We start from the raw sequence: 144179 nt of genomic DNA on the forward strand, positions 1-144179 counted from the left end.
CGCAGCTATGGCGGTCTGTGCCTGGACGTGCCTGCACTCCCCACTGCCCACCCCAAGCCTGGCAGAGTTATTCCCCCCCCCCCCCACCCCACGACCACTGTCAGGGCAGACAGCCCACAGCCATGCCTCTGCATGTCCGGCCTCCTCTCTCTCCCTCATCGGCCATACCGCCTGTTCCCCGATTTTTACAACCCCAAGTGAAACCCATCTTTGGTAAATCCCCCTGGTGGAGGCGGAGCATTATGGACGGCCCGGAGAATACCGGGTCAGGCCCACTATTGATATGTGAATGGCGTTTACTGTACACGCGGGGTAGAATGTATTGATGCCACTGTCAAGGCACCAGAGCATGGCATTCTGATGTGTGCCTGATGCCCGCCATGATCTTGTCCTCACGACCGATTCTCCGCCCAATCACGTTTCGCAATTCCTTTGGCAGTCGACAGGGAATCCCGCCCATGATCTCTGCAAGCTGCAATAGCAAATGAACCCCCCCGGGAGCTCCCCAATCAAACCACAGTCCATTAGCCTCGACTGAAAAACACATTCCTTGTCCACACCCAGGCCCTGCAAAACAGAATTATTAAAAAAAGATGAGCATTGCAGTCAAACCCACTCTAAGCCCAGGCTTTTAACCCTTGAATCACCCAATACCTAGAACCCAATATTCCTGAAGTCTTCCGGTCGTCACACCAGCCATTTCCACCATCACTTGGTATGCACGGCCCCACCGATAGGATAGAGTGTTGCTCTTTTTGACCTTAGTCTATTTGCTCTGTTTAGGTCACCTTTGCTCATGAGTCGCCAGGTATCTTTATGATACCGCCACGTGGTTCAAGTTCAGGTTATGATTAATAACACAGCACACCGCTTAGTAAGGAGTAAAACAACGGTCATTTATTATATACAACAAGCAATATTAATACCCTAATACTACTTTCTATATAATAAACCTATCACTACTGGCCAATACTTAACTTAGGAAGAGCCCACCAGGTCAGGGAAACGAATGGCTTGTCCAATCAAATCTGGCCCGCGGGATTCAAAAGGCTGCTACAGGTCGGTGGCTAGGTGTCTCTACCGGATAGCGATCATTGGCTTCAAACTTACGGTGGCCGGTGGCTGGTCTTGCGAAGGTCTCGAGCAGGCGAAGATGAGAGAGAGAGAGATCTGAACTTGGACCTTTACTTTTATAGGGCCCAGGGGCTTCCCGCCTCCCGGGGCAGCCCTCGACCCTGAGTCCCAAGTGATTGGATTCTGTCCCCAGTCTCTGGGGTCGATGTGTCCAATGGTGAGGCGATTCCTCGATCGGGGGGGGTGGTCGCTCACCTGTCTTTGTTTCGGCCACTGCAGGCGCCGACAGGTCTGGCCCGGTACTCAATTGCTAAAATGCTGCAATTGTTCCCGGGGATAGCCGATTTAACTGTGGATGTCTGAGCAGATTAGGTGTAAACAGTCCTGAATGCAACTGCGGATACCTGGGTTGATGGGCTGTTGATAGCCCTGAGTATCGATCTGGGCTACGTTCCCAGAGCTGAATATGCAAACCTGTCTGCAGCTGCCTGCTTGTGTCTTCTTGGTTGCTTTTCCCAGCAGTCTTTCAGGTTAGCCGTTTTAAACTGGGTTTTGGCCAGATTAATCGGAACGCAGCCATTTTACATGGCTACAAGAGCCAACAGAGGGAGGGAGTGGTGTGCGAGTCATCAACTTTAACTTTGGAAATCTCATGGTATCTGGTCAGTTATTGAAAAAATATTAGAATTTATCATTAAGGAGAGAATAGCAGTGCATTTGGAGAGTCATTATATGATTGAGCAGAGTCAGCATGGATTCATGAAGGGAAAATAGTGTCTGACAAATTTACTGGAGTTCTTTGCGGAGGCATCAGCCAGTGTAGATGGAGGGGAACCAGTCGATGGTGTATATTTAGATTTTCCAAAGGCCCTTGATAAGATCCACACAAAAGGCTAATACACAAGAAGGAGCTCATGTGTTGGAGGCAATATTCTGATATGAAAATTTAATGAAAAATGAAAATCGCTTATTGTCAGAAGGAGGCTTCAAATGAAGTTACTGCGAAAAGCCCCTAGTCACCACATTCCGGCACCTGTTCAGGGAGGCTGATACAGGAATTGAACCGTGATGCTGGCCTGCCTTGCTCTGTTTTAAAAGCCAGCTATTTAGCCCAGTGTGTTAAACCAGCCCTTTGGGTAGAGGATTGGCTAACGAACAGGGAATAGTGACTAGCAATAAGGGGATCTTTCTCAGGTTGGAGGCACTAACCTAGGAGTGCCGCAGGGATCAGTGCCGGGACCACAGCTCTTCTCAATATATATCAATGATTTGGAGGAAGGAACAGAGTGTACTGTGGACAAATTTACGGATGATACAAAGGTGGGGAGAAAGGTAGAATGAAAGGAGGATATAAATATTTTACAGAGAGATATTGACAGGTTCAGTGAGTGGGTAGAGCATTAGCAAATGGAGCTCAATGTGGGAAAATGTGTTAATTCTGGAAGAAAGAATGAGAAAGCGGGTGCGTCAATCTCCAACCCCCCAGCGGGTCGGAGAATGGCCGTTGGCCGGCGTGAATTCCGCCCCCGCCGCCCGCCGAAGTCTCCGAAGGGAGAAAAGTCGGCGGGGCGTCAATGGTGCCGCACACCGCGGAGAATGGCACGGGTGGGCGCAAGGCAATCGATTTTGGGCCTGCCGATATTCTCCCATCCGGATGGGTCGAAATCCCGTCGACGTGATGACGGGTCACGTTGGCGTAAATCAAACCACCTTTCAATCGGCGTCACCCAGTGCTCAAGGTTTACGCCGACCAGCGTGGAGGTGGGTGACGGCCTGGGGGGTTGGCCGCTGGACAGGCGATGGCCTGGCCGCAGTATGAATGTGTGGGGGAGAGGTGTGTGTAGGGTTTTGTGTGTGTGTGTGCGGCGCGGGGGGTGGTTAGAGTGGGCTGGGCTCCGGGGGAGTGCCGGGAGGGGGGATTGGGTCCGTGCCGGGGAGGAGGATAGGTGGGTCCGTGCCGGGGAGGAGGATGGGGGGGTCCATGCCGGGGAGGGGGGATGGGGGGCCCGTGCCGGGGAGGAGGATGGGGGGGGGGTCTGTGCCGGGGAGGAGGATGGGGGCTCCATGCCGGAGAGCAGCATGGGGGGGTCCGTGCCGGGGAGGGGGGATGGGGGGGGTCCGTGCCGGGGAGGGGGGATGGGGGGGGTCCGTTCCAGGGAGGGGGGATGGGGGGGTCCGTGCCGGGGAGGAGGATGGGGGGAGGGTCCTTGCCGGGGAGGAGGATGGGGGGGGTCCGTGCCGGGGAGGAGAATGGGGGGGTCCGTGACGGGGAGGGGGGAATGGGGGGGTCCGTGCCGGGGAGGAGGATGGGGGGGTCCGTGCCGGGGAGGTGGGATGGGGGGGCCCGTGGCGGGGAGGAGGATGGGGGGGTCCGTGCCGGGGAGGAGGATGGGGGGGGGGTCCGTGCCGGGGAGGAGAATGGGGGGCGTCCGTGCCGGGGAGGGAGGGATGGGGGGGTCCGTGCCGGGGAGGAGGCTGGGGGGGTCCGTGCCGGGGAGGAGGATGGGGGGGTCCGTGCCGGGGAGGAGGATGGGGGGAGTCCGTGCCGGGGAGGAGGATGGGGGGGTCCGTGCTGGGGAGGTGGGATGGGGGGGCCCGTGGCGGGGAGGAGGATGTGGGTGTCCATGCCGGGGAGGGGGGATGGGGGGGTCCGTGCCTGGGAGGGGGGGTGCGAGGGCAAGTGAGTTGGTCCACCTGGCCAGGTGCCAGCCTCCAACAGTTGGACCCATGCGGTCCATGCCACCTGGCTGGGGGGAGGAGGGGGTATGGGCAATGATGACACGTCGTCGTTCCCCCCCCCCCCAACCTGGCCGTCATGTTTTCCGATCATCCAGCGATGTTGGCCGCCGTGGCGGCAGCCGCTAATGTCTATGTTGCCCTGGATGAGGAGGAGCGTGCCAGAGAGGCGGCGCAGGCTGCCGCAGAGGGGCAGGCGGCAGCCGCCCAGGCTGGAGGGACACCTGACCGACAGGACGAGGAGGGGGAGGAGGACGTCGCGGCACCACGGCAACTGAGGCACACGAGGGCGCCCCCTGTGTACCGGCCCCGGCAGTCATACCAGGACCTCACGGACCGGGAATGCAGGAGGAGGCACGGATGAGGCGGGAGACCGTGGCACATATCTGCCACCTGCTGGCACACCTGTCACCGCGTGGCACTGGCGGGGGACACCCTCTCCCCGTATCCGTCAAGGTTACGGTGGCCCTGAACTTTTATGCAACGGGGTCATTCCAGGCAACGAGTGGGGACCTGCCCGGCATATCGCAGACATCGGTGCACCGGTGCATCTGGGCAGTGACAGACGCCCTATATGCCATGGCGCACCGCTACATCCACTTCCCTGTGGACCGGGCCAGCCAAGATGCCCGGGCCGTTGGCTTCTCTGCCGTGGCCGGGTTCCCTATGGTCCAGGGCGCGATTGATGGGATGCACGTCGCCGTGCGGCCACCTCCAGATAACAGGGCCGTGTTCACCAATAGGAAGGGGACCTATTCGATGAACATACAGGTGGTCTGCGACCACCGCATGATGATCCTGCACGTCTGCGCCCGTTACCCGGGCAGTGTACACGACTCATACGTGTTGTCGCGGTCATCCATCACCGGCATGTACGAGGGACGCCATCCCCGGCTGAGGGGCTGATTGCTGGGCGACAGGGACTACCCATTGCGATCGTGGCTGATGACGCCTGTACGGAGGCCACGCAATGAGGCGGAGAACCGCTGCAATGATGCCCATGTAGCGACAAGGGGAGTGATAGAGAGGTGCTTTGGCATGCTGAAGATGCGTTTCAGGTGCCTGGACCTCTCTGGGGGCGCCCTCCAGTATCGGTCAGATAGGGTCGGCCGCATCATTGTGGTGTGCTGCGTCCTGCACAATATAGCCCAGCAGAGGGGCGATGTGCCGCAGGCAGAGGAGGGCGGAGTGGAGGAGCAGCAGGAAGAGGCGCAGTCCTCCCCAGATGAGGGGGATGGGGGCAATGGTCAGGGCAGACGAGCTAGACACGGGCGGGTGGCTGTCCACCGTTACCGGCTGGGCCAGCGGGCACAGGGCAGGCTGATAGCCGCCCGCGTCACTGACTAGATGCGCGTGGGAATCGGGTAGTATGGCCACAGACCGCACACCATGGCAACAGCCGACCACCCACACCCCCCACCCATCCACCCACCCAGCACCCTCACCCCCCTCCCCAACCCCACCCACCCCACCCGCATGCACACCACCCCCCCCCATTGCCGATCCACCTGCGGCACAACGGCCGGGCTCACACAGTTGCCCGTTGACGCGTGTCTATTGCAGGCCATGGAGGATGATGACAACCCGCCCTGCGATGAGCTCCTGGCTCCACATCGTCTGACCCATGGCCACAGTACCACCATCCACCCGGACCATCCCTGCAAGCGGCTGTGACACTGCAGCGCACGGTCCCGTCCTCTGCCCGGGAGATGTTGATGGCGGCCCAGGGGGAAGGGGGCAGACTCACCTGGGACTGAGGCAAGACCACCCCTCACACACACACACTTGCGCTCAACGTACATAACACCCCCGCACGCTTTGGACAGAGCACAAAGGCAGCTTCTGTAGGTGTAACATTGACTTTAATAACGAACGGAGTTCATGCACGTGCCCCAGCCCCTAAAACTCATCTGTGCCCTGCACCCGTGCCAACTTACTCAGTGTCTAATTGTTTGGCCTTACGGGCCCTTTGACTACGTCTACGTGGTTCCCCAGACGGTACAGCAGAACTGGAGGTGGACTCCTGTGATTCCTGCCCTCTGACACGGGATCCCTTTGGCGGCCATTTCCTGGGGCGTCCTGGCCTAGATGGGCCAGGCTGCGGCCCGGGCGACTGGGATGGCGAGCTGCCAGCCTGTCCTGCCCGTTGCCCACCCGATGCACCTGGGACGGAAGCGGGGGAGTCCGAGGTGTCGCAGTGTTCCGGGACCTCCCCTACAGGGGAACGCGGGACGGACCACAGCACCTCCTCCTCCCTCGGGGTGCCCGATGGACGCCAGGCCTCTACATGGGTGGGGGATGCGAACGGACTGGCCGTCCGACGCCCCCCCGACATCTGGCGCTGCCAGTCCTGGAGGCCCATACTGGTATCGACAAGGGTCTGCAGGTTTGCAGCCATGGAGCTCAGGGGATTGGCAAACCCTGTCTGTGACTGTGCGACGTCGGCTCGCACATGGCCAATGGCGCCGATGCCCTCAGCGATAGCCTGCTGAGACTGGGCCATGGCCTGCAGAGACTTGGCCATGGCCTGCAGAGACTGGGCTATGGCCTGCAGAGACTGGGCTATGGACTGCTGAGACTGGGCCATGGCGTTGAGCGCCTCTGCCATCTGGCGCTGGCACTGGCTCACTGGGGTGGGGGGGTGGCAGGGGTAAAAGGCAACAGTGTTAGACAGGTATATGAATGCACGCCATCGGTTGCGCGTGTATTGCAGAGGTTAAGGTTAGTGCTAGATTCACTTGGGGAAATGGGGGAAGGCGGATATGGGGGAGGGGGGAATATGGGGGAGGGGGGATATGGGGGATATGGGTGAGGGGGGATATGGGGGAGGGGGGATATGGGGGAGGGGGGATATGGGGATATGGGGGAGGGGGGATATGGGGGATATGGGGAGGGGGGGATATGGGGGATATGGGGAGGGGGGATATGGGGGATATGGGGGAGGGGGGATATGGGGGATATGGGGGAGGGGGGATATGGGGGTATGGGGGAGGGGGCTATGGGGGATGTAGGGGAGGGGGGATATGGGGAGGGGGATATGGGGGAGGGGGGATATGGGGAGGGGGATATGGGGGAGGGGGGATATGGGGATATGGATATCGGGCAGGCGGGGGAGGCTCACCTTGCTGCTCTGACGAGGTCGTTCACTTTCTTGTGGCACTGGGAGCCTATCCGTGGTGTCAGGGCCACAGCAGTGACGGCCTCTGCCACCTCCCTCCACAGACGCCGGCTGTGGCGTGGGGCAACTCTGCGGCCGTGTCCGGGATACAGGGCCACCTCCTCTGCTCCACTGCGTCCAGGAGCGCCTCCACATCCCGTGACTGGAACCTCGGGGCTGAGCGGCGGCCGGCCATCCGGTCGGGTGTTCCGGTCGGGTGTTCCGGTCGGGTGTTCCGGTCGGGTGGGGAGGAGCAGCGCGTCCTGATGAGCCGTCATACACGCCGCACGGTGTGAAGCACGTGAGCAAGCGCGGATCCCGTCACGTCGCTGCTAGCCCATTCCGTGCCGGAGACTTTGCGACTTTTGGGGCGGCGTGATGAAGGTCGGATTTGCGCCGTTTTTGGCGCCGATCGGCGGACTTTGCGCCGATAACGGAGAATTTCGCCCCAGCTTATTGTTTAAATGGAGTAAGACTGCAGAAAGCTGTAGCAGAAAGAGACTTGTGTGTCCTTGTTCATTAACCTAGAAACCAAGAAGGTGTAACACCTGCCCCTTTACCTCTTCCATGCTTAACATCCCAGGCTTAAAACACTCATTCCAGGTTAAGCAGCGTTTCACTTGCATCTCTTCCAATTTGGTCTACTGCATTCGCTGCTCCCAATGTGGTCTCCTCTATATCGGAGAGACCAAACGCAGACTGGGTGATCGCTTTGCTGAGCATCTTCGGTCTGTGCGCATTCAGGACCCTGACCTTCCCGTTGCTTGCCATTTTAACAAAAGACGCTGCTCCCATGCCCACATATCTGTTCTTGGCCTGCTGCAATGTTCAAGTGAAGTTCAACGCAAACTGGAGGAGCAACATCTCACCTTCCGGTTAGGCACGCTACAGCCTTCCGGTCTCAACATCGAATTCAACAATTTCAGATGATCAGCTCTATCCCACCTCGATTCATTTGTTTTCATCCCATTTTATTTTAACTGTATTTTACCATTTCTTTCTTTCTTATTATATATTTAACGCCCCCCCCCCCCCAATCTTATCCACCTTTCCTTAACCTTTCTCCTCTTTGCTTCCCCCTTCCCCTTCCCCCACATCTACAGTTCATCCTCTGATGTTAGTTGCTCTGCTGTTTGACCTTTCACACCTTTTGTTCTCTCTGGGGGCAGCCATTGGCATTCTTTCCCCTTGGTTTCTGTAGCCATCAGCACCTGGTTTCCCTGGGTTTCTGTAGCTATGACTCATCTTTCATTCTCACTCAACATTATATATATTTCCCACTTTCTCTATCTGTTAGCTTTGACAAAGAGTCATCGGATTCGAAACGTTAGCTCTTTTCTCTCCCTACAGATGCTGCCAGACCTGCTGAGATTTTCCAGCATTTTCTCTTTCGTTTCAGATTCCAGCATCCGCAGTAATTTCCTTTTATCCAGAAAGCTAATATCCAGGCGCAGAAAGTAATAGGGAAGGCAAACGGAATGTTGGCTTTTATTTCAAGGGGGCTGGCGTATAAAATTAAAGAGGTGTTGCTGCAACTGCACTATATACTAATGAAGCCCACTGCAGTCTCACAGCGCCGAGGTCCCAGGTTCGATCCCAGCCCTGGGTCACTGTCCGTGTGGAGTTTGCACATTCTCCCCGTGTCTGCGTGGGTTTCACCCCCACAACACAAAGGTGTGCAAGATAGGTGGTTTGAACACGCTAAATTGCCCCTTAATTGGAAAAAAATGAACTCTAAATTCATTTTTTAAAAACATACTAGTGAAGCCACATTTAGAATACTGTGTGCAGTTTTGGTCCCCTTATTTAAGGGCATATATATCACTACAGGTGGTACAAAGGAGGTTTACTAGTGTAATTCCAGGTATGGAGGGACTTCCAGATGAGGAAAGATTAAATAGGTTGTGTCTGTTCTACTTGGCATTCCGAAGAATAAGAGGTGATATGGTTGAAGCATGCAAGATATTTAGTGGGTTAGACAGGATAAACTTTGGCAGGAAGCTTCAACTTATGGGAGAGTATAGGACCAGAGAGCATAGTTCGGAATAACAGGGTGCTCATCTAACATGGAATTAGTGAAGAATTTCTTCTTTCAACGAGTGGTGAATCTTTGGAATTCTTCATCCCAGGAAGCTGTGGAGGCCGAATCCTTGAACATTTTAAAGGCTGAGATCAATAGGTTCGAATCAATAGGGGAACTAAGTGATACGGAGATAAGGCACAAAAGTGGACTTGGTGTGCGACATTCTTCATTCGGGAGACAATGTTCTCCAGCCAGAGTTGAATTCAGGAGCGCAAATCTGGAAGCGATACCCAATCCTTAGCCATGACAATTTATGCATGGCAAGGATTGCGATTGATTCATGAGTAAATCCCACTATCCGATGGTCATTGCGAGCGGGCGGCCCGATAGCGAGGTCCCACAACTGGCCACCCCCCCCACATCGCAAAGCAACCCCCGCCCAAGCTCCCCCCCCCCGCATCACGATTCAGCCCCCCATCCCCGGATTTTCTGGGTCATCCCTTGCCCCAAATACGGGGGTGGCATGTTCCCCCCCTCCCAGAGACCCCTAAATAGGAGTTTCCCCATCTAAAGGACCCCCCCTCATAGACCCTGTAAAGCAGGAGAACACCCCCCTCCCCAGAGAATCCCCCTACAGAACCCCTAAATAGGGGGAACTCCACAGAGTCCCCCTAAACGTGTGTGCGTGGGTTTCCTCCGGGTGCTCTGGTTTCCTCCCACAGTCCAAAGATGTGCAGGTTAGGTGGATTGGCCATGCTAAATTGCCCTTAGTGTCCAAAATTGCCCTTAGTGTTGTGTGGGGTTACTGGGTTATGGGGATAGGGTGGAGGTGTTGACCTTGGGTAGGGTGCTCTTTCCAAGAGCTGATGGGCCGAATGGCCTCCTGCACTGTAAATTCTATGATAATCTATGATTAATCTAGGACAAAGGTTCGGCACAACATCGTGGGCCGAAGGGCCTGTTCTGTGCTGTATTTTTCTATGTTCTATGTTCTAAACAGAGACACCCCAGAGACCCCCTAAATAGGGGAAGCCCTCCAAGACCCCTAAAATGGTGCGACCTCTCTCATAGACCCTCTAAATGGGGGGACCCCCCCAGACACCCCCTAACTAAAGGAACCCCCTACAGAGACCCCCTAAATAAAGGGAAACCCCCAGAGGCCACCTAAATATGGGGACCCCCACCGAGGCCCACTTACTAAAGGAACCACCCATAGAGACCCCCTAACTAAAAGGACCCCTCCTGCAGAGATCCCCTAACGAAAGGACCCCCACTCCATAGCCCCCCAGAAAAGAGGCCCTGCCTAGAAGCTGGAGAGCAGTTCAGACAGAGGCAGTGAAAAAAATTACTGCTGTAACACTCAAGTTGGAATAAACCAGCTCACTCAGATAGAGGAACTACCACATGTCCATTCCTGGAAGGAGAAAAGCAATGACCCGCATTTAAACCTCCAGATCTTTTAGCTGCAAGTCATTCATTCATTTTGTCTTAGTGGGCTCAGTGACAGCTTCATGGATGAGTAACTCTAAGTGCTGTAACCACAATGTATAAACATCAACCACTTCAAAGAGAATTAAGTGCTGTCAATTTCCAGCTCAGCACTTCAAAATCACTGAAACTTGAAGGGGGTTGATTGGAATGCACTTAACTCTCTTTGATTTGGATTTGAATTTTGTTTATTGTCACGTGTACCGAGGTACAGTGAAAAGTATTTTTCCCCAAACAGCTCAACAGATCATTAAGTATATGAAAATAAAATAAAATAAAATACACAAAGGAAAATTTTTAAAAATACATAATAGGGCAACACAAGGTATACAACTGGTGTGATGTTGTACGAATTAAGTAATGGCATGATGGGAAAACTGGTCAACTACTTGGTACAATGCAAAAAAAGCTGACCTAGCCATTTCAATGTACCAGACCCCTTTGTAAGACCAATAAGGCTGACTCCGCATAACCTAAAGCATGAATAAGATCAGAGAAGGTCAAGCTATTCCAAAATGCCTGACCTCTGTAATTTCTGATAAGGCTAACTCGTCATAACCCAGGGTGTCAACCCTTTTTCAATGAACAGTGTAGGGGAATTTATCAGGAGCAGGAGTTCTTAAAAAGTGAAGCATGAATGTGTCAAGTTATACAAAGGAAGTAGGATGCTATAGGCACAACCAAAAATGCTACAACCAACAGATCAGACCAAAGCTCCAGACATGCTGGTGAATAATTAAACAATTAATGACAGGAGAAGGCTCCAGACCCAACCCCAGCCTCAATAATGGCAGACTCCAGCACTAGGGTGCAAAAGCCTGGCGCATTTGCAACTGTCTTCAGCCCGAAGTGCGAAGTGATCTTGGCTCTTTCTGAGCACCCAGACATCACAGATGCCAATTCAATTCACTCGATGTGATGTCAAGAAACAGCTGAGTGCGCTGGATACAACGCACTGGTTCATTGGATACAACAAAGGTTATGGGCCCCAATGGCATCTGACTGTAGTGCAGAAGACATGTCCTCCAAAATTAACTTCACCCCTAGTCAAACCATTCCAGTGCAGCTATAACATTGGCATTGAGTGAACAATGTGGAAAGTTATCCAGATATATCCTGCCCACAAAATGCCAAATCCAATCTGACCATTATCCAGTGCCCCGGCAGTCTACTTTCAATCATCAGCAAAGGGATGGAAGGTGTCATTAACAATGCTATCAAATGGCACTTACTTAGCAATAACCTCTTCACCAGCATTCATTTTGGGTCTCGTCAGGATCACTCCGTTCATCTTTGCAACCTTCATACATACATGGACAAAAGAGCTGAATTCCAGACATGCCCTTGGTATCAAGGCAACACTTGACTGAGTTTGGAATCAAGGAGCATTGGCATCATTGAAGTCACTAGGAATGAGGGGGAGATGTCTGTATTGGCTAGTCTCATACCCAGCACAAAGAAATATGGTTTTGGTTGTTGAAGGCCAAACATCCCAGCCAGGGCATCACTGCGTGTGTTTCTCAGGGTAGTGTCCTTGGTCCAACCATCTTCAGCTGCTTCATCAACGATCTTTTCTCCATCCTTAGGTCAGAATTACGGCTGTTCATTGATGACTAGACCGTGATCCGTCTGACATCTCAAAATCTGATGCTTCATCAATTTAATCCATGCACCTGCTTAGTCTTTATGCGATTGATTGTTACTAGTCTTATGTGGAGCCAGAGACAATTTATTTAACTTGGCTCTGTGTCGCTGGAGTAGACCTGGATTTACTATCCCTGAAGTGGACACTGGTTTTATCTCTTTGTAGTTGATCTTCTCTATTTATCCCTGGTGTTAGCCTAGGTTGTATACCTCTGCAGTTTACCCTTGCTTTACATTCCTGGAGTTGATCTAGGTTATTGTACCACTGGGTTTGAATTGGTAAACAATTTCAACATCATGCTCCCAATATATATGGTGAGTGTAGAAGTTAAAGACAATGTGGGTGATTTTGAGCCCGCGTTAGCAGTCTGCGGGCTTGCCAACATGTGCGGAAAATCCGGAGAGAATCGGGAAACACATTTTGGGGTTTTATCCGGGTGCTCCGGTTTCCTCCCACAAGTCCCGAACGACATGTTGTTAGATGAATTGGATATTCTGAATTCTCCCTCTGTGTACCCGAACAGGCGCCCGAGTGTGGCAACTAGGGGCTTTTTACAGTAACTTCATTGCAGTGTTAATGTAAGCCCACTTGTGACACCAATAAAGATTGTTACTATTATTTGTCGATTTTCAATGCCCCTCACCGTTGACATCACGAAGTTCACGTACACAAAGGGCAATAACATCATTTTGATGGTTTTCCATACGTTTTACTACAATTAGCCAAGCTCCCCTCTGGCCACATGGTCCCCCCTCACTGAATATTCATGTTACGTCGATGAGGTTTGCAACAGGTTTTGAAAAGTGAGATTCAGTCGAGAGGATCCCTCCATCAGTGCAAAGTATAACCGTTTGGGGAAAGGGACATACCCGGGCAGTGCCCTGGCACAATTCCTTGGCACTTCCCCCTGTCACAGTTTCGCATTGCCAGGTTGGCATAGTGCCATCCTGACAGTGTCAACCTGTGCCCGGGTGCAATGCGAGGGGTGGGCTCTCTGGGCAGCACCATGTAAGGGGTTTCCCTTACGTGTGTTGGTGAGGGCAGATTCGTATGAGGGGGGAAAAGTGCCCCCCAGACTGTCATTGGGTGGGGGGGGGTTGACTGTCTCTCTGATGCCTGCAAAGGTGGTGGTGAGGAGTGGGGATCGCCTGATGCTTGCAGTGGAGGGGGAGGGGGGGTGTCCCCATGTTGCTGTTGTGGGGAGGGGAGAGGGGGAGGCGAGAATTCCTTTGCTTCTGCTGTGGTTGGAGGGGGAGCCCCCAACATTTGTGTGGATGGTCCTAACGTTTAATTGGGGTGGGGGGTGCTGCTGGGGGCCATTCTGTTTGTGCGCTGACCGGGGATGGCACTCTGATCTCTGTGGAGCCGGACTCCCCACCCCGCGACAGTGTCAACCACTTCTCTCTTTTAATTTTACTCAGAGAGGCTTAAGGTCTGGAGTGAAAACTGCTGTGTCCAACTGGAGAGCCATTCATCAGTTTTCAGTCTAAGTCTAACATTCCGTAAAATATGGTAAGATTCCGCTGAGTACTCCTGTTTGAGAGGGACTGGTCCATAATGTATTGCATATGCATTGCAATAAAATGTTCCTTCTCAAATACAAAATATAATTCATTGAATTTCTCTGGTGCATTTATTATCAAATTTTATTTCAAAGCAGTAAATTAAGTAAGAGGCTTCAATAACAATTTGATTCCATGAGTGACTTGTTTTCTCTACTTATGACTGCTCTGTCAAAAGCCATCACTTTAGTTCTTTTTCTTTGGCCAGGAGGTGCATCAAAGTAACTGTGGCAAATGCAAAACGATAGAACGTATTCATTAGGGGGCATTTTAAATTGCAGAGACTTTGTGTGAGACAGAAAGCCATTGCAATCCAATGCTAACAATTTGTTGGTGTTTGCCATAATGATGACTGTCGAAGCTTTCTTCAAAATTGCTTTTAAACATCAGCCAATGCTTCTTGCAACACTTGCAGACTGGGGCTAAGTTTTAAATAAAACTGTTTCGCGAATTAATCTGACTTATTATCAAAGAAAGGCATTTTAACCTGTTAAAGAATAACCTGAAGCATTTATGTTCGCCCAGGGTTTACATAACGCTGCACATTTGGCCTCATACATGCTAAATGATTTGATTTAAAATGATTATGTCCTCAGGCTAATATCAAAGTGACAAGAAATGCAACATGATAAGCTTTGACATTCAGCCTGTTCAGTGGCACTATAGTGATTACGCAGCATTGGAACAATCTCTTTCAGGGAAACTGTTTGTTTTCATTAAGACAACGCTAGAAGATAGATTCCCTGTTTGTTGGATTGGCAGTTAACCTGGAAGGGTGGCTTGGCCATCTATCATAAAGCCCCACCCTGCATTTAATTTCAATGTCAAAAGATACTAAATTGACCAAGCCCCATAAAGGATGGCTCATCTGCTCCATAGGATTAGCACCTTGGCAGTAAAAAACAAAATTGTATGCCAATATTATTTTGCAAAAGAGATACTGCAAGGAGGGAGGATAAATGATGTGAGAAAAAGCTTTATGTATTGTAAATATATAAACACTATGCTCGTGAAGGGTAGATACGGTCCGTAGACCAATCAAAGTGAGATGTTATTTAATTAGCCTGCCCTTGAAAAACTGAAAAACAACTTCCTGCCTGTGTCTGTGAGTTGTCGAAAAAATGGTGTTAGCAGTTTTCTTTCCTGACATAACCCAAAGTGCCATCATTATAGCATTACAGCTTGACTGTTTTATACAACCTATCATTCCCACATGGAAGTGAGGGGGCAGGATATAAGTTCACAATTCTTTTGACAGCTCACAAGGATTTGATGATGAGTGATGCACACAAGTGTTTTTTTTTACATGTACTTGAGGGGATTTAAACATATTAAATTGTTTTTAATATAGTAAAGTCTATATTAGGTATTTCTAACTTTATTTTGTGTCATCTCAGTATGGCTCCCAAGGTCTGCCCAAGCTGCATACTTGATGAGTGGGCATGGTGAGTGTAAGGGCATGATTTGACATAACTTGTCACTAAGCTAGCATTAGGAGCCATGCGTGTGTGTGGAGGACAAGGATCTCATAAATTAGCATGTATGGCCATGGTGATTGAATGTGATGTGAGGGCAGCACGGTAGCACAGTGGTTAGCTTCACAGCTCCAAGGTCCCAGGTTCGATTCTCGGCTTGGGTCACTGTCTGTGCGAGTCTGTACAATCTCCCCGTGTCTGCGCGGGTTTCGTCTGGGTGCTCTGGTTTTCTCCCACAGTCCAATGATGTGCAGGTTAGGTGGATTGGCTAGGCTAAATTACCCTCAGTGTCCAGAAATAAAAGGTTAGGTGGAGTTACAGGGTGGAGGTGTGGGGATAGTGTGGTGGGCTTGGGTAGGTTGCTCTTTCCAAGGGTTGGTGCAGACGCGATGGGCCTAATGGCTCCCTTCTGCACTGTAAATTCTATGATGCCTAGAGGGCCTACTGTTTAAGAATAGGGGCAATGTCCCAGGGAACACATGATGGAGGAGCTGTGCTCCGAAAACTAGTGATTCGAAACAAACCTGTTGGACTTTAACCTGGTGTTGTAAGATTTCTTAATATGAATAAGGTTTGGAATGACTACACTACTGGACCCGATGATTCAGAATATCTTTTCCTGCCATTCTCGCAGTTTTTTGGCACTTTTTTAATGAGGTGCAAATCAACAACAAAGACAGCTTGTGTTTATGTAGGACATTTAACGTACCCCAACGTATTTTCCACAAGTGTCTTAAAAGAGAAAATTGAGGTAGAGAGGCAAGGCAGTTGAGGGAAGAGATTCCAGAGCTTAGGGTCCAATTAAATGAAGGCGCAGTCACCAATCATGAAGCAATTCAAGTCAGTGATTCTCAAGAGGTCAAATTTGGAGGTATGTAGAGGACTGTGGGGCGAGAAGAGGGTGTAGAGGTAAGGAAGGGGGCAAGGCCATGGGTGGGTTCGTAAAGAAAAATGACAGTTTTAAAATTGAGGCATTGCTTCACCGGAACAAAAATAAACAGCTGCATGAAATATTAATACACAGCAATGGGATGATTATTTGCAAACCAGTTAATCAGCAGACAGAATATTTCAAAGATAATTTCATAGCAACTAAGTTATATTTGAGACATCTGGGAGGATTGATCTTTAATTAAAATCCCAATGAAGGTATCTTCCAAGTGAAGTCTGGATTGCTTTCACAACGAAAACTGATGTAACAAGAGGTCAACAGTGCAATAATTATTTTCCCAGAAATTTACCAATTTATTCCAAGTGGAGAATTTAGCAGTAATTAAATGAAAATTATATCTTGCTAACCGTCACATCAAACTTGCTAATCCTTCTGTGATTCTGCGGCAGTTACATGGAGTGCGTTTGTCACGTTCAGTCACAATTTGGAAGCTTCTGTGGGGTAACAGAGAAGGCCAGATACTGATTAAACAATCCAATATAAATTTGCACTCTCACAGTTTGCATTTGCCTCTTTGACCAACAATCTCAGGCTAAGCCAAATTGTTTTTAACCTCTGTATCCCATTCAATCTTAACCTCAGTTTCTGACCCCATGATGCGACCATCAATTCATGCGAGACAGCGAGTTGAAGTAAACAGTGGCTTTAATCGACTAGAACAGTGCCTGCCTGCGACTGCTCTGCTAGTGAGAGCCGCCTGCAGGGCAGTCGCTCTTTATAACTCCCCTCAAGGGGGCGGAGCCCACAAGGGCACCAACATGATACATTCCGTGTAGTGCAGTACAATGGTCCATCGGTGGAGCCCACATAGGAAACAGCGTGATACGATGTAATACAGTGGTGAATGGTTAGTACAATACGTTCACCACATCCCGCAACCTAAATATCATCTTCCTCCACCTCCATAATGCCATTCATTACCACTGAACACATCCTGCTGAAATCAATTGTTCATTTGTCACCTCTAGTTTCCAATTATTCCAATGTGCTCTTGGCCAGTTTCCCATCTTCCACTCTCTGTAACATTTCGCTCATCCAAATAATCCTCCTACCTGTTGCCTATCCCACGCGAATCTGACTGATCGCTCCTTTTCTCGCTGAACTACATGGTTCCCTGGTTCATCAATATCTCCAGCTGAAAATTCTCATCCCTGCTTTTAAATCTCATTGTGCTTTTGTCCCTCGTTGGCGCTATCTCCTCACACGATACCAGCTGCTCCCAAACACACCATTCCTCTGATTCTGGTCTTTGGTTTATTGGCCTCACTTTTACCTCATCACTGGCTGCCTTCAGCTGAATCTGCTCCATGCAGTGCAATTCCTAAACATCACTACTTTCTCTCCTCCTTAAAACTCTCTGCAACACCCACCTTTTAAAAAAAATCACCGCAGTGTCCCATCCAGGGTCAATATCTAATAGTTCCTGCATGGTTTTGGTATCCATTTTGCCCTTGACCCTTCACGAAGCAACTTGGGGCTTTGTTTTTAATGTTAAAGGCACTGTGCAAATGCAATTTGTTGTTGTACCTACGGCTTGCGGGATCTTGCTATGTTCAAAATGGCTGCTACATTCACTTAAGTACCTGTGAATGCACTGTAAAAGTATGCTATCAGTCGTAATACGTTCGGGGGACAAAAGGTGGACATGGCCTAAGTTTAAAGTCTTTTAGGTAAACCTTTATTTGTGTGCTCCATTTCCCTGTTTCACTTGAACAATTTGACTTAAAAGCTACAATAACTTTAAACGTACCAAGGAGAGGTCTGCGGTCAAAGCAAAGCTCCCTTCCTTCATCAGCGATGACTGCATTGTGCCACTAGATGCCATGATCGCACAGTCATTGAGCAGAGCTAACTGAACAATCACTAAAATACAATATAAATAATGTATGGTGTTCCACCTCTTAAATCTCAAACTGACATAATGCATGCCTTACTACAATCAATCTTTATTCTCTATTAGATTAACAGTTTACATATTCCACACTCATGGAGATCTGTGATAAAAACTTTAATAACCAAAGGGTAAGACCTGGAGATGTACCATTCCTACATGGGAGGATATAATTACATTCCTTCAAGTCTTTTCCATTTTTAGTTTCATCATCGTCACGGCAGCATAATATTTTCACAACAATGACGTTTCCGTGCTTAAAGGAGGCTGATGTCCAAATAAAATAAAATTGCTGGAAGGGAAGAAGGATACTTTTTTCCATTTCAACTTTGAGAACGATATTTGGAGCTTGAAATGGGGGAAAGGCATTGGACGAAAGCAAATGACAGGCTTTTTGCAAAGTGCGAACAGTGGGATAAACAATGCAGATATTTTATGACAATTACCATGTTCCAATGTGTAATTAGCATGTCTGACCTGGTATGCCATTTTGTCAGGGGAAGCACCTCAGTGACACAGTTGCTGCAGAATTTTCTAACGAAACTGGAGATCCAGCAAACTTCTTGCACTGCAGTTTTATACTTATTACCGTCTCAGTATTTCTCTTCCCTCTAACCTTTTCTCACATAAAAGAGAAGAGGAAGAGAAGCAGATTATCTACAATCGTCCCCTTTCCTGAATGCTAAGTAAAAACACATCCACTCATTCTCCATCCTCATGAGCACCTAATCCTGGGAAATTGGACAGTCATTGTTATGCAATATTTAATACTGAGATTGGGCAAAAAATATCTCTTTCACCCACTAACATGTAGACATCTGTTTGTTGAAACCACTATTTCATTTCTCTCGCTTGATAGCTGTGGTAAACCCCTGTTAGTATATTATATGTATTGTGGTAAACTGTTACTGTACTACATGTATTGTGGTAAACCACTGTCTGATGGCTCCGCCTCCCCTCGGGCTCGGTATAAAGGTGGTTGACCTCCGGCCCTGCCCCAGTTCGGGATCAGAGGCCAGGAGGCTTTCTGTTTAGCTTATTAAAGCCACAGCTTTGTTCACTACTCGTCTTGTGATTAATTGATGGCATATCAATTTAATAAGCCAAACTTTTAAGATGAATTCATCACTCAAGCCTGATCGCCTGGAGCTGGACCCACAAACAGCCGACGCCACTGCGACATTCGAGCACTGGCTGAGCTGCTTCGACGCTTACCTCAGATCCTCCACCGACGACGTCCCCGACCTCCAAAAGCTTCAAATACTCAACGCACGGGTGAGCCCGCAAGTTTTTCTTCTGATCAGAGACGCCCCCTCGTATATGGAGGCGACAATGCTGCTGAAGGGACAGTACGTAAAGGCAGTAAACGAGGTGTATGCCAGGCACCTCCTTGCCACAAGGCGACAACGCCCCACAGAATCACAAGCCGAATTCCTGCGTGCCCTGCGGGTACTCGGCCGGAACTGTGCTTGCCAGGCGGTATCGGCTGTCCAACACACGGAGCTGCTTATCAGGGATGCCTTTGTCGCGGGCATTAAATTCAATTACATCCACCAGCGGTTGCTAGCAGGAGGTACACTCGGCCTCCCAGAGACAGTGCAGCTCTCAAACACACTGGAAGTGGCTTTCTAGAACATGGAGGCCCTCGTGGACCTCATGGGCGCCACCATCATTCGACTCGAGTCCGGCGCAAGCCTGTGCCGCACAGCAGCCAGCCACCGCCGGAAGCCAGAAATGCTACTTTTGCGGCCAGGGTAAGCATCCCAGAAAGCGCTGCCCTGCATGGAACGCAATTTGCAATGGGTGTGGGAGGAAGGGCCACTTCGCCAAAGTCTGCCAGTCCCTAAAGTTCCTAGGCACAGCAGTGCTGCCTTTTGCCTGTTGGGGCTGCCCCCTGCTGCCGTGCCACCCGCCATGTGCGACCCGTGGGCACCGCCATCTTTGCTGCCACCCGCCATGTGCGACCCGTGGGGGCTGCCATCTTTGCCGCTATCTTTTTTTAAAAAAAAATGTTTATTCTCCTTTTTCACATTTTCTCCCGCATTTATACCCATCAACAATATACAATAATCAGCAAGACATGTCAATCCCCATAATAACAACGATCCCATCCGCCCACCAGCCCCCAAACATCAGCCCGCATGTTTACATAAACAAATGACAAAAATGAATCAGGGATTACCCATAGTCACCCTTAATCTACACAGCCCCCCTCCCCCCCACCCAACTAATGTCCGATGTTATCCAGTTCTTGAAAGTGCATAATAAATAGTGCCCATGACTTGTAGAACCCCTCCGAGCTTCCCCTCAGTTATCTTTGCCGCCATCTTTGATTTCATCCGCCACGCGCGACCCATGGGGGCCACCATCTTTGTCGCCGCCTTCGATGCCACCCGCCACGCGCGACCAATGGGGGCCGCCATCTTGAGACCACTCCGCAGCCCCCCGGGAGCCCTGCTCACCTGGTCGTACGCTGGCCACCGCTACCTCCAACCGGGCCACCCATCACCTCCCGAAGCTCGCCTCCATCACACTTGACCAGTCTCGACCTCATCGCCTCACGAAATCCACGATGACCGTCCGGATCAACGGGCACGAGACGGCCTGCCTCTTCGACTCCGGGAGCACAGGCAGCTTTATCCAGCCAGATACGGTAAGGCACTGCTCCCTCACAATCTTACCCGCGACCCAGAAAATCTCCCTGGCCTCCAGATCCCATTCCGTAGAAATCCGGGGGTACCCTTTCAGTACAAGGAGTGGAGTACACTAACTTTAAGCTCCACGTCCTCCCCCATCTCTGCGCTGCCCTATTACTGGAGCTCGACTTCCAGTGCCACCTCCAAAGCCTTATCTTAAAGTTCGGTAGACCCTTGCCCCCCCTCACCTTCTGTAGCCTCGCGACCCTTGGAGGTCGCCCCGCCCTCGTTCTTCGCTAACCTCATCCCAGACTGTAAGCCTGTCGCCACTAGGAGCAGATGATACAGTGCCCGGGACAGGGCCTTTATCAGGTCAGAGGTCCAGCGACTCAACAACAAAGAACAAAGAACAAAGAAATGTACAGCACAGGAACAGGCCCTTCGGCCCTCCAAGCCCGTGCCGACCATACTGCCCGACTCCTATGAGAGGGGATCATTGAGGCTAGTACCAGCCCCTGGAGAGCCCAAGTGGTGGTCGTCAAGACTGGGGAGAAGCACCGGATGGTCATCGACTATAGTCATACCATCAACTGGTACACGCAGCTGCCAACACTGACTGCATCTGCCATCTCATCCCAAGCTGTATTCATTACAGCTGGCTGGTGCCTCCACCCACCCTCGGGAAGAGGGTGGCCCTCTCCTTAACGGCGATCAACATCCAGTGGACGTCCACATCAAGGGTGTGTGGTGCAGGTCTTTGAGCAGCCATCCTTTTTGGCGGGATTGAGAGTATGTGGTGAGCTTCAAAGCTGTTCCAGCTTGTCAGGCTAGCAACGGGATTCCCGACCCCAGCGAATCATTCGTCTGGAGAATCGGGACTTGAGCAGGATGCACGTAGGCAGCGTGCTGGCCCATTTGCGTGCGTTCAACTGCGCCTCCCTAGTGCTCCATGCAGCTGTGCGAAAATGTCCCGATTCTCCGCTGGCGGGAAGGCTTAAGTGTCTGAACCAGAGAATCGCGCTCCGTGTCTCTTAGTCGGAGACTTTGCAGTCAGGAGAATCGTTCTTTCTCATTATCTACCCTGTCAAGCCTGCTCAGAATGTTAAATGTTTCAAAGAGATCACCTTTCATTCTTCTAAACTCCAGAGGGGATAGGCTCAAATCTACTCAATCTATCATCATCAGACAACTCCCTCATTCCAAAAATCAATCTGGTGAACCTTCACTGCATTGCTTCCAAGGCAAATATATCCTACCTTTGGTCAGGAGATCTAAACTGTACATTGTACTCTGGAGCTCCCATGAGGTTATCATTGATCAGAAGCTGAACTGCACCAGCCATATAAACACTGTCGCTACAGAAACAGCTCAGAGGCTGGAGTCAGAGGCTGGAAATTCTGCGGTGAATAACTCACTTCCTGAATCCCCAAAGTCTGTCCACCAACTATAAAGCATAGATCAGGAGTATGATGGACTTTAGCAAGGCCTTTGACAAGGTACCGCATGGTAGGTTGTTGCAAAAGGTTAAATCTCACGGAATCCAGGGTGAGGTAGCCAATTGGATCAAAATTGGCTTGGCGACTGAAGCCAAAGGGTGGTTGTAGAGGGTTGTTTTTCAAACTGGAGGCCTGTGACCAGCGGTGTGCCTCAGGGATCAGTGCTGGGTCCACTGTTATTTGTTATATATATTAATGATTTGGATGAGAATGTGGGAGGCATGGTTAGTAAGTTTACAGCTGACACCAAGATTGGTGACATAGGGGATAGTGAAGAAGGTTATATAAGATTGCAACAGGATCTTGACCAATTGGGCCAGTGGGCCGATGAATGGCAGTTGGAGATTAATTTGGATAAATGTGAGGTGATTTTGGTAGATAAAATCAGGGCAGGACCTACTGAGTTAATAGTGGGGAGTTGGGGAGAGTTACAGAACAAAGAGATCTCGGGGTACAGGTTCATAGCTCCTTGAAGGTGGAGTCGCAGGTGGACAGGGTGGTGAAGAAGGCATTCAGCATGCTAGGTTTTATTGGTCAGAATATTGAATACAGGAGCTGGGACGTCTTGTTGAAGTTGTAGAAGATATTGGTAAGACCACACATGGAATACTGTGTTCAGTTCTGGTCACCCTATTATAGAAAGGATATTGTTAAACTAGAAAGAGTGCAGAAGAGATTTGCGAGGTTACTACTAGGACTTGATGGTCTAAGTTATAAGGAGAGGCTGGTTAGGCTGGGACATTTTCCCTGGAGCGTAGGAGGCATAGGGGTGATCTTACAGAGGTCTATAAAATAATGAGGGGCATAGATAAGGTACACAGTCAACATCTTTTCCCAAAGGTAGAGGAGTCTAGAACCATAGAGCATAGGTTTAAGGCGAGAGGGGAGAGATACAAAAGAGACCAGAGGGGAATTTTTTTCACACAGGGTGATGAGCATCTGGAACGGGCTGCCAGAGGCAATGGTAGAGGCAACTGCAATTTTTTCCTTTACAAAGCAGTTAGACAGTTACATGGGCAGGGTGGACATGGAGGGATATGGGCCAAATGTGGGCATGTGGGACTAGCTTAGTGATAGAAACTGGGCTGCATGGACAAGCTGGGCCGAAGGGCCTGTTTACATGCTATAAACAGCGAGGACTCTATGACGTTATGTGATGAAGTACATTCCACTTTCTGGAGGAGTGTGATTCTACTATTCTACAACGATGGCGGTCTACATATGTTTATATGCTACTGCCTCACAGCCTAAGCTTTCGGGGCAGGGCTTTGCTGTGCCAGTAATGTTGCACAATACCCACTGGGTATTGAGGGAATCAGCAATAACAGGCAGCTGCACCCAGCACCAATGCTGAAAGAATAAGTTCGATCCGCTTTGGCAGTCAGCAAGACCTGTGTCCACATTTTGTTTGTGGCAATCAACTAATTGAAAAAGGATAAAGCCATTGTTCTGGATGGATTGCATCTACAAATGATCGCGGGAAGAGATGACAGAGCCATTGCTGTTCATACTCAATACCTGAGAAAAAGGTGCAGATAGTGAATGGAATCCTATATTTAAGATGTTACACGAGGTGAAGACGATTCAGCAGGCTCCCCTTTTTGTTTAACTCACTCGATTGGCCACAACAAAGGTTTGTTTAAAGTTCATTACCCGTGGATACCTTTGCCCGATCCAAAAGTATTTAGGTTTTATTAAGGAACCAATTCAACAAGGTTTTCTTGAGTTGAACCCATACACACACACACCCCCACACACATAACTCTGCCCCCCACACAGACACACACAGCCCACACAAACACACACAGCCCACACAAACACACACACAGCCCACACAAACGCATACAGCCCACACAAACACATGTAGCCCACACAAACACACACAGCCCACACAAACACATAGAGCCCACACAAACACACACAGCCCACACAAACACACACAGCCCACACAATCACACGCAGCCCACACAAACACACACAGCCCACACACATAACTCTGCCCCCCACACAAACGCACACAGCCCACACAAACACACACAGCCCACACAAACACACACAACCCACACAAACACACACACAGCCCACACAAACACATACAGCCCACACAAACACACGCAGCCCACACAAACACACGCAGGCCACACATACACACGCAGGCCACACATACACACGCAGGCCACACAAACACACGCAGGCCACACAAACACACGCAGGCCACACAAACACACGCAGCCCACGCAAACACACGCAGCCCACGCAAACACACGCAGCCCACACAAACACACGCAGCCCACACAAACACACACAGCCCACACAAACAGACGCAGCCCACACAAACACACGCAGCTCACACAAACACATGCAGCTCACACAAACAGACACAGCCCACACAAACACACACAGCCCACACAAACACACAGACACACACAGCCCACACAGACACACACAGCCCACACAGACACACACAGCCCACACAAACACACACAGCCCACACAAACACACACAGCCCACACAGACACACACAGCCCACACAAACACACACAGCCCACACAAACACACACAGCCCACACAAACACACGCAGCCCACACAAACACACGCAGCCCACACAAACACACGCAGCCCACACAAACACACGCAGCCCACACAAACACACGCAGCCCACACAAACACACGCAGGCCACACAAACACACGCAGGCGAAACAAACACACGCAGGCCACACAAACACACGCAGCCCACACAAACACATACAGCCCACACAAACACACGCAGCCCACACAAACACACGCAGGCCACACAAACACACGCAGGCCACACAAACACACGCAGGCCACACAAACACACACAGCCCACACAAACACACGCAGGCCACACAAACACACGCAGCCCACACAAACACACGCAGCCCACACGAATACACAAACACACGCAGCCCACACAAACACGCACACAGCCCACACAAACACACACAGCCCACACAAACACACGCAGCCCACACAAACACACGCAGGCCACACATACACACGTAGGCCACACAAACACACGCAGGCCACACAAACACACGCAGGCCACACAAACACACGCAGCCCACACAAACACACGCAGCCCACACAAACACACGCAGCCCACACAAACACACGCAGCCCACACAAACACACGCAGCCCACACAAACACACGCAGCCCACACAAACACACGCAGCCCACACAAACACACGCAGCCCACACAAACACACGCAGCCCACACAAACACACGCAGCCCACACAAACACACGCAGCCCACACAAACACACGCAGCCCACACAAACACACGCAGCCCACACAAACACACGCAGCCCACACAAACACACACAGCCCACACAAACACACACATCCCACACAATCACGTACAGCCCACATAAACGCATACAGCCCACACAAACACACGCAGCCCACACAAACACACACAGCCCACACAAACACACGCAGCCCACACAAACACACGCAGCCCACACAAACACACGCAGCCCACACAAACACACGCAGCCCACACAAACACACGCAGCCCACACAAACACACGCAGCCCACACAAACACACGCAGCCCACACAAACACACACAGCCCACACAAACACACACATCCCACACAATCACGTACAGCCCACATAAACGCATACAGCCCACACAAACACACACAGCCCACACAAACACACGCAGCCCACACAAACACACGCAGCCCACACAAACACACGCAGCCCACACAAACACATGCAGCCCACACAAACACACACTGCCCACACAAACATACGCAGCCCACACAAACACACGCAGCTCACACAAACAGACACAGCCCACACAAACACACGCAGCCCACACAAACACACAAACACACACAGCCCACACAGACACACGCAGCCCACACAAACACACACAGCCCACACAATCACGTACAGCCCACATAAACGCATACAGCCCACAAACACATACAGCCCACACAAATAGAGAAGAAGTAAGAAAGGTGGGTTCAAATAAAAATAAAAGAATATACAAATCAGTTTTTGGGTAAATGGTGATATGTTGCAGCCTTTAAGTTGGGTGATTTCGCTAGAGCTGACTTCAGTTTTGACCTCTACTGCAGAAACCTGCTGGCTTATTCCCAGAGGGAGGGATGGTGTTGTGGTCTCTGCAGCAGGAACTGAAACGACTGTCCTGTTTTCCTACTTGTTGACTGCCTGCTAGACAACTTGCCTCCAGCACGAGAGAAAGAGAATGAGAGAGACAGAGATTATTCGCCTGCCTCTGCATGGGTGGCTGAAGATTGGTGTTGCCTCTTGCTTCCTTCGTTTGTTTCTTAAAGACACTTGAGAGAGAGAGCCAGAGAGACAGGGAGAGGCCCTGCTTCTTTTCCAGCAGTATTCTTAGAAGGCTCTTCCGTTTTTTTTTCTCTGCCATTGATGTGAAACTTCATATTCCCTCAGGCAGATCTGTCAGTATAATCTCCTTCGGAATTTTCCAGCAAGTGGTCATTTTATAGAAAGCCATCAGTGTCTTTTTCGTGTTTTTAAAACAATACATGTCTCTAAAAAAAGTTCAATGTCCCCTTCGTTAGTTGGTGATGCTGCAGTCCATTGTCATGACAAAGAAAGAGGACAGCAGAGAATTTTAGACCAGTCAGCATAACATCAGAACGCTAATGGAAATCCTTACTTGAGTAGAGAATAGAAGAACAATGAGAAATAGAATAATGAAGAGTCAGCATGGATTTTGAAAGGGAAACTTCTGCTCGACGAAACTTGAGGGGATAAGAGAGAGAGTAGAGAATGGTAATGTAGTAGATGTGACTTACCAAGATGTTCAATCTTTGATAAGATTCTCCATGTCAGAATATTAAATAAAATCAGATAATGCGAGGTAAGGGAACAAGTGGCAGAATAGATCATTAGTTGGTTCAAGACAGAAAGCAGAGAATGGGGAAAAAGAATAGTTGTTCACATTGGCAGAAGGCAGTATCAGCTTTTTTATTTATTTAATTTATGGGGTTCACTTGTTTGCAACAAACCCCCAATTGTAAATCATACAAGGTTCTGACAAGAAAGAACACATTAAATGTTGAATTCAAGAAGGTTATTAACCACTAAAAAGGTAACAAGTCAGAAAGATATAAAACAAAGTATCAATCAACAGCATTTAGCAGTAATTAACGGTAAGAGAAGAAGGCTTAACTTTAACAATTGAACAGACTTCTCACCACTCTCCTGAGGCCACGTTGTGAAGTAGCAACTCTACACAAACATCAAAAACAGCTCTCAGCACCCCCCCCACACCCATTAACATCATTCTCTCCCTGCTGCTCTTCTCTTCCTCTGCCTCCCGTGAACATCTCTCTCCCCCTCGTTATCTTTCTCATTACATCTCTCTTCACATCTCTCTCTCTATCTCCCTGCCTCTGCCGGTTCTTACCCAAAACTTTGAGATGCCTTTATTCTCCCATTCAAATTGAAAGCCCAATCTTAGCTAAATGTTGGAAAATAGCTCATTGCTCTGTAATTAGTCAATAATGAAATAAAAATTAAACCATTGGTTTCTAGCTAATTACGCACATTGTCTCAGATTTAAGACAGATTTAGGGTAGTATGGTGGCACAGTGGGTAGCACTGCTGGGTACAATTCCAACCTTGGGTGACTGTCTGTGTGGAGTTTGCATTACGGGGCTAGGGCAGGGAGTGCACCTAGGTGGGTGCACTTTGAGAGAGTCGGTGCAGACCTGATGGGCCGAATGGCCTCCTTCTGCACTGTAGGGATTCTATGATTCTGTGACGCCAATGGGAAAATTCTTCACCTCACGACACTGCAAACGCGTACCATGATTGGGCAGAGAAGCAGACAATCGGCCAAGCTTGAGGTCTGCGCCCGGCGCCGATTCGGGCGCCATGCTGCGGTCCCTCGCTGATGGCGATAACGAGGATTGCGTCCCGAGCGGGGGGTAGCATGCAAAACAATCATTTGCATACATTTAAATGTGATTAGCGCGTCGGACACAGTGTGCTCCACCCTTCTGCTCCTCTCAGGTCGAAGTCTCATGGTCGTGAATTACGACAAGCATTGCTAAACGTGGACTGGGCACCATGGCTGCGGAAGGTGGAGCGGGAGGCTAAAAAAACACTGAAAAACCAATGAAAGTTGTCAGACTTGGGTCAGACTAGGGGGTGGCTGCCTAAGCCAGGGGTGTCGTGGGTAGTGACCTGGTGCCGGGTCTGTGGACTTGGGATGTCTTCCTTGGGATCAGGGTGGCCTGGCTCAGATCATCATTGCTGCAGTCTGCCTTTTAAACACATCTCTTTGGTGCTTCTTACCGGTTCCTGGTTGTTCACATTGTTGAGTGCTGCCTGTGTCCTTTAAATGCTGAGAAGGCCTCTGGTCATCTCTGGACACTCTCATACTCCAAATGTATCATCAAGGGCCAAGCTCAATCAGGAGTCCACCGGGTGTTGGTCCTTCTCAGAAGCGCTGCCCTATTACAGAGGAAGCAGGGGATCAGCAGAGCTCACCCCAACCAGAGGACACCTGCAGCGCAGTCTTTGGAAATATCCCTGGTTCTCTGCCTCTCTCAGGGCAGGGGACTCACCAGTGACCTCCACCCCTCCGGATCACCAGCTGTCTCCTCCTGGTGAGATTGGCAGTGCTGACTGCCTCTGCCACTACCTATTAATGAATTACTAATTCTTTACTTGTCTCACAGTTAAGACTTTCTACTTAACTAATCTGGCAGGTTTCCAATAATACTGGTTTAGTTTTGATTAAAATGTTTTCCATCAATTGTAGCTGAAAATGCTGAATAATACATGAAATCAAACTACAAAATGATAGTCACACGAAAACTAAAGATTTTGGAATTACCAACAGTAGAAAGTGGTATTGCACAAAGATTAGTGCTGGGACCACTGTTGTTCACAATTTACATAAATGATTTGGACTTTGATGTCACAAAGACAATTTCTAAATTTGTGGATCGCTCCAAATTTGGGAATCGGCCAAACTGAGCAGGACTGCAAGAAATTAGAGGAGGACGAGAAGAAACTTGCAGAATGAGCAAATATTTTCAAATGGAGTTCAACACGTGAGGTATTGCATTTTGCTCGGGGGAATAGGGAGGCAACTTATAAATTGGATGGCGAATGCCTATGGGGGCTAGGTGATCAAAGGGGTCTTCGAGTACAAATACATCAACATCGAGAAGTTGTGAAAAAGGTTAGCAAGGCCATAAAGCAAGCAGGCTGGGCCAGAATTGAAAAGTAGGAAAGTTATGCTAAACCTGTATCAATCCGCACTTAGAGTACTTTATGCCATATATAGAGGCACTGGAGAAGACACAGAAAAGATTTACGAGGATGTTATCAGAAATATGTGGGTATACATACCAGGAAAGGATTAACAGACCAGCTTGTCGTGTTTTGAAGAAAATAAGGCTGATGGATGACCGAACAGATGCCTTTGCAATTCTGGAAGCATTTGAAAGAGTGGATACTAAGATGAATATTTCCTCTTACCGGGGAAGAGCATGAGTAGAGGCCATCAATGAGATGCACAATAGTGAATTTAGAAGAACCTTCTTCACCCAAAGAGTGGTGAAGTCCGGAACTCATTATGGTGATATGCCTATGGGCTATATCATAGTTGGATGGTATGCAAACTCCAACCAGCAGGTGGCGGGTACAGATACATCGTGCGGTCTCTAGACTAAGGTCATGTGATCTGAGACTCCGATACAAAGGAAGACACATCCGGCCATCTTCAGAAGGTAGAAAGTGTAATAAGACATACATGTGAATGGTCAGTGCTAGGTGCAAGTTTCATATTTCTGATATCATCCTCGTAAATCTTATCTGTGTCCTCTCCAGACCCCATGATAACGTGCTCTGTATCAGATTGCTATCTTGCCACACGAGACTCAATAAAAGATTCTGGTTTGGACAAGTCGAAGTGTTTGGTGAGTTCCTTTGTGCAGTGCAAAGGACCAAACACAACACTCATTATTACAGGGAGTGGTTGAAGTGAATGTTATAGATGCATTAAAAGGGAAACAAGACAAACATAAGGGGGAGAAGGGAACAGATGATAATGATGGTAGATTTGAATGAGGAAAGATGGGAGGAGGCTCGAGGGGAGCATTGACATCAGCATGGATTGATTCAGCCAAATGGCCAGTTTCTGTGCATATATCCTTTGCAATCCTCTATCATGCTGTGCTGGTTACTATAGCCTGGTCTGTTTGCCCCCTCTCCTGGCTTTTTCCCTCTCCCCCAATCACCTACTTCTTTCTCCTTGCTGTTACCCTTACTCCCAATCACATATCCCCCCCCCCCCCCCCCCCCACCTCCGCTCTTTCAAGATCCAGCAGAAGGCTCTAGTGATGCTGTAGCCTCAAATTCAAATTGTCTTCATCAGAGAGCTACCTGAAAGCATTCACCAATTGATGTCCTACTTTGACACCTTGCTGCATTTCATCTTGCACTACCCCCACGGGGACCATAGGGAAACCTTCATTGATCTCCCCGTGGGACTAGTGGGGTCCGAGCTCCCAGGTAGCCTCCTGGGGTTGGTTAAGAGCAAAGGTTAAAAGCAGGCCCATATCAGGGCTTGGTGAGATAGGTCCTCCCAGCTTGGGTTGCACTGGGAATGAGATGCTGGGTTATTTAGACCCTTGTAAATACTTGATAAATAAATCTATCTTCTGTTTACCATCAGCCTCCTCTCCACCATTATACATCTAGTACTTTTTTTATCATGGATTCCGCCATAATGATGATATCAGACAGCCCTGCCGCACTGCATTCCCCAATAGAACAAGTTTAGTTTGACCAAATACCGTTCTGACTGTAGCAGTGTCTGTCCCATGTATAGAGCTATGATCATTCTTTCATCTATCCAGTCAACTATGATCACCTCAAGCACTTTCAACACCTTTTGCCAGTTCACCTGAATAAAAATATTTTCATAATCCTCAAAGCAGTTTACATTTTTGTTTGACACTCTCATCACTACACCCTTCCTGAATCTATGACCATGGATTATGTCAGGACAATCTGAGAAATAATTATTATTCTGAGTGAATATTTTGCATTGAGAGAATGCATTGTCAGAGTTGATCATTTTTAACCACATGTTAAATTGACCCATCATCTGGGCGGCACGGTGGCACAGTGGTTAGCACTGCTGCCTCACAATGCCAGGGACCCGGGTTCAATTGCAGCCTTGGGTGACTATTTGTGTGGACTTTGTACATTCTCCCCGTGTGTGCGTGGGTTTCCTCCGGGTGTGCCGGTTTCCTCCCACACTCCAAAGATGTGCAGGTCAGGTGGATTGGCCATGCCAAATTGCCACTTAGTGTCCAAAGGTTAGGTGGGGTTATGGGGATAGGGTGGGTGTGTGGGCCTAAGTAGGGTGCTCCTCCGGAGGGCAGGTGCAGACACGATGGGCTGAATGGCCTCCTTACTGTAGAGATTCTATGATCTGTCTGCTCAGGTGTATGCACAAGATTTAGTGACATTCAAACAAGAGCAGAAGAGCCATCCTCACCTTCTTGCCAAATATAGTCTGTGAAAAAATATCAACAGATACGTTATTGTGTTATTTATCACACTTCTGTTTGCGGAACTTTACTTCACTTTAATTGGCTGCAGTGTTTGCGAACATAACAACAGTGGCTATTCTTCAAACATAGTTGGTTGGCTGGATATCACCAATGTCATCATTCTGAGATATCCTTGAAGCAAATTCCGTGATGGCCCTTTTGCAAGAGTTGGCGATCATAATGGGCTTTGTACCCACGGGAACAGGCCTGAAAAACCGCTCCCCCCCCCCCCCCATTGTATTGTTGCATGTTAACCCCCTCGTCTTGTTTCCAAAGGCAAATCGTCATTTCCGTGCAATGCTGCCCTGCCACTAGCTTTCTTTAGCCTAGAAAGTGGGAATGATCCCCGCACTAGTGGACCAGCAAGGGCACATCCCAGCTAGACATCATCAGGCAGTTCTCTGATGAAGACAATTTGAATTTGAGGCCACTGCTTCACTAGAGCTCCCTGCTGGATCTTGAAAGAGGGGTTGTGCGTGACTGGGAGCAAGGGTAACAACAAGGAGAGAAAAGCGAGCGATTGGGGGAAAGGGGAAAAGCCAGGAGAGTGGGCAAGCAGGGAGGAAAGGGACGTGATTGGGAATAGGAGGGCCGGAGAACAACCAGTGGTTGGCAGTAACTTGTGATTTTAATATGATGTTTGGAGGAGGACTGCTACATTTCCCGGCTTGACATTCTGGTAAGTACCTTTTTAAAGTGTCCCATTTTGGTGATTGTCTGCAGCTATCCCTTTAAGAAATGCTCATGAAGCCACACATAGATCAGTTTTGCTTAAGCATCGCTAGCTGATGTTTCTATGTTCAGGCCAAGGCAAAGTTATGAAGGGGGAATCAAACATGTGTTAGAACAACTATTTGCATCTGGAAAGGGCCCTCTTTCTAGCACACCGACCGGACAGCTCTTGTCATGTCTTTCCTGACATAACGAGTGGAGCACTCCAGCTCATAACCACACACATGCACTCACCATATTAGATGCCGTTTTACCTGTTTCACACCGAAAAAATAAGTGCAACATTATTGAGTTTCTAGTCACTGTTTCTCTCCTTTTTAGTCATGATCTTGCAGAATGCCGCCCTCCACAATCAAGGCTAAATGCAATCAGAAGTAAAAGTAGTTAGAAGGATTCAGACAACTGGACCGCGGGCAGAATTTAATGCACCCCTGCCTGGCGGAGTTCCAAGGTGAGATGGGCAGTCTGATTTGGTGGGAAGGGATGGAGTCACCCCCCTCCTTACAATTTCGTCCAATACGGAAAGGTTTGAGGTCAGTCTTCCCTCCAGGAGTCCAACTGAGGCCCTCAAGCAGGCTCTTAATGGTCAGTTCAGGATTTCATGCCCTTGTCACTGCTATTTGCTGGGTTGGGCCAAGGGTCTGGTCTGGTCTCCCTCCTTTCTTGGATGCTCTGTGCCTAACCGAGGTACTTGCCGGCAGGAATGGAAAACATGGGTGAAGGCCACCCTCTGTTGTTCAAATCAAGTCACCCCCTCCCCCCATCTCACCACTGCCTCCTTGAATGGTTCTGGCTAACCTGCCCCGCTCAGCTTATTCAAGGAGCTATATTCACGGTCCTCTGCTGAAGGTGAACTGCAGTACCAACAAAGGCCACCGCTGAAGGTGGCACTGCCAGTACTGGAGAGCCATCAGCTTTTGATTGTCTGAAAACTCTAGTTGGGGGTGGGATATCCACCTACACCATAATTATTGGGGGAATATTACTCTCACATGGAACTTGGAATCTTGACAGCAGGAACGTGGCTGCAGTGGAGTTGGACCAATCCATTGGAAAGATTTTGAAAGACAGAACCAGAGCAGTACACTGAGATAGTGTGCAGTTGACATGACTGCTTTGATAGAAATACTCAACAATTAATGATTGCAATCTTGCTATTTATTGTACAGTAATTAATAAAAATATATTCAAGTATAACAAGATTCTGAGTTCATTGATCTGCATCCATAAGTTCCGATTCTTTAGTGAGTAACTCACCTCCAGACTCCCCTGGGGTCACAAGTTAGGAAAAAGTCAGGAGTGTGATGGAATACTCTCTACTTACCTGGATGAGTGCAGCTCCGACAACACTTTAGGAGTTTATGTCACAAACTACATTTTGTTACCTGCAAGGGTATCCCAACTTGGAACACCGGATCGTGGGGGGTTTTGTCTTTGGTGTGAGGAGTCAAGGAAAACCCCAGTGAGAATAAGCAGCCCAATCACCTTGTAACAATTATTAAAGACTATTTATCAAATTAAATAGAAGACAAATTACATTAACAGGACTACACAACACAAAGACAATTAAGTATATGAATTACAAAACATATACATAGTTTATGTGGGACATATCTCTCGTTCCAAAATATATCTCCGATGCCCAAACTCCTTAAGACTTCCCCTTTCCTTCAACAACATCCAAAGTAAATAAATCTATAAATCATGTCTAGCTTGTAATTTCCACACAATACAGGGTTGATGATCAAGTCTGGGACATGTCCTTTCCTGGTCCAGTGAAGATATTTAAACTCCCTTTGCAAAAGTTTCTAAGACTAAGGTGCTGTTAGATGTAAACTGGTTTCCCTGCTTTTGAGGGTTCTGGCAATTACACTATTGTTCACCTTTGATTCTGCTCTCCCTGTATTTGCTTATCTGCTCCCCTCACACTCCTTGACTCACTGATCTCCCAATCATTGAGATAAGCTGTTTCCACTAATAGGCGATTCACACCTGATTCTATCTATGATGCCTGCTAATCTTGTTACTGGGAAATACGCATCTCATCCGGTCTTTTGAATACTGTCTACTGTTGTCGCTAGGCAGACATCAACCTGTTGCTGGGCAGATCGCATCCTGTTATGTCTTGTTAGATTCATATCACTGTAGTTACTAAGCAAATCCATGACACTTGGTACCATCCAAGTTAAGGCAGGCCTTAAACCTTCAGTGCTTCCACTGCTGGCGTACAGTGGCAGCAGTGTGTACCACATACAAGATGAGGTGCAGCAACACGCCAATTCTTCTTCGACAGCACCTTCCAGACATATACCTCTAGAATCTGGATGGACAGGGCAGCAGATGCATTGGGGCCACCACCAGCTGTAAGTTCCCTTCAAAGGCAAATGATTCTGACTCGGAGCTGTAACATCATTATTTCACTGTTGCATGGGTCAATATCCCAAAACCCCGTTCCTAAGAGGACTGTGGATGTACCTACATCACAAGGCATGTCGCGGTTCAAGAGGGTGGGCCATTACCACCTTCTCAAGGACAAATGTTGGCCTAGCCAATGATTCCCACCTCCCGTGGAAAAAATAAAAGCATTAGTTAAACCAAATTTGTCAGAATTACAGTGAACATTTTTCATTGTGGCAAAATGGCAATGTGCGATATTGCTCAGAAAAAAAATTCTTGGCAAATTTATTCTAAAACTGAAATGAAAGCACACAAAACCTTGTGTACAGAGACAGTAATTTCAACACAGTAGGTGAGGAAGATAAGGCAAGATTTGAACCTCTTTTACTTGCATTTCGCTGATTCACCTTACTCCAGAAATCTCAGCCCCAAGTTCTACAGTAATTCTTTGCACAGAGAAAGGGAAATAGCAACAGTGCAAGGCTTGGATTAACATATTAATATTATTTTTCTGATGGGAGGAAAGGCCAAGGATTTATATCATCAGTTCATCTAAGAGGGCCACATCTGGAAACGGGCTCCAGCGTTTGATAAATGTAGTCAGACGAATTTGACAAAGGTTGTGTGGCAGATTATCAGCTACCCACTGTGTTCATTTCCTGAATCTACTGAGAGATTTCTGTCGGTCAGTCCATCCATAACTATTTGTTTCTGTAGTGCAATGGCTATCACATTCGCCTAACATGCAAAAGGTCCGCGGTTCGAAACTGGGCAGAAACATCAAATACTTCTCATTTAGGGCAGTACTGTGGAGCAGTGGTTAGCACTGCTGCCTCACGGCGCCGAGGTCCCAGGTTCAATCCCGGCTCTGGGTCACTGTCCATGTGGAATTTGCACATTCTTCCCGTGTTTGTGTGGGTTTCGCCCCCACAACCCAAAGATGTGCAGGGTAGGTGGATTGGTCACACTAAATTGTCCCTCAATTGGAAAAAAATGAATTGGGTTCTCTAAATTTATTAAAAAGAAACAATTTGAAAGGCAGTATGGTAAGCAATATTTGCAATGGACTACCCGTTCCAAAGCAGAAATTTATTCACAAGGACTGCAGCAGACTCGGGTTCAATTCTGGCCTTGGGTGACTGTCTGTGCGGAGTCTGCACGTTCTCCCCGCATCTGCGTGGATTTTCCCTGGGTGCTCCGGTTTCCTCCCACATTCCAAAGATGTGCAGGGAAGGATCAAGTGTTTGTGGGAGGGGTGCCAAACAAGCAGGCTGCTTTGTCCTTGAGTATTGTTGGAACTGCAATCATGCAGGCAAGTGGGGAGTATTTCATCACATTTCTGATTGCCTTGCAGGTGATGGTCATGAATTTGGGATAGGAGGTGAGTTACTCGCTGCAGGATTCCTAGCCTCTGACCTGCTCTTGTAGCCACAGTATTTATATGGCTAGTCCAGTTCAGGCTTTGGTCAATGGTAGTACCCAGGTCATTGAGTTTGACCCAGATACAGTGAAGGAACGGCAATATATTTCTAAGTCAGGATGATGGGTGGTTTGGAGGGGAATTTTACGGCTTTGGTGCTCCCATGTGTCTGCTGTACTTCTAGATGGTAGTGGCCATGGGCTTGGAAGGTGCTGTCTGAGGAGCCTTGGTAGATTTACACACTGCTGTCACTGTTCAGCTTTGGTGGAAATGAGTGAATGTTTGTCGATGGGGTGGCAATCAAGCCAGCAGCTTTGACCAAGATGCTGTTGAACGTATTGAGTGCTATTGGAGCGGCACTCGTCCAGGCAAGTGGAGACGATTTCATCAAACTCCTGGCTTGTGGACAGACTTTGGTGAGTCAGGAGGTGAGGTGCACACCATATGATTCCGAGCTTCTGACTTGAACTTGTAGCCGTGGTGTTGAGAAGGCTAGTCCAGTTCAGTGTCTGGTCAATGGTAACCCCCAGGGATGTTGACAGTAGGGGACTCAGAGATGGTAATGCCATTGAATGTCAAGGAGCCCGATGGTAAGATTCTTTCTTGTTGGAGATTCAGATCTCCAAATTCTCTTGATTTCCCCCTTCCCTGGTGTTTGTGACAGCAGCGCAGAGGAAGATGGCTCTTTTTATGAGGTGACTTAGTTATGGAGGACGTAGTTTAAAGTGGAAATTCTGACTGTTATTTCGTGTGGATTTATGATTATGATTATTTTTACTGGTGAGAAATAATATCTGCAGGGACTTTGGGGAAAGGAAAACCTCTCGGATGAATAATGTATTTGTTGAATTGCTTCCAACAAAAGTATAAAGAAGAACAATCATTCTTATTTTTTTCCCCCTTTATGGTGCTGTACAGTTTCATGGCCGTTGCTCGCTACCAGGAATACTCAAACAAATGCAAAGTTATCTCCTGACAGATTAATGCACTTCATGGGCGATTTCACCGAGAAACGCAAAAAAGTTGCGTTGCCACGCAGCTTCGATGGACTGTACGTTTTAATTTTGAATATAAATATCAATGATCTGAAAAGCTGCCATTTAAAGTTGTGTGAATGTATCAGTGACGATGAAACATTCGCTGAAACATTATGGACGTTCATGTACTGTCACCCATGGAAATTCATTAAATTTTCTGCAGCATTCATGAATTCTCTTTTATAATTTCAGCTCGCATCACAGAACCACAGCCACAAAGGTTATGTTGCACACTGCTGAGATGCTGCAGAAGAGGGTTTGCATCACAAACCTCATTCTGCAGTGCAACAGGCATCAAGGCGAACATCCATTGCAGTAGACGCGATTTATTTAAAACAAAACGCATAAACAAACGCAGGAACTTGAATTAATCAACGGAAGATGCTGAAAGGTTAAAAAAAATGCAGATTAATATTTCAGCAGTAATACTTTATCATAATGCTCTAATATATATTCCAGAGTGTGAGTAGGACACTGAGCACATCGTGACCCTACTGAGTGAGATGACAAGTTCTGATACTTAATAGTGTTGCAGTCAGATAACTATCAAGTAATATTCTTCCCACAGTGATAATGAAAATCTTTGTAAATAAAGGGGAAAAAAAACATCTTGTCCTGTCTCCTTAGTTCGAAATCTAGATAATTTATTATGATAAACACGACTGTTCATATTCCTAAAGATGAGATTTTAGTAAATTTCTCATTCTTGTACAGCCCTACAAAAATAGCTGTCGAAAAATGAAGTTCTGTTTTCTGTTCAGGGGCCAATTATAGCTGAAAAAAGGAAAGGGCGAAAACGTCTTCTGAATTCCTATTGTAGTGTTCTTCTACAGGTGAAGCATGACTGAGGTTCATTGATCTAATTGGCCATTTGAACTCATTATTGATCATTTAAGAGTGACCATGAAAAATGCAGAAATGCTAACCTGTTCATGTGAAAACGACTGTTTCATGAAGTTTTGCCAGTTAGTCAGTCTTCCCCCCGCCCCCATGGCAATTCCACCTAACCTGCACATCTTTAGACACTAAGGAGCAATTAATTTAGCATGGCCAATCCACCTCACCTGCACATCTTTGCACTGTGGGAGGAAACCCACGCAGACACAGGGATAACGTACAAACTCCACACAGTCAGCCACCCAAGGCCAGAATTGAACCTGGGTCCCTGGCACTATTGAGGCAGCAGTGCTAACCACAGTGCTGCCCTGAAGGAGAAGGGCAAGAGCAGGGAATCACCAGAATGCAATGGAAGACTTTGAATCAATGCTGTTCTGATACAGAGGATGGTAGCTTCTAGTTCTGGGGGTACCCTAAAGATGTACTGGGAAGTCCCAGCAACCCCCCACAACTCTGCTGTCCGGAGGTCCCCAAGCCCCCAGTTAAGGACGGCCTGGCAGAAGGTCAAACTTCCATTGGGCAATGGATCTGTGATCAGAACCATCAGAAAGTATGATTTAAATCGCAAATTCCAGATGGATACCACTGCCTTCCAGTAATAATTACTCAGAAAAAGTTAGAAGAATTAAAACCATTTCTAACTCCTAGTAACTATGGTATTTAACCCCCCACTGCACTCCCCCCAGGCACCATGGCTCCCTTTCCCTGAACACTTTACCACCCCCTAGTTACCAATCCACCTGACTCCTGCACCCCCCATTGACTAACCGAGCCCCCCTCCGCACTGATAACGTGAACAACTACCCCCCACATTAACCATCCAACTCCTGCTCCCAACCGTCCTTCTCACTGACCATCTGAAGCACCCACTGACCCCTTGATCCCCTAACTGACCACCGCATGTCTCCTGGACTGACCTGTCCCATTGACAACTCGACCTCCACTGAGCACCCAATCCCTACTTCCTCGACCCCCCAATCTGACCAAATGACCCCTCTCCACCAACCCCCCCAGCTACCTGACTTCCCCTGACCAACCCCCCCCCCCCCCCACCGACTGACTGCTTGCACTGAGCACCTGACCCCTGTGACCAACCGATCCCCTCACTTGACTGACACCCCCTCCCCAACCACCCAACAGCCATCTCCCCAAAACTTACCTCACAAACATACCTTCTCCCTGGCTTGATACCGCCTGGACCTATAAAGTTACCGGCTTTACAGCCGCTTGTGGTTCCTTACCTCCGGATTTCTAGCCCTCGACTGAAGGCCTCAGGATCACGCTGCCCTCCACAGTCCTTGCCTGACCTGAGTCAGAAATTCAAACAAGATTTCCAGGTGAGTAACTGGGAGAGGAATGGCAATATGACTCCGATAGCTGGGCCGAAGTGCGTACAAATGGCTGACACATTGAGGATTTCAGCCTTGAACCATACAGGTCCAGCCTGTGGCCATCACCCCACACACAGCAGACAAGAAGCTGCAAAATGGGACCTGAACCTGTGCTTATTAAAAGGCACACTGTGTTTTCGAGTAAATTTAAGTTAGGCACAGTTGATAGAAACACAGAATTTGTGAAGATAATATTTGTCAGTTCCTTAACTATGTGGTGACTAGGGGCTTTTCACAGTAACTTCATTGCAGTGTGAATGTAAGCCTACTTGTGACAATAAAGATTATTATTATTATAATAATGGAGCAGAGGAGGAGCTGATCCAAGTACGTTTGCAGTTCGTGCAGCATCTTCTGGCTTGCAGCTAGAGCAGGTAATAGAACAGAGGAGACAGAAAGGGGAAGCTCGATGAGGTGGGATGGAGGAGGAGGCACAGTAGGAGATGGGGAAGAGACTTTGTGGACTCTGTGCACGTGCATCGAAGGTGTGCTAGCAAGTTGTCCCATTATCTCCACCACTATTCACAGCTGTTTCAGACCCCTCACTCACTCGTCCAGCACGCAACAATAAAACCCACCAACAAAAATCGTCACCAAATCTCTTTATCCAATAACACATCCGATTGTAAGCAGCGATGAACTATTCAGTTGAGCACAGTACACAGTGGTTAGCACTATTGCTTCTTAGCTCCAGGATCCCAAGTTCGATTCCCGGCTTGGGTCACTGTCTGTGCGGAGTCTGCACGTCCTCCCGTGTCTGCGTGGGTTTCCTCCCGGTGCTCCGACCCACTTAAGCCCTCACTTACACCCTATCCTTGGAACACACCCTATCTTTGGAACCCAATAACCCCTCCTAACCTTTTTTTTGGATACTAAGGGCAATTTTAGAATGGTCAATCCACCTAACCTGCACGTCTTTGGACTGTGGGAGGAAACCGGAGCACCCGGAGGAAACCCACGCAGACATAGGGAGAACGTGCAGACTCCGCACAGACAGCGACCCAGCGGGGAATCGAACCTGGGACCCTGGCGCTATGAAGCCACTGTGCTAGCCACTGTGCTACCGTGCTGCCCCATCTTCACCTTACTGGAGAAGACACATCCTCACCCTACTGGTTCCCTCTGCACCATCTCACAAGCAGCACTCCTTCTTTCCACACCTACTCTCATTTCACTCCCCTTCTTCCCCCCTTACCACCCAACAGTGCACAGACGTTAAACCTGTTGGTGTACAATCCCAATTTGGGGCGGGGGGGGGGCAGTGTGTGAAGGAGTAGGGAAGGGAGTTCCAAGGGGTGAAAGAGTAAAGTTGTGGGGGGGTTAGGATTCTTGTTATTTGTCTCCAGATAATTCAGCAAGATACTTTAAAGCATAAGATGATACTCACCAAACATGCACTGGGAGGATTACTGGAGGTAGGTTGCCAAGGATTTCAAAGGGAATTATCTCAGTATGTGCTTGCGGTAAGGAAGGGATATCTGCTCACCTTGGCTGTTGTCAGTCTGGAGCTAAGCTCTCTATGCTTAACTATGTGCAGAATGTCCCAGTGGCAGTAGTCTGTGCTTTTTATATCAGGCAAACAGATTCCCGCTACATAATTGGGGCCCTGTATGCTTTGGAAAGGCAACTCTTCAGTAGCATTACCTGTTTTTTGTACGACTGAAAAATGAGACATGTTGTTGATGTTTTTCATCTTGCACTCATCAGAACAGCAAAAGAATGTCAAATTTCAAATGTAAAAACATTAAATCTGCATTGGATTGATTGATTGGCAAGTCAGCTCTGATTGGTTGAGATATTGCCAAGGTGAATGCACCCGGGGGCTATTGTCCTTCATGCTTTCATTTAAACTATGCATACTTGCATGCCTTCATGCAAACTAAGGACTGTCTCTAAATCAATTGGGTGATTTCAAAGTGCTGACTGCTCTGAATAGTGAATTTAAACCTGATCTCTGTGTTAAAAAGGGTCTTTTGTCTTCCAGATGTTGTTTGGGAATTGATTAAGGGTTATCTATCGAGCACTGTATTCTTTGGGAATTTATTGGTGTTGATAGTTGTTAAGATGTTTACTGTGGATTTATAAAGTGTTAACTGGTTTCATAAATAAACATTGTTTTCATTTAAAAGTACTGTAAAGCTCTGTTGCACCACACCTGTAGAGTGGGCCGTGTGCTCCCCATACCACAATCTTGTAAAAGTTGTGGGTCAGGTGAACTCCATGATACACTTTGGGGTTCTCTACACCCTGGCCTATAACAATATGCTTTTTGCCTGCAGAGAGAAGGTCCATGCATGTAAATGTATGTAGCTTCTAGCAAATGACATTGCAAGCTTGACTGATCATTTATAAATTGGTCATTGGTATATTCTTAAAACCCTCGGGATTGTTCAGCAAGTACTGTCCAACCACATCCAACATGAGACACTATGTTCTGAGCTTTGCCAGCATCCGTTGGTTGAGTAGACAGTACTCTTCCTATTACAAACAGCATAAGAGATGGGCTGTTTGATACAATCCACCATTCTTTGCAACATACAGGCTATGTACCTGGCATCACACCGACGATGAAATTCATTTGCCACATTACGCATTTGTGCGGTAGGCAGAACATATTTTTGGCTTAATGGAAAATGCCACTTCTGTTGCAACTGCTGTGTTGCTGTGGGAGACCACTAGCTTCTCCTCTTGCTCAAATTGTTGAGACATTTTACTCTTATTGAGTAATTTGTGGTAGATGGGGCCATTTTCACGTCCAAAAAGTGGTGGCTCATGAGTGTACAAAAAATACAGTGAGAAATTATTTGATTGTAGTCGCCATTATTCCACACGATAGATTTGACATCAAAGCTAACATTAAATGTGATTCTGCGATTGGGCAGTATTTGCTGAGCAATCCTAATTGTACTCAGTAAATGCACTGACAACTATTTAGGATGAGCAGACAGCCTCACAATGTTGTTCACTAACAATTGCTAGAAGCTATGTACATTCATAAGCAGGGTCCTGTCCTCTGTAAGCAAAAGGAGTATGTTCAGGTATTGCACCTTTTTTGAACAAACAAAAGCATGGAGGACAATAGATCCCTCGTGCACTCGCCATGGTAACATCTCGACCAATCAGAGCCAACTTGTCAACCAATTAGCACCCCTTTTCTCATGTAGATTATTTATTATTTTCTTTGAAATTTGGCATTCTTGCATCTGTCCTGATGAAAAGTTTGATCACGTGTCGCTTTTCTCAAGACATATTCAAACTCTGTGCGACCAAGCAACAAGATTTTATTATTTTATTTATGTTGACAGGCCAACAAGAGGCGAGGCCACTTTGGATTTGGTTTTGGGTAATGAACCAGGCCAGTTGTTGGATTTGGAGGTAGGAGAGCACTTTGGGGACAGTGACCATAATTCGGTGACGTTTAAGTTAGTGATGGAAAGGGATAAGTATACACCGCAGGGCAAGAGTTATAGCTGGGGGAAGGGCAATTATGATGCCATTAGACATGACTTGGGGGGATAGGTTGGAGAAGTAGGCTGCAAGTGTTGGGCACACTGGATAAGTGGAGCTTGTTCAAGGAACAGCTACTGCGTGTTCTTGATAAGTACGAACCTGTCAGGCAGGGAGGAAGGCGTCGAGCGAGGGAACCGTGGTTTACCAAAGAAGTGGAATCTCTTGTTAAGAGGAAGAAGGAGGCCTATGTGAAGATGAGGTGTGAAGTTTCAGTTGGGGCAATTGATAGTTACAAGGTAGCGAGGAAGGATCTAAAGAGAGAGCTAAGACGAGCAAGGAGGGGACATGAGAAGTATTTGGCAGGTAGGATCAAGGAAAACCCAAAAGCTTTCTATAGGTATGTCAGGAATAAAAGAATGACTAGGGTAAGAGTAGGGCCAGTCAAGGACAGGGATGGGAAGTTGTGTGTGGAGTCTGAAGTGATAGGCGCGATATTAAATGAATATTTTTCGTCAGTATTCACTCAGGAAAAAGATAATGTTGTGGAGGAGAATGCCGAGACCCAGGCTATTAGGATAGATGGCATTGAGGTACGTAGGTAAGAGGTGTTGGCAATTCTGGACAGGCTGAAAATAGATCAGTCCCCGGGGCCTGATGGGATTTATCCTAGGATTCTCTGGGAAGCCAGGGAAGAGATTGCTGAGCCTTTGGCTTTGATTTTTATGTCCTCATTGGCTACAGGAATAGTGCCAGAGGACTGGAGGATAGCAAATGTGGTCCCTTTGTTCAAAAAGGGGAGTAGAGACAACCCCGGCAACTACAGACCAGTGAGCCTCACGTCTGTTGTGGGTAAAGTCTTGGAGGGGATTATAAGAGACAAGATTTATAATCATCTAGATAGGAATAATATGATCAGGGATAGTCAGCATGGCTTTGTGAAGGGTAGGTCATGCCTCACAAATCTTATCGAGCTCTTTGAGAAGGTGACTGAACAGGTAGACGAGGGTAGAGCAGTTGATGTGGTGTATATGGATTTCAGTAAAGCGTTTGATAAGGTTCCCCACGGTAGGCTATTGCAGAAAATACGGAGGCTGGGGATTGAGGGTGATTTAGAGATGTGGATCAGAAATTGGCTAGCTGAAAGAAGACAGAGGGTGGTTGATGGGAAATGTTCAGAATGGAGTTCAGTTACAAGTCGCGTACCACAAGGATCTGTTCTGGGGCCGTTGCTGTTTGTCATTTTTATCAATGACCTCGAGGAGGGCGCAGAAGGGTGGGTGAGTAAATTTGCAGACGACACTAAAGTCGGTGGTGTTGTCGACAGTGCGGAAGGATGTAGCAGGTTACAGAGGGACATAGATAAGCTGCAGAGCTGGGCTGAGAGGTGGCAAATGGAGTTTAATGTAGAGAAGTGTGAGGTGATTCACTTTGGAAGGAATAACAGGAATGCGGAATATTTGGCTAATGGTAAAGTTCTTGGAAGTGTGGATGAGCAGAGGGATCTAGGTGTCCATGTACATAGATCCCTGAAAGTTGCCACCCAGGTTGATAGAGTAGTGAAGAAGGCCTATGGAGAATTGGCCTTTATTGGTAGAGGGATTGAGTTCCGGAGTCATGAGGTCATGTTGCAGCTGTACAAAACTCTGGTACGGCCGCATTTGGAGTATTGCGTACAGTTCTGGTCACCGCATTATAGGAAGGACGTGGAAGCTTTGGAGCGGGTGCAGAGGAGATTTACCAGGATGTTGCCTGGTATGGAGGGAAAATCTTATGAGGAAAGTCTGATGGACTTGAGGTTGTTTTCGTTAGAGAGAAGAAGGTTAAGAGGAGACTTAATAGAGGCATACAAAATGATCAGGGGGTTAGATAGGGTGGACAGTGAGAGCCTTCTCCCGTGGATGGAAATGGCTAGCACGAGGGGACATAGCTTTAAACTGAGGGGTAATAGATATAGGACAGAGGTCAGAGGTAGGTTCTTTACGCAAAGAGTGGTGAGGCCGTGGAATGCCCCACCTGCAACAGTAGTGAACTCGCCAACATTGAGGGCATTTAAAAGTTTATTGGATAAGCATATGGATGATAATGGCATAGCGTAGGTTAGATGGCTTTTGTTTCGGTGCAACATCGTGGGCCGAAGGGCCTGTGACGAATGTGATATAAAATAGTTACTTTAGAGATACTAGTTAATGTAATGTAGAAATAAGCCACTTTGATTCTGGCAGTTAGGGACAAAGGGATTTGAGACCGCATGGAAAAAGCAGGAAGAGTTGTGTCTATGAGAGTGATGCTGCATTGATAGGGGCCAGAGAAAGGGATTGGAAGTGAGCCAATCAGAATAGATCAAACAGGTCAGGAGGGATATAGGCTGACCTATGGGCGTCGAGTATGTGAAACTTGATACCATTTGAATTGATTTGCAGAGATCCCTTTGTTTCTTTGTTCATTCGCTTTCTGGGATATAGGAGACTGGATGTCTCTTATGTTTCTATGAAATGAATCAAGCTTGCAAGCTAAATAAATAACTTCTTTTTACGTGCGAATCCATCTCAACTTTTATTGAGGCCAGACTGACAGAGAAAGAAATTTGGGAATCAACACCTGTACTGCGCTGTATCGTTCTATGTTCTATTATGTGCAAATCAGACATCTGGCTGATGAAGAATAAGGGTCTCTTGTGATTTTCTTTGATGTCTTCCACCAACAAGTTAAACGTGATGTTCTCAGCAATATTTTGCTGTTTGTTATTTTGAAATTCCAGAAATACACAAAAGAGATAACTAAAATTTGCTGAAAACTAATTGTACCAGAATATTAAATGTAAGAAAGTTGGAATAAGTTGCATAAAATGACTTAGAGTTATCTGGGAAATAATATGAATTCCACTTGAGTAATCATTCCAGACAGCTGTTTGTTGCATGTATTCTGGCATCTATAAACGTTACTCTTATTGATCATAAAAAAGTAATTATAAGTATATATTCATAGTCTCTTCCATCTTTAAAGTTGCTAAACCGAGACTTGCTCAAAGTTTCCATGCAGTATCAGCATCAACCACAGTAAAATTAATTTTTAAATGGAGTATTTCACTGAATGCAAAAATGTCTTAATGCATTTTCGAACAATTTTGAACCAGACAGCTAATGTTTTCTATAAAGGTTTATAAAAAAAAAATTTCCCACACCTATTGCAAGTTTCTCAAATACAAGGGGCGGGATTCTCTGATCCTGAGACTCTGTGTTGACGCCGTCGTAAACGCCGTCGCGTTTCACAACAGGGTCAACATGCCCACAGGAGCAGCAATTCTGACCCCTACAGGGGGCCAGCATGGCACTGGAGCGACCCACGACGCTCCAGCTGCCGATGCCGGCATCAAATGGGCGCCGCAGGTCTGCGCATGCGCACTGCGACCGGAGACAATGCGCGCCAAACACTGGTCTTACCTTTCCTGATGTCAGTCAAGCTGAATAATTAGAATGTCTGCATTGATTCAAGCACTGGGAAGGAATTTATGGGATTGTATCCACTGAGAAATAAGTCACTACTCTTTTTGCTTTAATTGTTTCAGGGGATGTGGTTGTCATTCGCTGGGTCAGCATTGATTGGCTATTGCTAAGTGCCCTTGAACCTAACGGCTTGCAAGGCCATTTCAGAGTCAACCACATTGTTGCGAATCTGGAGTCACATGTCGGCCAGACCAGGAAAGGATGGCAGATTTCCTGCCCTAAAGGACATTTGTGAACCAGATGGGCTTTTGCATTTGACGGTATAAAACAAGTGGTTTGAGCCACATTGACCTTAGGGAGGACAGATGATGATTGTCCCGGACACACTTGTGGACAGGATATGGTACACACAGGCTTTTTGCCCAATGCAGCCCAATCTAACGGGCCTTTCTTCCTGCTCTGAGTAAAAATGATAAAAAAGGTATTAGATAACAAGTTAGCAACATTTGAAACTTGCTTTGAAAGCTCAAGAGATGAAGTTGCTTCAACAAATCTAGAGCTATTTGTGAAGTAACTGCTTTGTAGTAAAGCACAGGAAGACTCTGTACTCTAGCTCTTTAAGCAAAGAAGCTCGATCAAACATTATTTAGCATTTTAATTACATTATGTTGCTTACTTAATTTAAATGCAAATGCCCTTAATATGCAATTATCAAAATCTGAAAAGCACATTAAATTTGATGAAAGGCTATGATACATACTTTCAATAAGTAAAATAATTACACCTTGTGTGTGGGGACATTTTTAATGAGCCAACTTGTACTCAACTCAAGTTCAAAGTTAGTTAAACTGAATTATATTCGTTTATCAACAGTGATTTTGACAGCAGCCCTAAGCATAATATACAGCTTAACAAATGTTCTTCCCATGCCTTAAAGTTAATGTGGTCCAGAGAGAGCCTTGCAAACCAGTCCCAACAATCCAACCTTGGTCATCACTGATCTAACTCATCTCGGTCAGCTTAACATCTGGGGTGCTGCAACAGGCAGCTCTGAAAGGTGAGTTTTCTGGTGCAGGAAAGTGAGGAGCTGCAGTCAAAATGGGGTTGTTGTGGTGGGTGATTTTAACTTTCCCTATATTGACTGGACACACTCAATGCGGGAAGCATGGATGGAGCAGAATTTGTAAGGAGCATCCAGGAGGGTTTCTTAAAAGACCGGCTGGGAAATGAGCCCAGCAGGTGATTGAAGTTTCAGTAGGAGATCAGTTCGGGAACAGTGATTATAATTCTGTAAGTTTTAAGCTGCTTATGGAAAAGGACAAGAGTGGTCCTCAGGTGAAGGTGTTAGACTGGGCGAAGGCTAATTACAACAGCATTAGGTAGGATCTGGAGCATGTTGACTGGAGGAGGCTGTTTGAGGAAAAATCAATATCCAGCATGTGGGAGGCTTTCAAATGTCAGTTGATTAGAATTCAGGACCAGCATTTACCTGTGAGGATGAAATAAGGGTAGCAAGTATAGGGAACCCTGGATTACGAGGGATATTATGAACCTTGATGAAAAAGGAAGCATTGGTAAGGTCTAAAAGGCTTCGCACAGATGAAGCCCTTGAAGAATATAAAGCCAGTAGGAAGGAACTTAAGATGGGAGTTAGGAAGGCTAAAAGGTGTCATGAATCGTTGGCAAACAGGATTAAGAAAAATCCTAAAGCGTTTTATACATATGTAAAGAGCAACAGGGTAGCTAGAGAAAGAGTTGGTCCATTCAAGGATATTGGAGGGGAACCAGAGGAAATGGGAGAGATACTAAATGAATACTTTGCCTCAGTATTCACCAAAGAGAAGGACTTGGTGGATGAGGAGTATGAGGTAGAGTGTGTAGATATTCTGAGTCATGTTTATATTCATAAAGAGTAGGTGTTGGGCATCTTAAAAAGCATTAAAGTAGATCAGTCCCCAGGGCCGGATGGGATCTACCCCAGAATACTGAGGGAGGCAAGGGAGGAAATTGCTGGGGCCTTGACAGTCACCTTTGTATCCTCATTGGCTACAGGGACTGGAGAATATCCAATGTTGTTCGATTGTTTAAGAAGGGCAGCAGGGGTAATCCAGGAAATTTTAGGCCAGTGAGCCTTACATCAGTGGTAGGGAAATTATTGGAAAAGATTCTTAGAGATATGATTTACTCACATTTGGAAACAAATGGATGTATTAGTGATGGACAGAATGGTTTTGTGAAGGGGAGGTCGTGCCTCACTAATTTGATCGAGTTTTTCGAGGAAGTGACAAAGATTTTTCTTTAAGAATGTTTTGATTGGATTTTATGCATGATATATTTACAGATGTACACACAAAAAGAAACCAAAAAAATATATATATATATCACAAAAATAAAAACCCAAGGGGTGATAAGATACCAATAGGGGGAGTGCGTATACAGAGAATCAAAGAGGAGAGAATTTCATCACACATGCCATTAGGGCGAGGGAGTGGGGGGGCCTTTCCCCCCCCCCCCCTTTTCTGTTTTCAAAAACAGAACCAGGTGGGAGGGGCACCTGGGTGGTGCCCCTGATGTCACTTGCATCTCTTGGTCGGTTTTCTTTTTCTGTTTTTGTGCATTTGCCTCCGCTTCGGCCGTCCGTTGTACCATCTTCTTGTACTTTCTTACTCTTTTTTGCCCTGCTGTGCTTGTTATGGTCGTTGTCACTTCCATTTGGAGAGATTCCGAGAGGTTGGACAGCCAGGCTGCAGCTTTAGGTGGTGCTGCTGACCGCCAGCCAAGCAGGATTCTACGGTGGGCGATCAGGGAGGCAAAGGCAAGGGCGTCCGCCCTCCTCCCAGGAATAGATCTGGCTGGTCTGATACCCCAAAGACCACCACTTTCGGGCACGGCTCCACCCTCATCCCCACCACTTTGGACGTTGCCTCGAAGAAGGCTGTCCAGTACCCAGCAAGTCTGGGGCAAGACCAGAACATGTGGCCGTGGTTGACCGAGCCTCCATTGGAAAGTTATGTTGCAGCTGTACAGGACCTAAGCTAGGGCTCATTTGGAATATTGTGTACAATTCTGGTCACCACACTACTGTTGTTTTATGCTGCTTCGGATAACACAGGCTGCTACTTGATGCAGTCTTAACTAAAGGATGCTCCAGACTCTGAAATGTGTTCAACGTGTTTATTGAACTATGAATACAGTTCTCAAATGAGTTCGACTCTCTGCTAATCTAACTGTAGTAACTCAGTCTAACTGTACCAGCTTGCTCTAAGCCACGTGCTGGGGTGTGATGCTGCTGATCAACCCAGTCGAACTCTCTCTAGATGTCTGTCTGTGGAAAGAGGCAGGGTGTGAGTGCCTCATCCCTTTTATAGTGTTCATGGTGTGCCCCCTTGTGGTGATGCCCCTTCTGAGTGTCCTGACTGCCCATTGGTTGTGTCCTATTCTGAGTGTTCATTGGTTGCATGTTTGCATATCATAACAACTACCAGAAGGATGTGGATGCTTTGGAGAGGGTACAAAAGCGGTTTACGAGGATGTTGCCTGGCATGGGGGGCATTAGCTATGAGGAGAGGTTAGAAAAACTCGGTCTGTTCTCACTGGAACAACGGAGGTTGAAAGGCGACCTGGTAGAGGTCTACAAGATTATGAGTGGCATGGACAGAGTGGATAGTCAAATGCTCTTTCCTAGGGTAGGAGAGTCAAGTACTAGGGGGACATAGGTTTAAAGTGTGTGAAGAAAAGTTTAGAACTGATGTGCGAGGCAAGTTTTTTACACAGAGGATTATAAGTATATGAAACACGCTGCCTGGGGAGGTGGCGGGAACAGGTATGATAGCGGCATTTAAGGGGCATCTAGACAAATATATGAATAGGGTGGAATGGAAGGATACGGACTCCGTTAGTGCATATGGTTTTAGTTTAGGCAGGTTCCATGGACGGCGCAGTTCCTGTGCTGTATTGTTCTTTGTTCTTTCTTTATTTAAGCTGTTCAAATAGAAATAGCTGCAAGTGTGAATGGAGGTTTGGACCTGTCAATAAAGAAATGGATGAACTTGCTTGGTTACAGTAGGAGAGGCAACAAACCGGATTTCTGCCCAAATGAGGGAGGGAAATCCCGCTCAGCCCTTGTTAATCAGCCCCACATTGCTACATGGCTACAGGGCAGGTTGACGTAGAGTGTGACAGCTCCACGCTGACATGGGGCATAATTCAGCCACTGTGTTGTGTCCAACGCGGAGTTGAGCGCGATGGGCGCATCCTGTGAGAGGCCCAAATCGGCTTAGCACCGGGTGTCGGGCCAATCCACCATCCTCACCAGTAACCCTTCCACCCGATTCGCTACGCCCGGCATGATCTGGATCGCTCCCTCTCTGGGCGTGATCCAGATAATGACATTTAAATGAGCCATTAGCCACCTTGAGTTGCAGAAGGATCAAAGTATGCAGAACTACTGTAAAATAAAAATGGATTTCCCATTGAATATCACGGGACTGTGATTTTGTTTTCTTTTCCATTCATTGACTTACATTAACCCAAGAAAGTTGGTGATAAAAAAAGTAATTACAAAGAAAGAAAAATGTATATTTATATCATGTCCTCAGGCATCAAGTGAATTACTTTTGAAACGTAGTCCCATTTGTTTTGAAAATACAGCTTCCATTTTGCACAAATGGAAAATTAAATGCATAACCAGTGAATTTGTTTAGCTTGTACCAGTAGGGGTTGTAGTTAGAACAGAACAAGGGTTTTTCATCAAACAAATTTCAATAAAAATCCCTATCAATGAATGATGTGAAGCAAATAAGTTTTTTTAAACTTCTGTTCTGCTGAGATTTCATAACAGGGAAGGATTAAAAGCAAGGACTTGGTGAGTCTCAGATTTGTAGGTGCAGGTGTCACAATTTGCACCCTGAAATGGGTACCAGGTGATTTTGGTGTTTGGTGTACCCAAACCATCTCAATGATTGTAGAATGGGGGCAAATGGCTCCTGTGCTGCTCTCCCCCCCCCCCCCCCCCCCATGCTGCCTGCAGCCTCTGCGCTCTGCAGGGGACCAGGCAGTGTTACTTGCAAATCACGTGGTCCAGCCAGCCTTTCCTTCTTCAAGTACAAAGTCTTACATCACCAGGTTAAAGTCCAACAGGTTTGTTTCGATGTCACTAGCTTTCGGAGCGCTGCTCCTTCCTCAGGTGAATGTCCACATCATTCCTTCTTCAAGGCAGGCTCCCCTCAAGGGTTGAGTTGGTGAGAACAGGTGGGTTGGTGAGGATGGTGGGGAGGGGAGGATTGATCGAGAGGCAACTGTTGGTGAGGAGGAAACAAGAGTCCCCCTTATAAGGGGGCAGCACGATAGCACAATGGGTAGCACTGTTGCTTCACAGCTCCAGGGTCGCAGGTTCGATTCCCGGCTTGGGTCGCTGTCTGTGCGGAGTCTGCATGTTCTCCCTGTGTCTGCGTGGGTTTCCTCCGGGTGCTCCGGTTTCCTCCCACAAGTCCCAAAAGATGTGCTGTTAAGTAAATTGTACATTCTGAATTCTCCCTCTGTGTACCTGAACAGGCGCCGGAATGTGGCGACTAGGGGCTTTTCACAGTAACTTCATTGCAGTGTGAATGTAAGCCTACTTGTGACAATAAAGATTATTAAATTATTAAATTAAGATAGTCCAGTTCTGTGTGGCAGGCCATCATTGGTGTGATTTGGGCACAATAGTTGTGGAGCAGCTACCTCCAGAGAGTTTGAGCACATCATCATGCAGGGGGAAGGCTCAGACATGCATGTGATTTGCAGAGGTTTCTGGTTCCCTTGGCGCCCACACTGGGTGTCAGATGTTCACCTCCACTTCCTGTCACCTCTCAAAAGAGGAGTGCCAACGGTATGGATAAGATGGCGGAATCTGCGTCATCAAGTCCACCCCTCTCCGGAAAGTGGTGCAAAACACCTGGATGCATTATTAATTTGGTTGGGGCTGGAAGATATGCCTCCGCGGCAGGAAAACGCCTGCCCTTGCCCCCACATAGGAATTAATCCCAGATGGGAAAATTCTGCCCAAAGTCTTGTGAACCAAGATGAGTCATCCTCTGTTGCTTTTCAAGGTCACCTCATTCATTTTGTTATTTAGTTGATACTCTGAGTGGGAATTCATGCCCCCCCCCCCTCCCTCCCCACCCAAGGCAGGTTCGGAAGCAGCATGGTGAGTCAACGTGATTGGGTGGGAGGTAGCGGGATGCCTTCCCGATCTCCCTATCATATGTCACACAGGAAGGGTGGAAGCCTTCTTGCCTGGAAGCCAATTGAGGCCCTTAAGTCTCTGCTGTGGGGCTCCTTAAGGGTCTCATTCTGCCCGGTTGGTGTTCTTCCAACAGCAGGTGGCGAACTTGCTTTTGCAAGAAAGCCACTCAGAAAACCTTTTGGATTCATTGGGAGGTGGGGTCCCTGACTCTCAATGTTTCTGTGCCTGACTGAGGCACCCAATCTTGGAAAGAGAGGCCCAATCGGAAGGCACACCCCTGCTCTAGCAGTTAGCACCCTGATCCTCTCACTGGCACCCCCTTCTCTGTTGCCAGCAGGCCCTCCACCCCTCACCAGCAACCCTTCTGTCATAATATACACCAGTATATCATGGTGCAGACACAGTGATGGACACACAGTGGGACCAATCAACATACACAACACCGCAGCCAATCACCAGTGAGAGCACACGCACTATAAAGGCAGGGAGCATCAGAGTTCCCGCTCATTCGAGTTGCAGCTAGCTAGGAGGACAGAGCTCACAGCCTGCAACACAGACATTCACCATATGCTGAGTGCATCGACTGGTTAGGACAAGGCAGAGGTCTTTAGTTAAAGCTAGTATCGTATTAACCCACAGTCTAAGTATGTTTAAACAGTTAATGATTCAATAAAATAGTGTTGCACTATTTCAAGTGTTGGTGACCTGTATGTGATCCAGAACACCCAACACATCACCTTCCACCCTCTCGCCAGAATCCCCAGTTGCCAGCAACACCCCCACTCCCCCCCCACCCCTTCCCCACCCCCCCATGGTACCCCCATCGCACTCCTCCTATCTCTCCAGGGATAGTGTTGATATATTGGTGATGGTCTGAGTGCAATACCAGTAGTGGCCTACACGCCAATGGATTGCTGGTCTCTGATTGGCTGGCAGCCACTCAGGGGCAGGACTTTCACCTTGCTTGGGGCTTAATGTGATGGGAGGATTGTTGCTGTCCCAGAAAGTGCCTGATTCTTACTAAATTACATCAAGCATCATGAAAGTAACCTTCAAATTATCAGTCAGTGGATGTGATCATTCGATCCTACCCAGAACCTCAGCTCTCCAGATGGATTTTTTTAATCATGATTACAAGAAATAGGCACATATTGGAGCATGCTGAATTATATTTACTCCTTGCATCTTGTTAATTTTTTTCTTTTTTGCTGATGAACCACATTATGGCGGTGTGAAGCAATATAACAGGCTGCACGTTTAATGTAATTTCAATTGCTCCTGGTTTTATTCATATATTTTCCTTGCCCCATCAATCACAGATTTACAGAGAGATCCACAGAGATGAATTATTTTAAACCGACAGCTTTTTATCAAATGTAATTTTTTTTTCTCCTGGAACACGGCCTGGCTGGCATACAGAGAGATAGTTGCCAGTGTCACAGTTGAGGCTAAAATATAAATCCACACAAATGAGATTGAAGTATAACACACTTTTACAGGTGCTGAGCTGCAATGGTGTCACGTTGTTCGATTCAGTTCCGATCTTTTTGTCAAGTCAGCTTTTATAAAGTGCGTAGAGATGTGTCCTTTTCCAGAGTCGTGATGTGCGTTTTACATTCAGTCAGAAGAATAATGAATCAACAAAACAGAAAGTACAGGGGAAATTGGGGTGCTATTATTAAAAGATGAAGCATTGGGATGAAGACTGAAATTTGTTTCTGAAAATATTGAGCACAGCTTTTGTGTAAATGTGAATGGAGCACATCAGAATAAATAACTCAGTGAGGTTTCTATTTTCTGAGCAGCTTTTCTCGTGGAATCATTGACATTTGCACAACATCTTTGTTGAGAAATGTAATTTTCTCTGACTTTCTGTATGTTAACTTTTAATTGCTCGGAATCCATGGAAGCAAAATTACAGTGGGAAGCGGTGGGAACAAATACAGAGTGGATGAGTTTCTCTGGCATCCCCACGCCACAGTTATCGGTGGCAGGGGAAGGTCCCGTTGCTGTCAATGGGGTTTCTCATTGAATTCACCCCACGCTGCCGTGAAGCCCACGGCGAAAGATCTATCCCAATGTGTTTGTCTTCAATTCCCGCCTCTGTTACTACATTGAAGGCTTTTTCTTTTATTTGTCCTCAGCAGCAATAATGAAGCTGAATGAATTCACTGTATTGTTGCCAGTACTGAATTATTTTGTATTCCGTTTCATGACTTATCACATTGTCCAGCTGGTGTTTTCTTTACCTTTTTCTGCTTCTAGTTCCATGTACTTATGTGTTTCGGATCATGAAATATGTCCCAGCCATTTCCATTCTTGATTCAAGGGGCTGGATTCTCCGCACCCTGACGCCAAAATCGCGGCTGGCGCGAGGGCGGAGAATCCATTTTCCCGCACCAGAATCGGGACCGGCGCCGGTTCCCCGATTCTGCGGGCCCCGAAAAGCGGCGTGTGCCGCCTAGGACCTACCTGAGCCCATTGCCAGAGGCCCGCTCCGCCATTCTGCACCCCCGACCGGCCAAGGTCCTGACGGAGTGGATCTAATGTGGTCCAGCCGGTCGAGATACTCGCGTGGCGACTGCGGACTCAGTCCACGGTCGCCCTGGTCAGATGCGGGCCGATCAGAGGGCAGGGGGGTCCTTACAGGTGGCCGGGAAATGTTTGTGCGGGCAAACAGGGTCAGGCACGGGGCTGATAGGGGGTTACTTTTAGGGTCCAGCTCCGCGGTCCGAGTCGACATGGAGTAGGGCCGGCCGCTGGAGGCCGCTGTCGTGCGAATGCGCGGACTCAGACCCGGAAGGGATGGGACCCGTATCTGCAGCAAAAGCTGCTACATCTACGCTGGGTCCATCCTAGTCCCCTGCGGGGCTAGGAATTTGTGGCCCTTTCACGCCAGTTTTTTTGGCGTGAAACTCCATCATTTTGACGCCGGCTTGGGAGCATAGTCCCAATAATGGAGAATCCAGCCCAAGGTCTTCCAACTTTAGCTGGACATATTCCTGATCATCACATTATTTCTGCCTCTAACACCCCCACCCTATACTCCACTTGGAGTAGCATGCAGATTTAAGGAAAGATACACTTGCATTGGAGGCACTTATAATTGGAATGGTTGTTAACCGTGGATCCTTCCTTTCTTAATCATTCTTTTACAAGCAGGCTCTCTCTTCTGGTACATGTGTGTATGGGGGCCTTAAGTAGACAAATACACAATGCAATTTTCAATACACTACAGTGCCTGGGATGCGAGTGTTATGCCAAGATAGCAGGCTAAGCAAATTGTGCCTGTATTCTCTGGGGTTGAGAAGAATGATAGGTGATCTCATTGAAACATAAACATTTTCTAAAGAGGCTTGGCAAGGTAAAAACAAAAATTTTGTTTAAACTCATGCAAATTTAGAACACGGGCACAGTCGCAGGACAAGGGGTCAATCATTTAGGACCGACCAAGATAAGGATTAACATCTTGGGCAGGATTCTCCGACCCCCCCGCCGGGTTGGAGAAACGCGGGTGGGGGCGGCGTGAATCACGTCCCGCCGCTCCAACGCCGGCTGCCGAATTCTTCGGCGCCGTCTTATTGGGTGGGGGCGGGGATCACGTTGCGCCGGTCGAGGGCCATTGGCAGTGGCCCCCCAGCGATTCCCTGGGCCCCGATGGGCCGAGTGGCCGCCCGTTTCCGGCCGGTCCCACTGGTGTGAAATACACAAGGTCCATACCGATGGGACCTAGCTCTGAGGGCGGCCTGCGGAGGGGGGGCGCGGGGGGATCCGGCCCTGGGGAAGGCCTCCCCGGTGGCCTGGCCCGCGATCGGGGCCGACCGATCTGCGGGCGGGCCTGTGCCGTGTGGGCACTCTTTCCCTCCGCGCCAGCCTCTGTAAAGCTCCGCCATGGCCGGTCAGAGAAGAAACCCATTGCGCATGTGCAGGGATCATGCTAGCAGCTCTGCGCATGCGCCTGAACACGCTGGTGCTCCCGCGCATGCGCCAACTCGCGCCAGCCGGCAGAGGCCCTTCGGCGCCGGTTGGCGCAGCGCCAACCACTCCAGCGCCGGCCTAGCCCCCGGAAGTGCAGAGGATTCCACAACTTCCGGGCGGCCCGACGCTGGAGTGGTTCATGCCACTCTTTGGCGCCGGTAGGCCCATCTGCCGATTGGGGGAGAATCCCGGCCCTTTACTCCGCGGGTTGTGAATTATGAAATTCTGGGGGGGGATTCCCGAAGGCACGCTGCCGGTAGCTGAGTTCCTGATGTGGAGAAGAATCTCATGTCGGGCAACCTCTTGTGATGTCCGGTCCCCTGATGATGGTAGCATTGAGAGTCACACTCGCACTAGTGGGAGGATGCAAATGGGTCATTTGAACCTATTTTCATCCAATTAATGGGCTGGACACTGGCCTCTCCACTACTCTGTGATGCACCGGCCCTCTGGACCGGGATTCATGCAGTTGTGGATTTGGTGCAAGTATTTTCTGGCGTGGCCCTGACATGGTGAACCTCATGGTGCCCTCAAAATCCATTGCAGGTTCCCCACAACGCAAATGCTGCCCATCCCCAGCTCCCCCAATTAACTCCCCCCCCCCCATAAGGCCCCCCACTAGACCCACATAAGACACACCCCTCACCAAACAGCACTATTAAACATCCCCCCACCTGAGGCCCCCAGTAGAAACCCTACCAGATCCCAATATCAGAGACGCTCCTCATCAGAGGCCTCCCATCAGTGACTGCCCCAAAGAGACCCCCCACTACATCTGAGACCCCCCCCCCCCCATCAAACACCTCCCCCCCCCCCACCCATATTAACGATCTCCTCATCATTTACAAAGGGAAAACACTTTTGGTAGGCTGAAATTGACAGAATAATAGCTTCCACATTGCCAGGTGTCTTAATTATTAACATATAGCTATGATTTACAGTTCCAGACTAAATCAACAGGAGTCATATGTTTTCTGCTGAGAAAAAGAGGAAGTGAATGCCCTTCCAGATGTTTATAAACATTGAGGTTAGATTCAAAGCAGGGTACTTGAGATGTATTCAAGCGTGAAGGAAAATGAAAAGAAGCAATCCAGACAACTGGCTGTCTGGAAGCTATTACCCTGTCAATTGTAGCCTAATAATTGAATAGAATCCTCGCAGATCAAATGATTTGAGGGTGTTTAAAGCCTCCTGACATGATTTTGGCTTTCTATGAAGTAACATCTGCTGCTGCTTTCTGCACTTTTGGCTGAGGCAACAGATGTGAGGGCCAAGTGAGTGAAAAAGCAGCAATTTTGTTTCTACCTGGTGTTGTTTAGATTCCAGGCAGGGTGATGGATGGTAATAGGTCTCTGGGGGGGTGGGGGTCTCTGATATGGGGGGTTTCCAATTTAGGGGTCCCTTATGGATGGTCTCTGATAGGGAGGGATCTCTGATATGAGGGGGTCGATGACATAAGGGACCTCTGGTGGGGGTGTCTTATGGGGGGGTCTAATGGGGGTCTCTGGTGGCAGTCTCTGGTGAGGGACCTGATGGGGGTCTCTGGTGGGGGGTCTCTGCTGGGTGTCACTGATAGAGGTGGTCTACTGGTGGGGGTCTACTGAGGGGGTGTGCTGGGAGGATCTAGTAGGGGTTCTGGGGAGGGTCACCGCCATGCTGTGGGAGGGGTGACCTCGCAATTACTGTAGTGTGGGGATTGCCCCTACTTGATGGGGGGTGGGGGGACAGGATTTGCGATGTGGGGGTGGTGGGATGCGAGCCACTCAACCTCACCATTGGGCCACCCACTGACCTATAGTGGGATTTGGACTGGAATAATTTCCGCTCCCCGCCATGTTTAAATTTGCAAGTTGAATGACTCACTTCTGGGTGCCGCTCCCAGCACCAGCTCAAACCAGAAACGATACATTTTCAGTGGGAGAACATCGTCTCCCAAATGGAGCATTCAGGCCTTTGTCCCCCAAAATGCTGTGGATTCTCTCCTGCTGAGTATATTTAAGATAGGTTTTTGGTCTCTGAAGGAATCAAGAGGGTGGCCGGGGAAGTGGAACTGATATCAAAGGTCCTCAGTGATCGTGTTGCATCGTGCATGTTCTTAACTCTCTATTGATATTTTAAAAATGATTTCTGATTTACCCCTGGTGTCAGAACCTGCATAAATTGGATTAATTTGCCGGTTGATCTAACATCAAAAATGGAACTGGGTCATAAAAGTTTATAATTGACTTCAGTAAACCAGAAACGGAGGCCTTAGCCTGCTTTCTAAAGTATTGCAAAGCAGGTCCATCTAAAGTGGCATTGGTCATCAAGTTGACTTGTGTCTACAAGGTGAGGGGAGATTGAACCAGGCACATGGGGCTGGTCTCTCTGTCCCGCCGCAAATCCGGTGCGGCGCGCTCCCGGGATTCTCCGGCTCGGCAGCCGGCCAGTGGGGTTTCCTATTGTGGGCAGCTCCACACTGTCGGGAAATCCCTGGGCTGCCGGAGCAACGGAGGATCCAGCCCATCCCCGTATTTTGGTTTGAGCATTCCCGATGATACGGAGGGAATTCAGCAGGAGCAGGAGCATCCAATGTTTAACATGCCTGGAGTGACTGAAGAGGCAATGATTTAATGTCGCTTAATTTGCTTTTGGTTCCTTTTTATACTGCTCTTGTAGTAAAACAGCACAAGAACCTTTGTAATCAGCCAAGAAAGTAGACTTTCATCTCTGTGCTCTGCGTTAGATTTCAGATGAAAGGATAATCTTTAAAAACGTTGTGCCATGCGGTTCTATGGTTTGTTTTGTTGTGAAATGAAAAGAACATTGCTGGAAAGAAAAAAATAACTCTTCTCTCACAGTTCCACAAAACCCCTTTAATCTGATATAATGAGCTCCCCCCCCCCCCCCCCTCCAGCAGCTGCCCACCAAGATCTACACATACACACTGTGGGGAACAATTTCCGTCCGGCATTCAAACAGAGGCAGTTCATTGAAGCCTGCCAGAAGCCACATTCATCAGTAATTTTAATATTAAACTGAAATTGCTGATTAATGATGCAGAGCAAAGTAGGATAAAATGATACACTTATGCTGGGGCCCAGAAATATATGCTGCCCACATCATCTCCGTTAAACATCGGGCCCTCGGCTTTTCGAATTAATCATCTTTCTCATGACACGGCGAAATGCAATTGATGCAAAGTCTTCAATTTATTAAATCAGCTGCAAAAAACGGTTTTGATTCCAGTCAAACCAAAATATCTAATTACGGTCGTGAGATTAGATCATCGAAGAACAGAAAGCAAGGAACTTTATTAAAGGATTGGGGCTGTGAATGAGGCAACCATGTAGACACAGGGGAGATTAAAATGTTATTACCATTGTGCTACTTATAACTATATGTTGCTGTTATTATCTGTAATGTTGGAATTATTTTGTCTGCTGTGTTAAACTAAACAAGATGCACACAAAACAATGTTTGATCGCATTTTAGTAACATCTAAATAGATTTTTAGATTTGCATTGAACCAAACTGACAGAAAAATAAAGTCTGCTTTCCTTTTAATTTTCTCTGTTACCCCCAGAAATGTTACTGGCATTTTTTTTTTACAGTACATTTATTCAAAATGTTTTCTTAACAGTAAATATGAAGCAGAATATGAGGAGAAAAAAGCAAGAGAAAAATGGAAATCCCCCACCCAATAAACATTAATTAGTAAAACTAACCTAAATCCCCTAACAACAGACGGTGACTAACTGCTTAAAAAGAAAATGATTGGTTGCCATCTTGGGTAGACCCTCTCCATCGACCCCCATCGATGGTGAACTTGACGTTCTCCAAATGCAAGAATGACATTAAGTCACCCTAGCTAAGCAGAGGCCTGGATGGAATGGGAGACCTCCAACCAAGCAATATTCACCTCCGGGCTAGCAGTGAGACAAAAGCGACAGCATCCGCATCTACCCCAGACTGAATCACTGGCACATCTGACGCACAACATTTTGCCACCAGCGGACACGAGTCTACCTCCACATGGAGTATCTCTGACATGGTATTGAAGATTGAAGCCCAGAACCTCTACATCTGGGGCAGGAGCAGAACAAATACATATGGTCAGCTGGCCCAAGAGAACAGCAATCACACCTATCCTCGACATTCGTGAAGAACCCACTCATCCTCTCCCTGTGTAATATGTGCGTCCTATGGGGAAGCACGGTGGCACAGTGGTTATCACTGTTGCTTCACAGCTCCAGGGTCCCAGGTTCGATTTCTGGTTTAGGTCACTGTCTGTGCGGAGTCAGAACGTTCTTCCCGTGTCTGCGTGAGTTTCCTCCGGGTGTTCCGGTTTCCTCCCACAAGTCCTGAAAGACGTGCTTGTTAGGTAATTTGGACATTCTGAATTCTCCCTCCATGTACCCGAACAGGTGCCGGATTGTGGCGACTAGGGGCTTTTCACAGTAACTTCATTGCAGTGTTAATGTACGCCTACTTGTGACAATAAAGATTACTATTATTATTATAATACTGGATTAGGTTCAGCCGAGCACACGGAGATGTGGAGTTGACCCCATGGAGGGCCTCGCACCAAACCTCACCAGTAAGAATGGGGCCCAGTTCACTTTCCCATTTCACCCTCACACAACTCAACGGAGCAGAATCTGATAAATAGGCCCTTCGCCAGGCCGAGCCAGGGAAAGAATCCTCTTCATCAAGGACGAACGTGGCGCCAGAGAAGCAAAAGAAAAGCCTTACGCAAAGAATAGGGAACTTTAAAATACCAAAAAAGAATGGAGTTAGACAGTTGGAATTTAGCTAACTCCATGAAACTGGCTAACCTCCCCCCCCCCCCGCCCCCCCCCACCTCAACAGGTCCCCTAACCATTCCAGACCCTTCAAAGCTAGTAAAGACAGGGAAATGATCTTGAACTGCTGTCAAAACTCCTTCCAAATTCAGTGGGGGGAGGCCACCACTGTGTTTGAGGAAAATCTAGCAATGGGAAAAGGGCAACAGTGCAGTGACTATGATGAAAAGAGTGTAAGTAGCGCAATTGTCCCCAAATAAAGTCGGGATCACTGATCCACAACAAACTTTTTGAATGTTAGCTGCCCAGTAGTAAAACAATAAATTGGGGAGAGCCAGCCCCACCCCCCGAATGCCTGTCTCTTTGAAGCAGAACACTACGAATTCTGGGGTTCTTACCCGCCCAAATAAAAGCAAATATCTGTTCTGACCCTACAGGAGGCCCGGGGATCAGAAACCTTAGAATCCCTGTGGCCTCACCTGAGTATGATCTACCCAGATAAAGAGGGTGGGCAAAGCCATAGAACCATAGAATTTAAAGTGCAGAAGGAGGCCATTCAACCCATCGAGTCTGCACTGGCCCTTGGAAAGAGCACCCTACTTAAGCCCTCGTCTCCCCCTATTCCCGTAACCCCACCTCACCTTTTTGGACACACAAGGCAATTTAGCATGACCAATCCACCTAACCTGCGCATCTTTGGACTATGGGAGGAAACCGGAGCACATGGAGGAAACCAGTGCAGACACGGGAGTACGTGCAGACTCCACACAGATAGTGACCCAAGCCGGGAATCGAACCAGGGACCCTTTCCCTCTGAGGATTGCCTTCAGAGCCTCCCACAAAGTGGAGGGCGAGATTGAATCGGATTTGTTAAATTTTAGATTGTTGTCTATGTGAATGGATACACGCTCACAACATCTTCAATCATCTAGCAGTGTAGTGTCAAACCTCCAGAGTGAGCGGTGGGTGGGGCCAGACTCGAGCAACAAGTCGACAAAGTGCGGGGATTGGTCCGAAATAACAATGGGTGAGTACTCAGCTGCTACCGCCAAAGGGAAGAAAACCGTATCAAAAACAAAAAAATCAATACTTGAATATGCCTGGTGAACATGTGAAAAAAGAACATCTCTATCGTCTGGGTGCAGAAAGTGCCAAGGATCCATCCCTCCCATCAAAAAAGAAGGCAGAAGGTATAACTAATTTGATTTAAAGATTTTACTCTGATTCACCTCACCAGCTCGACCAGAGATGTTGCACCAGCTTAAATACAATGCAAGTCACTCAATGTCCCAGGTTTCGAAATTAGAACTGTCGACCCTTGATCACAATGGGGGTGGGGTTCCGAATAAATTTCATCCCATTTGGGTTTCTTCTGACCTCGCACAAGGCAGCAGGTGACCTTTGCAAGATCCTTCCTCCGTCAGCATCCAGTTGTAATTTCAACAACGCCAGAGAAATACTTCAGCTAGGAGTGTTATATCAGCGATCGGACAAATAATTGAACACACTCCAAACGGAACTATAAGCATCTCTCGAACCTTGAGAAAGAGAGACATGTGGCTCTGTCACTTGATGGCATCACTTCACATCAAGCATGGAACAAGGCAAAGAGTCGGTCCTCTCTGAAGAACAGCAACATCCAGTATAGGGATTGAACCAGCACCATTGCCCTTATTTTGCATTACACTTTAGCCAACTGTGCTAACCGATCTCCCGAATTTGGCAACGGCAATCTGTAAATGTCACATAATACACTGCTAGCTGCAATACATTAGAGGCTTCCTGGTTTGATCCCTGCTCTGTGCGAAAAAAAAAAATTTTTTCAGCAGATTCTGGCAGGGGCGGGGTGGAATAGTTCCTTTCGAATTAATTTCCTTCGCTGCCCTTGGCCCTTGCTACAAACTTGGCTTGTTTTTCTCTTGATAACATCCTGATCCCAGCTGCTCTTCTAGACTAACACAAACCCCGCACCCCCACCGCCCCCCCCCCCCACCCCATGTCTCCTCACCATCTCCAAAAATGTGACCCTTCATTTGTCCTTGTGCCTGTAGCAGCTCACTGGTGACATTTATCACCCTACAATTTTTCATTGAGCAATTTTGAAGCCATTTAACTCAATTTATCCACCCTTACCTTTTAGCTGGGCTAGGTTTAACCCCAGACAGGTTTGGGGTGGGTCTTGAGGCAGAGATGGGTGGTGTAAGGTGGATCTTGTCTTGGTTTTGTGATGCACGCCAACCAATACCATTGCTTTATGGAATATACATTTGCAATGTATCTGAAGCCTTACACCAACTGTCTCTAACACGTGCTATCTGACCTCCAACCCCCAGGTCAGGTGACCTCATATGTAGGAAGGAGTACAGTATCTAATACCAGAGTCCACAAGCACAATCAGATATTATCATGACAGGTAGGAGACTCCTCGGAAGCTGCAGGTGTGAGCACTGAGCTATTTTTACCAGCAAGCCTTAATGTCTTCTGCCTGTATCCAGAGGGAATGAGCTAAATGCCAGCAGGAGAGAGCAGGAAATCGGGTGGAAGGCCACTGTCACCCGAAGGACATGGTCCTTGCCCATGGTTAGTGTCCAGGGAGTAAGTTGCCGCAGAGTTGCAAGTGGTGGGAAAGAGAAGGAAGGCCAAAAGTGGACAGCTTAAGGAGTGCTTATTTGGCCTGGTGGAGCACTCCCACTCCTCTGGCCCACACAGGTACCCACAAATTATATCGAAGAGTTAAACAATCATGCACCTTCAGGACGCACTGGCCTGTCTACAGCCATTTAGGGAGCAATTTTTAAAAAAAAGTGCGCTCCAAGTTGGTACAGAGGGGTCACGACCCCGCTATCAAACGGCACTCTGTATTCTTTCCGGACCTCAGTGGGGAACACCCTGCAAGGCCACACTCAGTTGCATTTCCTGCATTGAGGAGCTCCGTTCCCGCTCCTCAGTGCAGGAAGTCATCGGGGGCGCTATTTTTAAATGGCGCCCCGATCTCCTGTCCCCCCCCAAAGTAACCCCTGGACCCCCCAATGCACCAACTCACCTGTTAGGGGGTCCTCGAGCCCCCCGCACCCCATCTCTATGGGAAGGGCACCCCCGGGCCCGATCCACTGCATGGAAGAAATGCCACACTGACAGCTGGGCACTGCAAGCCTAGCACCCTGGCAGTGCCGCTTCCAGTCTGGCAGTGCTATCTGGGCACCTTGGCAATTCCAAGCTGGCTGCCAGGTGTCATAAGCAGTGTCAGGGTGATATCAGCAGTGCCAAGGTGCCACTCTGTCCAGATACCAACCAGCCGGGAGCCTCCAATGGCCTGGAAGACCTCTCCAAGCACTGTTCCGCCTGGTACCTGTTTGTGGGAACCAGTGCTGAACGGCAGCTAGATGGGGTCTCCTGGGCGAGGGGGCCAGTTCGATCTGGCATCGGCCGGGTTAAGTAAAGTTCACTCAACTCTGCAAGTCTGGGCCATGCTCATTGTGGGCAGGATCCGGATCTGTATCGCAATGTCCCACAAGATCTCATCAGGTTTCACGAGGTGTAACAACAATTGGGAATACAGGAAGAGGCCTCTCCCAGGATCCACAGGCCGCGTCCCATCCCGATTCCGGCGGGACATGGCCGGCAAATCATGTCCAGTATTACTGCATGATAATTATATGAATAGCTACCATCTAACCATTGGAATACATGTTCAACCTCTTTCTATTACTTTATAGTTGAGATGAATGTACCCTTATCATCATGTAAGGTGATGTCCCCTTTAAGACCAGGCTTGGAACCCTGGGAGACTCCGCCTCCGGCTCCGCCCACCAGGGAGTCGTATATAAGGCGCCGCTCTGTAGGCGGCATCCAGTAAGCACCCGTCTCGGCATCTGGCTAGTTCTCAGCTTATTAAAGCCTTCTTTACCGTTCTACTCTCTTGCGTCGTTATTGAGGGTACTACAATAGTTAACTGTAAATTAACAGTATGCGGAGAAAATAAAGTGTGATGATACAAATTAAAGCACCGGAAACGACCAATTTTACCTCAACATCAGAACGATTCAGACAGGACAAATGTTCAAGAAGACATGTTAAAAAATGATACCGCATTGCCTGGGCTAGAGGTGTTCTGAAAATTCAAAGAGGAATGGTGATCAACATGAATTAATATATAAAGACTCCAGAAACTTGGAGAAAGAATGCCACATACACGATCCTTCAGTGCTTTTAATTACAAGGATATGAATTCACCCTTGTTTATGCTGACATACCATGGGGACACAATGGTTAGCACAGCTGCCTCACGGTGCGAAGGACCCGGGTTTGATTCCAACCTCGGGTGACTGTGTGGAGTTTGCTCATTCTTCCCGTGTGTCTGCATGGATTTCCTCCCACAGTCCAAAGATGTGCAGGTTAGGTGGATTGACCATGACAAATTGCCCCTTAAAGGGGGCGTTTCAGGAATAGGGCGGAGGATTGGGACTAGGTGGGATGGTCTTGCGGAGGGACGGTGTAGACTCGATGGGCCGAATACCATCCTTCTGCACGCTAGAGATTCCATGAATCCTTGAAGTGACAGATAAACTACTCTCACATTTTCCAGCATTGGTAAGTATGGCGTATAATATGGGCTGTGGACCTAAAATGCGTCAAATGCTGTGCATACTGGTCATCACAGGTTATACTGCAGCATTGCATCACTTTTTGCAGCTCTAATTGTATTTATTTATCCCTGTTTACCCATTGCGATTTGAGCAAACACTTGTTCGATTCTCAAAAGCTGCAGAGTCGAGTCAATACATCAAGAGGTTAAAAAAAGGACAAACATCAATTCTTTGTAAGTATGATTCCTGTTCCAGTGTGAAAGATAAATACTACAATAGTTGCACTGTACTATATTTATTGAAGACAGGTTTCAGTACTGCTTTGTGCTAAATAAGTGCAGTGTCTTATTTCAGGTCAATGCACATAACTGTATGTGACGAACATGCAAACACGTTAGTTATCAGTGTTTCATAAGCTCTGCTTTTAACTTGTCCTGTGTCAATGTTCTCTCTAATATGTTGTGCATTTGCATTGATTTAACCTTGTAATAAAGCGACAGTTTAAAATATTGCACTGAAATTCAGCATTGCACATTTCCCTCGCAAAGCTAATAATTTCTTTCAGCCGATTTGTATCTTCCCAAAAAAATTTAATTATTTAACAATAAAACATGAAGGTTGATTTTTCCTGAGCTCTGCAATCCTCCTCCCACATTTTCCAGAAACGTGCTACACCTCTTCAACTAAACAACCATATGTCTTTACCATCGCTGAATCCCCCATTATCAACATCCTGGAGCCTATCTTCAACCAGAAATTGAACTGGACTGGCCATATAAATACTGTTTATCATTGGTGGCACAGTGGCACATGGCACAGTGGTTAGCACTGCTGCTTCACAGCACCAGGTTTCTAGGTTCAATTCCAGCCTTGGGTGGCTGTCTGCATGGAGTCTGCATGTTCTCCCGGTGTCTGCGTGGGTTTCCTCCAGGTGCTCCGGTTTCCTTCCACAGTCCAAAGATGTGCAGGTTAATAATAATAATCTTTATTGGTGCCACAAGTAGGCTTAACACTGCATTGAATGTACCGTGATAATCCCCTGGTCGTCACACTCCAGCAACTGTTCGGGTACACTGAGGAAGCATTCAGAATGTCAAAATCACCGAATAGCATGTATTTCGGGACTTGTGGGAGGAAACCGGAGTGCCCGGAGGAAACCCACGCAGACACGGGGAGAACGTGCAGACTCCACACAGACAGGGACCCAAGTCAGTACTCGAACCTGGGACCCTGGCGCTTTGAAGCAATAGTGTTAGGTGGATTGGCAATGCTAAATTACCCTTGGGTGCGGTTATGGGTCTAGAGTGGGGTTTGGGCCTATGTAGGGTGCTCTTTCAGAGGTTTGGAGCAGACACAAAGGGCCGAATAGCCTCTATTATAACCCTACAGGAGGCCCATGGATCTGCAACCTCAGAACCCCTGCACCTGACCTGAATACGACCTACCCAGATGAGGAGGCGGAGCTGCCCTCTTAATCCTCGGACTGCTGGGACATAAATACCCCGGCCCGGGTGTAGGCTTGGGGCAGAAGACCATTCGGGGAGTAGGAGATGTAAATAGTAAGGAAAATAAAGCAAAACGTCGCTACAGCCATCACTTCCAAGTTGCCGGATAAAGTGGAGCTACAGGAGGCACCAGGCCCACCTCTATTAGACGTCAGGAGGCCTCCATTCAGGCAGTGGGCACGCCAATCTTCAGTAAGCTAGAGGCGTTTGATGCCGAGACTGGGGATTGGACCCAGTACATTGAGCGAATGTGCGATATTTTTTCATCTGAATAACATTGTCAGGGATCACAGAGCGATAGTGACCCTCTTCATGGTCTGCGGTGCAGACTTACAGCATCGTCAAAAGTTTAACTTTTCCCAACTCACCTGACTCCCGTCAGTTTGCGGAAATAGTTGCTCTGTTCAGCAACCATTTTGACCCAAAACCATCGCTAATCATTCACCGTTTTCATTTCCACATGTTTTCCCAATACCTGGGTGAAACCTGTAACTGAATTTCTGGGCCATTTACGAAAACTCGACGAGATCTGTGAATTTGGCCCAACATTATCCAAGGCACTCAGAGATCGTTTAGTTTGCAGAATCCAAGATGGGGCAACTCAAGAACGTTTGTTGGGTGCAACAGGATGCGGAGTACCTCTTTCCCATACTGTTGTTCCAGACTCCCGCCATTGGTGGCGCAATCTGGGAGACCAGGACCGAAGGCAACACTTTTCTGCCGTCAGACACTGTGCTTCCTGTACACCAGAGACCCCTGATGCACAGGACGAACACGGCGATACCAGAAGAAGCTAGCGGCGCAGACTCCGGCATGAAAATACATCTATCCAACAACACCACCCCGATGACTGTCCCAGAGGGCGGACGCACTTCGTCAACAACCAGCCAGAGGGGACCCACTGCCTTTACTGCATTTCGCCGCCACAGGTGGTGCCTATCCAAGTGACGGTCACGATCAACGGTTTCCCAATACGAAGGAAACTTAATACCGGAGCCATGTTTTTTGTGATTAGCCACTGCACGTGTGACCATATTCACTCAAGACAGACGCGTTTTGATGTTACGAGATATCAATGCTCGGCTAGCGACACACACCGGGGAGCCACCAGAGGTCGCGAGCACCCCGTAGAATACGGGGCTCAGTCAGCAAACTTACCACTGGTAAGAGGTTGAATGTCTTGTCAAGAGGAAAAAGGAAGCGTGTGTAAGGATGAGAAAACAAGGTTCAGTTGGGTCGCTTGAGGGTTACAAGGTTGCAAGGAATGAGCTAAAAAAAGGGCTTCGGAGAGCTAGGAGGGGGCATGAGAAGTCCTTGGCGGGTCGGATCAGGGAAAACCCCAAGGCTTTTTACTCTTATGTCAGAAATAAAAGAATGACCAGGGTGAGGTTAGGGCTGGTTAAGGACAGTAGTGGGAACTTGTGCATGGAGTCAGAAGAAATAGAAGAGGCGTTGAATGAATACTTTTCTTCAGTGTTCACCAAGGATAGGGGCCATGTTTTTGAGGATGAGAGTGTGATACAGGCGGGTCGGCTGGAGGAGGTAGATGTTCTGAGGAAGGATGTATTAGCAATTTAGAAAAACCTTAGGGTCGACAAGTCCCCTGGGCCAGATGGGATATATCCAAGGATTCTTTGGGAGGTGAGGGATGAGATTGCAGAGCCTTTGGCTTTGATCTTTAGGTCCTCACTGTCCACGGGGATAGTGCCAGAGGACTGGAGAGTGGTGAATATTATTCTTCTGTTCAAGAAAGGGAATAGGAATGACCCAGGTAATTATAGTCGGTTAGTCTTACTTCGGTGGTCGGTAAGTTAATGGAAAAGGTCCTGAAGGATATGATTTATGACCATTTGGAAAGATGCAGCTTAATCCGGGATAGTCAACACTGATTCGTGAAGGGTAAGTCTTGCCTCACAAATTTGATTGAATTCTTTGAGGAGGTAACTAAGTATGTAGATGAAGGTAGAGCAGTTGATGTCGTATACATGGATTTTAGTAAGGCGTTTGATAAGGTTCCCCATGGTCAGCTTATGAAGAAAGTAAGGAGGCGTAGGATAGAGGGAAATTTGGCCAATTGGATAAGTAACTGGCTATCACATAGAAGACAGAGGGTGGTGGTGGATGGAAAATTTTCAGACTGGAGACCAGTTACCAGCGGTGTACCACAAGGATCAGTGCTGGGTCCTCTGCTATTTGTGATTTTTATCAATTACTTGGAGGAGGGGGCTGAAGGGTGGGTCAGTAAATTTGCTGATGACACCAAGATTGGTGGAGTAGTGGATGAGGTGGAAGGTTGTTGTAGGCTGCAAAGAGACATTGATAGGATTCAGAGCTGGGCTGAAAAATGGCAGATGGAGTTTAACCCTGATAACTGCAATGTGATTCATTTTGGTAGAAAAAAATCTGAATGCGGATTACAGGGTCAACGGCAGGGTTCTGAAGAATGTGGAGGAACAGAGAGATCTTGTGGTTCATGTTCACAGATCTCTGAAGGTTGGATAGAGCCGTGAAGAACGCCTATAGTGTGTTAGCGTTTATTAACAGGGGCTCACGTTTAAGAGCCGCGGGGTTATGCTGCAACTGTACATGACCCTGGTGAGACCACATTTGGAGTATTGTGTGCAGTTCTGGTCACCTCACTATAGGAAGGATGTGGACGTATTGGATAGGGTGCAAAGGAGATTACCAGGATGCTGCCTGGTTTGCAGGATAGGTCTTATGAGGAAAGGTTGAGGGAGCTAGGGCTTTTCTCTTTGGAGCGGAGGAGGATGAGAGCCGATTTAATAGAGGTTTATAAGATGATGAGGGGGATAGATAGAGTGGACGTTCAGAGACTATTTCCTCAGCTGCATGTAGCTGTTACAAGGGGGCATAACTATAAGGTTCAGGGTGGAAGATATAGGAGGGATGTCCGAGGTAGGCTCTTTACTCAGAGAGTGGTTAGGGTGTGGAATGGGCTGCCTGCTGTGATAGTGGAGTCGGCCACTTTAGGTACCTTTAAGCAGTTATTGGATAGGCACATGGAGCACACCAGAATGACAGGGAGTGGGACAGCTTGATCTTGGTTTCGGACAATGCTCGGCACAACATCGAGGGCCGAAGGGCCTGTTCTGTGCTGTTCTGTTCTATGTTCTAGTGGTGAAAGATTCAGGCCCAGATTTGCTGGGACGTGACTGGCTGAAACTTCTCCGGGCAGATTGGCAGTACATTTGCCGGCTGTACCTCAACATGCTGGATGAGGTAGTGGCATGTTTCCCTGGGGTATTCCAGGAAAGTCTCAGTACCATCCGCGGGGCCTTCGCCAAGATATAAGTGGATCCAGAGCCAAACCATGCTATTTTCGGGCCCACCCCATTCCCTACACTCTGAAACTAAAAGTTGATGCCGAATTGGATCGTTTGGAGAATTTGGGAATCATCCGCTCGGTGCAATTTGTGGATTGGGCTGCGCCAGTCGTACCGGTAATGAACCTGACAGTTCCGTCCGCCCCTGCGGAAATTATAAAATGACCATTAACCGAGCGTCCTGTCTGGATTGTTCCCCAGTTCCCAAGATTGAAGACAGTTACGCAAGGCTCAGCGGAAGAAGGACCTTCATAAGCTTGACAGGAACCACACTTATTTTCAATTACGCAGGCACCCATAGCGAAGGTTCCAACAGACCTCCGCTCGTTCTTGGACCTGAAAAACCATTACGGGAAGTTCATCCCAAACTTGACAACAGTGTTGGCCCTGCTAAGCTTGTTGTTAAAGAAGGGCCAGCGGTGGTTTCGGGACCCGCTGCAGCAGAGTGCTTTCGATGAAGTGAAACAATGACTGTTATCCTCACATGTGCTGACTCACTTCGACCCGTAGCAGCCTACATTGGTCACATGCGATGCCTTCCCCTATGGAATCGGGGCCGTCCTGGTGCACCAAATGGATAGCAGTACTGAGGTGCCCATTGCGTTCGCTTCACGCACTTTGGCGGCAACTGAGTGAAATTACTCAGGTAGAAAATTAAGATTTGGCAATTGTTTTCAGCGTATAACAGTTTAATCAGTATGTCTCTGGATATGTGTTCACAGCTTATACAGATCATAAACCCCGATTCGGGTAATTCAAAGAGGATAAGGCAATTCCCCCAGTGGCGTCACCCGCATTCTGCGTTGGGCTCTTCTCCTGGCGATACATGAGTATGTTTTGGAACATTGCCCAGGGACAAAGATCCCTCACAGGGATGCCCTCAGCTGTCTCCCGCTGCCCATCAGCAAGCCAACGCCGACGGCATTGGACGATGTAGTCGTGACCTTATACTTTATGGATTTTTTGCCTGTGACGGCGGCCCAAGAAAAGGACGCAGACAGACCCTCTGCTGGCCAGGTGTGCCACATTATGCTGTAGGGGGCCCAACACCATACCCTCTTACATGACCTCATGGCTTTTACGACAAAAGTGGCAGAACTGAGCATGGTGGGCGGCATCAAGTTGTGTGGTTCCCGAGTGGTCATCCCCGAGTGTGGCCAGGGAGAAATTTTGCAAGACCTCCATGGCGAGCACCTAGGAGTCTCTAAAGTGAAAACGATGGCCCAAAGCGATGTGTGGTGGCCCGGCATAGACGCGGATATTGAGAAGTTGGCAAAACCGTGCACATGGTGCCAAGAATACTAAATGCTCCCCCCAGCAGCTCCACTTCACCCGTAGGAATGGCCGGGCCAGCCGTGGCCCCACCTCCCTGTAGACCTCGCGGGGCCTTGTCAGGGAGAGATGTGTCTGATGTGCATTCAAAATGAATGGATGTGTACCGTATGACGACGCCTACATCACGTAGAGGCTCAAGCAAACCTTTAGTGTTCATGGACTCCCCGAAGTACTTGTATCAGTCAATGGCACTGCTTTCACAAGTTCGAAGTTATGGATTTTCTGAAACAAAATGGGGTCCGCCATGTCCATACCACACATTATCATCCATTCGTTGCGGGCGATGCTGTTTACGTCCGGAATTTTACAGACGTGGATTCTGGATTCCAGGAATGAGAATAAAACAGTCCAGCCAGGTTTCGTATTCGGTGTGGGTATAAGGTAAACACGCCAACCGACCCATGGACCATCTTCCGGGGAGGTCACAGGACTTGGAGTTGGACATTGAAATTTTACATGCGGAAATCGAAACAGGTGACTGTCAGGCAAGGGGCAGGGGAACAGCCCAGGTGTTCGACCAGAAAAATGACTCTCCCTGGTCCCTTATACCCCTCCAGACATGGAATGGAGGACACTGGATAGACACCCTAAATGAAGATGGCAAAGGATTTCCCCCCTCCTGTCGAAATGGATGACGTATCAGACTTTAGGGGGAGGGTTGTTATAACCAAACAGAAGGCTCAGTGATCTAACCTCAGAATTCCTATGGCCTCACCTGAGTACGATCTGTGCAGCTGAGTGGGGCGGAGCTACCCCATATTAATCCTAGGACAGCTGGGACATAAATACCCTAGCCCGGGTATGGACTGAGTGGGAGACCCTTCAGGGAGCAAGAGGTGTAAATAGTAAGGAGAATAAATCAAAACTTTTCTGCAGCCATCGCTTCCGACTAGTCACTTGCCTGAGACTTTACAGCCTCCTTCTGCATTGTTGGGATTCTACGAGATTCCATGGCTGTTGTTACAAGAGCAGGTCAGAGGTCAGTCCAAAGATGTGGAGGTCATGTGGATTGACTATGCTAAATGGCCCCTTAGAGTCCAAATATGTGTCGATTAGGTAGGGTTACAGGGGAAAGGTGGGGAATCGGGCCTAGGTAGGGTACTCTTTCAGAGGGTCAGTGAAGATTCGATGGGCTGAATAGCCTCCTTTTGCGCTCTATGGATTCTGTGAATCCTACGACGAGTAACTCACCTGCTGACTCCCCAAAGCCTGTCCACCATCTGCAAGAAGTCTTACACTGTGCTCACCCCAGTCCAACGCCGGCATCTCCACATCACCATCTGCAAGGCACCAGGAATACTCTCCACTTGCCTGGATGACTGCAAAGCTCGACACCATCCAGAACAAAGCAGCCCGCTTGATTGGCACCTCATCTACAAACATTCACTCTCCCATCGTCACCTCCAACAGGTGTGAGGAGCTGATGGACATCCACATTATTAATATTTAGGGAAATTTCCTCTGCCACGTCCATTCTTCTCTCTTTATGCTGGGCCAAACATGTCCCAGAGTTGTTTCCTAATTGCTCTTCTATCTTTCCCATAAAACTCACCTTCTCCTCTCTTGTCTTCACTTCCGCTTAATTGGTAACTGTGCAAATCTCCTTTCTGCACACAAGTTTGCCTGTACTATAAATGACTCCGTCTTCTCAGAAACTACCCTCTTTCTTTCAAAACTGACATCATCACACCCCCTTCTCAGAAAAGAAAACAGCCTCAATTCTTTGGACCTTGCAACCTGCCACCCTATTTAGCTTTAATTTACAAAGTTCTTTTGCAAGGTTGTTGAATGTATTGTCCTACCTTGAACCTGTGCCCATCTTTCCTGCACTTCTGTATTTGAATCGCTCCAATCCAAAGGACAAGCATCGGATTTGTAGGACTGTGGAGTTTCACAGAGGTAGAGGTCATGGGGAGAGAGGTGTAGGGGGTTGCCAACAAGGGCCGCAGTGTGGCTCTCAGTTGAGTTCCGATCGCTGTGTCCCTCGATCAGGCACTGAGTGCCTTTGGTCAACTACCCTGGATGTGACAAGTTGGCCATATGGTTTTAGTTGTTGTGGAAGCGACATGGCCACAGGCTCGCCTGCAGCTGGGTTAATGCTAGCGGCAACGGGATGAAGCCTGACGTGGTCATGAATTAATGATCACTTCAAGGCCGGCAATGGATCAGTCATGATCACATTGAATGGGGGGGGGGGGGGGGGGGCTGCTGGCCTACTCTTGCTTCTATTTCTTGTGTTGTGTTCTTGTTTATTAGCACAAGAAATCCCAGTGCTGGGGATGTTGCTGTGCTTTGTCTATTACAGGCACAAGTTCTCCTTTGATCTCAGTGGGAGATCCAAAAATCCCAAGATTCTGAAAATAGGCAGTTAGCTCCGCTGGAGAATTGAATGGCAATATTAACACTTTAAAAATAAACAAGATGATCCCTCTTGTAATACGGCAGACAAAGGAATGTCATTCATGGTGTAATGTGTCTGTGTGCACAGATGGATAATAATACGTTTCAAGCTTAATATATTTTTAGCAAACTACTGAAAGCAAATACAAGTCAGCTACTAGTTTGGTAAATTGTTACCTGCTATTTCAGATCATTAACTCAGACAATTCTTGAGATCCAAGTCCAAAATAGGTCATTGGAGTCGGTCCACACCCAAACAAATTATTCACCAGAATCTCAGTTGACAAAGAAAGTATTCAATGGTCTGCACATCTGTACTGGCATCTATCTGTCTGTCTAACAACGGCTTAGCAGTTTGCGTGAGTTCTTACGAGGGTGTGCCAAGAATTTGTGAACTCAGCATGTTTAATTCGCAAGTTTATCCATTGTTTTGTAATTCTGCCACCTGGAATTAATCTCGACCGTCACTGAACTGTGGTGTTCTCTTATATAACAACGTTACAGTAGCCAGATGTGAAAACGTACCCACATTAACCCAAGAAGGTGTAAATCAATCTGCTGGTGTCTTTGTCAGATAGATTGTCAAGGCATCTTCAGAACTATCCTCAAAGTATGTTTTGGGGCAATTCGCTCCATTGGATTTCCTGTGTGGTTTGTACTATTATGGCAACAGACTAGCGACTTATTCCAGGAAACCTAACTATTAAAAAAGTCTGCACCACTAATAATAATAATAATAATCTTTATTGTCACAAGTAGGCTTATATTAACACTGCAATGAAGTTACTGTGAAAAGCCCCCAGTCGCCACATTCTGGCCCCTGTTCGGGTACATGGAGGGAGAATTCAGAATGTCCAAATTACCTAACAAACACGACTTTCAGGACTTGTGGGAGGAAAGTGGAGCACCCGGAAGAAACCCATGCAGACATGGATAGTGACCCAAGCTGGGAATAGAACTGGGACCCTGGCGCTGAGAAGCAACAGTGCTAACCCCTGTGCTCTTTAACTGAACACGTCATCCCATCTCGCGTTCCCTCACCAGTCACAGAAGGTGGGCCGGACAGCACATTAGATCTACCTGAGGCAGGATTTCTAATTAAAGGGACACCAGTCATGGGTTGCAACAGTTCACAGGGACAGTCCACACAAAACAAATTAATTATTCACCATGAATGGAAGAGATCTGGGAAAGCTTCTCTCAGCTGAATTTCCTGCTGTGGGAACTTTGTAGTCGGGGTTGGGGTGAAGAGGTAAGTGGCCGAGGAAGAGAGCAGCAGGAGTGCGGTCCCATCAACCTGAAGAGAGTACACCATGAAGATCTGGCTCCTCTGGTGGGTAGGAAACGTGAACCGTGTAAAGCCTAAATGTGCCAAGCCCCGTTCTCTGAATTTCCTACGTAAGAGTCCTTCCTGTTTATTCCCTTATTTCTCCTTTCTTTTATTTTGCCGCCTTTATTTTTGATCCAGTGATGATTAATGAACATGTATCTTTAAGTCAGGCACCAGAATTTAGAGGTTACCAGAGAGAATATTAGTTTCAGCTGGTTTTGCCATGTGAGAGTACATTTAAGAAATGTGTGTTTAAGAAATGTACCTTTAAGAAATGGGTGTTTATCAGTGATGTCAGAGTGTGGGTGGAGCTGGGCTGTCTGTCAGCTTTTTACATTTTGTTTTAGGCTGCTTGCTGCAGGGTGTGTTCTAGTTTCGATTTCAGTGTTGGAGCTGAAGCAAGACCAAGCAGGTGTACTGCTGTTCTCTCTGCCATCAAAAGACTATCTCTTGATTATTTGGTGAATTCAGAATTTTAAATGTTCTCAGTAGTGAATGTAAACCTAATGTGCTTCTGTTAAAAGGTGTTTCTTTTGTCTTCTGGATGTTGTTAGGGAAGTTATTAAGAATTACTTAGTGTTGTATTCTTTGGGGGTTGTGTTTAAATTAATGGTTGCTAAAATGTTCACTATGTTTTAAAAAGGTTAACTTGAGTTCATACAATAAATATTGTTTTGCTTTAGAAAAATACTTTTCCATTTCTGCTGTACCACACCTGTAGAGTGGGCAGTGTGCTCCCCATACCATAAATCTATTCAAAGTTGTGGGTCAGATGAACTCCATCACACACTTTGGGATTCTCTAAACCCTGGCCCATAACAAATTAGGGACTCATCCGGGATAAAAGTCTATCTATTGGATTGGCTTTGTGACCTTAAAGACAGTGAGGGGTGAGCATATTGTGGTTGCTTTTCAGGTGTGGTAATAATCTTTATTGTCACAAGTAGGCCTATATTAAAACTGCAATGAAGTTACTGTGAAGTTTAGTTTAAGTAAGGAGTGTGTTGTGGACAATGGCTCTTTCAGAGACTCTGAAGATTTTGGGGGTGGAGACGATCACACGCAGTACCTTACGGACAGAGACTAAAAGCAGACTGTTAGATTTGGCAAAAACATTGCAGTTAACATTACCTGACAAAATGCGAAAAGATGAGGTCATTATGGCAGTGGCAAAGCCTTTAAAGTTGCCCGAGATACAGTTTGACTCATTGGAAATGGCAAAAATTCAGTTACAAATTAAACAAATGGAACATAAGAAAGAATTAAAGCAGCTTGAATACAAAAGAGAGGAAAAAGAGAGAGAAGAAGGAAAACAGAAAGAATAGCCCAAGCAGAACAAAAAGAAAGAGAAAGGGAGATACAGATCAGGGAAAAAAATAAAGAGAGTGAGTTTGAATTCAGAAAATGGCCTTAAAAATTACATTTAAAATTGGCAAAGTAAAGGGAAACATACAGTTGGCGGATAGGGATGAGGATAGTGAGAAAGAGCGGCATAGTCGAAGGCTTGGTGGGAATCTATTTAAATATGTCCAAGCATTGCCAAGGTATAACAAGAGGGAGGTAGAAGCGTTTTTCATTTCATTTGAGAAATGAGCTGAACAATGAAATGAAAATGAAATGAAAATCGCTTATTGTCACAAGTAGACTTCAAATGAAGTTACTGTGAAAAGCCCCTAGTCGCCACATTCCGGCACCTGTTCGGGGAGGCTGTTACGGGAATCGAACCGTGCTGCTGGCCTGCCTTGCTCTGCTTTCAAAGCCGGCGATTTAGCCCTGTGCTAAACAGCCCCTGTTTGATGAAATGAAATGGCCACAGGACATGTGGGTATTACTGATTCACACAAAGCTGATAGGTAGGGCTAGTGAAGTGTTTGCATCACTACCGGAGGAGGTATCTGGGTCGTATGAGGAGGTGACAAAATTCATCTTGGATACATATGAACTAGTGCCTGAAGCCTACAGACAAAAGTTTAGAAATTTAAGGAACGAATTTGGTCAAACATACATGGAGTTTGAAAGGCTCAAACAGAGTAATTTTGATAGGTGAATAAAGGCTTTAAAAATAGACCAAACGTATGAAGCTCTCGGAGAAATTATGCTTTTGGAGGAGTTTAAAAATTCAATTCTGGATGTAGTGAGAACTCATGTGGAAGAGCAGAAGGTTAAAACTGCCAGATTCGCAGCAGAAATGGCAGATGATTATGAATTAGTTCGTAAATCAAAGCTTGGTTTCCGACATCAGTTTCAGCCTGTGAGGGATAGAAAGTGGTAAAGGTAAAGGTGATCTGATGGGCGATAATAAGGAGAGTGTACCTCAGATTAAAAAAGAAATCCAGGAGAGTGAAAAAGAAATAAAAAATTTCAAATGTTTTCACTGTAATAAACTAGGCCATGTAAAGTCACAGTGTTGGTGGTTGAAGAAAAGCACTGGGGAGGCTGATGTGGTAAAACAGGATGAGACAGTGGGGTTTATTAGAATGGTAAAGAAAATCCCAAGTGAAGCGAAGGAGCTGCAAAAGATTGTACAGCCTGATCAAGAGATGATTGATAAGAAGGTGCCAGATCTCTTTAAAGAATTTACTTGTGTGGGTAAAGTTTACTCATGTGTATCAGGAGGAGCAGGTAAATAAGTCACAATTTTAAGAGATATGGGAGATAGTCAATCTTTAATGGTAAGAGATGAGGAGTTATGAAGTTTGGGTAGAATGTTGCCAGAAAAGGTGGTAATATGTGGAATTCAGGGTGAGAGGAGTAGTGTTCAACTAGATAAGGTAAGGTTGGAAAGTCCAGTGAAGAGTGGTGAAGTGGTAGTAGGAGTAATAGAGAAACTATCTTGTCCAGGAATACAGCTTATCTTGGGTAATGATATAGCTGGATCGCAGGTGGGAGTGATGCCTACTGTGGCTGATAAGCCAGTGGAAAATCAGACAACAGAAGTGTTGAAGGACGAATATCCTGGGATTTTTCCAGATTGTGTAGTAACAAGGTCGCAAAGTCACAGATTAAGACGAGAGGTGAAATCAAAGAGTGAAGATGACGTTGAAGTGCAATTATCCGAAATGATTTTTGATCAGATGGTTGAAAAAGAACAAGAACAGGTGGAGGATGAGATGGATATTTTTAGTTCAGGAAAATTGGCGGAGTTACAGCAAAAAGATATAGAAATAAAACGGATGTATCAGAAAGCATAAGCGGAAGAGGAATCTGAGTGTATACCAGAGTGTTATTACCGTAAAAGTGATGTTTTAATGAGAAAACGGAGACCTTTACATATGCAGACGGATGAAAAGTGGGCAGAAGTTCATCATGTAGTATGGCCGGTAGGGGACAGAAAGGAGGTGTTGAGAGTTGCACATGAAGTACCAGTGGGAGGTCATTTGGGGATAAGGAAAACTCAAGCTAAAATCCAGAAACATTTTTAGTGGCCTGGACCACATAAAGATGTAGTTAAATTTTGACTATGATGTCACACATGTCAAGTGATAGGGAAACTACTAGGTTTCCAGAGGCCATTCCACTACGTAATACTATAGCTAATAAGATTGTGGAGGATTACTTAAATTTTTTACTCACTATGGACTACCCACAGAAATACAATCGGATCAAGGATCAAATTTTACCTCAAGGTTATTCAAAGAAGTTATGGATATCTTGGGGATAAAACAATTTAAATCAACTGCGTACCATCCAAAATCACAGGGAGCATTATAAAAGTGGCATCAGACATTAAAGACAATGTTGAGGGCTTATTGTCAAGATTATCCAGAGGATTGGGATAAAGGAATTCCATTCGTACCCATACCACAATCTATTAAAAGTTGTGGGTCAGGTGAACTCCATGATGTACTTTGGGGTTCTTTAAACCCTGGCCCATAACAGTTTGAACAGGAGGCTTCAGGCTTGTTGGCACCAGAGAGAGAGTTTGGGCTGGACTCGGTTTGATTGATTGGCTGGTGGCCAATGAATGGGCCCAAACGGCTATACTCTGCCTAGTCACCGGTGGTGATTGGATCCTATCACAGTGGAATGCTTTTCAGAGTCCCAAGGAGTTTTATTTTGATTCCTGGCAGCTTAGAGACAAGATTCTACTCTCTTCCCTCATCTTAGGCTCATTGTGCCTAAGACAGCACCTTGTTCAGTGTTTCTGCTAATGCTAGTTCTAGCCTTGTTGAAGTTTGACATTTATTTCTGCTCCTGGTTTTTACTACAAATTGAACCTGATTCATTTTGCTTTAACTATTGCGGTTCCTGATTCCATTATAATGATTCATTTCCTTTGGTGTAGTTGCATTCCTTTTTAAAGGGTAACTGCATGGGAAAGACATAGTGGGTCTTTGTATCCTTTAATATGGAAGTGACTTTTTACGATAGGGAAAGACTTATGACTTCCAATGTAGGTTGTTTCATGTTATTAATTGCGACTTAAAAGCTGTGCCAATGAGTTTCCAATGATAATGATGGCTTCTTAAGCATTGTTAGTATGTCTTTTATAGCTGTGGCTAAATTTGTTTGAGGGATATGAGCTGCAAACCTATTTGGAATACAAACAGAAAATGCTGGAAATATATGTCCAGCAGAATCTATGGAGGAAGAAATAGCTTTGAGTCGAATATGATTCTCCTTCAGAAACTGGTGAAGAAGAGGGATGATCGACTCGAAACATTAACTCTATTTCTCAATGCACAGATGCTGCCAGATGCTGTTGGGTATTTTCTGTTTTTATTATAGATTTCCAGCATCCACAATATTTTGCTTTTAACTTATTTGGAATTTGGGTCTCCCAAGATTTGATGTGAATGTGCGAAACGAAGAACGAAACCTTTGGAGCTTCAATGCTACAATTTTCACCACAATCCAGGTCTGGAATATTTCTCGATTTGCCTCCTTTTGGGCAGTTTGGGGGAACAGAAATAAGATGGCTATCGCCTCAACTATACCAGTAATAACTTGAACAAGGGCTGTTCCTTCTGGGAGGCTTTCCGCTGCTTTCAGTGGATAAAGTGGGCATGACTATAATAATCTTTATTATTGTCACAAGTAGGCTTACATTAACGCTGCAATGATGTTCCTGTGAAAATCCGCTAGTTGCCGCACTCTGGCACCTGTTCGTGTACACTGAGGGAGAATTCAGAATGTCCAATTCTCCTAACAAGCTCGTCTTTCGGGACTTGTAGGAGGAAACCATGGCACCCGGAAGACGCCTACGCTGACACGGAAGAACGTGCAGACTCCGCACAGACGGCAACCCAAGCCGGGAATCGAACCTGGGGCCCTGGAGCTATGAAGCAACTGTATCCACCCAAGTAAAATTTAAGTCCCAGACCTGGCTCTAGTTATCGTTGGGCTACATTCGCGTCGGCTGCAATTGCTTTTTCGGCTGTGGTTCAGTCGGTAACTCTCTTCCTTCTCGTCCACAAGTCTGAGCAATCTAGGATGATGATCTAGGTTGACAGCACAGTGCACACTGATGAGGTGCTGCACCAACTATTGGATGAGATATTAAACTGGGATCCGATTTGCGGCGGGATTCTACGATCCCCCGCTGTGCCGGAGAATCGCCAGGGGACGGCGTGAATCGCCGGGGGACGGCGTGAATCCCGGCCCCGGCAGCTGCCGAAATCTCCAGCGCCGGGATTTTGGCAGGGGCGGGGAGTGCGTTGCGCCGGTCGGCAGCCGCTGGCAGCAGCCCCCGTGGCGATTCTCCAGCCCGCGATGGGCCGAGTGGCCGCCCGTTTTAGGCTGGTCCCGCCGGCGTAAATTAGACCTGGTACTTACCGGCGGGACCTGGCTCTGTGGGCGGCCTCGGGGGGGCGCGGGGGATTTGGCCCCGGGAGGGTGCCCCCACGGTTGCCTGGCCCGCGATCGGGGCCCACTAATCCGCGGGTGGGCCTGCGCCGTGGGGGGCACTCTTTCCCGCCGCACTGGCTTCTGTGGACCTTCGCCATGGCTGATGTGGAGACGAACCCCCCTGCGCATGCGCTGGGATGACGCCAGCACATGCTGGCGCTCCCGCACATGCACCAACTCGCGCCGGATGGCGGAGGCCCTTTCGGCACCGGTTGCCGTGTTGCCAAGCCCCTTCCGCGCTGGTTGGCACAGCGCCAACCCCGCCGGCACCGGCCTAGCCCCTGAACGTGCGGAGGATTCCGGGTGGCCCGGCGCCGGAGTGGTTCACGCCACACCTCGGCGCCAGGACCGCCCGCCCCGCCGGGTAGGGGAGAATCCCGCCCCTGGTGTTTCAGGCCGCACCATTTTGTAGAAAAGTTGGAGTTATTTCTGATACACTGGTCAATATTTATCACTCAATCAATGCCGCAGCATCGGATTATCTATTAAAATAATGACTACATTTCAAAAAAAGTACTTCACTGACTGAAAAATGCTTTGAAATGTGAAGGGTGCTATATAAATGCAAGTCTTTCTTTTGACATTATTGCCAGTAGGAACTGCAGAGATGTCCTTGAAGTGATACCACACTGAGGGATCGATTTTCTTGTACGGAGCTCGAGGTTGGTGTAACTTCGTCTGAATGTGGATTTTCATTATTTTGTGTTGAGGATATTCTGTTGAGGCCAAAGCTCCTTTGTTTGGTCAACTCTACACCTGGGATTTTCCACTCCTCCCTCTCCCCCGTGGCATGTTTTCCGGTGGCAGAGGAAGCTTCCTTTTGATCGCTGGCCGGATTTTTCGGTCACATCGAGGTCGATGCTGTTTTGCTTTGCTTGCCCGCCTCGCTGCCAGGGAACCCGTCACAGGGGCTCGTCTTTGGCAAGACCAGAAGATTCGTTTGACGGGTTGGGAAATCTATTTTATGTTTGCAGGAGAGTGGATGGAGAGATGTATGAGGTTAGAGTGACACCACTGGTGTACGTTCCCAACATGTGGATACCCACTCACAAGCACTTGCATGCAAGGAAGGTCTCACTTAAATTTGTCTGTGGATTAGTGTCTTGGAAGGCTGTGCCACAGCAGAGGGCAATTGGAGCATCCGCCCACTGCAGCCCACAGGGCTGGTTTAGCTCAGTAGGCTAGACAGCTGGTTTGTGATGGTGAACAATCCAGCAGCGCAAATTCAATTCCCATACCAGCTGAGAATTGTGAATTCTCCCTCCATGTACTCGAACAGCGCCGGAGGGGCTTTTCACAGTAACTTCATTGCAATGTTAATGTAAGCCTACTTGTGACAATAAAGATTACTTATTTATTTATAACGTCCACCAGGAAACCAGGTACAAATCAAAGCCTCAGCAACCCTGAATTTGTTCATTATATGATCTGTCTTTCGGGGAACAAAACGTTCATTGATACTCTGTTCAGTAAACTTTATCATTTACACTTAATTACAATGTTACAGAATTAATGGTCAATGACATGGAGGGGAACTTCCAGGTGATGGTGTTCCCATGTGTCTGCTTCCCCTGTCTTTCTACATGGTGGTGGCCAAAGGTTTGGAAGGTGCTGCCTAAGGAGCCTTGGAGTTACTGCACTGTTGCTACTGTGCGATGGTGGAGGGATTGTGTGTTTGTGGAAGGGGTGTTGATCAAGCCGGCTGCTTTGCCCTGGATCGTGTTGAGCTTCTTGAGTGTTGTTGGAGCTTCACTTATCCAGGCAAACAGAGAGTATTCTATCACACTCCTGACTTGTGCCTTGTAGGTGGTGGAGAAGCTTTGGGGATTAAGGGGCGAGTTTCTTACCACAGGATTCCGAGCTTCTGATCTGCTCTTGTAGCCACAGTGCTTATATGGCTAGTCCAATTCAGTTTCTGGCAACCCACAGAATATTGATAGTCAGGGATCAAGCGATGGTAATGCTATTGAATGTCAAGGGGTGATGATTAGATTTTCCCTTGTTTGAGATAATCATTGCCTGGCATTTGCGTGAGGCAAATACTACTTACCTCTTGTCAGCCCAAGTCTAGATATTGTTGTGGTCTTGCTGCATTTGGGCATGAACTGCTCCAGTCTTGGAGGAGCTATAATGGTGCTGAACATTGTTCAGTCTTCAGTGAACGTCTCCATTTCTGGCTTTGTGATTTAAGGAAGGTCATTGATGAAGCACCTGAAGATGGTTAGGTTGAGGACATTGTCCTAAGGGACTCCTGCTGTGATATCATGGAGCTGAGATAATTGACCTCAAATGTGTCATAATATACATCAGTATATCATGGTGCAGATACACACACACACACTGATGGACATGCAGTGGGACCAATCAGCATACACAACACCGCAGCCAATCACCAGTGAGAGCACACGCACTATAAAGACAGGGGACAGGAGAGTTCCCGCTCATTCTAGTAGCAACCAGCTCGGAGCACAGAGCTCACAGCCTGCAACACAGACATTCACCATGTGCTGAGTGCATCACCTGGTTAGGACTAGGCAAGGGTCAACAGTTAAAGCTGGTATTGCATTTACCCACAGTTCAAGTATGTTACTATAGTTAACCTTCTAATAAAATAGAGTTGCACCACTTCCAGTGTTGGTGACCTGTTTGTGATCCAGAACACCCAACACATCATGGTACAAGGAGTAGTTGCATACTAGCACTTCTGAGACCCACCTGCAACTAATCAGCATTCCGGCATCCTGAAGTATGGAGAACATCAACCCGCCGCCGCCGCTCTGCATCACCGGCACCTCAGCGTACAGTGACAACCAGCAACGATACCCAAGCAAGATGTTCAAGATCCGGGTTCCGCAGCAGCTCCAGTGCCACGGCGATCTCCGTGAAAACTGGCGGGCATTCCGGCAAAAGTTTGAAATCTTCCTGTTGGCAGCCGAACTAGAAGACCTGGCCGATCCTGAAAAAACAGAGCTTCTCCTCACCATCGCCGGTGCCAGAGCAGAAGAAATCTTTTTAAAAATTCAAGTTCTCCAAGGGGCAAAACAGGAGCGACTTCCAGGCAGTCCTGGTCAAATTCGGCAAATACTGTGAGGAAAACACACTCCAACCAGCAAGGAAAGGTAAGAGAAGCGCCAGTACTCATCTCGAGGCTGAAATCCCGGAGCAGAGAATGATTTTGGTCGGCGGCCATCTTTCTAAAGGGACTGCACTTGCGCAGTTGCGCGACGCCACACATGCGCAATCACGAAAACGGCCATCAGTAAAGGAACCGTGATCTGTGCATGTGCAAACGCCTCCTATGTGCTACGTCACGCGCGTCATGACGTCAGAGGCGCCGGACCACGCCCATTTTCAGGGGAAACATCCCAAATCAAAGAAAAACTATTTTAAAGCTGTAAAACAACCTTCCTTCACCTGGAATGACAGCACAATGCCTCAAATTGAACCAGGAAATGACATAAACCTCCGAAGAACCCTGCAACAAGCAGTTACCTACGCCCAAACCGAGTCCGATTCTGACTTCCCGCAGACCAGTGACACCGAGGACCCGAAGGAGCCTTTTCGAGTCGCTGTTATATCAATGAACCGGCTGTCCCCGAATCAAAACCACCAGCCGCTGTCGGTGCACAGCATTGATCCAGACGATGAGTGGTGGTCAACCGATCCCAGATACGATTCCGCCTGGACACTGGTGCTTCCGCTAATCTCCTAGCGTGGTCAGCCTTTCAGACCCGAGGGGTTAAACCAACCATTCTTCCGTCGACCTGCCAACTAGTGGACTACAATGGCAACATCATTCCTGCTACCGGTTCATGCCAACTCGAAGTGACGCACAACTCGCGAAAAGCCATGTTCCCTTCGAGATCGTGGGTTCTTCGAAGGACTCTGTGCTAGGCGCACAGTCGTGCAAACTCCTAAACCTCGTTCAATGAGTACACTCTCTCTCTCTCCAGAGGACACGTCTGCCTTCCAGGATGCGGACTCAATGCTATCATCGACCAGCACCGCGACGTTTTCGAAGGCATGGGCACGCTTTCATACACTTACAAAATCCTGCTCAAACAAGACGCCATGCCTGTGGTTCATGCACCTCGCAGAGTCCCAGCACCCCTCAAGGACCGCCTCAAGCAGCAGCTGCAGGACCTCCAGGACCAAGGAGTGCTCTCCAGAGTGGCGGAACCAACCCACAGGGTCAGTTCCAAGGTGTGCGTCAAGAAGCCCTCCGGCGATCTCCGGATCTGCATTGACCCAAAGGATCTGAATCACAACATAATGAGGAGCCCATTACCCTATCCCCAAGCGCAAGATGGCTCGGGCCAACATCTTCACCAAACTTGACGCCTCGAAAGGTTTCTGGCAAATTCAACGAGCCAGGTCCAGCAGAAAGCTGTGTACCTTTAATACCCCGTTTGGCAGATACTGCTACAACAGGATGCCATTTGGGATTATATCGGCATCAGAAGTATTCCACAGGATCATGGAGCAAATAATGGAGGGCATTGAGGGTGTGCGTGTCTATGTTGACGACATCATCATTTGGTCCACCACCCCGCAGGAGCATATCAGTCGCCTCCAGCGCATTTTCAAACGAATACGGGATCAAGGCCTTCGCCTCAACAGAACCAAATGTTCCTTCGGCCAGACGGAACTCAAGATCCTAGGGGACCACATCTCCTGGTTGGGTGTGCGGCCGGATGCGGACAAGGTGGCAACCATCACGGCCATGCAGAAGCCAGCGGATAAGAAGGCGGTCCTCCGATTTTTGGGCATGGTCAACCTCCTGGGGAAGTTCATCCCCAACCTCGCGTCCCATACCACAGCTCTCCGGAACCTGGTCAGGAAGACGACAGATTTCCAATGGCTTCCCACCCACGAGCGCGAATGGGAGGAGCTTAAGACCAAGCTTACCACGGCCCCGGTATTGGCATTTTTTGATCCCACGAAGCAAACAAAAATTTCAACGGATGCCAGCCAATCCGACATTGGGGCGGTGCTCCTGCAACGCGATGAGGCCTCATCATGGGCCCCCGTTGCATATGCATCACGTGTCATGACCCCCAGGTGGCCTTCACGGCCTCCAATCTGCTGGCCACGGATAAACGCCTTATCCACCATCGCCGCGAGACTGTGGCTGATCCCCTTCTACAGCGTGTCATGCGCCACATGACAGACGGGTGGCTCAAGGGCCAATGCCCGCAGTTCTACAATATCAGAGATGATCTGGCAGTAGTCGATGGTGTCCTCCTGAAGCTGGACCGCATCGTGATCCCGCACATCATGCGCCAGCTCATTTTGGAACAGCTACACGGGGGCCATCTTGGCATGGAGAGGTGCCGACGGAGGGCCCGAGAGGCTGTGTACTGACCTGGCATCAATGAGGACATCGCCAACACAGTGCTCAACTGCCCTACCTGTCAGCGGTTCCAGCCGGCCCAACCACGTGAGACCCTACAGCACCATGAGTTGGTCACATCCCCTTGGTCTAAGGTAGGCGTTGACCTGTTCCATGCGCTCGGCAGGGACTATGTTCTGATTGTAGACTATTTTTCGAATTACCCGGAGGTCGTGCGCCTGCACAACATCACATCATCGGCGGTCATCCTTGCCTGCAAGGAGACCTTTGCTCGTCACGGCATCCCACTCACTGTGATGTCGGACAATGGCCCCTGCTTCGTGAACCAGGAATGGCCCAACTTCGCCAGCAGGTACAACTTTGTGCATGTGACATCCATTTCCCTGCACCCCCAATCCAATGGCAAAGCGGAAAACGGCGTCCACATCGTCAAACAGCTCCTCTGCAAGGCTGCCGATGCAGGATCCGACTTCTACCTTGCCTTGCTGGCCTATCGTTCGGCCCCACTCTCCACGGGCCTGTCGCCAGCCCAGCTGCTCATGGGTTGCACCCTCAGGACCACGGTGCCGTCCATTCACGTCCCAGACCTCGACCACGTTCCGGTCCTTCAGCGGATGCAACAGCCTCGTGCACAACACAAGGCGGCGCATGATGCTCGGGCGACTGATCTCCCTGCTCTGGCGCCGGATGACAACGTCCGCATCCATCTTCCGGAGGGTGGCTGGTCTGCAACTGCTGTGGTTCTTCGGCAGGTGTCTTCACGCTCTTTCCTGGATCGTCTGCCAGATGGTTCCATTCGCCACCTTAATCGGCGTGCCCTTCGTCTCGTTCCACGCTCGCTACGTGATCCTCCACCGGTGTCACGCTCTCCTGTTGTCCCCAACCTGGACTATGTGGAGATTCCGAATACTCTGCATCCTTCTCACTCAGCCATGGCCCAGCCCGATCCTCAGCCGGTGGCTCCTGACCCACCCTTGAGGCGGTCAACCAGAATTCGTCACCCACCTCAGAGACTTGACTTATGAGTTTTACGATGTTGGACTCTTTGATCTGTTCTGGTATCCTGTTTCATCGTTCCAGTAGTTTGTATATAATGTTCATTTCGTTGTTGGTGTGACACCCTATTTCTCGGCACCAGGCACCTTCCCGTGTAAATATATTAGCCTCATGTACACAGTCATGTAAATAACACGCACACACATAGTCAGGCACATTCACTACACAATATTTATTGTCACGCAGGCACATGTTCTTTATATAAAAGGGATGTCATAATATACACCAGTATATCATGGTGCAGACACGCACACACACACTGATGGACATGCAATGGGACCAATCAGCATACACAACACCGCAGCCAATCACCAGTGAGAGCACACGCACTATAAAGACAGGGGACAGGAGAGTTCCCGCTCATTCTAGTAGCAGCCAGCTCGGAGCACAGGGCTCACAGCCTGCAACACAGACATTCACCATGTGCTGAGTGCATCACCTGGTTAGGATTAGGCAAGAGTCAACAGTTAAAGCTGGTATTGCATTAACCCACAGTTCAAGTATGTTAATATAGTTAACCTTATAATAAAATAGAGTTCACAGTGTTGGTGACCTGTTTGTGATCCAGAACACTCAACACGTCACAATGACCATAACCAATTTCCTTTGTATCAGGTATGACTCCAACCGGGGCAGTACGGTGCTACAGTGGTTAGCATTGCTGCCTACCACCCTGAGAACCTGGGTTTGAATCGCGGACCTGGGTCACTGTCCGTGTGGAGTTTGCACATTCTCCCCGTGTCTGTGTGGGTTTCACCCCCAAAACCCAAAAGATGTGCAGGATCGGTGGACTGGCCACGATAAATTGCCCTTTAATTAGAAAAAAAAATAATTGGGTACTCCAAATTTAAAAAAAAAGTTATAACTCCAACCAGGGGAGGGTTCCCTCCCCCGATTCCCATTGACTCCAGTATAGCTGGAGCTCCTTGAGGCCACACTCAATCAAATGCTGTTTTGATGTCAAGGGCAGTCATTCTCACCACACCTCTAATTCAGCTCTTTTGTCCATGTTTGAACCAAGGTCAGGAGCTGAGTCACCCTGGCGGAACCCGGAAGGAGCGCCAGTGAGCAGGTTATTGCTGAGCTAGTTGCATTTGACCCCCTTCCATCACCTTACTAATGATTGAATGTAAACTGTTAGGGTGGTAATTGGCCAGGTTGGATTTATCTTGCTGTTTGTAGAAGGACATACCTGGGCAATTTTGACATTACCGGGTAGTTGCCAGTGTTGTAACTGCACTGGATCAGCTTGGCTCGGGGGTGTGGCGGGTTCTAGAGAAAAAATCTTCAGTATTATCGTCGGAATATTGTCAGAACCCATAGGTGTTGCAATATCCAGTGCCTTCAACCATATCTTGACATCACGTGGGGTGAATCGAGTTGGCTGAAGACTGGCATCTGTGATGCTGGGGCCTTTGGAGGGAGGCTGCGATGGTTCATCCAATCAACACTTCTGGCTAAGATTGTTGCGAATGCTTCAGTCTTGTCTTTTTGCACTGCTGCGTTGGGCTCCACCATCATTGAGACTGGGGTTACTTGTGAAATGTCTTCCTCCAGTGAGTTGTTTGATTGTCCACCACCATTCACATCTGGGCGTGGCAGGACTGCAAATCTACAATGGGTAGTTGCAGTTGGCATGGCAGCCACAACAATAACCATTGAGGAAACTGTACGCCAGATGGCAGAATATTTTCTCTTCTTAGTCTCTGAATCTTTGAGGTTGGAAGACAAACAGATCTCTTTGAAGGCTTCAGAGAGCCAAAGTAAATTATTTAATCTGTTCTTTCTGCTGATTAGTGAGTTATCACACACAGGTCAATGTCTTTGTCCTTGTCTCGGCCTTCCTGAATGGCTGAGCATGTTTGTCAAAGCAGCTAGGGTGAGGATGAGCAAACAATAGGATACCTGGCATTCAACAGGTTTCTTTGAGGGATTTAGTAGTACAAGACAAGGATTAGCTTATGCTCCTGGGTTTAGCACCAGGCTTTTACCTCTGAACCTGCCTCTGAATGGACAAATCTGGGCCAGAAGACAAAATTTCAAAATGCTTCTCAAGCGGTGGAGCATTTGCGTCAAATCTTCATTGCTAGATATGTAGGCCGCATGTCTCAAATACTATCAGATTGCATCAATCGGAATGTCCCTTTTGCTGTTCACAATGGGCAAGGAACAGATCGTACCCAACTAGCTCATGCTTGCAAAACTCAAAACGCAGTGAGTACACATTAGATGTAATTCAGTTATTGAACAATATCTGTGCTAAATATTTTACCAACAACCAATTAAATATTGTCAGTCAGGTTTGCAATGTGGTGCATTTATACAAACTGGAAGCAAAGAGCCTGGTCTTTGTAGACAGAAAGAACGTGTGCACACATTGCTCCTGTTTCAGCTCAACAAAATGAGTGGCAGCCTTCGCAGGTTCATTCCCCAGGGCAATAGGTTGACCAAGCAGAGTCAAGCTGCTGAGTTTACATGTTCAAACAATGTTTAGCAATTAACTGTCAGTCACCATTAACTGTGCATTCTCCATGGCAACGTCTCTACCAATCAGAGTCCATTTGCCAACCAATCAGCCATAAGACCATAAGACATAGGAGTGGAAGTAAGGCCATTCAGCCCATCGAGTCCACTCCACCATTCAATCATGGCTGATTTCAACTCCATTTACCCGCTCTCTCTCCATAGCCCTTAATTCCTCGAGAAATCAAGAATTTATCAACTTCTGTCTTAAAGACATTCAACGTCCCGGCCTTCACTGCCCTCTGTGGCAATGAATTCCACAGACCCACCACTCTGGCTGAAGAAATTTCTCCTCATCTCTGTTCTAAAGTGACTCCCTTTTATTCTAATGCTGTGCCCCCGGGTCCTAGTCTCCCCTGCTAATGGAAACAACTTCCCTACATCCACCCTATCTAAGCCATTCATTATCTTGTAAGTTTCTATTAGATCTCCCCTCAACCTCCTAAACTCCAATGAATATAATCCCAGGATCCTCAGACGTTCATCGTATGTTAGGCCTACCATTCCTGGGATAATCCGTGTGAATCTCTTCTCATGCAGTATGAAGTTGTTATTTCCCCTCGTATTGGTACTCTTATAACAGTTCTGATGAGTGCAAGATGAAAAGCTTCAACAAAATGTATTTTTTTCAGCAATACTCAACTTCTGTGCTACCAAACAACTGTTAATGGGTTAAACCTTAAATAACCAAAAATGTGTCACTTTGATGCCATATTCGGATTTCTGTGGCTAATATTTGATGAGACCAACCTAGAACAAAGTGTAACTATATTGAATAGTATTATTGTGAATAAGGAGGAACAGTACAACACTGCAGTGAAAAACTGTCTTACTTCTTAAAAATCCCTCTTAAACATAACGTAATGAATATGAGCTAGCCCCAACTTGAGGTTTATAATCAGAGGCTCGATCTAAACAGTCTGCTTAAAATGTGATATTTTGCAATGGATTTGTCGCGCACTCACCCAGCCAGCAGTAATGTAGCAGTAGTGAACCCAATAATAGATAAGCTATTTCCTTTTGCTATCTCACTAACTTTTGGGAGAAATTGCTGTGGAATATGGTTGATATACTTTGACAAATAATGATGCCATGTGTTTAAAAACCCCACTGATGTTAAATGTGAGGGTAACCCAAAACCCAGACGGGTTACTCGGAATATTGGTTCTTCAGTGTGTATATTTACCATTTAGGATCATGTAAGAAAAGATATGCCAACCATGGAAGGATAGTCTAGTCATTTTGTGATCAACTAGTAAAGACTATTTATTGACTTAAAAAAAAACACATGACAAGATGGACTATAATACACTACCACAATGCACTTAATTACACGAATGGCCATGCACACGTGGTATTACGTGAAGTTACCCCTTTGTTCTCAACTTTGTTCCTGAACACTGAGACGCCCCTTGTTCCAAACTAACATCCAACATTATATAACTCCATGAGATAAATCAAGCAGATAATTGCCACGCACAGGGTATTTGACCAAATTTAGGGAAAATGTCTTCAGTTTTAGCAAAGGCGTGATCTTCTCATAAGTTTTGAATTTTAACTGGCTGCGCTTTCTGCAATAAGTTGTTTTCAGGGGAGACTATTTTCTGCAGCGAGGTGTGGCTGTGATGGTGGCTGCATGAACAGTATCCCTTTCTCTAGTTATTGTGCAATGGATGTATCATTTTGTTCCCTTTGATGTTACCCACCCTAGTGGATCCAGCTTTTAAGCATATTATCTCTCCACTTCTATACCTCATTGTTTACCCATGAGACATAGGTCAACACAAGCTTTTCTCACTCTTATGTTCATTTGCATATCAAAACCCCCTTCAGACACCTGCCCTCATCAATGCTCTTTTCATTTTATTCCAGTTTCATTTCTTATCTTAATTTTCCCCAAGTCTTAGTACATGCATTCATCTTAACTTTCCCAATGACACTGATTAAAGTTTTGATGACTGCTTTGAAAATAAAGCCGAAGAAATCCGTGTTTTAGTTGAATTAATATATATTGTACTGCCCATGTTAAGGCCAAAAGTCACATCATTAATACACCGACCGAGATGATCAATGATCATTGCTTAGTGGCATTCAAAATTGTTCTTATCAGATAACTTTGGGATTCAGCCTTAGTAAATGCTCTAAGCTTCATAAAAATTAAAGAACCTTGAACAAGAATAGTGCAGAAGAATGTGAAAAATACCTTTTCCAAAATTTTGAATGACTACATTGTTTCAGGTGGTGTACAACTCAACTAGTGCCAAGGTACAAGATCATATATAGCTTTAAACTCAAAAAGCCAAAGCAGCAATTTCCTACAAGACTGTTAGACAGAGCCAAGAGGCAAAATACATCAATACTTGAAACGTGCCAGCACAAGTGATTAAAATAAGATGGAGTACCATAGTTGCGGCTGTATGTGCAGAGACTGTATGAACGCACCCACCCCTCATTGATTTCTGGTCTGGTGTTAGTAAAAGCTCCCTGCCGTGTTAATTTATAACATAAATGAATCACATGTTATTTTTTCACTGCAGCTATTGAAAAGTGCCACGGCCTTCTGATATTAAAGTCCAGTAATGCTAACTCACCTTCCTGATGTTCCGACTCACAGTCCCTTTCGAAAATAAAATGAGTAAGCACATTGTATTTACTTTCTTTTCATGAGGTGACCTTGGTGCAGTTTGGAGATTTCTAGCAGAAGGCAAACTGAGCGCTTGACGCTAAAGCAATAAATTGTGAACAATCAATAAAATAAACAGTGAAAGAACAGGATCAGAAATCTTAGCTGCCATGCATTGCTATTGCAAAGAAAATCCTAAATCTCAGCTTGGTTTATGGAGTCTGTTTCATAACATGCCCTTGCTGTTCAGAGAATGGAAGGGAAGGTATTCGGCCAAGCTTGCTCGTGCCCCACACCCTGATATTGCCATACCTACACGAAAAAGCAGGTGAATAGGTACTATTAGAATGAAAATACAGACTGCTTTTCTTCCACCAAGGGTGCAGAAGCAAATTGAGGCACCCCATCACAATCATTCCCAGGATCAACAAATTCTCCACGGAACGGGATTGAATTGGAATGGGTGCAACAGGCAGCGTTTCCGCCCAATAATGCAACTCTAATTCTCCTTTGCGTGGATCGAAATGAGAGTAACCCAGCATTCTGAATCATCAATTCTTATTTGGCTCCTCTTAGTGTCAAGAGCTTGAGTCAAGTAATGACTTAACAATGGCATACAATGAAGATTAAAGAAGCTTGAATAAAATAAAGAATGAAGAGTGGGATGCAAAAGGAATTGATGAGAGTTCAGCAGTCTGAGGTGGTTTTGCTACGCAAATTTACTCAGTAGCAAAGTAAATAGATATTTGCTTGAGTGAAGTGGGGAACAATAGAAGCACAACATTTTAGCTGTTGAAACTGCAGAAGAGATGAGTTCAAAGTGAAGCCATGAGAAGACAGTTCACACGTACATGCTGGTCGGGCCTTATATTGGCTCTCCAGTTTCACGAGCCTCTGCACCATCCTTAATTGGTCAGTGGGCCTGCCCTATGGACACTAATTGACCAATGTGGGGAAAGTTACAGGTCGTTCCCTCTACAGTGTGGAATTCTGACACCCATTTGAGCCCGATGGCGGGATCCTGAAGCCCATGGGGAAAATTGTGCCTCTGATCTGTAATTTTTTCATTCCTTCTCTCTCATTTTTTTCCACTCCTTCTTTATCTGTTACTCTCCCCTCCATCACTATCACAGATTTGCAGTGTTATCCCTGGATCTCCTTTGTCTTTGACATTTTGCCTACATTCTCTGCATTTTCCCCGTATTACGTATATTCATTATCAAGATAAGCTACATTTTAGTTGGTCTCAACCTGCGGGTGATCCGTTCTATGTTTATAAGATGATAAAAGGAATAGATTGTGTTTGAGTTGACAGTTTGCTCTACTTAATGATATTAAGGAGGACCAGTAGTCATAATTTAAAGTTGTTTAAGGCCAGATCTTCGTTCGATGGCAGGAATTGATTCCTTATCCCAGAGAATAATGGGCCATTGGAATAAGCTGCCATCTCGTGCAGCGGAGGCTGATTTGCTTCAAATGAGAATTGGACCTAATCCTGGCAGGAGCAGAGGCCAGGCCTTGGCAATGTTGCCCTGTTTCTCTGGTTCTAAATATGGCGGCCAATATGGTCGCCTTCCTTAATCCTAATTATGTTTGCTTTAGAGTCGGCAGGTATCTCTCGATACCGCCACAAGGTTCAAACCCGAATACTGATCAAAGAGTCAATACACCAGTTAGTTAGTTCAAAGTCAATACTATTTATTTGCACACATAGTAATATCTACACATGCACAAAGTACTACAAATTAAACTATCTCTAACGCTAACGCCTATACTTAGCTTTGGGTGCCCAGTCAGTCAAAGGAACAATGGCCGTTGTTCGGATCTGAGGTTGTTGGGTTCGAAGTGGGACAGGAGAACAGCTCAGGTTGTGTGTCTGGTAGCGAGCGTTGACCTTGGACTTACTTGCTTCTGGTGCAGCTGGCGGATGGGTCTCTCCGCTTTGAGAGCCAAATCCAAGAGAGCGATTCTCTCTCGGGGGTTTCTTCTTATACCCAGAGGGGCTTCGCGCACTTTTGGGCGGGCCTTAAACTTGGCCTCAATTAATTGGGCCGCATCTTGATCACTGGTATTGATCTTGACCAATAAAGGGGTGGGTGCCCTGATGGCTCGGCGTGTCTTTGGTGGCCATTGGCCTTGCTTTGTTTGTGCTTTCGGTTTGGGGAACTGGCGCCGGGATGTCTGGAGCTGTATCGGTTGCTTGAGTGTCTTTCCTTTGTTCCCGGAGATGGGCCATCAATATGTTAATTGACCTACAGTGTCAGTCCTGTCTGGGAGCTGCCTTCCCAATACACATACAGGTTCTGTGCCTGCTTGCTTTCCTAATATTGTTCCTAGCTCCCTACATTTATTGCGAGATTTTGTATTCTGGAAGTGGCCATCCCAGATGGCTACACACCCTCCTTGTGATCCTCAACGCGAAGTTTGAAGGACCATATTACTGCATCTTCTTTGTTCTCCTCCTGAGTTGGGCAGCCACAAGCAAGGTCAGGCTCTACACTACTCTGTCCTATGGATTGGAACTTTTACCTAAAAGTACACACATCATTATAAAATTCTATGGGGCGCTATGACATTCAGGCATGCGTTACTAAATAAAAATACAGGAACCTCTAACTGTCCTTAACTAAGCCATCCTTAATCAATGTAAACATGTACAACATTTTAAACAATACAGTAGCAGCAACACAGGTCTCTCTGGCTTGGCAGTCAAGCACAGAGTTTTACATTTCTTTCATGAGAACAAACAAACACAAAAAATGGATGCATTTTAATTCACTTAAAGAGGATGGGGGGTTTGTTGAAGTCCGAAAAAAGGGATCTGAATGTGTATACCGGAGTGCGGGAGGCTTTCCTCCGCCATTTCATAAGCCTTAGTGTCTGAACGACACTGCAGAGTATTGCAAGTACTAATAGTGCTTCTACAACGTCGGACAGGGAATACCAAGTAATGAACTTGTCACACCAGGTCGGTGTATCAGTTGCTGTCTCTGGGTGCAGTGTATGGCAGTGATGGGAAACATTCACGGCCTGTGTGGTAGGGGTCAGGAGGGTCGTATCCACGCACAACTGTAGGGATCCCGGAAAGATCCAAATGGAGACTATGATGGTTGTCTTCATGTTCTTCTTCTTTCTTTCGTAATCTTCCTGAGGTTTCTGTGGTTCCGGAGTTCTGTGGCCACAAGCATAATTTCTGTTATTATCTTGTTTCAGATCTCGTATGTCTGTCTGTCTGTCCTTTTATTGCAAATTACAAATTGGTCACCACCTGTGACTCCCTCATTTTTTATTTTTTAATTCAAATATTTGGGACAAGACATCCAAGAATAAAATACTGACACAGCGCGAGCAGTCTCGCAGCCTGTGCGATCGATACGGTGAATGTACCATCCCAGTGTTTGAGGATGTAAATAGCACATGGAAAGCAACCTAAGGGTCGCCGTAAAACAAACAAAAGAGTTTTGAACAAAAAGTTCCAAATGGGGGGGTGTATGGGCAAGAATGGGTGGAATCCCTGGGTAGGACGGTGACCTATGTGCACTACCCAAGCGTAGCTGACCAGATGGGGGTCCTCAGGCAGGGCGGGGACCAGTGTCGTTTCTCCACTGCCTGAGCGACTGGCAAGAATGGTAATAATTTGTGGTCATCGTGGGGGTTGCCTATTGTGGCCATCTTCTATCCTCAAAGCAGAAGAGTAGCTATGAACGGTTGTCTGCGGACAAACTAGTTCCTCTAACAGCCATTTGGCATCAAAAGGGTAGTTCTGACTGCATCAAGATGTGGTGTTGGGCCATGAAAACCTTGAGTTAACAAACAACATTTAGCATTCACAATAACACACAAATATAACAAAAATCGTGCCGGTTCCATCAGAAAGGACACGAAAGGGGCAGCACGGTAGCATTGTGGATAGCACAATTGCTTCACAGCTCCAGGGTCCCAGGTTCGATTCCAGCTTGGGTCACTGTCTGTGCGGAGTCTGCACATCCTCCCCGTGTGTGCGTGGGTTTCCTCCGGGTGCTCCGGTTTCCTCCCACAGTCCAAAGATGTGCAGGTTAGGTGGATTGGCCATGATAAATTGCCCTTAGTGTCCAAAATTGCCCTGAGTGTTGGGTGGGGTTGCTGGGTTATGGGGATAGGGTGGTGGTGTTGACCTTGGATAGGGTGCTCTTTCCAAGAGCCGGTGCAGACTCGATGGGCCGAATGGCCTCCTGCACTGTAAATTCTATGTAACTCTCCGTCGGTTCCTTTTTACCATCATCTGGACACCTCATTGGTCTAAAGCGAACAGAGTCGCAAAGGGATTTGTATGGTGGGAGTCAGACTCTAAGTCATCATCTTCTCCCGGTTGCCATACTCGTGACTGGAGTAGTTGTGCCAATTGGGGCAAATTGGGGTCCATCTCATCGTTCCGGATGAGCCTGAACAAATTGTTTCGGTGCCAGTGTTTCGTGTCGAGGTTGGAGCTGCCAGGGGGCAATCCGTCATCGTCGGGCGGTGGGTATGGATCATGGGCTTCAATGTACGTGATCTCAAAGGGGTCGCTGGAATCTTGTTCGGAGTCGCTGGGAGTGGGGCCTGGTGCAGGGACGTAATCGTAGCGTGGTGTGCTGGGGCTGTCGCTATCGCTGTCGTTGCTGGTTGGAGGAAGGGAGAGATGGAGTCGTGCCTCTGAGGGTGGAGACGTAGTCATGTCTGAGGATGGGCTGAACTGGTTGGGAGAGGGTAGGAATAGGTTGTTCGTGGGCGGGACGTGTTCATCTGCCGCTGCAAGCGAGCTGTGGTGTGTTCTGCGCGTCATAAGCCTTAAGCTGGTTTATGTGGAAGCAGGCAGGCTTGCCATTAGGATATGTGATTCTATATACAGAGGGGCTGACTTTATCAGAGATGGAGTATGGTCCAGCAAATTTGGGGGAAAGGAATGAACTGCGTTGTATAGGGATAGCATGACTTGCTGCCCTACTACAAACTCTGGTCATGAGGGTGTGGGGGGTGTATCCTGTTGACGTGGATACCGTGTTTCTTACGAACATTAGTGCAAAGGGGAGAACTGTGTCCCAGATGCTGTTGTGTTGTTGTACCATTTTCTGAGGGGCGCTTTTAAAGTTCTCTTCATTCATTCTACTATGCTGTTTGATTGGGGGTGGTATGCAATATGGAATTTTTGTTTGATTCCGAAAATTGTAAGAACGTTCTTCATCACTCGTCCTGTAAAATGGGAGCCTTGATTGGAATCTATGCTGCGTGGAAGTCCCCATCTTGTAAAGATGTGCTGAGTGAGGATTTTAGCTGTCGTTTTGGCTGTGTTTGTTCTGGATGGAAAGGCTTCCACCCATTTTGTGAAGGTGTCGATGACCAGCGACACATACTTGAAACCATTCCTGCAGGGGGGTCGGGGTCCTTTATAATCAATTTGCAAATTCGTCCAGGGGCCATTAACGGGGTGGGTGTGGCTAAGCTGAGCCTTTCTTGCATATCTGTCTGGATTGTTCTGGACACAGATTAAGCCGTTCTCAATGTAGTGTGTCACATTGGCTTTTAAATCGGGCCACCAGCAGAGAGGTCTGAGGTGGGCTAGGGTAGCTTCTGTGCCTTGATGTCCATGGCTGTCATGGAATTGGCAAATAATCTGATTCCTGTCCTGGCTGGGGACAACATAAATTCCATCTTTTAAATAACACCATCATGTGTTGTCAACGTGTTTTTGTACTTATCATAGGGGGCTGGGAAGTTGCCTTTTAAAACTTCCCCGAGCTGTGCGTCTTCTTTTTGGGCCTTTGCTAAATCCTGAATGTTGGTCTGTGAGACCTGAACCACGTGTACTGGGGCGCTCTCAGGGGGGTTCCATAGGTGACCGTGTCTGGAACCGGCCTTTGCTCGGGTGTCTGCCTTAACATTACCGGGGGGGGAAGAACGATGGTGGCTACGGACTTTAATAATGCCATATTTCCGATCTCTTGCTGACTTTAGGATATGTGGAGTAATGGGGCTGAGGGTAGGGGTTTTCCGTCTGCGGAAACGACTCCTCTAGATTCCACAGAGGTAGGAATTTGGTCAAACTGTTGCAGACATATAAACTGTCAGAATATATGTCGCCTGGGGTCGGGAACGAGTCAGGGTGTTCTACAATGTAAGCTACGGCTGCTAGCTCTGCTGCCTGTGAGCCTAACTGTCCTGACAATTTGAACGATATTTCTTCTAGGGCACGTCCCTGTGCGTCCTCTACATAAATACCGCAACCAGTAATCCTTTTTCCATTTAAATCTGTGGAGGAGCCATCCACATAGATCCTAAGGGGTGTGCCAATGTCTGTGGGCTGGGGTCTCTGGGGTGTAGTACCTGGTTTCAGGGGAGCTGACTTTGGTACAAAGGGTCCTGTATTGTGCTTGGTGGATATTATTTCACACTCATGTGGGGTGCCTGCATAGTGCATATCATCGAGGAAAGTGTGTGTCTTTGTCCTCTTTACTGTTATGTCCCGTCCCTGTAAGAGAAGGGTCCAACGGGCTGCGCGGATCTGGCAGACTGTGCCATCCTTAAGTCTACCATCAAGTAGGAGTTGTGTTGGGGTGTGTTCAATGAGAATGGTGATTGGGTTGAGTCCTGTAATGTAAGCGAAGTATTCTACTGCCCAAAAAGCTGCGAGCAGGTGCCTTTCACAGGCAGAAAATCCTTGCTCGACTGGATCTAATACACGAGAGGCGTATGCCACGGGGCCTAATCGATCATGTCTTTCTTGGAGGAGCACAGCCGAAAGGGTTCGGTCGGTAGTTGCAACTTCAATTGCATACGGGGAGAGTGGATATGGGACCTGTAATGCGGGGGCTGTGCTGAGGGCTCTTTTTAAAGCATCCACGGCATCCGTGTGCTGTGGAAGCCATTCCCAAGGTGCCTGCTTCTTGAGAAGTTCGGATAGGGGCGCTGCCTTTGTGGTAAAACCGTCGATGTGGTTTCTACAGTAGCCAACCAGTCCTAGAAATGACCGGAGGGCTGTGACTTATGGGGCAGGGGTAATTTGACGATCGAGTCGATTCGTTTCTGCTCGATCTCGCGTTTGCCATGTGTGATTACTGTTCCTACGTAAATCACCTTTTCCTGTAAAATCTGGGCCTTCTTGGGATTCACTTTACAGCCAATTTGTTGAAGGAGTCCTAATAGTTCGGCGAGAAGCGAAATGTGCTCTCCCTTTGTGTCCGTCTGTAAAAGCAAATCATCTATATATTGGACCAGACAATCGGGTCGGGAAAATTTTGCTAATCCATTTACCAGCTGTCGGTGGAAAATGGAGGGGGAATTGTGGAAGCCTTGTGGAAGGCACGTCCACGTATATTGCTGTCCCTGGAATGTGAAAGCAAATTTATATTGGCACGCTTTATCCAATGGAATGGGCAAAAAGCCGTTGCTAATGTCCAAAACCGAATTTTTTTTTGACTGTAGTCCCTGTTTGAGCATGGTCTCGGGACCCGTGGTTATGGTGGGGGCTGCTACTGGGGTCACTTTGTTAAGTTTCCGATAATCAATGGTCAGTCGCCATGATCCATCGGGTTTCCTGACGGGCCAAATTGGGTCATTGTTGAGGCTACTGAACGGAGTACGCCTTGATCAAGCAGACTCTGAATAACTTTTGAGATTTCTCCCTGTGCTTCTTGGGGAAAACTGTACTGCTTTTGGGGTCTGGGGTCGGGACCTGTAATGTCACCAAGACAGCGATCTTGCCACAGTCGTGCTTGTGCTGTGCAAATGCTGCTTTGTGTTGCTGCAGGACTTCCCTAACGTTTTTGTTCTCACTAATGGGTCGAGGGTCGAACCAGAAGTCTCCTACTGTGCTAATTTTACTTTCATAGTCTCCAACTGTGAGCCTGGCGGGGGCTCGTGCTGCCTTTGCCATTCTCCACATACATCTATTTATTGGATCGAATGATAGATTGTGGGCGCTTATAAAATCAATGACTAACATGTGTTTGTCTGTCTGGGGTAGATTGACCAGAACTACGGGGTGTTTAGTCTTAATGTTCCCTGTCTGGATTGCTACAGGGGCTGTGATGTGTCCCTGCTGCAAAGGCCCTGTAAAACCGCTGAGTGTAATGGTGTCTGTAGTGGGCCATGTATCTCGCTGAAACATCGTGGAGGAGTTGAGCGTGGTGCGGGATCCTCCTGTGTCTCAAATAAATTTTAAGGGGTGTCCCCGGACTGTGCCTGCCACTACCGGTCTACCGGACTCGTCGCAAAGGGTGTCGCAGACCGAAGTTGGGGAGTCCGAACACCGTCAGGCGGTGCCGTTCATATCTGCGTTATCAGAACGGGCGCTAACACTGTGAATTGGCTTTGCCCTATTTTTATTTAGGGTGCCTGTCTGCTGGTTTTTCTGCTGTTTCTGGGGCACATTGCACTCTCGTGCGTAGTGTCCTAATTGGCCGTAATTATAATACTCTTGAGATTTGGTTTGCTGTGGGCTGTTTCTTCCCTCGTTTACCCATGCGGGGTTCTGGTGCGTCCTAACTGGGTGCATGTTCGCATCTGCCTGCTCTTCCTCTGCTTTACCATAAGCTGCTTTACCTTGGATGGACTGTTCCCGAGTGCGGGACAATCTTTTCAAAACCCATTTCTCGTTGTGGGCCTCGTAATTTGCACAAGCTCTCTGTCCTGCCTCTGTTGCATGAGAGACTAGGATGCGGGTCCATTTGGCCATATTGACTGGGGTCAAATGGGCGCGGGCTAACTCTCCAAACACCGCTGTGAAATGTATCCACAAGCATCCAGCAAACGCTGTGGGGTGCTCTGTCTTCTTTTGCCTACACTTGTTTAGGCCTTCTACGGGGTCTCCTTTGTTATAGCCGATCGCATCTAGGAACGCTGCATGCATTTCTTGGAGGGTGCCTCCTCCTACATTTTGTGGGTCGGGAAGGGCTGCCACGACTGAAGGGTCAAGGCTGAAAACTGTGAGTTTCACTTCCTCTTTTTCATCCTGGCCGTACATGGTTGCCTGTTGTTTTACTCTTGCAAAGTAATGGTGGGGGTCCAATGTGGGTAGGAATGGTGTTATCTTGTCGCACGCGTCCCGTAACTGAGTGACGGTTAATGGGGTGGTGTACAGGAAATCTGGGTCTCCTTCTATTGTGGAGCTGCGCTGTGTGGTGACAGGGTTCATAGGGTTGTGCTCTGCCTGTGCAGTCGGGGTTGGAGTGTTTTCCTCTTTTGTAGTTTCTTCTGTGTACACGTTCCATGTACATATCTATGTGGCAGTCTTGTTTAACTCCTGCCAATCGGGGCCATTTTCTTGGTCTAATTGGGGTCCAAATGTGCTCTGGAACCCATTTTGGATAGAAAGCAGAGATTGCAGTTCTGCAATTTGCTTCCAGCACTTTGCGTGTTCTACCGAGCTCTGCGTTTGTTCTGTTATGGAAGTGTGGAGTGCTCGTAGGGCTGCTTTTAGATCATTACACTGTTTCTGTAACTGCTCAACTTGTTCCATTTCCTCCCTTACCAACACTGGTAAGTTGCGTGTCTTGGTAGGCTTTGCGACTGAAAGCTGCTTAAATGGGCCAGACAAGCTTGGCATCAGTCATCACCTTTTCCCTCGCTGCTAACTGCTCTCTCAGTTCCCTGTTCTCTTTCTCATATTCACTCACGTCTCCTTCACTATTCTTGTCTCTCTCCTTAATCTCTTACAGAGCGCGTCCTTACGACCTCCTCTGTGCCTTGCAATTGTTCCAAGCAGGACACGATTGTCATCGGTTGCGAGCTTTCCCGAAGCTCTTCCTATGGATCTCTGTCAGGTTCTCCCACCAAGTATACTTCCAGGGCCTGTTTTATCATTCGCGCAGAATTCGCTCCAAAGGGGCCATCCTTTCCCTTTGAGATATTTTCTGATCTCCTCTTCCCATACGGGACACTGTCCTACTCTACTGGTCACTGCGACTCAAATTCTTGGGGGTTCATAAGGTGTTCCATTGCCTTCATTGCCATTTCTATCGGTATCTCTGGGATCTCTACCGAATTTGGAACAGGGGGTGATAAAGTGGTGATGTTAACATGGGTACGGCTTACGCTAATTTCTGGCCTACAAAACTCTCGACAGTTTTATGCAACAAAATCTCTCAGGTTTACCTTATATCCCTGTTAGTACGCATGCATTAACACACTTCCGAATCTTGGAGGTTTGATCAGTATTGGTCTTACGCTTGTGGTTTTTCCTGTTTCCAATTGGATTCTAATTCAAATTTTGTGTTCTCTCGGAGTGACTAAGCCAATTCTAGGTCGAATCCCACCAGAGTCGCCAGTAATGTTGCTCTGTTTCTCTGGTTCTAAATATGGCGGTCAATATGGTCGCCTTCGTTATCATAGAATTTGCAGTGCAGAAGGAGGCCATTCGGCCCATCGAGTCTGCACCGGCTCCTGGAAAGAGCACCCCACCCAAGGTCAACCCCTCCACCCCATCCCCACAACCCAGCAACCCCACCCAACACCAAGGGTAATTTTGGACACTGAAGGCAATTTATCATGGCCAATCTACCTAACCTGCATATCTTTGGACTGTGGGAGGAAACCAGAGCACCCGGAGGAAACACACGCACACATTCCTTAATCCTAATTATGTTAGGATTATCCTAATCCTTTAATTAATCAAGGATTATCCTAATCCTTAATCCTAATTATGTTTGCTTTAGAGTCGCCAGGTATCTCTCGATACCACCACAAGGTTCAAACCCGAATGCTGATCAAAGAGCCAATACACCAGTTAGTTAGTTCAAAGTCAATACTATTTATTTACACACACAGTAATATCTACACATGCACAAAGTACGACAAACTAAACTATCTCTAACGCTAAAGCCTATACTTAGCTTCGGGTGCCCACTCAGTCAGAGGAACAATGGCCGTTCGGATCTGAGGTTGTTGGGCCGCATCTTGATCGCTGGTATTGATCTTGACCAATAAAGGGGTGGGTGCCCTGATGGCTGGGCGGGTCCTATGTGGCCGTTGGCCTTGCTTTGTTTGCGCTTTCGGTTTGGGGAACTGGCGCCGGGATGTCTGGATCTGTATCGGTTGCTTCAGTGTCTTTCCTTTGCTCCCGGAGATGGGCCATCAATATGTTAATTGACCTACAGCTTCAGTCCTGTCTGGGAGCTGCCTTCCCAATACGCATACAGGTTCTGTGCCTGCTTGCTTTCCTAACATTGTCCATAGTTCCCTACATTCATTGCGGGCATCCATTTTGTATTCTGGAAGTGGCCATCCAAGATGGCTACAGGCTTAACATTTCACACAAAAACAAATGTTGCTGTGGAACTTCCTGGACTAGGCAGAGGTTGTTGCTGGGGCATGGAAACAATAAGACATAAGACCATAAGACATCGGAGCAGAATTAGGCCACTCTGCCCATCGAGTCTGCTCCACCATTCAATCATGGCTGATATTTTCTCATCCCCATTCTCCTGCCTTCTCCCCATAACCCCTGATCCCCTTATTAATCAAGATGATTAATAAGAAACAGCTGATAAAAAGGTTGGAGAAGACAAGAAGAAAAATTGAATAAAATAACGTGAAGACGGAGCAAAAAACACAATGACCCAACTCCTCCGCCCTCGTTTGCGGCTGGGGTTTTCCCGTGCCGCTGGAAGCGAAATGGGGTTTTGGCTGGAATGCCAAATTTACCGTTCTCGCTCGCAACTAGTCCCGCCATGGATGAAACTGGAGAATCCCGCTGGCCAATGAGTGGGATTGTCTGTCCCTTCCTGCCACAGGATAGCCTGTTCCCGTTGAAGGTGACCTCTCTCGGTGGAGGTTCCCCAGCGGTGGGATGGGCAAGCCACACAAAATGCCATGGACATCAGCGGGATCAGAAAATTCCACCACAGGACAAAAGCGAACTGCCACTGCTGCCAGACAACACGTGGTGGGGAGGGGCAGGGGCGGCGGCCAGGGGGGGGGTGGGGGGGGGCGAACATGGCCCAATTAATCCTTTTTGTTGTTTTGTTGAATCTGTGAACTTCAGCTTATCCAAAGCACTGCCACCCATACCTGAACACACACCAAGTTCTGTGAACCCATCATCTAGTGTTGACTCCTGGTCCTGCAATGCTTTGCATTTAAAGTTCTCATCCTGATGTTCAAATTCCTCCATGGTCTCGTTCTTCCTTTCCCTGAGACAACTCCACTATGCTTTTTCAAAATCGGGTCAAGGGTTGTTTTATGCCTACCCAAGAAGGCTGATTTCCGAGAGACAGTATCTGACAGTGGAGCGCTCCAGCAATACTCCCCTGAAGTGTCAGCCAAATTAGTAGGCTCAATTGTCTGGGCTCAAGCCTTGATTATGTTAACAGCGCTACATAAAAACAGCTCGATGTTGTTAATTGTCAGGCTGTGATTGATCTGTGGTGATTGTGGTGTTGGGTGTTCTGAGGTACAGATGAACCAACACGGTTGTATTTGGTACAACGCTGTTTTATTTCAACTTGTTATTTACAGATGTGTCCTGGTACTCAGCACGTGGTGACTCTCTGAGCGTGTTGTTAATCAGGTCCTGTCCTTGTCCTGGTCTCCAGATCTACTGGCCACCAGGTGTCGTGTTTCTTCTCTTATACTGTCTCTGTCCTTGTCTGTGATTGGCTGTCGTGTTATGTGTGCTGATTTGTCTGTTGGTCTGTCTATCATGATGTGCGTGTTTGAATATCATGACATCCCCCCTTTTTTACAAGATTATGTGCCTACGTGGTTATAAATATGAATGTGTCCTGAGTGCAGCTAAAAGTGTGTGTGCGTGATATTTACAGCAGGTACATGTGGCGTAACTATATACATGGGGCGATGTCGGGTGTGTCATGCTAACGAGGTTGTACCATAACAAAACAAGAAGAAAAAACTTTGAAGTGTGGTCCGGCCAAACGAGGTCTGGAATGATAAAACAGTAACATGTTATAATACAATAGTTTCTAAACTTTAACGTGTGAACAGTCTCATAAGTCCAGTCTAGTAGGTGTGCGACGAATTCGGGTTGACCGCCTCAAGGGTGGGTCGAGAACCACCGGCTGAGGTGCGAGCCTGGCCACGGGTGGCGACAGAAGTGGCATGGTATATGGCAGCTCCACGAAGGCACTATCAGGAACCATTGGAGGATGCGGCGTCTGTGTGTGGTTCCGTTGCGAGCGTGGAACTAGGCGAAAGGCTCGCCGATTGCGCCTACGCACCGATCCATCCGTCATGCGTACCAGGAACGAGGTGGAGTCTTTTTCTTTTTATGTTTGTGGTCGTGCCGTCGGATGGCATCTAGTAGCTGATGGGTCGTTGACATTGAAGAGGTACCATCAACAATATCATTAAAGGTGATGCATGTGCCAGATGTTGAAGTCGGATGAGACTGTGCATGCTGGTTCTGGCCACATGCTGTGCTGGAAGGGAGATTCTGCTGAGAAGCGTTGAAGCACGTCGCTTTGGAGACAGAATTGCTGCTCGCATCAATGTCTGGTGATGGTGTGAAACTAGAACCTTGCATCTGATAGGAAAATGCTATCTGGCCAGGCTGTGGTGCAGCAAATCCTGGGCAGTAACTAAGGCATCCAGTCTGTAGTGCAGATTGCGCTGGCGGTAGTCCTCCTTCGGTCCTGATTCCATTAGTGGGCAATCTGCAGTGCTGGCCTGTTTGAAAATATGCTGCATAGACTGCTGGCTGCTGCATGCCTGAATACTGGGTTTGTCCAGCATGAGCTGTCATTGGCCGCACTGCCGGTGTGGAACAAATGTGTGGACATAGCTGTGGTGAAAATTGGTGTATTCCTCTTGGACTGTCGCTGCTGCTTGTTATTGCTGACTCAGTGTGATTCTCACGTGATCCATCTCCTGTCGTTGTGGCATCTGCTGTCACCCTGAGCGTGCCATCACTGAGGTTGCGACACTGCCTGTCTGGAGTAAAGTCTGGCTTACGTGAATCAGAGTCGGTGTTTGGTTGCTCCCCATCTGGAGTCTGGTCTGTTTTTTGTTGATGCTCCCCGTCCGGAGTCTTAGCAGGTTCACTGGAGTCAGCTGAGATTTCTTGAAGCTGCACTTCTGGAGTCGGAACATGCAGGAATGCATTGACTAGTGGAGAGGTTTGAGCAATTGAGGGTGGAAGTAGTGTGGTGTCACCGTAGTTACCAGTGGTCTCACCGTGATCGTCGAGTGCCTCTGTACGCACTAGCTGAGGTCTGTCACTTTGCACCTTTTGCATGGGAAGTGGGATGCTGTCGTCACTCGTTTCACATACCGTGGATAGATCCTCAGTAGCTGCTTGCTGTTCACTAGGGTTGGGTAAATTGTCAGAGTTTTCATCTGGTTGTGCAAACCATGTCGGTGGACTGTCATTGTCTTGCCGTTGTCCTTCATTTGGGCTTTTCTTCTTTGGAATTTTAAATCTTCCCCCAGACATTGCAGAACCTTGTTCATTTCCCTCAATTTCTCCCATATGTAGGGCATCAAATGTTGGATCCAATGTTTCTTTCGTCATTGTACTAGTTTCCAAAGAACAGTCCGTTACAATTTTCTTCTCAGTTACTTCATTTGTATCTTTTTCTAATGTACATGCCTTCATAGTCTCTGGGTCTGATTTTGCTGGGACTGGCATAGTCACAGTCTCTCTTTTACTGTTCTCAATTGCCCACATTCTACTCCCCAGACATAAATGCTTAATCTCTGGAGTTAATGTGGTACAATGGATAATCGGGTCGACCTTATCTGCATCTTCACCATCACTGGAAAGCACAATTGGTTCACTTGAAACTGCTGCGGGTTTTAAGTGCTTTGTCTGGCTACTCGATGTCGGTGTCCTCAGGATTCTTGCTCCAATGTTCTGCTCATTTATCAGTGGAGTGTGCATAGGTTCAATGCGTTTAATATTCCCCTCAGGGTTTGAAGAGTCATTACTGACTAACTGTTGGTCTCTGAAGTTGGGACTTTGCGGTTTTGTGTTGAAGGGAGACAGTTGTCCCTGCTGTAGATATGATTCAGGTTGTGTTATTTCCATTAAATGAGGATCAATATCTTGTCCATTTTTTCGATCCGTACTAAAACAATGGCAATTCTCCGTCTGCTCCTTGCAAGTTAGACATACAAGTAATTTCTTTAGCAAATCCTCAGCATCCTTCTGTGACTGTGCAGCATTATTAATATCTCTTCGGCTATAATGATCCTGAAGGTCAGCGCATAATCCTTTTTTCTTCGGGCTTGGAAGAGGCGATTCCTTTGGCTTGTCTTCATTTGGGCTTGAACAGTCATCAGCGCTGTACCCTTCATTGTAGCATGATAGACCGTCATGGTCGTCCTGCTGTGCAGTGGAGCATGGTAGACTGTTATAGCCTTCTTGCTGTTTACGTGAGCATGGCAGACTTGCATCGTCTGCCGCTAGTTGGTCAGAGGAGGTTGCTAGACCCTATTGGTCTTGTTCCTGCAAGGACTGCGCATCGGAGTCATGCGTTTCTGCCATTGTGGAGTCTGTCCACGAGCTTGCTGTGGAGTCTTGTGATACTGGAGTCACTTCTTGTACATGCAAGGACTGGGGTGTGGAGTCTTGCATGCCTTCTTTCATAGAGTCGGGAACGCTGAGCAGGACATGGACCATGCTCTGTGTGGCAGCAGGCCGCTCTCTGTGGGTTTGTACCGCTCTCTGTCTCTTAATTTCAGGCTGCAGCATCATCCTGCACTGATGAGTTGGGACGTCATATCTGCTGGGTTGAAGATCCTCAAATCCGAAGAATGAATCCACATCTGCGTCGGATTCAATGTGGGGGTCGCCAATGTTCAACACGAAATGTTCGTCCGGGTCGTAGTCGTCTAGGACCACGGAGCTATCATTGGGCTCGCGATGTCCGGAAAAAATGTAAAGATCGGTATCGAAATATTCGAGGTCGGAATCATCGGTTTGTGCATAGGTAACTGCTTGTTGCAGGGTTCTTCGGAGGTTAAATTCATTTCCTGGTTCAATTTGAGGCATTGTGCTGTCATTCCAGGTGAAGGAAGGTTGTTTTACAGCTTTAAAAGAATTTTTCTTTGATTTGGGATGTCTCCCCTTTAAATTGGATTTGGGATGTTTCCCCTTTAAATTGGTGCGGTCTGGGGCCTCTGGCGTCATGACGCGCGTGACGTAGCACGTAGGAAGCGATTGCGCAGATCGCTGTTCCTTTACCGATGGCCGTTTTCTTGATTGCGCATGCGCGGCGTCTCGCGCATGCGTAAACGAACCTTCCGGTTCTGCGCACTTCTCGCGCAACTGCGCTCGTGTAATACCTTTAGCAAGATGGCCACCGACCTCGACCCAAATCTCTCTCTGGTCCGGGCCCTTGGCCTCGAGGTGAGTACTGGCGCTTCTCTTACCTTTCCTTGCCGATTGGAGTGTGTTTTCCTCACAGTATTTGGCGAATTTGTCCAGGACTGCCTGGAAATCGTACCTGTTTTGCCCCTTGGAGAACTTGAATTTTTAAAAGATTTCTTCTGCTGTTGCACCGGCGATGGTGAGGAGAAACTCTATTTTTTCATCACCGGCCAGGTCTTTAAGTTCGGTTGCCCCCAGGAAGAATTCAAACGCTTGCCGGAATCGCTGCCAGTTTTCGCGGAGATCGCCGTGGCACTGGAGCGGCTGCGGAACCGAGAGCTCGTACATCTTGCCTGAGTATTGCTGGTTGTCTCTGTACGCTGAGGTATGGCGGCGGGTGTCGATCCACTCACTAGGTACCATGTGGTGTTGGGTGTTCTGAGGTACAGATGAACCAACACGGTTGTATTTGGTACAACGCTGTTTTATTTCAGCTTGTTATTTATAGATCTGCCCTGGTACTCAGCACGTGGTGACTCTATGAGTGTGTTGTTAATCAGGTCCTGTCCTTGTCCTGGTCTCCAGATCTACTGGCCACCAGGTGTCGTGCTTCTTCTCTTATACTGTCTCTGTCCTTGTCTGTGATTGGCTGTCGTGTTATGTGTGCTGATTTGTCTGTTGGTCTGTCTATCATGATGTGTGTGTTTGAATATCATGACAGTGATCACATGACAATAATACCTTGTGGTTGCATGTGCCTTTGACAATCTGCAAACTGGAGGGGTGGTACGGTTGCACAGTGGTCAGCACTGCTGCCTCACAGCACCAGGGACCCGGGTTCGATTCCGGGCTTGGGTGACTGTGTGGAGTTGGCATGCTCTCCCCCCGGTCACATGGGTCTCCTACGAGTACTCCAGTTTCTTCCTAGAGACCAAAAATATGCAGGTTAGTTGGATTGGCCATGCTAAATTGCCCCTTAGAGCCCAAAGATGTGCAGATTGGTTGCAGTTACAGCATAGGGTGGAGGAGTGTGCCTAGGTGCTCTTCAGAGGGCCACTGCAGACTCGACGGTCGAATGGCCTCCTTCTTTACTGTAAAGATTCTATGGTATTAACCTATCTATCTAAATATGTACATTGCTTTTCATTCCACAGATATTAAATTAAGAGTTAATCCTTTTTCATCCAGAGTACACAAAATACCTGGACTCCCAGGTCTCAAGAAGGGAGAACAATCAGCAAGGAATACATGGATCTGAATTTCCAACAAAGATTCATTAACATCCAATAATTAGAAATGTAGCAGTAAATAAATTATTTATTGGAGACAACTGACACAGGGCCTCTGCCGACTGTTTTTCTTTTACCTCGCCCTATCCTCCTGTTCAACAAATTAAATTGTTAACTCTTTATCTGCCGATGTGTGTGTGTATGTGTTTGCTGGCAGCAATAGCCTTTAAAACTCATTTGCTAGCTTTGGATACAAGTCGAAGAAGCTTTCAACAGTTTGCAAAATTATCCATGATCCACCTAATTGGAAACTGTACATGTGCAAGTGTGTGCATTGTGTGGAGGGAATTGAAGACCCAGAATATCATGGTGTCTTTGCAGGCACCGCTAAGAAATCATTTCAGCCTTTCTGGTGATCCTGCAGTGTTTTTGCGACGGATTAGAAAAGCCAAACCAGGCACTCTGGATAAAACAGAAATCAATGCTCAGATTATCCATTTTATGTTATGAATTGGGTGGATTTGCAGTGGAGACTGCAAAGCCTTTTTTTTGGTTGATAAGTCACAGATGTCACAATTATTGGCAGTTTGGAGTTATTACACAGCATTAATGACTGGCAGTACTGCTCACTGTTAGAGTGTAAAGAGCCAATGGAGCTCACAATTAAGGGGCAGGATGGTGGGACAAATGTGCAGCTGTCACAGTGAATGATAAATTTCATCATTATCTACCGTTCGATGATAATGGCGCAGTACTATTAAAATGGCCCACAGAGATATACTCCATGTGCAACTGGAGTGCACTAAGTATCGAATATGAACAGCAATATGAAGGCAATTAACCTGAAAAGAAGGAAGAAATTCAAATTTGCATAGACCATTTAAACAACTAGGAAGAGGAGTAGGCCATTCGGCCCTTCGAGGCTGCCCTGCTATTCATCACGACCACGGCTGATCACCAACACATTAAACTGTTCCCGCCTTTCCCCATATCCTTTGATCCCTTTAGTACCAAGGATTAAATACAACTTGTTCTTTAAAATATACAGTGTTTTGGCCTCAAGTATCACAGGCTCACCATTCTCTTGGTGAAGAAGTTCCTCCTCATCTCAGTCCTGAAACGTTTGCCCTGTATCCGCACCGCGATCCCTGATTCTGGACACCCCCACCATCAAGGACATCCTTCCTGAATCTCCCCTGCCTAGTCCTGTTAGAATTTAATAGGTTTCTATAAGATCATCCCTCATTCTTCTAAACTCCAGCGGATATAAGCTTAACAGACTCAATCCCTCCTCATCTCTCATTTCCATCTCTGGTAAACCTTCCCTGTATTCTCCCTCTATCGCAAGGACATCCTTCCTCAGTTAAGGAGACAAAAACTGCACGCAATATTCCAGGTGTGGTCGCACCAAGGCACAAGATAATGGCTGCAAGTCTCCTGGAGACGAATCCTTTTGCTATGAAGGCCAACATACCATTTGCCTTCTTTACCGCCTGCTACATTGCATGCTTACTTTCAGCAATTGGTGTACGAGGATACCCAGGTCTCATTGCACATTACCTTCTCTCGCTCTATAGCCATTCCGCTAATAATATGCCCTCCTATTTCTGCTACCAAAGTGGACAACTTCACATTTATCCACATTATACTGCATCTGCCATGCATTTGGCCACTTACTCAACTTGTCCAAATCATACTGAAACATCTCTGCATCCTCCTCACAGCTCACCCACCCTTGTCTGCAAATGTGAAGATATTGGGCGGGATTCTCCAATAACGGGGCTATGTCCTCACGCCGGCATGAAAAGCGGCGCCACCCACTCCGGCGTCAACAGGCCCCGATAATGGGGGATGCTCCCCTTCCTAGGGGGCTAGGTTGGCACCGGCGTGGTCCCCGCAGCTCCAGCTGACGCGCAACGCGGCCGGCATATTTCCGCGCATGCGCGGGGGTTCCCTTCTCCGCGCCGGCCCCGGGCAATATGGCGGAGCCCTACAGGCGCCTGGCACGGAGTAAAATAGGCCCCAACGGCACCAGCCCGCCCGCCGATTGCGGGCTAGGCCACCATGGAGGTCCCCTCGGGGATGGATCCCCCCGCCCCCTCTCCCCTCCAGGACAGTCCCCACAGACTCACATTCCAGGTCCCGCCGTGTGGGACCTGAGTAATCCACGCCGGCAGGACTCGGCCAAACTCGTCGGCCACTCGGTCCATCGGGGCCCGGAGAATCGGCAAGGGGGCCACTGTCAACGGCCCCTGACCGGCGCGGCGGGAATCCCGCGGGTGCCGGAGAATCGGCGCCGGAGAATGGGGAAGCCAGCGTCGGAGCGCGATTCTCGCGTCCCCCCGGGGATTCTCCGAACCGGCGCTGGGTCGGAGAATCCTGGCCATTACATTTAGTTCCCTCATCTAAATCATTAATATATATTGTGAATAGCTGGTGTCCTGGCATTGATCCCTGCAGTAATCCACTAGTGACTACCTGACATTTGGAAAAAGACTGGTCTATTCTTAATATTTGTTTCCTGGCTGTAAACCAATTTTCTATCCATCTTAACACATTACCCCAATCCCATATGCTTTACTTTTACATGCAAATCTTTTATATAGGACTTTGTTGAAAGCTTTCTAAAAGTCAAAATATACCACATCCTCTAGCTCCTCCTCATCAACTCTACTAGTTTCATCCTTGAAGAATTCCAGTGTATTTATCAAGCATGATTTCCCTTTCATAAATCCATTCTGACTCTGTCCGATTCTGCCGCTGTTTTCCAATTGCTCTGATATTAAATATGTTATAATGGACTCTAGACTTTTCCCTACTACCGATGTGTGGTGAATGTATTGCTGTAACAATTCACCATGTACATATCTGTATTACGCTGTTGCCCATGTGGGCTCCATCTATGGACCATTGTAAGGTATTACCAATGATGTAGCATGTTGGGGCCAGTGTGGGCTCCGCCCCTGGCTCCACTCTTTGAGGGGAGGTATAAGAGCAGTCGCCCTGTAGGCAGCTCCCACTAACAGATCAGTCGCAGGCAGGCACTGTTCTAGTTGATTAAAGCCACAGTTTACTCCTACTCCTGGTTTCGTGTGAATTGATGGTCGCATCACGATGTCAGCCTGATAGGTCGATAGTTTCAAGTTTTCTCTCTACCTCCCTTTTTAAATACTCTCCAATCTGTAGAAACTGTACAGAGTCTGTAGAATCTTGGAAGTTGACCACCAATGCATCCACTATTTCTAGGGTCACTTCCTTCTGTACTCTGGGTTGCAGATGATCAGACCATTTTTTCATTTATTTACGGGATGTGGGCATTGTTGGCTAGGGAAGCATTTATTGCCCATCCCTAGTTTCCCTTCAGAAGGTGGTGGTGAGTTGCTTTCTTGAACCGCTGCAGTCAGTTAAAGAATGGCGATATATTCACAAGTTGGAGACGAACATCCAGGTGGTGGGGTTCCCAAATATCTTGTGCTCTTGTCCTGCTAGATGGTTGTGGTTTTAGAAGGTGCTGCAGTGCAATCTGTAGATGGCTGCCGTTGTTTGTCGGTGATGGAGGATTTGAATATTTGTGGAAGGAGAAGCAATTAAGCGGGTTGCTTTGTCCTGGATGTTTTAGAACTTCTTGAGTGTTGTTGGACCTGCACACATCCAGGCAAGTGGAGAGTATTTCATTAAACTCCTGACTTGTGCCTTGTAGATGGTGGACAGGCTTTGGGGTGTCAGGGGGTGAGTTACTCGCCGCAGGATTCCTAGCCTTTTACCAGCCCTGGTAGCCACAGAATTAATATGACTAGTCCAGTTTAGTTTCTGATCAATGGTAACCCCAAGGATGTTGATTGTGGGGGATTTAACGATGGTAATGTCATTAAATATCAAGAAGCGATGGTTAGATCTTCTCTTGTAGGATATGGTCATTGCCTGACACTTGTCAACCCAACTCTGGATATTGTCCAAGTCTTGTTGCTGTTGGACATAGACTGCTTCATTATCTGAGGAGTAATGAATGGTGCAGAACATTGTGCAGTCATCTGCAAACATCTCCACTTCTGACCTTATGATGGAAGGGAGGTCATTGATGAAGCAGCTGAAGATTGTTGGGCCTAGGAACTCCTGCAGTGATGTCCTGGAGCTGAGATGGTTGACCTGCAACCACCAGAACCATCATCCTTTGTGCCAGGTATGACTCCAACCAGCAGAAAGTTTTCCCCCTGATGCCCATTGAACCCAGTTTTGTTCGGGCTCCTTGATGCCATTCTCGGTCAAATACTGCTTTGATGTCAAGGGCAGTCACTCTCACCTCATCTCTGCCATTCAGTTCTTTTGTTTATGTTTGAACCAAGGCTGTAATGAGGTCAGGAGCTGAGTGACCCTGGCAGAACCTAAACTGAACGTCCATGTGCAGGGTATTGTTGAGTAAGTGGCGTTTGATCGCACTATTGATGACCCCTTCCATCACTTTTCTGATGATGGAGAGTAGACTGATCGGATGATAATTGGCTGGGCTTCATTTGTCCTGTTTCTTGTGTACAGGGCATAGCTGGGCAATTTTCCACATTGCGGGGTAGATGCCAGTGTTGTAGCTGCACTGGAACAGCTTGGCTAGGGGTGCATCAAGCTCTGGAGCACAAATCTTCAGTCCTATTGCCGGAATATTATCAGGACCCATAGCCTTTACAGTATCCAGTGCCTTCAGCCTTTTCTTAATATTACGTGGAGTGAAATGTATTGGCTGGAGACTGACATCTATGATGCTAAGAGAGCAAGATGGATCATCCACTCGGAACTTCTGGCCGAAGATTGCTGCAAATGCCTCAGCCTTGTCTTTTGCACATATGCACTGGGCTCCCCCATCTTGAGAATGGGGATGTTTGTAGAGCCTCCCCCTCCAGTGAGTTGTTTAATTGTCCACCACCATTCACGGCTGGATGCGGCAGGAATCGCTTAGCTCTATTACTTGCTGTGAATGCTGTTTGGCACGCAAGTAGTGCTGTGTTGTAGATTCACCAGGCTGACCTCATTTTTCAGTATGCCTGATGTTGTTCCTGCATGTTCTCTTGTACTCTTCATTGAACCAGGGTTGATCCTCAGGCTTGGTGGTAATGGTAGAGTGGGGATATGCCAGGACATGAAGTTGCAGATTGTGGTTTAATCTGCTGATGGTCCACAGCATCTCATGGTTGTCCAGTCTTGATTTGCAAGATCTATTCAATGTCTATCCCATTTAGCACGATGGTAGTCCATACAACACGATGGAGGGTTTCCTCAAAATGAAGATGGGACTTTCTCTCCACAAGGACTGTGCAATGGTCAATTCTACCAATCCTGTCATGGACCGATGCATCTGCAGCAGGCAGATTGGTGAGGATGAGGTCAAGTATGTCTTTCCCTCTTGTTGGTTCCCTCACCACTTGCTGCAGTCCCAGTCTATGTCCTTTAGAACCTGGCCAGCTCGGTCTGTGGTGCTACTACTGAGCCACTCTTGGTGATGGATGTTGAAGTCCCTCACCCAGAGTATATTGTGCCCGCTTGCCACCCTCAGTGCTTCCTCTAAGTGCTGTTCAACATGGAGGAGTACTGATTAATCAGCTGATGGTGGCCGGTACGTGGTAATCAGTCGGAAGTTTCTTTGCTCATGTTTAACCTGAAGCCATGAAACTTCAAGCAGTCAAGAGTTGATGTTGAAGACTCCCAGGGCAACTCCCTCTCGACTGTATAGCACTGTGCCGCCATCTCTGCAGGATCTGTCCTGCCAGTTAAACAGGACTGTCATAATATACACCAGTATATTATGGTGCAGACACACACTGATGGACACACAGTGGGACCAATCAACATACACAACACTGCAGCCAATCACCAGTGAGAGCACACGCACTATAAAGACAGGGGGCATCAGAGTTCCCGCTCATTCGAGTAGCAGCTAGCTAGGAGCACAGAGCTCACAGCCTGCAACACAGACATTCACCATGTGCTGAGTGCATCAACTGGTTAGGACAAGGCAAAGGTCTTTAGTTAAAGCTAGTATCATATTTACCCACAGTTACAGTATGTTAAAATAGTTAACCTTTTAATAAAATAGTGTTGTACTATTTCAAGTGTTGGTGACCTGTATGTGATCCAGAACACCCAACAAATCATGATACCAGGAGTGGTTGCATACTAGCACTTCTTAGACCTACCTGCAAGTGATCTGCCTTCTGCCAGCATTCCGTCATCCTGCAACATGGACAACATCAGCACGCCGCCACTCCACATCGCCGGCAACCTCGGGGCCAACTGGAAGATTTTCAAACAGCGCTTACAGCTCTTCCTCGAAACCACGGACAGGGAGGGTGCCTCGGACACCAGAAAGATTGCTCTTCTCCTCTCCATGGCCGAGGACCATGCTATCCACATTTTCAACTCTCTCACCTTTGCAGATATGAAGACAAGACAGAGTTCAAGACGGTTCTCCTCAAATTTGACACTCACTGCAGCACAGAGGTGAATGAAAGTTTTGAACGCTACGTGTTCCAGCAGCATTTGCAGGGTAAGGACGAACCTTTCCAATCCTTTCTAACGCACCTCCACATCCTTGCGCAATCTTGCAGCTACGGGCCCACCTCCGACTCGATGATACGCGACCAGATCGTTTTCGGTGTTCAGTCGCACCCCCTACGTCAGCAGGTCCTCAAAGTAAAGCAACTCACCCTAGCAACTGCCATCGAGACCTGTGTCCTACATGAAAATGCCACCAGTCGGTACTCCCATATACAAGCGGCTGAAACGGCGAGGCAAGGTCCCCAGGAGGCGGAACGGGTCCAAGTGATTGAGCACATCCAGGGCCTCAGCCTGGATGAGGGCGGCCATTTCGCGCGCTTTTCGCGGACTCCCGCACTTGTACACACCAAACGAGGGAACGGCGACGTGGAGGAACGTAATGCGCAGGCGCGCACCATGCATGACCGCACCGCACATGGGCGGTGGTGCAGCGAACGTGCTGATGTCACAACTTGCGGCAACTGTGGCTCCGCCCATTTAAAGTGGCAATGCCCCGCAAAATCTCGACAATGCCCACGCTGTGGAAGACTTGGCCACTATGCTGCCTGCTGTCGAGCAGCTCAGCCTTCCAATTCATATCGCTTCAGCCAGCCTCTCAGGAATGTTCGGGCAATTCAACCCATGGTCACCAAGTCCGATTCCGACATCCCACACAGCAGTGACACCGAGGACCCGAAGGCGCCCTTTCGAGTCGGTGTCGTAACGGAAAACAGGCTGTCCCCGAAGCAAAGACACCAGCCGCTGTTGGTATACAGCATCGATCCAGACGATGAGTGTTGTGCCACACTGACGGTCAACCAGAATTCGTCGCCCACCTCAGAGACTTAATTTGTGAACTTTGTGCACTAATGGACTCTCTGGTTTGTTCTGTTCTTCAGTTTAATCGTTCAAGTGGTTTGTATATAGTGTTCATCTCGTTATTCGTGTGACACACTGTTTTTTCTGCACCAGGCACCTTCCCATGTAAATAGCTTAGTTTTATGTACATAGTCCTGGAAATATCTCGCACACACGTAGTCAGGAACATTCACCACACACTATTTATTGTCACGCAGGCACATTTTTTTATATAAAAGGGAGGGATGTCATAATATACACCAGTATATCATGGTGCAGACACACACTGATGGACACACAGTGGGACCAATCAACATACACAACACTGCAGCCAATCACCAGTGAGAGCACACGCACTATAAAGACAGGGGGCATCAGAGTTCCTGCTCATTCGAGTAGCAGCTAGCTAGGAGCACAGAGCTCACAGCCTGCAACACAGACATTCACCATGTGCTGAGTGCATCAACCGGTTAGGACAAGGCAAAAGTCTTTAGTTAAATCTAGTATCATATTTACCCACAGTTCAAGTATGTTTAAATAGTTAACCTTATAATAAAATAGTGTTGCACTACTTCAAGTGTTGGTGACCTGGATGTGATCCAGAACACCCAACACATCAAGGACGTACCCTGCTGTTGGTTTGAAGTCACATTTAGGACAGATCAGGTATGGAGGGCAGATTTCCTTCCCCAAAGAACAATAGTAAAACAGATTGGTTTTAACGACAATTGACAACAGTTTCATGGTCAAAATTAGACTTTTAATTCCAGATATTTTATCGAGTTTAAATTCCACCACCTGTGGTGGTGAGATTCGAAGCTGGGTCTCCCTAACATTATCCTGGGTCTCTGGATTACTAGTCCAGTGATAATACCGCTACACCACTGCCTCCCCCTGGGTATTTATCAATCTTCAATCCCATCAATTTTCCCAACATCATTTCCTTACTAATACTGATTTCCTTCAGTTCCTCCCTCTCACAAAACCCCATGTTCCCCAACTTTTCTGGTACCCTATTCGTATCCTCCTTTTTGAAGACAAAACCAAAGTGTGTATTTAGTCGCTCAGCCATTTCTTTGCTCCCCATTTCTGACTGTAAGGGGCCAACATTTGTCTTCAGCAATCTTTATCTCTTCACATACCCATAGAAACCTTTACAGTCAGTTTTTATGTTCCCCTCAAGCTGACCCATGTACTCTATTTCCCCTTCTTAATCTTGTCCTCCTTTGCTGAATTCTCAACTGCCCCAACCCTCCCAACATGTCTGCTGCTTCTCTTGCCAATTTGTATGCATCTTCCTTGGATCTAATACTCTGCCTAATTTCCCTTGTAAGCCATGTTTTGGATACCTTTACCACTTTATCTTTGCGCCAAACAGGAATGAACAATTATTACAGTTCACCCACGCACTCTTTGCATGCTTACATTGCCTATCCACCATCGTCCCCTCAGGGCAATGTTCTCCAATCAATCGCAGCTAATTCACTCATCATACCATTCTAGTTTCCTTTATTTAGATTCAGGACCCTCGTCACAGAATCAACTACGCCACTCTCCATTTTGATGAAAACTTCTATCATATTATGCTTGCTGAACCCCAAGGGGCCTCGCACAGCTAGATTGCCAATTATTCCTTTCTCGTTACACAATACCCAGTCGAGGATGGCCTGCTCTCACTTGGCTCCTCAATGTCTTAGTTGAGAAAACTAACCTGTATACACTTCAAGAATTCCTCCTCTACGGTATTGTTACTAATTTGATTTATCCAATCTATATGCAGATTAAAGTCACCCATAATTACAAATGTACCTTAATCAACTGCATCTCAAATTTCTTGTTTAATGCCATTCCCAACATCACCATTACAGTTTGGCGGTCTATATGCAGTCCCCACTAACTTTTTTGCCCTTCAATGTTTCTTAGTTTCTACCCATACAGATTCCACAGCATCGGACCTAATATCCTTCTTCACTATTGTGTGTTATGGGCCAGGGTTTAGAGAACCCCAAAGTGTATCATGGAGTTCACCTGACCCACAACGTTTAATAGATTGTGGTATGGGGAGCACACGGCCCACTCTACAGGTGTGGTACTGCAGAAATGGAAAAGTATTTTTCTAAAGCAAAACAATGTTTATTCTATGAACTCAAGTTAACCTTTTTAAAACATACAGTGAACATCTTAGCAACCATTAATTCAAATACAACCCCCAAAGATTACAACACTAAGTAATCCTTTAAGCTTTCTATTTAACATCCAGAAGACTTAGAACACCTTTTACCAGAAGCACATCAGGTTAAAGTCACTACTGTTATTAATTTTAAATCACCAGGATCGATTTGCAATCTTAAGATTACAGAGAGAGATTCATACACCTTCTGGCTGTGACTGCAGCTATCCAGCTCTGAAAACGAAACTAAAACTCACCCTGCAGCAAACAGCCTAAATGAAAGTAAAAGGCTGACAGACAGCCCAGCTCCACCCACACTCTGACATCACTGATAAACACCTATTTCTTAAAGGTACATTTCTTAAACACCCATTTCTTAAAGGTACTCCCACATGACATCTGTTAATTTCCTCTTCAACCAGCAATGCAACTCCACCACCTTTTACATTTTGTCTGCCCTTCCTAAATGTTCAGTTTCCATCCCTGGTCACCCTGCAGCCAATTCTCCATAATCCTGACTATATCATACATCTATTTGCATGATTAATTCATCTACTTTACTGCGAATGCTCTGCGCATTATGGCACAAAGTCTTAAGTTGTCTTTTTAACATTCCTAGTCCCATTATTTGTTACTGTGGCCCTGTTTGATTCTGGCCCTTCATTTCTCTGCCTATCACTTTTCTTATTCACCTTTCTGTCTTTTGTTCGTGTCTGTGTTTTCACCCTCCTCTGACTTCTGACAAAGAAAAAAGAAAAGTACAGCACAGGAACAGGCCCTTCAGCCCTCCAAGCATGTGCCAACCATGCTCTGTGTAACTTAAAACCTTCTACAACCTTCGATCAATAACCCAGTATATCGATTAGTAAGATTCAAATCAAAGCACATTTATTATACACCGTAATCGCACAAATTCTACGTCTAAGCTACTTCTATAACTAACAGGCCTATACTTAACTTCGGACTGGCCCACCAGGTCAGGGGAACAAATGGCCTTTTGTTTGGGTTCTGAGTCTGCGGAATTCGAAGTTGGTACGGATTGGTAGCTAGGAGCGCCTATCTCATAGCGAGCGTTGAATTAAGACTTACTTCTGTCGGGGGTCACTGCACCGGTCACGGTCAATGTTGGTTCGTGCTGCTGGGTGACCCGGGCAGGACGCAGAGGTGAAGAGAGCGATTTGAACTTGGGGCTTAACTCTTATAGTCCACAGGGGCTTCCCGCCTTTCGGGGCGGACCCTGTACCTGGTCCCAAGTGATTGGACTTTGTTCCAATCGCTTGGTTCGATTTCTCCAATACTGGAGCGGTTCCCTGATCAATGGGTGGTCTTGAGATGCTCGTTCACCTCCTTTTTTTTTATTCAAAAAAAAAACTTTATTCATAAAATGTACCATAAGCATTACAGAACATTTCGAATTGCCTTGACTGTACATTTCCGTCAGAGCTACACATTGCCTTGACTTTCTTCCATTCAGTTTTGATATTATTACACACATATCATAGAACATAGAACATAGAACAATACAGCGCAGTACAGGCCCTTCGGCCCACGATGTTGCACCGAAACAAAAGCCATCTAACCTACACTATGCCATTATCATCCATATGTTTATCCAATAAACTTTTAAATGCCCTCAATGTTGGCGAGTTCACTACTGTAGCAGGTAGGGCATTCCACGGCCTCACTACTCTTTGCGTAAAGAACCTACCTCTGACCTCTGTCCTATATCTATTACCCCTCAGTTTAAAGTTATGTCCCCTCGTGCCAGCCATATCCATCCGCGGGAGAAGGCTCTCACTGTCCACCCTATCCAACCCCCTGATCATTTTGTATGCCTCTATTAAGTCTCCTCTTAACCTTCTTCTCTCCAACGAAAACAACCTCAAGTCCATCAGCCTTTCCTCATAAGATTTTCCCTCCATACCAGGCAACATCCTGGTAAATCTCCTCTGCACCTGCTCCAAAGCCTCCACGTCCTTCCTATAATGCGGTGACCAGAACTGTACGCAATACTCCAAATGCGGCCGTACCAGAGTTCTGTACAGCTGCAACATGACCACCCGACTCCGGAACTCAATCCCTCTACCAATAAAGGCCAACACTCCATAGGCCTTCTTCACAACCCTATCAACCTGGGTGGCAACTTTCAGGGATCTATGTACATGGACACCTAGAGCCCTCTGCTCATCCACACTTTCAAGAACTTTACCATTAGCCAAATATTCCGCATTCCTGTTATTCCTTCCAAAGTGAATCACCTCACACTTCTCTACATTAAACTCCATTTGCCACCTCTCAGCCCAGCTCTGCAGCTTATCTATATCCTTCTGTAACCTGCTACATCCTTCCACACTATCGACAACACCACCGACTTTAGTATCGTCTGCAAATTTACTCACCCACCTTTCTGCGCCTTCCTCTAGGTCATTGATAAAAATGACAAACAGCAACGGCCCCAGAACAGATCCTTGTGGTACTCCACTTGTGACTGTACTCCATTCTGAACATTTCCCATCAACCACCACCCTCTGTCTTCTTTCAGCTAACCAATTTCTGATCCACATCTCTAAATCACCCTCAATCCCCAGCCTCCGTATTTTTTGCAATAGCCTACCGTGGGGAACCTTATCAAACGCTTTGCTGAAATCCATATACACCACATCAACTGCTCTACCCTCGTCTACCTGTTCAGTCACCTTCTCAAAGAACTCAATAAGGTTTGTGAGGCATGACCTACCCTTCACAAAGCCATGCTGACTATCCCTGATCATATTATTCCTATCTAGATGATTATAAATCTTGTCTCTTATAATCCCCTCCAAGACTTTACCCACTACAGACATGAGGCTCACCGGTCTATAGTTGCCGGGGTTGTCTCTGCTCCCCTTTTTGAACAAAGGGACCACATTTGCTGTCCTCCAGTCCTCTGGCGCTATTCCTGTAGCCAATGATGACATAAAAATCAAAGCCAAAGGTCCAGCAATCTCTTCCCTGGCCTCCCATAGAATCCTAGGATAAATCCCATCAGGTCCCGGGGACTTATCTATTTTCAGCCTGTCCAGAATTGCCAACACCTCTTCCCTACGTACCTCAATGCCATCTATTCTATTAGCCTGGGGCTCAGCATTCTCCTCCACAACATTATCTTTTTCCTGAGTGAATACTGACGAAAAATATTCATTTAGTATCTCGCCTATCTCTTCAGACTCCACACACAATTTCCCATCCCTGTCCTTGACTGGTCCTACTCTTTCCCTAGTCATTCGCTTATTCCTGACATACCTATAGAAAGCTTTTGGGTTTTCCTTGATCCTTCCTGCCAAATACTTCTCATGTCCCCTCCTTGCTCGTCTTAGCTCTCTCTTTAGATCCTTCCTCGCTACCTTGTAACTATCCATCGCCCCAACCGAAACTTCACACTTCATCTTCACATAGGCCTCCTTCTTCCTCTTAACAAGAGATTCCACTTCCTTGGTAAACCACGGTTCCCTCGCTCGACGCCTTCCTCCCTGTCTGACCGGTACATACTTATCAAGAACATGCAGTAGCTGATCCTTAAACAAGCCCCACTTATCCAGTGTGCCCAACACTTGCAGCCTACTTCTCCACCTTATCCCCCCCAAGTCACGTCTAATGGCATCATAATTTCCCTTCCCCCAGCTATAACTCTTGCCCTGCGGTGTATACTTATCCCTTTCCATCATTAACGTAAACGTCACCGAATTGTGGTCACTGTCCCCAAAGTGCTCTCCTACCTCCAAATCCAACACCTGGCCTGGTTCATTACCCAAAACCAAATCCAACGTGGCCTCGCCTCTTGTTGGCCTGTCAACATATTGTTTCAGGAAACCCTCCTGCACACACTGTACAAAAAACGACCCATCTATTGTACTCGAACTATATCTTTTCCAGTCAATATTTGGAAAGTTAAAGTCTCCCATAATAACTACCCTGTTACTTTCGCTCATATCCAGAATCATCTTCGCCATCCTTTCCTCTACATCCCTAGAACTATTAGGAGGCCTATAAAAAACTCCCAACAGGGTGACCTCTCCTTTCCTGTTTCTAACTTCAGCCCATACTACCTCGGAAGAAGAGTCCCCATCTAGCATCCTCTCCGCCACCGTAATACTGCTCTTGACTAGCAGCGCCACACCTCCCCCTCTTTTGCCTCCTTCTCTGAGCTTACTAAAACACCTAAACCCCGGAACCTGCAACATCCATTCCTGTCCCTGCTCTATCCATGTCTCCGAAATGGCCACAACATCGAAGTCCCAGGTACCAACCCACGCTGCCAGTTCCCCTACCTTGTTTCGTATACTCCTGGCATTGAAGTAGACACACTTCAAACCACCTACCTGAACACTGGCCCCCTCCTGCGACGTCAAATCTGTGCTCCTGACCTCTATACTCTCATTCTCCCTTACCCTAAAACTACAATCCAGGTTCCCATGCCCCTGCTGCATTAGTTTAAACCCCCCCAAAGAGCACTAACAAATCTCCCCCCCAGGATATTTGTGCCCCTCAGGTTCAGATGTAGACCATCCTGTCTGTAGAGGTCCCACCTTCCCCAGAAAGAGCCCCAGTTATCCAAAAATCTGAATCCCTCCCGCCTGCACCATCCCTGTAGCCACGTGTTTAAATGCTCTCTCTCCCTATTCCTCATCTCATTATCACGTGGCACGGGCAACAACCCAGAGATAACAACTCTGTTTGTTCTAGTTCTGAGCTTCCATCCTAGCTACCTGAAAGCCTGCCTGACATCCTTGTCCCCTTTCCTACCTATGTCGTTGGTGCCAATGTGGACCACGACTTGGGGCTGCTCCCCCTCCCCCCTAAGGACCCGGAAAACACGATCCGAGACATCACGTACCCTTGCACCTGGGAGGCAACATACCAAACGTGAGTCTCTCACGCTCCCACAAAATCTCCTATCTGTGCCCCTGACTATAGAGTCCCCAATTACTAATGCTCTGCTCCTCTCCCCCCTTCCCTTCTGAGCAACAGGGACAGACTCCGTGCCAGAGGCCCGTACCCCATGGCTTACCCCTGGTAAGTCCCCCCCCCCACAAGTATCCAAAGCGGTATACTTGTTTCTCAGGGGAACAACCGCAGGGGATCCCTGCACTGACTGTTTTTTCCCAGTCCCTCTTACAGTTACCCACCTATCTCCAATCTTTGGTGTAACTAATTCCCTGAAGCTGCTATCTATGACCCCTTCTGCCTCCCGAATGATCCGAAGTTCTTCCAACTCCAGCTCCAGTTCCCTAACTCGGTCTTGGAGGAGCTGGAGATGGCAGCACTTCCTGCAGGTAAAATCAGCAGGGACACTAACTGCATCCCTCACCTCAAACATCCTGCAGGAGGAACATTGCACTCCCTTCCCTGCCATTCCTCTAACTTTCTACCAAGATCTGGCTAACAACTAAATTAAATTTTTATAAAAAATAATAATAATATAATAAAATATGGTACTTACCTCAGACTAATGGGTTTTATTATTAGGTTAGAGGAGGAGGGCGGGTGGGAGACACTACACGTGTAGTGTCTCGGGTTTCCTCTCCACCAGAATTTATTGGTCAGGGTCTTCCCAGACGTCCGCAGGTCGACTTCCTGTTCCCGCCTAAAAAACTAATTTAAAAAAAAAGAAAAATTCTCAGCTCCTGCTGAAATTGACTAACCAGCCAGCTGTTCGCACGCCGCCGAAATCGACTGGCCTGCCCCTGCAAAGACAAGTGCTTTTAAAGGTTGACTTACCTCCCAGCAACCTCCTTCCGCAATGCTCCCGCTGAAACTGACTCACCAGCTGTTCTCACGCTGCCGAAATCGACTGGCCTGCCCCTGCAAAGACAAGTGCTTTTAAAGGTTGACTTACCTCCCAGCAACCTCCTTCCGCAATGCTCCCGCTGAAACTGACTCACCAGCTGTTCTCCCGCCGAAATCGACTGGCCTGCCCCTGCAAAGACAAGTGCTTTTAAAGGTTGACTTACCTCCCAGCAACCTCCTTCCGCAATGCTCCCGCTGAAACTGACTCACCAGCTGTTCTCCCGCCGAAATCGACTGGCCTGCCCCTGCAAAGACAAGTGCTTTTAAAGGTTGACTTACCTCCCAGCAACCTCCTTCCGCAATGCTCCCGCTGAAACTGACTCACCAGCTGTTCTCACGCCGCCGAAATCGACTGGCCTGCCCCTGCAAAGACAAGTGCTTTTAAAGGTTGACTTACCTCCCAGCAACCTCCTTCCGCAATGCTCCCGCTGAAACTGACTCACCAGCTGTTCTCACGCCGAAATCACTCTTTACATTACAATTCCTTCTTAAATATTTACATTGTCATGTTTGTTTTTATACATTGGAGTGTTGGTGGCCCTGACCGAGGGGCTTTACACTGTTACCCGCCCCTCGGTGTACATTTGCTGGAAAGACTTTACACAGTGGTCTTTCCCCATTGCGCCTTGGCGGCAGCTGCCCCAAGCTTGAGTGCGTCCCTCAGCACGCAGTCCTGGACCTTGGAATGTGCCAGTCTGCAACACTCGGTCGAGGACAATTCTTTGCACTGGAAGATCAGCAAGTTTCGGGCAGACCAAAGAGCGTCTTTCACCGAGTTGATGACCTTCCAGCAGCATTTGATATTTGTCTCGTTGTGTGTCCCTGGAAACAGTCCGTAGAGCACAGAGTCCTGTGTCACAGATCTGTTCGGGATAAACCTTGACAAATACCACTCCATCTCTCTCCAGACCTTCTTTGCAAAGGCACATTTCACAAGGAGGTGTGTGACCGTCTCATTTCCCCCACAGCCACTCCGAGGGCAGCGTGCATTGGCGCTGAGCCTTCGGGTGTACATTAAGAATCTGACAGGGAGGGCCCTTCTCACCACCAGCCAAGCTAGGCCTTGGTGCTTGTTTGAAAGTTCTGGTGATGAGGCGTTCTGCCAGATGACTCTGGCAGTCTGCTCAGGGAACCATCCAACGTCCTCCACAGTCTCCTTTTCCCTGAGGGCCTCGAGGACATTACGTGCTGACCACTGCTTCATTGCCTTGTGGTCAAAGGTGTTTTTCTTCAAAAACTTTTCCACGAAGGACAGGTGATACGGTACGGTCCAACTACTTGGAGCGTTCCGCGGCAATGAGGCCAGGCCCATCCTTCGTAACACCGGGGACAGGTAGAACCTCAGTATGTGACTCTTGGTGTTTGCATACTGGGGGTCCACGCACAGCTTGATGCAGCTGGACACAAAGGTGGCCAACAGGATGAAGGCGGCGTTGGGTACGTTCCGCCCTCCCTTCTCCAGGGGTTTGTACATGGTGTCCCTTCGGACATGGTCCATCTTGGATCTCCAGATGAATTTGAAGATGGCTCGGGTGACTGCTGCGGCGTAGGGTCGGGTTATGGGCCAGACCTTCGCCACGTGCAGTAGCACCGAGAGTACCTCACACCTGATGACCAGGGTTTTGCCCACAATGGAGAGGGAGCGTGCTCCCACCAGCCCAGTTTCTGCCTTGCCTTTGCTATGCGCTCCTCCCAGGTTTTGGTGCACGCCCCAGCAGCTCCGAACCATATCCCCAGCACCGTCCGGTAATCTGACCTGACAGTGAAGGGGACAAAGGACCGGTCGGCCCAGTTCCCAAAGAACATGGCCTTGCTCTTGCCACGGTTTACCTTGGCTCCCGAGGCCAGTTCAAACTGGTCGCAGGTGGTCAAGAGCCTGCGTACAGACGCAGGATCCGAGCAGAAGACGGCAACGTCGTCCATGTACAGGGAGGCCTTGACTTGCACGCCTCCACTGCCTGGGATCGTCACTCCTCTTATACCCGGATCCTTCCTGATGGACTCGGCAAAAGGTTCTATGCAGCACACAAAATGGGCAGAGGAGAGAGGGCAGCCCTGCCTGACTCCGGATTTGATCTGGAACTTTTCTGATTCCCACCCATTGATTGAGACTGCGCTATAGATGTTGGTGTAGAGCAGTTTGATCCAATTGCGAATTCCCTCCCCAAACCCCATTTTGGAGAGCACATCCATCATGTAGGTGTGCGATATTCTGTCAAAAGCCTTCTCCTGGTCAAGGCTGATGAGGCAGGTGTCCACCCTCCTGTCCTGCACGTAGGCGATCGTATCCCTGAGTAGCGCGAGGCTATCAGAGATCATCCTGCCGGGTACAGCACAGGTCTGGTCAGGGTGGATCACCGACTCTAGAGCAGACCTGACCCGATTGGCGATGACCTTGGCTAGAATTTTGTAATCCACATTCAACAGTGAAATGGGTCGCCAATTTCGAATTTCTTCCCTTTCCCCCTTCTGCTTGATGGACTCTGACATGCTGCCTTCCAGAAGCATACTCTCGTAAACTTCCAGCAGGTCTGGGCCCATCCAGTCCCACAGAGCCGAATACAACTCAACCGGTAAGCCGTCGCTTCCGGGAGTTTTACTCGTCTCGAAGGACTTGGCGGCCTTTGTCAGCTCATCCAGAGTTAGTGGTTTGTCCAGGTTTTCCAGCTCGCTGTCGCCTATGACCTCCGTGATAGTCGAAAGGAAGGTCTGGGAAACAGTGCTATCTGTTGGCTTCAGGTCATACAGTCCGGCATAAAAGGATTGGCTGATCCTCAGGATGTCAGACTGCGAAGACTTTACAGAGCCATCTTCTTCCTTCAGGCTGCTGATCACAGAGGTCTCCCTGTGCACCTTTTGGAAGAAGAAGCGTGAGCACTTTTCGTCCTGCTCCACGGAGCGGACTGTGGAACGGAAGATAACCTTGGAGGCCTCCGAGGTGTAGAGCGAGGCTTGCTGGCTCTTCACCTTGTGGAGATCCTCCTTGACATCCACCCCCATCGACTGCAGCTGGAGCAAATTCTGCATACTTTTCTGGAGCCTGGACATGTCCCCTCGTCTCTCTCTCACCTTTTGAATGCCCTTGAGGATGAAAAACCTCTTGATATTCCCCTTGATTGCTTCCCACCAGAGATGTGGGGCCTCAAAGAGGGGTTTCACGGTTCTCCAACCCTTGTTTGTGTTGGCTCCTGCTGGCGCCGAGGAGTCTGGCTTTGCTTTGTGTGTCCAAAATGTTACTTATTGTTCCCGGGGATTGCTCATCAGTGTGCAGATGACTGCTACATTGTTATGGTGATGGTCGCTGGTATCGATGTTGTCTGGCCTTTTCAGAGGTAAATACACAGCAAACCTGCAGCTGCTGGTTTCTGTCTATGTTGGCTGACTTTCCCATCAGCCTTTGCCATTCGCCATTTTAAATCGGGAGCTGGCCAATTTAGGTGGCTACACTCTTCCTGGAACATACCTCTTCATTCACCTGAGGAAGGAGCAGCGCTCCGAAAGCAAGTGATTCGAAACAAACCTGTTGGACTTTAACCTGGTGTTGTAAGACTTCTTACTGTGCTCACCCCAGTCCAACTCCGGCATCTCCACATCATGTTTTTTTAAAGTGATTGAAGCCAATAAATTCAATGCCAGCATATCTTTCATGGATCGAACAAGTTAATCAGTTTACCTTCATATAGTAGAATTATTGACAATAGTTAATTCAAGAACATCTAATGAAACAAATCTCATTGTATGTTGATCTCAAGTGAAAGCTAAAGGTCTTTCCATAACTTAGGCCACCTCATGTCATGGAACCAATAACTAATAGAAACAATTTCACTTTAACTTGTGGAAAACAATGGAAAGCCTAGTTGAGGTCTTTCAGGGTTTTATATATTTCTATCAAGTCACCCCTCACTCTTCTAAACTCCAGCAAAAACAAGCTAAGCCAGTACAGCCTCTCTTCAGAAGACAACCCGTTGTTTCCAGGTATCAATCTGGCAAAGTGCCACTGAACCGTCTCCAACGCAGTTACATCCTTCCTTAATTATTTCCCACACTCCACATGCTTTCGCCTCCATGCATAGTAAACCTAATTTAGACTTTGGCCCCGATCATGGTTAAAATTTTCTTTCAGCCTGAAATTTCATCCCGAGGTTGTAGCCATAACCTGAAGGCCACCTGGCCAATGGGGCCACCTGCCAACCGCAAAAATAGACTGGCCAAGTGACATTGCTTTTAATTGACTCTGTAATGGGCCTAATTGGCTGACTAATTGTCGGTGGGCGTGCTTCCGACTCCCATGCTTGCCCATCGACTGAAATATGTTGTGAATGCTCAATAACATTGATTTGTGTTTCCTTGCACGATTTCGCACGCTTCCAGGTCGGCACGTGCTCACCTGGGCGATGAAAAGGTTTGGCCTTTTTTTTACTTCCTCTCTTACTTGGTCGCCACCTATTAACTTACTATTCCCTATTCTAGTGCCATCTATCTCTCCCATTTTGTGAACCTTAGTATTTTTAGAATTAATTGTCACTGTGTCTCGAATGTCACTTTCTGTTTTCAATCTGTCTGTGATTTATTGGTTGACCTGAAATGTATCAGAGTTTATGGACAAGCTAAGAGAGGACTTTACAGATGCTGCCAATACTCTGCTGAAGATCAGAGGGATTGTAACCGTTATCAGCATGTTTTGGGCAACATGGTAATCGTTATCGAACAGGAATAATTTACTTGGTTTTCAGATGGCCTACGATAAAATTCTGTACCTTAAACATTTGAATAATTCAGAGACACAGGGGCCGAATAGCAAATTAGCCAGTTGAATAAAATGAGCTTGACAATGAAATGCATAAGTTGTATAAATTGGGTAAAACTGTACCTGCGGGCATTGTTTAGAAGAGTTTGCAAGTGTTTACTTTGGCTTCCTGTTGATAAATAAAATGGCAAAATCTACTTCAAGCAAAGCTATGAAATGATGTTGAAGGCACAAAAGTATATGGTCAGCAGCTTAAAGCGATAACTTGAAGAACGGGCAAAGAAATAATGCCGAACTGATGAAGGAGCTGTGCTCCAAAAGCTAGTGATTCCAAACAAACCTGTTGGACTTTAACCTGGTGTTGTAAGACTTCTAACTGGAAGATGTACACACAACTGAATGTTCATTATTAAAGGTAGAAAGACCATTCATTTAACAACCACACACTTCAATTATCTATGGATATGATCATATTATCAAGGATGTTATTTATTGTGTATTTAAGTTAATCTTCTTCCATTGTACTTTCTTCCATTGAAGTGGATACAGTTTAAATGAGAAAAGTACAATTTTGTCACTTTGGCCAGAATCAAGCTTAGCATTAATATCCCAATGGAAACATAGCAGTAAGGTAAACAAATCTGTGTCGCCGCACAAGTAGGATGTAGGTTTGAGTCCGTGCTTCGCCAGTGCTGAGGTGCCAGAGGCAGCAGCTTGTAGGTTGCTATGCAGTAGCTTTGTTAAAGTTTAGGCAGCCAATCTGCAGTTTTATTAGCTACTAAAGATGTTGCACGCAAAAAAGATATTAGGAGCAGAACCAGCAAAACGACCAGGACAAACAAGAAGAAAATCAAGTTTCTTCGCATTTTCTTTTAAGGTGGCAATCCTGAAGATTACCCCAGTCATAGACTAGAGGGCAGGAGCCTGCGACATGGGGAAGAATCAGGCATCTGGAAATGTTGGGAAAATAATGATGGGAGATCGTTCTTTGAGGAAATCCTATTGAGGGCTGTGACAGTGCACCACTGTATTGTGATGGTCACTTGGTGCTGAAAAAGGACTTAATGGAATCCAGTGACATTAGTGATTGCGAGAGATGTATTCAGCCAAACTCACTAAGTGGCTGGGAAATTGGTGACCCCTTTCACAAATCTGCAAGAAGATGGAAACTCAACAAAGAAATCTTATCAGAAAACTTGCAGAATCATCAGAACTTACTTGTTTACTCAATGCTTCAAGTACACCGGGGAGTCGTTTCTTGAGTTTGTGTTGCTTTATGAGGTCTGTATTTCAAGCAATTGTGGGCAAACTGCCCATGATTTTCAGTCCATTATGGTAAAATTGTTTATTATTCACTATCCACTTGATCTGTCTCTGCGGATTATTTTCAATAACATGCTGGTTCTTGGACAATTTTCCTGTCTGAATTTCTGCCATCCATTATAAATTTAAACATTCCGTCTACAATACCTTTTGCAAGGTCATTGGTAATTTTGAAATACCCCAAAAGCGACAGGGCCAATCCTTGCAAGACCCCACTGGTCATTTCTTTCCAATTGAGATTACTATCAACAAAGAACAAAGAACAAAGAAAAGTACAGCACAGGAACAGGCCCTTCGGCCCTCCAAGCCCGTGCCGACCATACTGCCCGACTAAACTACAATCTTCTACACTTCCTGGGTCCGTATCCCTCTATTCCCATCTTATTCATGTATTTTAACAATGGACTTAATGAACTAAACATCATTTCCAACAATGGTATCTTTTATATTTAATGCTCCAATTTATGTGCTAATCTTGAATACCGTGAGCTTTCACATAGAATGGTTATCGCACAGAATGAAGATATTCGGCCCATTGACTCTGTAGTGGCTCACCTGCAAGAACATTGCAGTAAGTCCCACGCCCCCTCAGACTTTGCCTGCAATTGTGCAATTTTCTTTCATCTTCAGGTAGTTTTCCAAACATTTTTGAAAACCCACAAATTGAATCTGCCTCCACCACACCCTGAGGCATTACGTTGCATTTAAAAGAAACCATTTTCTCACCTTACTTTTGGTTTTCCAATCACCTTAAATCGGTGCCCTTTGACTCTCCATTCTTCTGCCGATAAGAATACTTTCTCTCTATTCTATCCGGGCCCCTCATGATTTTCGACACATCTCTTCAACTTTCTCTGAGGAGAATAACCTGTTTCCCCAATCTATCTGCATAACTGAAGTCCCTCAGCCCTGGGATTACTCTTGTAAATCTTTCTAGCACATTAAGTAAAGCCTTGCATCCTTCCTGAAGCATGATGCCCAGAACAGGACACAAAATAGATAGTTTTTTGAAGAATAAAGGGATTAAGGGTTATGGCGTTTGGGCTGGAAAGTGGAGCTGAGTCCACAAAAGATCAGCCATGATCTCATTGAATGGCGGAGCAGGCTCAAGGGGCCAGATGGCCTACTCCTGCTCCTAGTTCTTATGTTCTAAAATATTCCAGTTCAGGACGAAACGGATTTTTAAGTAAACGCTAATCCTTGCTTTTGTACTCAATGAGCGGGATTCTCTGGTCTCCGAAGGCAAAATCTCGTTCGGTGATCAGCGGAGAATCCTAGTTGATGCCGAAATCGGGGGCGGCGCCCTTTTTGCGATGCTCCACCCCATCCAAAATGGCGTACTCCAGCCGATCCGCGGGCAGGGGGGGTCTTTGGCAGCGACTGGGGGCACTGGTGGGGGGTGGCCCAGGGGTGGTGAGCCAGGCCAAAGGGAGGCATTATTTGGCAAGCCGGGTCCACGTGCAGCCGGCGCCTGTTGCACGGCGCGACCACTGCAGGCCACCGCCGCGCGCATGCGTGGCCACGGACCCGCCAATTCTCCAGCCGTATCGGCAGCCAGAGCCGGGGGTTCTGTGTTGCGTGCCTGCTAGCCCCCGACCAGACGAAGATCGGTGGCCATTTTGCGCCGATCCTCCGGCCGTAATACGCCACCGTTCCCACGCCGGTGTCAGGACATCTTAAATGGGAGAATCCAGCCCAATGCCTCTACTTTAAAGCTCAGGATCCTTTGTCTTTTTAACCACTTTCTCAATCAGTCCGACCACCTGAACCTATTTGTGCAGATGTTCCTGCACTGCCTTTAGAACTGGACTTTTTACTTTATATTCCCTCTTCTTGTTCTTTCTACCTGTGGTAGTCGGTATTAGGGGTATTATGGTACCCTGAATAATGCTGTAAGACCATTGGTGTGGGAGGTACCTGAGACTGCTATTTCATTGGTGAAGCCTGCCTGCTGGTTCTGTCCAGTAAGGCGGAGTATAAGAGCCTCCTAGAACAATAAAGCCTTCAATTGTCTCCATTCTCGTCTCAGGAGTTATTGATCGAGCATCACTACCAAAATTGATCACTTCACATTAAATTTCCTCTGCCACATAACCACCCATTTCAACAGCCTATGTCCACTTGAAGTCTATCATTATCCCCTCACTGTTCACAATATTTCAGCGCCAGGGTCCCAGGTTCGATTCCCGGCTTGGGTCACTGTCGGTGCGGAGTCCGCACGTTCTCCCTGTGTCTGCGTGGATTTCCACCGGGTGCTCCGGTTTCCTCCCACAAGTCCCGAAAGATGTGCTTGTTAGGTAATTTGGACATTCTGAATTCTCCCTCTGTGTACCTGAACAGGCGCTGGAATGTGGCGACTAGTGGCTTTTCACAGTAACTTCGTTGCAGTGTTAATGTAAGCCTACTTGTGGCAATGAAGATTATTTATTATTAAAATATGGCGTCATCTGCAAATTTTGAAGCTGTGTCCTCCACACCCAAACCTAATGTACATTAAGAAAAACAGTGATCTTAATGATCCCTTTGCGATGTCTGCTTTGATGTGCCTGAAGGCCTGGTGGGCCTCTATCGACAGGGGAAAAACTGTGGATTGGATCAGTGGACGGGCCCTGTCCGCATAGTTGGGCTAGGCAGCGCTTCAGGGCCTTGGAGCAGTGAGGGAGGGGGAACTCCATAAGGGGACGCATGTGTTCAGGGTCGGGGCCTATAACTCCATTTTGCACTACGTAGCTGAGGATGGCTAGGCGGTTGGTGCTAAACACTCATTTATCCTTGTTGTATGTAAGGTTAAGGATCTTTGTGGTCTGGAGGAATTTTCAGAGTTTGGTGTCGTGGTCCTGCTGGTCGTGGCCGCAGTTGGTGACATTATCGAGATACGGGAACATTGCCCGTAAACCGTACTGGTCAACCATTCGGTCCATCTCACGCTGGAAAGACCGAGATCCCATTAGTGACACCGAAGGGAATCCTTAAGAAATGGTAGAGCCGCCCATCTGCCTCAAAGGCAGTGTATTTGCGGTCACTAGTGCAGATGGGGAGCTGGTGTTAGGCGGACTTAAGATCCACTGTGGAGAAGACCTTGTAATGCGCGATCTTGTTTACCAGGTCGGAATTGCGGGGGAGAGGGTACGCGTCCAGTTGCGTAAACCTGTTGATGGTCTGACTGTAGTCGATGACCATCCTATGCTTCTCCCCGGTCTTTACCACCACTACTTGAGCTCTCCAGGGCCTGTTGCTAGCTTCAATGACTCCTTCCCTCAGTAGCCGTTGGACCTCTGACCTAATAAAGATCCGATCCTGGGCACTATACCGTCTGCTCCTGGTGGTGACGGGTTTGCAATCCGGGGTGAGGTTCGCAAACGGGGAAGGCGGATCGACCTTGAGGGTCGCGAGGCTGCAGACAGTGAGAGGGTGTATAGGGCCACCGAATTTGAAAGTTGGACTTTGGAGATTGCTCTAGAAGTTTAACCCTAGGAGTGTGGCCGCGCAGAGGTGGGGAAGGACGTAGTGCCAATAATTTTTAAACTCCCTTCCCTGGACCGTGAGGTTTGCTACACAAAACCCCTTTATCTCTCCTGAGTGGGAACCGGAGGCCAGGGAGATTTTTTGATTAACGGAGTGGACGAGGAGAGAACAGTGCCTTACCGTGTCGGGGTTTATGAAGCACTCCGTGCTCCCAGAGTCGATTAAGCAGGACGTCTCGTGCCCGTTGATTAGTACTGTTGTTGTAGCAGTTGAGAGTGTTCGAGGCCAGGACTGGTCCAGGATCACCGAGGCTAATCACAGTAGTTGAGTGTTCTCTTCGGGCGGTGTGCGGTCAGCCGAGCCGGGGTCCTGGGAGTCCATCCAAGGTGGCGGCTCCCATTGGTCGCACATGGCTGGGGGTGCACAAAATGGCGGCGCCCATCCATCGCACGTGGCGTCCGCGGGACATGATGGCGCACGTGGCCCTGGAGGAGGAAGATGATGGCGCCCGCTGGCCGCATGGGGACCGTGGAGAGGGTTGTGGTGGTGGTCCGCATTCGCCACCGGAGACCGCTGCGACCGCACGGGCCTGGCATACCACCACGAAGTGGCCCTTTTTACCGCATCTCTTGCAGGTGGATGCATGGGCCGGGGGTGCTTGGCCTGCCCACAAAAGTAGCAGCGGGGCTCCCTGGGTTTGCCAGGCCGCCTTGCAGCACAAGCTTGTGGGGGGATGGGAGTTATCTCGGGGTCGGCTACAGAGGGGTTCCGCGCTGCCCAGGGGGCTGCCGCGCGGTCAGGAACTTAAGCGCGGTTGTTTCGGGAGGCCACATCCAGGGAGCCTGCAAGGGCCCGTGCCACCTTGAGGCCTAGGGTGTCTTTTTCCAGCAATCGCTGGCAGATTTTGGAGGACAGCATACCTGCCACAAAAGCGTCCCGGATCAAAGGTTCTGTGTGGTCACTCGCCAAAACCTGCGGGCAGCTGCAGTTTCTCCCCAACACCAGGAGCGCACGGTAGAATTCTTCCAGCGATTCCCCAGGGGTTTGTCACCTCGTTGCTAGCAGATATCAGGCGTAGATCTGGTATACCGGGCCAATATAATGTCCTTTTCGCAGCTCCATTGCTGCATCGAAGTCTTCCGCGTCGTCGATGAGGGTGTAAATTTCCGGGCTCACCCTCGTGTGCAGGACTTGCAATTTCTGTTCTCCCGTGGGTATGTTTTCGGCCGTTCTGAGATATCCTTTAAAACACGCCAGCCAGTGCTTGAAGGTTGCCGCTGAGTTCGCTACGAGGGGGCTCAGTTGCAAACACTGCGGCTTGATTCGGAGTTCCATCCTTTTAAACCTAGCTTCTTAAATTGAGGCACGATGAATGACCACTAAAGCGAAGTTGTAGTCCAATAATAAGCTAGATGTTTCCCCCAGCACCTCAGGTACAGAAAGAAGGCTGCTGGGGCGGCATGGGCTCTTATACCCTGCCTTGCAGGGCGGAGCTTCCATACAGCTTGACCAATAGGAAACATACAATATCTACCAATGGTGTTCCAGCATTACCAGATACTGTAATACCTCTACACAGACTACCGCACAGGGCACCCTAATTTCTGCAGGCAGAAGAGGAATGCCAATCCAAGACGACGCGAGAATGGACGTGGATGCATAAGGGTGCACCATGCTCAAACTTCAGACGCAGTGCTTATGGGACCAACGCGAGACACATGGAGCTCCCCAGCAGGTTGCGAAGATGAAATGGAAAACCGTTAACCCTTACATGTGTGTGTTCTCTCACTCTTACAACAAGTCACAGCGAGGCACAAAGAGCTGGAGGAATTGCAGGCCAATAGCCACCTCTGAGGAGGTGGGATCCTCCGAGGATTCAATGTTACCTCATTTCCTCGCACCCTCCACCCGCGCAAATATTCTCAGGTCAATGGACATGTGATCGTGATCAGGTTCAGGATCAGAGCCTGGTGAATGCATCAGACTCACCCGAACATCTGCCAGAGGCTGTGGTGAGAGCACTGACAGTCAGAGGCCTGTGCGAGGCCAGGCCCATGCTGAGCCCCAGATTGATAATGTGCCTTTAGATTTGGCTGTGACATGCCAACTAGTACAACTGCAGTGAGAGGGAAGGGAACATTGGACAGAAAGCCAGAGGCTATGTCCCTCATGCTTTGATGATGGAGAAGTCAAATGTTGGCTAGACTTCCTCCAATGAGCGATTTAATGACCCATGTGGAGAACCAAATCCAGCAGATAATTCAGTGGTTAATAGAGATGAGTACAGAGTTGCAGGCCATCGCCATCACCTTGCCTCTGAGATCAGTGCTGCAGGGGCAAGACAAGAGGAGGACGCGGCATCTCGTGTCTCCAGCAGGTCTTTATTCTTCTCAGGTCAGCGGGGAGGTATATGTGTTCATTGCAAGAGGGGAGGAGCGACTGTCTTCTATTTATGGAGGATACACTCAGGGACCTCCTGGTGCGGACAGTAACACCTCCGCCCCTCTGCCAGTGGCACCAATACCTCAAAAAGTCACAATGTCAGTTAAGGGTCCTGCACCTAAGAGGAGCCCGTCCATATGTTGTGGAACTTCAGGCCTCAAGCAGCCAGAGGATGACCACCAATGTCATCACAGGACAGCATGATCAGTGGCCTTTCACTTTAGTTGCAGGGCTGGTAGGAACACTCGTAGGAGAGCTCAGAATATCCCATAGCTGCACTGGGATGATTAGTTGTTTAGTCTGTTTATGTTAAGCACCTTGATGAATGTCTTGCTGTTGTTGCTTGCATTCGAATTCATTGTGCCCTGTAAGCTCTGATCTACAATCCCCCAATGGGCTTGAGGCAGTGGACGAAGGGATGTCCATTCAGCTCACAGCCTTACCGCTGTGCGCTGTGCACCTGAGTGAAGGAGGTGACAGCAGAATTGCTCAATGGTAAAGCTTGATTGGAGTCTATTTAAAAGAGCACATGGGGCAGTGTGGAAGGTTGTGTATTACAGATCCTGAGATTCCTTTGCACATGCACAATTTCACAGAATTGCTGTGGCGCAGAAGGAGGCCAGTTGGCCCATCGTGCTTGCCTGTGGTTTAATGAGCCTTTCACCTTGCATCACCTGGTCAGCTAGAACCTCCACACCTTCATCATTGGAGGCAATGCAATCAACGAAGGTTCAGCACCTTCCCCTTCACAGTGCTGGTTTGTGCAACAGATACAGGACTACAACTGAATGCGAGATATTCTCTGTGGCAGAATGATCGCTGGATCAATCTGGGCACCAGAAGGGTTTCTTCAGAAACCTGCTAAATAGTTTGACCCGAGCCGGGTGTTGGACCTCTCCTCTGCACCTGTGTGACGTCAAGACATCAGGAGCGGGATTCTTCGTTCCGCCAGCCTCGATTTCCGGTGCTGCTCACCCCCGCCTCCAGTGGGACCCTGCAGCCGGCCAATGGGGTTTCCCATTTTATGCCCTTCCCCCATTGAAAATTCAGCACTCTCCTCCATTATCTCACTCATCTAATCCACAAAGAATGATATTTGTTCTTTAACAGTTTTCGTGTTTCAGAAGTATGCAAAGAATCTTTCTGATTTCCTCTTTCAAAATCAACACTAGTTCTATTGTAAGATTCAGGAAAAAAGATTCTCAACCAAAAGTCGATGGCCAGTCATATGGATTTTCCAAATAGATTGATAAGATGAATATGTGGTGAGACCTGCAGTGTAAGATATGTGCCTATTCTTTCCTCCGAGCTATTTAAACAAACAATTCTAAGAGAGTCATTGTAAGATGAAAAGCATTTGAGGACCTGAGTGGTAGATTCAAATCAAAGATAGTCTTTGGTTCAAATTGAGAATTGGCTGAATATTCCTGCCTTCCCAAGGAGTTTGCCATTAGAATAGGCCTTTTAATGATCACAGATTATTAACCAGTAGCTCAAAGAAGGAATCAGAATGTTTCAAACAATGGAAAGCAGTTCCTAAAATGTACTTTCTGTGCGCCTTGATATCTGCACATCCTGATAATAGCTTTAATGCAATAAGGTCAACCCAAGAAATTGCCAACGAAGAGGCAGAAGTTATTTGAATTATTGATGGAGGGAACATGATGTTAAACTGGATTACAAAACCATTTCAAGCTATTATTCATTCTGGGCATTATCCAATGGCCACTGTCATGTGAGGGTACCTTTAAGACATGGATGTTTGAGCAATGTACCTTTAAGAAAACAGTGATGTCAGAGAGTGGGTGGAGCTGAGGTCAGGTCAGCCATTTTGCAGTTTAGTTTTGCAGTTTTAAAAACAGCTTGTGTGTGTCTGTGTGTTTCCAGAGAGCTGCAAGTTTTAAAAACAGCTTGTGTGTGTCTGGGTTTGCAGTGAGCTGTGATGTCTGCCATAAAAGACCATCACTGGATCATTTAGGTGATTTAAACTTATAATAGTGAAGCCTTTAACCTGATGTGATTTTGTTTAAAGGTGTTAAGTCTCTTGGAAGTTTGAAGGAACATTTTAAGGAATGATTTACTGTTGTAATATTTTCTGAGTTATCTTTGAAGTAAGGGGTGTTAAGAGATCCAATGTTTATTTAAGATGTTAAGTTGAGTTCATGGAATAAACAGTGTTTTGTGTTTAAAAACCCACGTATCCATAATTGTAATATCACACCTAGGGAAAAGCCGTGTGCTAGGAAAAGCAACAAATCCATTAAAGGGAGAGGTTGGTTGAACTCCATGATACATTTTGGAGTTCTGAAAACGCCGCGCCCATAACACCACGCTGCGCTAGATAAGCAGCTCGCCATGGCGCAGAATGGTGGATAAAAGCCGAGTGACCCCGTTCCGGGGACCTACCAGCCTCGCAACATCTCACGTTATCACTCGAATGTGCCGATTCACAAGGAATCTGGGGCTTTGGGATTCATCCCCTTTGCATCGATGACCTTGGGCAAGCGCCGTTCCACTCTGGTCCCCGCAAACAGGGATCAGACGGAATTTGGGTGTCTCCCAGGGCATTAGAGGTCCCCTGGCTGCATGCCCTTTGAGCAGGATGGTGCCCTGGCACTGTCAAGTTGTCCAGCTGGCATTGCTAGCTGGCATGGGCACTGCCGGGGTGCCAGTTTGGCGGTGCCACACTAGGATTTTCTGCTCAAGCGCGTTTGGGTCAGGGGCCCTCCCATGGTGTCTTCCAACTTGGGGGGAGGTGGGAAGGTTGGGGTTCACTTTGGGGGCTTCAGAGATCGGGACGCCATTGGGAGGTCCCCATGGCACAAAACGGGGCTATGCGCGGCCTTGACCGCACTGCGAATGCCGAGGAATATGTGACTAAACACGCTCGTCATTGGACTTTGTACCTATTTGGGTGAATCGCACCCTATGGCTCCAGTGTAAGTTTTGGGTGCAACCAGAAAATGGATGGCATATCAGATCACTCTGGATACTGATAGGATTGCTTGATGAGCACCCTGCATGGTTGAAACAGGAAGCGTTCCCCAGAATGACTAGGAGGACAAAAACAGTGTATTTAAAAAAGAAAAGGACCCACTGAATTGGACAAATGTTATTTTTTCATTACTATCAATGGAAGGAAAATAGGAAGGGTGCTGTTGCTGCAGTTCTCTGCTGCCCACTCAAATTGCCTTTACATGTTTCACCCGGGCGATATTAACACCGTTATATTACTATTTTGTAATATATATATTACTCTTTTTGTCGAGTTGTTGAAGTATAGACGTAGTCTTCCAGGAGATGACAAAATAATTTAATGAGTAATAGGAAATAAACTATTGAGTTCTTTTTAATTCAATACTGAACTAGTAAACAAACAAATAACTATAGATTCAACTATTAAATAAGATAATACTATGTACTAAGATCTGTTAACTTCCTCTCTCTAGCTATTTCCCTTCTGTACTCTCCACACTCCTAACACACTCTCGTCTCGGAAAGAGCGGGAAAAACTTTTTATAGGTTTTGGTAGTGTGGCCATCTAGTGATCATTTGCCTGTACTTGCTAACATTACTTGATCATGTATTACTACATACAGAGATCACTACATCCCCCTTTCTTAAACATTTTTCTTGTGTACACAAAAGAAAATTGTACATTAAAAATGGAGTGGTTTACATTAGAAATGCATTGTACAGCAAATACTTGAATCACTTTCAAGTTCATAGATTGAGTCTATGCAGTTTGCGTCTACTTCTAGTAGATCTCAATTTTAACGGTGAGGTAGAAGTTTTTATGTTCTTGTTCTCTGGTAGAATACAATGTTTTTGTTGAACATATCTTGATACGAATTAATGTAAATCAAGATAAGGAAAAACTGGTGCATGAACCTTAACTGGTAGAAGATCACGCCGATTTCATCTGATGAGTACATCATCTGATGTTTTTATCAGATATGATCTAGGTGAGACATGTCTGAGAATTGAGCAGTGTCTGACCAACCTTCATCAGGAAGTCTGATGCGAACAGTATCATCTGCTTCAAGAGGTTTAAGATTCTTGGCTTGTTGATCATAGTACTGTCTCTGTTTTTGACATTGCTGATGAAGTTTTTGTACAACATCATGTCGACCTTGATCAGTAATATGCACTTGAGGTAATGTTGTCCTAATGTTTCTATGAAACAACATTTGTGCCAGTGATAATCCTGAGGTCAAAGGTGATGATCGGGAAGATAACAAAGCTAAGTAGAAGTCAGATTGTGAGTCTCTAGCCTTACTTAATAATTGTTTGATAATATGAACATATTTTTCAACCTTTCCATTAGACTGGGGGAAATGAGGGTCTGAGGTGATATGGCAGAAATTGTATGTTGTTGCTAATTCCATCCATTCCCAGCTGGTAAAACAGGGACCAGTAGTGCTTCAGTTTTCTGGTGGGAGGAAAATAGATGATTATCATCCCAACCTGTTGTGCGTCTTCTGAAGTGCAACAGTCTGAAATGCTTGGGTCGTTTGATCTGAACTGTCTTACTTCATTGCGCAGGGAATCTAGATTAACAAGAATCATCCTAATTGATGAGCTTGCTTCCAATGTAATCCTTTACCAGGTCTTCTGGCATGATATATGCTAGGGCTAGATGTGCTTAGAACTAACCTGGTCTTTCACCCAACTGTGTGCTGTACTCCATTTCCAAATGGTATCAAAAGTTTCCAAGTGATTTTAAAGAACATTAGCATTGGGAGCTATTTGAAGACTAATGTATTTGTTAATGTTACACACACCAACAATCTCAGACATTTCAAGGTGAAAGAGGAGCTGGGGCCTTCAGGACCCTTGATGGGTACGCTTAAACATTCATTCAGTTCATCTGAACAATACAACTTTCTATACTTTTCGGGAAAACAAGCAGAGAAAAAAAAAATCAAAGAATATGTAGGGACACTGGAGCTAATGCATGTAAACAGCTTTGAATGGGAAAAGAAGGGCTGCACCTAATTGTACAAGATACAAACTGATTGAGAATTTTTAGCACAACTCATTAAAATCTTGGGCAAGATTTTACAGCTGTGCCACAGGATGAGGCAAGTCAACTAAATCTTCATTCAGTTTGACGGAACCATAATATCCTGCAGGGCGGGAGGGGCCATAAAATCCTGTCCCTTGTTCTAAAAATGTACATGATGTATTTACTTATGATGATAGGAAATTTACACTTATGGTACTGAAAACACCTGAATCAATACTTTGTTCACAGCAATTCCTCCCAGCAAACAATATTGACTGGTCCATGTTCCCCCTCAAATCGAGCCCAGTTGTTTCCCAAGCACATTAACTTCATTATTTCAATGCTACACGGGCTGTGAAATAGATCAATGATTTGATTGTTGATGGATCAATCAATAGGTCAAGAACATTCAATCTAAGGTTGGGAAAATGTACATTTCCTTCATGTATTCTTAGTTCTAGAAGTCCTTTTAATAACATCTTGCCAGAATACCAAGTTCAGATCTATGTTACGAGGTGAGGCAGTGGCAGATTCAACCAAAATGCAAATGGTGAGTTTTCCATCTGAAATGGTCCTTTTGAGAAAAGCCCAAGCAATGGTAAAAAGCTGAGTTATCCCATCCAGTTCTGCATTTTGTCGGCTATTTTTAAAAATAATTTCATGGGATGTGTGCATTGCTCCGAGGTCAACATTTGTTGCCCATCACTAATTGCCGTTGAGAAGGTGAGGATGTTCTCAAGAACACAAACTAGGAGCAGGAGTAGGCCACCTGGCCCCTCGAGCCTACTCTGTCATTTAATGGTATCATGGCTGATCTTTTTGTGGGCTCAGCTCCACTTACCATAATTAATTCCTTTACTGTTCAAAAATCTATCGATCTGTGCCTTAAAAACATTCAACGAGGTAGCTT

The 144179-nt window shown here is 47.3% G+C and overlaps 1 long non-coding RNA gene across 3 annotated transcripts; it reads right to left on the minus strand.

The window, feature by feature from the left end:
• Positions 1 to 13755: 13755 nt before the first annotated feature.
• Positions 13756 to 93212, minus strand: LOC140391373 (uncharacterized). Of its 3 annotated transcripts, none has more exons than XR_011935021.1 (4): positions 93180 to 93212; positions 28466 to 28624; positions 16460 to 16546; positions 13756 to 13910 (listed from the first exon to the last, which is right to left on the minus strand). It is a non-coding gene; the product is annotated as an uncharacterized lncRNA (long non-coding RNA). The 3 variants fall into 3 exon arrangements; XR_011935020.1 differs by lacking the exon at positions 93180 to 93212 and adding an exon at positions 32431 to 32559; XR_011935019.1 differs by lacking the exon at positions 93180 to 93212 and having other exon boundaries at positions 28466 to 28816.
• Positions 93213 to 144179: the final 50967 nt, after the last annotated feature.

Source organism: Scyliorhinus torazame, chromosome 15, assembly GCF_047496885.1.
Source record: "Scyliorhinus torazame isolate Kashiwa2021f chromosome 15, sScyTor2.1, whole genome shotgun sequence".
NCBI lineage: Eukaryota > Metazoa > Chordata > Chondrichthyes > Carcharhiniformes > Scyliorhinidae > Scyliorhinus > Scyliorhinus torazame.